General features: G+C 43.0%; 1 protein-coding gene across 1 annotated transcript; it reads left to right on the top strand.

Annotated features, from left to right (window-relative positions):
- Positions 1-14,793: 14,793 nt before the first annotated feature.
- SHROOM1 (shroom family member 1) lies at positions 14,794-119,371 on the top strand. Its single transcript, XM_088444130.1, has 9 exons — positions 14,794-14,839; positions 15,718-15,802; positions 71,186-73,773; positions 83,728-83,789; positions 86,808-87,410; positions 91,233-91,772; positions 95,638-95,749; positions 95,956-96,228; positions 118,743-119,371. The coding sequence occupies exons 3-9, from the start codon at positions 71,278-71,280 to the stop codon at positions 118,995-118,997; spliced, it is 4,341 nt and encodes a 1,446-aa protein (XP_088300256.1). The 5' UTR covers positions 14,794-14,839; positions 15,718-15,802; positions 71,186-71,277; the 3' UTR covers positions 118,998-119,371.
- Positions 119,372-144,179: the final 24,808 nt, after the last annotated feature.

Here is a 144,179-nt window from a genome sequence, read left to right on the forward strand (position 1 = left end):
TGCCCGCCTACCAAATGGGGCGAGCTGTCAATCACCATCGACAGCTCGCCCCCTTTGGTGTGAGACCCGGTGCGACAGAGCACCCGTCGCTAGCCGGGTCTTGCACATGCGCACAACGGAGCCGGCTCCGTCGTGCGCATGCCCAGTGGGCAAACATCGACCCGGTTGCAAGCGCTCAGCGCTTGCGACCGGGTCTGAATCAGGCCCACAGTTCCGTCCTTCATTAACTTACTACAGGTCACTAGCGACATCGCTAGGTTTCATGTGCAGCACATGCAAATCTAGCAACCATCACAAGCAACTGCGGGAGAGTGCAATCGCCGGTACACACTGAGCAATGTAGTTGATTTGCTTGCTTTACATCAACATAAAGAGAAACATGATTTAGCTGGTGCTATTGACATTCAGCCATATTGATTACAGCAATGAGATTAGATGACAATTTTCAGATACTATAGGCACTGAATCTTTGACCCTACTGCCAGTTATAAAAAGGAAATTGAGTTTATCATTATACTTGGTTTGTCCAATAGGTGCATTTACACTGATACCGTCCACTTTCTCACTGACCCGAGAACACCAATCATCTATGCATCTTAAATTCAGAAGCCTCTAGTAGACCCTTCTGACTGACCCAAAATTTCAGCCAAAGGTTACTCTGTCTCAATACGTAAATTTTTAGTTGCCATCACAAATTACTTGTTCTGAATTCTGGTAGCTGTATTGCTAACTTTATTACTTTCTCTTTGGAGCCCCTCTGACCTCTTGCCAGACATACAATGGCCTCACTAGGCCCTCTCTTTCAGCTCTTCTCTCTTGGGCACAGTGTCTTCCTGTGCACAGTGCCTGGGTAGTGCCCCCTGACAGGGGTGCAGAGAGGGGGGGAGTGGGTACTATTTACATGGGCTGGGGTTTGCTGGAGGGGCCCGGCGCCGCTCCCTCTTCACAGCAGCCCATCACACGCTGGCTGTGTGCTGAGCTGCAGTGGTAGACTGCTTGCAGCAGTATCATCTGCCTGTGGGGGGGGAGCGATCACACTGATCGTGCCACCCCTGGCTGAGAGCCAGGCTGAGGGGCTCACAGCGCCCCCCTCTGCAGCGTGCAGTTTTTTTAAATCCTAAGGGGGTGTGGCCTCGCAGGTGCAATTAGGCCATGCCCCTTCACCCAGGCCCGTTGCAGCTCTCTGCGCCCCTGACCCCTGACCCTACCTCACTGAGCTGTTCCTGGGCAGCTTTGCCACTGTAAATGTTCATACTAAAGCCTCACTTTGGAAGTAAAAAAATGCAAATCACTGTTATTCATGGCTGCTGTCTGTTGCTTTGATAAGAGGCCTTTGATTTACATAATTAGTATGGAAAGTGGGCCATACAACAGATGTTTAAAATACTGTATATTGCCAAACTAGAGAGAGGGTTTCTGAGAGAGGGTTTAGAGAGAGGTAATTATGTTATATGTGTTAACATATTAATTAATTTACTTCAAATCAAGTGAGTCAATTATTGTAGAAGGAAACATATTAATTATATGATTTCCTATTTTATCTGCTGTTGTTATAAGACGAGAACTGGTACATTCACAATAATGTCTAATATGTCACTGAAATGCATGTTTTATAGGAAATTATTTATGAAGTGACTATTTACCTGTAATATTAATATTTGAAATGTATCTAAGTAGGTGTATGTCTAGAAAGTGTTTCCCGAGTAGTGACTGTGTATTTTATTTATTGTCAGAGCCTCTTTTGTACAGGTCATCTTCTGTGTGTCTGTTTCTTGCCCCCCACTTTGTGTGGGGAGGTCTGAGGGCTTGTAAGAGTATTAAATGCATTTAAGGTAGAGATGAGCGGGTTCGGATTTACTCGGTTCTTTTTGCCTCTTTACCGCAAGTTCGGATTAGTTCGGATTTATTTAATTGGCTATACAAAACACGTGATAGCCGATAGCCAATAAAATGCCGTTTTGAGATCCGTGTAAATCCGAGTAAATCCGAACCCGCTCATCTCTAATTTAAGGGCATGTGGAGTTTGTTACACACACTGAAAAGCAATGGTGCTTGTTTTGTGTATGGCTCATACTAAAAGCAATGGTGTGGGTAGTCCGGTATGTAGTCAGGTAGCCGGCGGCCAACCGCCAACTTCCCGACAGTGAAATCCTGGTATGGGACTAATGATAGGCATCTAAATACCGACGCCCATCATTAGCCCCACGCCGAAATCCGGAATCTGAAATTGTTCTGCAAACTCGAAAAATGCACTTTAAAAGTGGACTCTATGCCCTTTTTGGGGTACATAATTTCTGGGACAAGTTATTAGCATGGACTCTGAAAAAGAACCCGCTATTATTGATTGTCCACAGACTTCTACTTTGAAAGCAGTGCAGTGAATTTTGGGTTTCGCTAAATACTACAGGGAATTTATCAGGGATTACTCTACTGTAGTCACTCTGCTCACTGCACTGACCCAAAGTGGTCAGAAGAGGCTCAACTAGTTTTCTAGAAGCTAAAACAAGGCTTTATCTCTGCCCCTATCCTCAGGCAACCTGATATATCCAGCCCATTCTATTTGGAAGTTGATGCTTCGTACATTGGCGTAGGAGCTGTACTCTCTCAAAAATCTGACTCAGCAGGGATCTCGACGCCTGTCATTAGACACTTGCCGGGATTAGACAGTCGGGAAGCCGGCGGCCAGGATTACGTCCATCGGCTTCCCTTCCAGGCACCCTGCTAGCCAAATACAGGAGCTGTGGATGAGTGGCGGTGCCGCCCACAGAGCGCTACATTCTGTGCGGCCGCACCGCTCGCACACCTCTAGTTACGGCAATGATGCATAGTACATTAGAAAAACAAACCCACAAACAAGTCTTTGTCTTTCTAAATCGACTACATGTTGATGCAGTGATTACTTTTTATTACACATTATTGGATCAGACAAAAAGTTTTCTACCTTGAGCTACTAGTGTACTATTAGTGATTTCATTCAGAAGAATCCTCCCAGCTCGTCCCCAGGACATTGGTGCCATCTTGACTCAAATCTCCATTTGTTTCACTGAATACACAGCACAATTACTCAATAATAGCCATATAGCGTCACTGAATGGCATGTACATGATGCAGTTCTTTCATCAACCAGAGCTTAGCATACAGTTAAGTATGGTAGTGGGAGCTGCAAAGCAGGGGAACAACTGGGGATATACCCAAACCCTCTGCCAGGCCAGTCTACCCCTGTAAGTAACTTTTAATTGTTAAACTACTTTATTATCTTAGATTTTTAACCATTTTGACATGATTGACAGCACAGCCACGGCCCTTTCACCTAAAGGTAACATAATTTGTGGGACTTTTTTCCCAACCATCATCTGAGGCCATCCTGTCCTGAGCTGGATATGGAGGCTCCCTGGCAGGACGTCGTTCATTACCCTGGCCTGGACTATGTTGGAGCTGAGGCTGCAGCTTAAGCACTGTGAGAGAAGATGTAGTGTGCAGTGGATGAATGAGTAGCAGGCTTATACTGCAGCTGAGTACAGTGAGCTGATGTACCAGGATTTCAGGCTGATGGAGGACAGCAGCAGCCAGCAGGTAACATCCCATTCTCCAGTCATCCTCCTCTGTGTGTCCCTTTTACCTATACACACAGAGGACCTATACTGTACTACATGTGTGTCCTTACTACTACGTACTACCCCCACCCAGTTCCTACTAGTACTACTAATAATAATTACACTAGTACAGTACAGTACTTAGGCCCTGATTCAAAGCCGGATGCTCTGACAGAGCGCTCGCTCTGAATCAGGGCCGTCCCTCCTACCTTTTGGAGCGGCCTCCTGGCCGCTTGCATAGCTGTTGGTGACCACCCACAGCTATAGCGAGCGGCCAAAATGATGGTCGCGATGGTCAAGACCATCGCGACCATCGGGCTTGCGATGAGACCCTGCTGTAGGGTCTCGCTGCCGCAAGCCCAGAAGTGCTTTTGGCTCTATCAGAGCCAAAAGCACTCCCACTGACATCACTAGTGATGTCAGTGGGGCCGGACCCAGACAGTAGGCGTTCCCATGGGAACGCCTACGTCTGGGCAGCCACGCCCCCGGCACGCCCACCAAAGGGGGCGTGCTGTCAATCACCATCGACAGCACGCCCCCTTTGGTGCGAGACCCTTAACGACGGCTTGGCCGTTGTTATTCGGGCCTCGCGCATGCGCACGACGGAGCCGCCTCCGTTGTGCGCATGCGCACTTGGGCACCATCGATCCGCTTGCGAGCGCTCAGCGCTCCCGAGCGGATCTGAATCAGGCCCTTAGTGTCTCATGGAGATGATGACATATATTAGAGATTATTTCTTGTTGTGTTGCTCCTTACATAACAAGGAGACGATGTCCGGTTCCAGCATTGGCTTAAGCTTTGTTTAATTGGCATGCTGCCGGCTGTTCTGCAGGAGGGATTCCACAAATGGCAGGTGGTACCAACTGCAGCCATAAGTAACTGAGAGACTCAAGATATAAAAAAAAGTCCAGCTACTTCTACTTGAAAACAATGCATTTTAATAAAACAGTGTAAATATAAATCAATTGGCTAACAGCGTTCTCATATAAACTCATTTTATATACCGCCAATATTACTAGATTAGTATTGTGGACTAAGCAGTACATTGGAATATCAAGATGAACATTGATGGCTAAAATTTGAGCAAGAGATTCGCCAGCACAAGATCCTCACAGGTGTTCACCAGAGCACCCCAGAAAATGATAGCATAACAGTGTAAGAGGAAACTCATATAGGCATTCTCAAAGTTCTTCTCATTATAAATTATAAATTCAATAATCGAAAAAAATGTTTAAAATCAAGTTTCAAACAAAACGTCAATAAGTTTGCAATTTTTCCTAACAAAATCCGAGCTCCACAGTTCTTCCAAAGGAAAAGATCTTCCAACAAATTCCTCATACCAATTTTCCTCTGTATACTTGTTTCACCCCAAATCTTTAGATTCTTTGGGGTCTATTTACTAAGCTTTAGAAGGAGATAAAGTGAGCAGAGATAAAGTACCAGCCAATCAGCTCATAACTTCCACGTCACAGGCTGTGTTTGAAAAATGAGAGTTAGGAGCTGGTTGGCTGGAACTTTATCTCCTTTCACTATACCTCCATCCAAGGCTTAGTAAATAGACCCCTTTGTTTTAGGGAGTTTGACTTCCAATCATCGTGCTTGCGACGAGACCCTTGCGGTAGGGTCTCGTTGCTGCAAGCCGCAGTGGACTTCCTGCACTAGTGATGTCAATAGGACCGCCCCCCAAAGACGGCAGGCGTTCCTGCATGAAAGCCTCCATTTGCTCGGCCACCCCCCTTCCCCGTCTTCCAAACGGGGCAGCTGTCAATCAACATTGAGTACCGGAGCGAGTGCTTTTTGCGCTCGCTCCACGGCTTGCGCACGCCACGTGTGTGCACTGGGGCAGCATCGACCCACTTGCGAGCGCATAGCACTTGCGAGCGGGTCTGAATCAGGCCCTGAGTCATGGCCACTACACTAAGTGTAACATCTGCCCAGACTTCTATGCTTTGCTGACTGTAAACTGTATACAATGTTGAACAAAGTGGAAGAGGATGACTCATGATAATAACAGCTGTGTGCGAAATCGGCCCAAAGAAGCAGATTGAGGATGGGTTTCGGATCTGTAGTGACAGAATTGTTATTTTGCAGCAAAGAATGTGACAGTGCTTCAGCCTTGCGATTTCTAGAACCAGGACTGAACGTGACTCGAATGTCAAATCTTGAAAACAGTGGCAGACCTAGAGAGTGGTGGGCCCAGGTGCAAGAATATTCTTTGGGCCCCCCTATGCAGTGCCCCCAGTAGTAACCCCCCCATGCAGTACCCCCAGAAGTGGTCCCCTTATGCAGTGACCCCAGTAGTAGTCCCCCTATGCATTTCCCCCAGTAGTGGTCCCCCCTATGCAGTGCCCCCAGTAGTGGTCCCCCCTATGCAGTGCCCCCAGTAGTGGTCCTCCCTATGCAGTGCCCCCAGTAGTGGCCCCCCCTATGCATTGCCCCCAGTAGTAGTCCCCCCTATGCAGTGCCCCCAGTAGTGGTCCCCCCTATGCAGTGCCCCCAGTAGAGGTCCCCCTTATGCAGTGCCCCCAGTAGTAGCCCCCTATGCAGTGCCCCCAGTAGTAGTCCCCCCTATACAGTGACCCCAGTAGTAGTCCCCCCTATACAGTGACCCCAGTAGTGGCCAGCCCCCCCATACAATGCCCACAGTAGCGGCCCCCACCTATACAGTGACCATAGTAATGCCCCCCCACCCTATAAAGTGCCCCCAGTAGCTCATATGCTGTGCCAATGCCCCATAGTAGCACCCCCTCCCCTTATGCTGTGCAAGTGCCCCCTTACACAAACAAACAAAGAAAACACACAACTTACCTGATCCCCGCTCCTGCCAATGACCGCCGTTGTCCGGACACTACTCCCGGCCCGCTCTCGTTCTGCACCATGGGATGAGAGAGACGTCGTGACGTGACATCTCTCCCATCACCCGCTGCATGGGGAGCCGGATGACGGAGCTCATGAGTGAGCTCCAGCCGGCTCCCTCCGTGGACAACGCAGCAGTCATCGGCTGCTATTACAAACACACTTCCGCCGCTGGCAGCTGTGTGTTTGTAAACTGTGTAGGGCAGACCGCTCTCACTGCGGTCTGCCCTACACTTGTGGGGCCCAGGGGACTAGCGGCGGTGCAGGAGTGGCTATGGGCCCCTGCACCACAGCGGGCCCCGGTGCAATGCATCGGCTGCACCGCCGCTAGTTCCGCCCCTGCTTGAAAAGAACAGTGCTCATTGGGCCTGTCGAAGATTCATACCCTGCTTGTTTTTTAGATAAAGTTCTTATGATATAGATGGCTATAGGATACTGAGCTCCTTCTAACAAGTATCTCCGCTATTCAAGTGCCAACATGATGGTTAGCAACTCCTTGTCCCCTATGGCACAGCTTCGTTCTGCAGGCAGGAATATCTGGGAGAAGAAGACACAAGGATGCCATTGCTCATCATCAGATTTTTGACAGAGTACAGCTCCTACGCAAATGTACGAAGTATCAACTTCCAAATAGAATGGACTGGATATGTCAGGTTGCCTGAGGATAGGGGCAGAGATAAATCCTTGTTTTAGCTTCTAGCTTCTAGCTTGTTGAGCTTCTTCTGACCGCTTTGGGTCAGTGCAGTGAGCAGAGTGACTACAGTAGAGTAATCCCTGATAAATTCCCTGTAGTATTCAGCGAAACTCAAAATTCACTGCACTGCTTTCAAAGTAGAAGTCTTTGGACAATCAATAATAGCGGGTTCTTTTTCGGAGTCCATGCTAATAACTTGTCCCAGAAATTATGTACCCCAAAAAGGTCATAGAGTCTACTTCTAAAGTGCATTTTTCGAGTTTGTAGAACAATTTCAGAGCAGAGGGTTTCCTAAGCCACCATGGTGTAGTAATGGCTCGGTAGACAAGTGGGCTCCCAGAGAGGAGACACACATATCATCTCACCTCCTTATGCCTGACATCGGTCTACAGAACCCCCAGCCCATTAAACAACAGTCCCTGCACTAGCTAACAAGAAACTGCATACTGTGATTTTGGGGGAACCCACAACAATGACATTCCACAAATCACATTTACCTTCCCTTGACCAGACAGCACAGTGGGCTGATTGCTTTTAGGAGATGGAAAACAAAAGAGGATGACTACTGCATTAGTAACAACCAGCTCCAACACTGAGCAGCTCAGGTGTTCTTTCTAACCACCCTGGTGTGGGGAGAAAAGGGGGACCTCATTTAGAGGCCCATATAATAGAGATGCCGTCACAAAACACCCTGCTCCTTACAGTTTGGGCCAACCCATTGTATGTAATTCCCCACTCACATTGTTTGCTGGCCCATTGACTTTTTAGTACTGGGCTGATTGCTTTAATGTTGTGGGGGGAATACAATTCTATAATTATTAGTGTATTATTATTTTACACCACCCAAATACAAAAATTTAGAATTACCTTTTTTTAACTAGTTCTAGCTACTATGGGTGTTATCAGAGATAATAGCTCTTTCTTTTAAGTGATAGACCTCTGGGTCATCCTCACTGGGCGTCACCATAAATCAGTAGTGCTGCATTGGCGATTCTGGGAAGTTACCATGTAAATATTTGCTGGTTGTACCTCAGAACCACTGTATTGTTATTGTTATGCACAGGTAGTACAGTACCACTGTATTGTTATTGTTATGCACAGGTAGTACAGTACCACTGTATTATTATTGTTATGCACAGGTAGTACAGAACCACTGTATTGTTATTCTTATGCACAGGTAGTACAGTAGTACAGGTAGTACAGTAGTACAGTAGTACAGGTAGTACAGTAGTACAGTAGTACAGAAGTACAGCCTGCCTGTTAAACCTCAGTAATTTTAAACAGGCTCTAAAAACATTGGAGATCATTAGTGAGTTGAGGTGTAAGAAAATATTTTGTATCACTATTCATGCCTTTCTCATAAGCAAATTGCTATTTCTGTTGTAGTTTGTTTTTCGATTTTCAGCACTAAAAATTAAAATTTCTCTCAATGTATAAATTCACCAGTGTTGCCAACCGATGCTTTCTAGTTTTTACTAACTGTCTTCTAAAAATGTGCTGATGGTTAGCCTGTTTTATTGACAAATTTTATGCTGTATAAAAAACTTCTTCAGATGTTTATATGAGTATCATTGGTGTAAAGCATTCACATTGTTTTCTTTTGCACCATATTTACCTACTGTCCTATGATAATTCTTTAGTCCTTGAATCGCCCCCAGGAACAAGTGTTGAAATACTGATGTCATAGGTGTTTAAGAACATAACTGCAACATTTTTACACTGCATACAGAGCTATGTTGCATTCTTAGACTACAAAACTGTTTATAAGGTCATGGCAATAGAACGCTGCCATCAAAGCCCGTACTTTAAGTCTCTGAAGCTGATAATTGTATTTGATGAGACAGATTTGCATAATTTTGTAATGTACTTAAGACTTGAATTGCAACATTCTGCTACTACTGTATAGTTCATTTGAGACTATTTAAAGCAACATATCATTGGTTGAGTTTGCACACACAATAATTATTTCATAGATGTCCCCTACTGCAGTGGTTTCCAAACTGTGTGCCATGGCACCCCGGGGTGCCTCGAGACACTTGCAGGGGTGCCTCAGGTTGGTGGTCCAGCACCAAATCAAACTATTTATGGTCAATGTAATGTAAATATTTGGACGGAATAGGATTTACATTTTTAGCCGCCGGTTCAAATCCCGACAGCGGATGTCCGACATGAGGAGATCCTGACTGGGGTAGGTAAGTATACTAACCCTCCCCAAGGAGTGTACCTATAATGGGTGCAGGGAGTGCGGGCCACAAGGGCCCCCGGGTCCAGGGGGGCCCGCACCGCACACCCTGCACCCGTAGTTAATTTACTGAACTCTCCGCCGAATCTACAGCACTCAGTGCGCCGCTGAGCCGCCGTTAGAGAGGAGGGGGCCCAAACAGAGGCTGCACACTGGCCCCCTCCTCTCTTAAAATGCCCCTGTCCTCCACTGCCCCCCCCACCTAACCATGACCCTCCCTTAGCGGTGCCTAACCCTAACCACCACCCTTAGTACCTAACCCTAACCTCCCATCCAGGGTTGCCTAAACCTAACACTCCCTCCCCACACCCTAAACTTAACCCTACTGGGGGGGTGCCTTAACCTTACCTGCTCCCCGTTGGTGCCTAACCCTAACCCTCCTTCCTAGGGGTGCCTAACCCTAATCCCCCCCCAAAAAAAACTAACGCTAACCCCGCTAGACTCCCTAATACTAACCCTGCCCCCGCAGCTAATGCTAAGGGCACCCCGGACTTACCTTCATTCGGGCTGGCATGCTCCGCGTTCTGGCGTCAGGACTAACATAGGCATCCCATCAGCGGGAATGCATACGCCGTGTTGTGACGTTATCACACCCGCCTACACTAGTAAGAACAGCTGCTGAACAGCGAAGGCAGCAGCCAGAGAGCTAGGGCCTAGTATCTACAACAAAAATGAAGGTCAGGGACCTTTTCATTAAAACCGTGATACGGTGATACGGAAACAGCTGTTTAGCTACCAGTTGTATTTAACACAGGAGATAACACAGATATCCAATGTAATGCTGAAAACTGCTGTCCCAATAGTCCTTTCTGTTAACAACTATGTTGTCCAATTTAACAAGCTCTGAAAAGTTTAGAATGTCTCTCTGATAGCTAACACCATCTTCAAATGACCAATATCCAATGAAAAAAGCTATTGGAGTTAATGATGCCAATCTATGGCTCTACCATTTATGGTTTTAAAACATCAGTAGAAAACCATCGATGGTTTAGCCATCAATAGCTGAGGGCTGCACTTGCACTTCGGACATCGGACCAGTGCTGCTGATATTTCCTTAACATCGGACGCCACCATCAATGACCATCAGTCGTAGACCATGGCAAAACTATTGATGGCTGCCATCCCGAGATGGATTGCAAATAGAGGGATCCCTCCGCTTCCTTCGACATATGTATGTATGTGTAGAAGTACTACCGTGACAGAACCTGGCAGTATAAACTTTTGGCACTATGATCAGCTGCTTATCGGAGAAACTGTCCCAGCATGAAAAAATGTAAACATTTTTTAGACTTATGTGTGCATTAATGTAGTGTCAAGGAAGAGATATTTTTTACCAGCTTACTACTATATTTTTTCTTACTGACAGGTGCAAATATTGTCTGCTTTATAGTGTAGATTGCATTAAAACTAATCAGTACTGTATTAGTTATTACCAGTAACAGCAATGAGAGATCAATAAACACATTGCAGAAAAGACAATCACAGACAGTCATGTGTATATAAACTTTATTATTGCACAAAAAGGCACATACCTCTAATAAAATCTATTTACTATCCATACAACAATAGTTCACTAAAATATACATGTACTTGTGAGGTTGCACTAGCTGAATGAAAAAAAAAATCATAGAACTCGTACTTTCCTATTTAGTGGCCATAATTATGAAAAAACACTTTCCATTATAATACTGTAAGTACTCCCCTCTGGGGGGTATGTACAGAAAGTAAGACAAGGTAAAAATAAAAGCAGGACATAAATATCAAACCACTGGAAAGAACTGCATAGTCTGCCTTCGGCAACTTTTCCATAGAAAAATATGGCTAGTTACACATTGCAGCCATGGAAAAAAAAGAATGGATTGCTTTAACAGAGAAAAACATTGGGCCTGATTCAGACCCACTCGCGAGCGGCTGTCCGCTCGCAAGTGGGTCGATGTTATGGACTGAGCATGCGCACGACGGAGGGAGCTCCGTCGTGCGCATGCGCCAGACGCGACGAGCGAAGGAAAGTCCTTCGCTCGTTGTGTCCAATCAAAGGGGGCGTGCTGTCAATGTTGATTGACAGCACGCCCCCTTTGGTGGGCGTGCCGGGGGCGTGCCTCCCTGACGGGGGCGTTCCCACGGGAACGCCTCCCGTCAAAAGCCGGCCCACTGACATCACTAGTGATGTCAGTGGGAGTGATTTTGGCTCTGATAGAGCCAAAATCACTCCGGAGCTTGCGGTTGAAAACCTCAACCGCAGGCTCCGGCTCGCAATTTCGATGGTCGCGATGGTCTCGACCATCGCGGCCATCACAATGCACGCTCGTATAGCCTGTGGGTGGTGACCCACAGCTATACGAGCGTCCAGGAGGACGCTCCATGAAAATGGAGCCCGGCCCTCATTCAGAGCGTGCGCTCTGCTCAGAGCGTACGGCTCTGAATGAGGGCCATTGTCTTTTTTTCCCGTAAAGCTTACACACTGTTAAAACCGTACATCACAACATTTTAAAAAGTTAAATTGGTACAAAAGAGCTCTCTCTCCTCCCAGATCACACCATAATCTGACATAAACCACACCCAGATCTGTTAAACTGTGTCCAAATTTCCAATAAGTCATATTCACCTTCTGATTGGCTGGCTGAGATTTTCAATGTTGGAAGGTTTAAAATTTGGCAGAAAATATTTTCCAAAACTTCCACATATTTGAGGGTTCACATACATATTTTTGCTTTGTGTCTATTTTATGTACATTTTGGACACAGAGTGGCTGTTAGATTGTGTCTCAATGTTTGTCTGCACACATCACGGTAGGCTTAACGTCTCTGATTTACCTGTGCATTTCTATGTCGTTTATCAAATAGCGATAATTATCCTGTATAGCAGGACAAGAGAAAGAACTCCTTTGTGGGGGCACTCTATGTATTTAAGATGTAAACATTGTATTTTAATTATTAAAATGTAACTTTTATTAAATATATCTCTAAAAAAGTTGTAGCTTTACCACATACAATACATATAAACAAGTAAATATAAAATTGAATTGCTGTGATTTGGTAACAGATAATTAATCACAGCATGCAAAATAAGCCAATAATTAAAACAATTGAGATGCTGTGGTCTTTGAAAACAAGTAGTTAAGCACAGCAAATGAAGTAACTTAGCATTTGTTTAGAACGTTAGACATGTATCAATTTTACACTGTAATATTGGATGTCTTTGTCACTTTGATTCTCCATACATAAATGGGAAAGATAAGGCGAAGTATATGGATATATATATATATATATATATATATATATATGAAATATATTTGAGTTATAGGTTATAGTTTTACTCAGTGGCGGACTGGGCCAGGGGGCAGGGTGCCATGTGCCCCCGGGCCGCACTGTCACTTGGTGTCCTGGGCCATCTCCTCAGCAGAAAAAACCCTGGTGGTCCAGTGGTTGATGCGGCCGCAGCTGCGATCTGACTGTCACTTCACTGTGACTGTCAGCATTTACGGCCATGTGATGTATCAGACAGTGATAATGGGCGGGATGTACTAAACGGAAAAAGTGGTAAACACCCCGTTTTCTGTGTTTTACCGCATTTTTTGTATGTATCATCACCTGGCCGACGGGTCTCCAATGCAAAAGCTGGCGTTACCCTATAGAAGCCTATGGGCTTCTACTGCATTGCGCTGCTATGAGGGATCCCAGTATGCCCCATGGTCATAAACATGGAAGTCCACGGCACAGCGCACATCTTATCGGAGGAGCTGTCCTTTGCGCTACTGATCGCATATGTTAGTGCATATGCGATCAGTAGGAATAGCGGGATGTACTCCGCAAGATCAGTTACTCACTTGGCCCTCGGCTGTCCTGGACACTGACTCCTCTGCTCAGAGGAGGTTTGGCATTGCTCGGCTCCGGAGGCGTGTACTGGGAGGCGGAGCAACCTGGAGGGTTACCCAGCCCACAGCCCGGCAAAGCATAACAGCCAGAACAGAGGGGGGGGAGCCCTGCCTCTGGTCTGTCCTCAATTGTTCAGGCAGCCCCGCAGAGCTACAGTATAGGTCTCGTGGGATGCTGCATCTACATCTCACAGGACTTGCTTCCAGGACTCTCCAATCCCTCTGTCTCCTTCTCTGCTCACTGAACTGAGCTCCACCTTCCCCTGCAGCTAGAAGCCCTCCCCCCCCCTGCAGTGCAGAAAAATAATCAACCCCTGCAGACCGACACCCACATTCCCCCTGCAGCCGGACACAACCCTCCCCCCTGTAGTGCAGCTTGAACCTCCCTTTCTCTGGCAAACTAAAACCCTCTTTCCCTCTGCAGCTAGAAGCCTCCCTTCTCTCTACAGTAGAGCCCGAATCCCCCCCCTCCTTCCTCCTGCAGATATAAACTGACCTTCCCCTGCAGTGCAGCCCAAATCCCCCGTTTCCCCTGGAGATAGAAACCCACCTTCCCCTGCAGCCAGAAGCCCCCCTTCCCCTGCAGTCTGAATTCCCTCTTGCCCCTGCAGCCCTCCTACCTGCTGCCTGAAATGTTATAGTTTCTTCAGCTGCCAGCACTATAAAGAATTAGGAAGTGAAGATAATGGTGCGACAGCTACACCCCAGTCTCCAGGCATGGGCACATGGGTAAATCAAACTTGCAAATTATGTCATCTCTCTCTCTCTGGGCGAGATGCATCAAGGGGAAAAATGCAGTCAAACCACGAAAATGCAAGTTTGACCGCATTTCTCATATGCACCAAGCCCCAGAATGTGATGCACTCCAGGGCTTGGTTGCGGTGGGTAACGCTATCTTCCTGATGGCGTTACCTATAGAAGCCTATGGGCTTCTCTCCGCTTAGTACTGATAGAGGGATCCCTCCCAGCACCCTCCACAGCGTGTGCGTCATTCTGTGCATGCGCCGAAGGGCGCCGAGGGCTTCTAAATCATAGACCCGGAAGTCTCTCCTTCTCAATGGGCCGCTCTTACCGACAGAGCGGTCATTTGTAGGGATCATACCAACGACTGCATGTATGCGATGATCGCGAGTGTGATGCGTCCTCCATCCCGCCCTCTGTGTGTGTATTTCTCTCTCTCTCTGAGTCTCTCTCTCTCTTTGACTTTGCTTGACTCTGAGTGCCTCCATATATTTTTCCATTCTCTCTCTCATTATATATATAATTATACACTTTATACAAGGAACAGGCGGCACTCGTGACTCCACCATACCATTGTATGACAACTGAAATCATGCAGATGTTGCTAAAAACAATAAGTGCACTTTTGTGGCTCACCTATTATAAAAAAGCCTCAATTTTAGGATGGGCCGATACTTATGGGTCAGTGCTCTGCACTTGCCCCCAGGCTATAAGTTTGCCAGCCAGCCACTGGTTTACTTTTACCACTGTACAGTCATGTGACTTAAACCATAGCAGTCACATGACCCCATTCTCCACACAGGGATCAGCAACAGGCATTTATCACATTCTGTGTAAAGGTCAGCAGCGACTGTCCAGCTCTCTAGCGGTTTCTGAGATCCAGCTTATAAATTCCAAAGTGCAATAACCTCTTACATAATCAATGATTAGAGATTGTGCTTTTATTTTAATTAGTTGAAGAAGAAAACTGGTTATTTTGTGTTTTACAGCAGCACACGGCTATGGTGCACATTCAGATTCTAGATGGCTGATTTACTAAGGTTACCACTTTCCACCTGATTGTTATTTAATGGAAACCAGTGAATTATTTTTAATATATTGCATTTTGTTTGAAAAGAGATCAGAGAATAATTGTCACAGATATGTAGTATAACACCCCTCATTCATAGCTATTAACAGTTCTATAGCAGCAGCATATTCCTTGTGCTTGACAGAAATATTTAATTGTGTCACTTTATGTGATCTTAACAAAATAAATATAGAAGCAACAAAAAGTCTGTGAACTAACAAAATGCCCTGGCTGTTAGTACATCTTCATTAACTCATTTGTAGCCAGATCGGTTTTATCTCCCTTCTACAATCTGCTCTCTCTCTCTCTGACAGCAAAGACATTGACCATTTGTTTGCTGAACACATTCAGTTTCCCAGGACCCAGACCTAACAGAAGCCTTTCCCCTTCATTATTTGGCACAGGTTATGTTGTTTCCACAGTGACATCAGAGTTTCAGGTTCATGCTCTGAGACCCTCCCCTGGCCTGTGATTGGGCGAGAAACCTAACCCCTGCCAGTTACCTTTATGGCCAGAAAGTAGTGTGTAGAAGATAGGAGGACCTGAGGGCTGGGGCTGCAAGTGTTTCCTTTGGACTTAAACCAGATGAAATAGTTCCTTTTCGCAGGCAGCGTATATTTCTGTAAATGCAGCCTCTTCTCCCCACAGTGAAGGCCTGATTTGGTTTCCATGGGATTCTGATGTGATCCAGAGGGACATTGCTGAGCCACAATAGATGAGATCAGAAAACCAGGTAAGCTGGGAGCTGTTGCTAAGATCTTTTATTAACAACAGCAAAATATTCCAAGTGCATTTGTACACAAGTGGTTGACATTTTGCACTGGAGATAATGCTTGTGAGCATGTTTAGTAGGAATGAGGTATCTGAAGTATATTGTTAGCATGAAATGATACTGTACAGCATGTTATGTGTACCTGTGCTTCCACTTACAGGGTTTCTAGCGTTAATCTCTGTGTGCTTTGTCTTGGTCAGGGTTAATTACTTATGTTATGTTAAAGACTTTCTGTTGCGCATTTAAAAACTGCATTAAATTAAAATGGATCTTTGTAATAGGTTGTTACTCGCCTCTCATGCTGTTGTGAGGGCGATGGTGGTTTTAGTGTCCCTTTCTACTATTAAATGTACTATTTATTAATTTGACACGAAATGTAAACTGACAGCTTTGCATACCAGTTATGTTAATATATGTAGTTGACAATATCATGTTAATGATAATAGACTGAGGGTTAGGTAATGCAAGACATTTTGTAGTGTAACATATGGTAAGCAAACAATGGCTCAGACTGCTTCTATTTGTATAGTCCCAATACAGGGTAACTGCTTCTGATGGAATTATTAGCAGGTGCACAGCTGGTCACACACATACCGACTATACTCACGTTCCGACGATGTGTCCGATTTCCCTTGAAACTCTCCCGGCAGCTCTGCACACGATATGCTGTCCAAACTTCGTCCAATCTTCATCCCGATCTCCTGCAGCCAGACTTTTTCACAGTGCATTGAGTCTAGATCGTCAGATCTGCCCTACAACACGGCAGATCTGGAGATGCGTTGTGCGACCTGCGGGGGCGCGCATCGCATCGTGATTGTGAGTGGGGACTCACGATTTGGTAATTTTTTTTTACCCGGTCTGTAGTTCCGATGTGTCGGAATCGGCCAGATCGGGGGAAAAAATCGCTATGTGTGTGGCCAGCAGAGAATATGCCTAGCGCATAACCTAACATTTTAGCGCCGGGACAGAAGGGAAATCTGATACCCCTGTAACAATATTAGGCCAAAATATTTGGTACCCTGCATCTTGCTTCAGTTTTGTGCCCTGGACAGTTGCCTTTCTCACACAGCCCTAGTTATGGGCCTTGGGCACAAGCTCACAATATAAAGACAGTGGAGTGTAGGCTCATTTGCTTATACACATGCATCATCGTGTTTTTCATGGATCCAGTCTTTAGGCTGATCAGGCTGCAGTCTAGGGCCCAACCCTTTACCCAATTGGAGCATAACAGCTGAGCACCTTAGATGCACATGGCTCCCTGCACCTTTGCATATCTCAAAAAAGCGACACAGTCAGTGCGCGGATGAGCTAGGAGTAGCCATTAACACTACATAGAATGTCATAGAGCCCATGTGAGTGGGTGTAGCTTTAAGGCTTGCAAGTTGTAATACTTCAGGTACTGAATTGGTTTTGTAAAGAATATATTAACTGCTTACCGAGATTTAGTCAGGATCCCGACGGTTAGGAAGCCGACTGTCAGAATACCAACTGCGGCATCCTGATGGTCACAATCCTGACAGATTCTGATGGTGAGTATTAGGGTTGGGTTTAAAGTTAGGCACTAGGGGGAGGGTTATGGTTAGTCTGCGGTAGGGGGCGGTTAGGGATAGGCTGCGGTAGAGGCGGATTAGGGTTGGTATTAGAATACTTAACAAAATCTGTCAGGATGCTCCTGTCTGTAGTCTAACCGTTGGCATTGTAACTGTCGGGGTCCCGTACCAAACTCCTGCTTCCTACGTTGCAAAGTTGCTGGATTACACCTGTGTATGTGCATTTACATACAACTTGGTCTCGCCCTTTGTCAGTAAAACATAAATATGGCACAAGACTGAAGTGGTTTTGGGTCATAGGCCGCCATTGTTTCCAGGTCAGAAATTCCTTGTAAATTACCAGTTAAAATGTGCACCTAAAGCGCTGTGGTAAATGCATAACATGGAAGTTAGATAAATTAAGTGCAAGAAGAAAAAAAAAAAAAAAAAAAAAGTTGAAAAGATAATTTTACCCAATTTCAAGAGAAATTTTGTCCTGGTCAGAATGAAATGTCTCACAATTGAGAGAAAAATAACAAAGCGGAATCTCGGCCACCAAATAAAAACAAATCTACAGTTACTTTTCTACACTGTGACCCATTCATTACAGGAGGAAATATAACGGGACATAAATCACCTATAGTCCAATCGTTTTGCGTAGGCAGAATGGTGGCCAGTAACATGAATAGAGATACTGGGAAGAAAAATATGTATAGTATACACTATAATCCTTTCATATTACCAATTTATATCTACCTGTATTTATGTTTTATGATGAAATATCTGACATTTTATTTGCCCGTGGCTTTTAGCTGTATATAATGCCAAATAATTGTTTTATGCTGTATGTAACATTTGCAGAACATAGTTTTCTATAATGCACCTGCAATGCCAATATTTAATAAAGACCTGACAATTTATTACATCTAAAAGGCTGGTACTCTGTGTTCTCTCTGTATTGTATTTTGGTCCCCGGTATACCTTCTGTATTGCATAACGGTCACCAGGATGCTCTCTATACTTTATAGCAGTCACTAGGGTGGTCTCTGTATTGTTTGCCAGTATCTGCATTACTCTTTGTATTGTGTGGTGGTCTCTGCATTGCTCTCTGTATTGTATGGTGGTCTCTGCATTTCTCTCCATAGTGTATGGAGGTCTCGGTTTTGTATACTGGTCCCTAAAATGATGTTATTGTGGCTCCGAATGTAAGCATTGGTTATTTGGGTGTGGGTTAGAAGTGTATAAACCTAGGGCAAAAAGAACAAATCAAGTCCTGAACAGAGCTACCCAATGGAATCATCTGGGTATGTAGTCATTATGTCGTCATTGAGGATGACACCATGTTCAAAATGTCGACATTCATGTAATGTTGGTGCTGTGAATGTCGACAAAATATTTTACGGTTAATTTAGGATTGAGGTGGGAGTTAGGTTTAGCTGAAAATACCATGGTTGTATGTGAATATTAAAAAACTGAACATGTCCACATTATGTTGTCGACATAATAAACCACACCCCTTAAGCACTGAATGTACCAATACTAATCATATTGTGCATAGGTTGACTCAGCAGCACATCATTTGTAGACAAATATTTAAAACAATTAAAATGATAATGGTGTGCGGGATATAGTGCCTGACTTTTTCATTTTCCAACAGTTCATTTTCTAATTATGTTCTTTAGGTGTATTTAGCAAGAAAATCCTCTGTCATGGTGACACTGCGAGTACGACTGTATGCATCTGCAATTTATCATGTTGGAGCTCCTCAGCGAGGATTTTCTTTTAGCCCAATGGTACCGGCGAAGTGTTAAATTGATATGTGTGGGCACCTTAATGTGTATGTGCCTAGTGATTTCACCCGGAAGGGATCCAATGAAGCCTGGATATAGCTGATGTCATCCTGAGATTGTTAAATTGATTTGAGCCACAGGTTCCATAGAGGTCTATGGGGACTGAGAGAAGCTGTGGAAAAACAGGTACTGCAAGAGAAATCCGTGAATTACCTCTTAGTAAATTGTGAGAAGCTGAGATAACATCTGATAAAGGACTTTTCTGAGCTTCATAAACAGACCCAATGAGTGCAAAATCAGTAACGTTCTTAGCAGGGGCGTATTAAGAGAAGAAGGGGCCCGTGTACAGTCTCCGTCTGGGGACCCTCCCTCTCTCCACGGCGGCCCACAGCGCTCTGGGCACTAGTAGACTCTAGCGCTGTGCCAGACTCTACCGTGGGCAGCCATTATCACGGTGATTTCCCTACTGCGTATGCGCAAAGCGCATGGAAAATGTCCGCCACTCCATTTTGCCTGTGATTTTTACAGCACTGCTACAGCCAACACGGACTCCAGAGAGGTACGTATTGAAGAAATGGGTGCAGGGTGTGCGGTGTAGGCCCCCTTGGACCCAGGGGCCGTGTGCACTGCACACCCTGCACCTATTATAGATATGCTCCTGGTTCTTAGATATGTTATGAGAAATCAGACTGCATTCTTTAACTAGTCTGTCACATAAATAACTGTGTCAGAAGGCACCAGGTGCAGTTTTCTTTTCTCAGTCAGAATAAATGTTCTGTAAAACATGGTAAGACTTTATTCTGAATAGGGAATTTATTCCTTTATTCCTCTGCATAATCCTATTTATTAATATAAATTAGAGCAGAGGTTCCCAAACTCTGCCATTACAGTCCAGGTTTTAAGGATATCCATACTGGAGTCCAGATGGTTAAATCAAAAAGACTGAGGTACTAATTAAGTCACCTGTTCTGAAACATGGATATCCTTAAAACGTGGATGGTAATCAGTGGCGGGCTGGGCCGGGGGGCAGGGTGCCATGTGCCCCCCGGGCCGCAGCGTCATGCGGGCCAGTGCAGTCTGTGTCACTGTGTCACAGACTGCACCGCGTGTGTAGCGCTGACCAGACGGAGTTCGGTCAGCGCTACACTGACAAACACACAGCCGCCGGTGCCGGCAGCTGTGTGTTTGTTGTAAGCAGCAGCCAATGAGAGTCTGTCAGACTCTCATTAGCTGCTGCTGCTGCGCCCACTGCGGGAGCTGCTCCATCTTCCGGCTCCCGCAGTGGGCAATGGGAGAGACGTCATGATGTCATATGACGTCTCTCCCATAATGCAGAGCAGCCCGGCCCGGGAGGATAGACGGAGGAGCAGATGGCGGCGGAAGCAGGGATTCAGGTGTTTTTTTTTATTTCGTTTTTTATATTATGTGTGTCTACTGGGGGGGGGTCTGGCACTACTGGGGGCACTACAAAGGGGGGACCACTACTACTGGGGGCATTACAAGGGGGGTGGGGACTACTACTACTGGGGGCACTACAAGGGGGAGGGGACTACTACTACTGGGGGCACTATAAGGGGACTACTACTACTACTACTACTGGGGGCACTACAAGGGGGGTGGGGGACTACTACTGGGGGCACTACAAGGGGGGGACTACTACTAATGGGGGCACTACAAAGGGGAGGGGACTACTACTACTGGGGACTACTACTACTGGGGGCACTATAAGGGGACTACTACTACTACTGGGGGCACTACAAGGGGGGTGGGGGACTACTCCTGGGGGCACTACAAGGGGGGGACTACTACTAATGGGGGCACTACAAAGGGGGGGACTACTACTGGGGGCACTGCAAAGGGGGGGGACTACTACTACTACTGGGGGCACTACAAAGGGGGGGGGGACTACTACTACTGGGGGCACTACAAGGGGGGGACTACTACTGGGGGCACTACTGGAGGCCTGCATAAGGGTGTTCTCTCCTGTGGCACACGGGGGCACTGCATATGGGCACTACGACAAGGGGCTGCCCTAATCTTTATTTTTACCTTACATTAATCCCATATGGACCCGCCTCCTCCCTGGAACACTTGAGGGAGGGGGGGGGCGCCGTAGCACGCATATTCTTCGGACACCCTGGCTACACACTACTCCTCTGCCAGGGCCGCCTGCATGCATTTGCCCCCAAGGCTAAAAGTTGCCAGCCAGCCCCTGATGGTAATGGCAGGGTTTGGGAACCTCTGAGTTAGAGGACTATCACACTATATTTCTTTTGATATAATTGCTCCTCAGTGACATTATTGGATTAGTTTCATATTTCATTATCAATTCTGTTACGCTATCTGGATGGACCCTGGCTATTTTACCCTATGCCTAATGAAGAAGAGTGGCCTAACCCAGGTGAGTACCAGATACTCTTCCGCAGCAACCAATGTCAATTAAAAAAAAAAAAAAAAACAATTAGCCCACAAGGACTAACTGAATAAGGGATCTGTTTATCAAGCAGTAATAACCCCTACCTGCTTCACCAGATTTATCAAGATCATTTACAGATTAGCTGCATTAGTTCATTAGAATTAAAATCAACTGCCTCAGTCCCACTGCAGCTGAACCCAGATAAAAATCCTACCATAATAGTTTGGTCAGTGGGTGGGGGCTTCGAGACGGGTGGCGTGTACTAATTACCATGTTCGTGCCTGTTGGATGGGCTTGACGGTGGCCTGGGCCAGATACTGATGTTGATAAATGTCCCCTTTGCATCGTGTGGCGCCTAGCATAACGTTTTAGGGGATATGACCACTCCTCCTGGATTTTCCACCCCCCTTCCCCACAGTCCCCAGCCCTATACATGTTTCAACGGCGTTGACACTGGGAGAATTGTTATTTGTGTGATGCTTAATGCTATTTGAGTAACTTCTATTAATATTAGTAATTGCTGCGAGTATGTGGAATAAATGGTTTCTGTAAACTAATATAATTCTCCTTGGTACATATTGCTTTGCTGAATCATAAAAGGTTCTAACTTCCAGTCTGAGCGTGTGAGTTCGCTCATTTTTTTTCTTTTCAGAAATCGCTTTCTACCTCCAGGCAAATAGTAATGAAAGTTATGTTATTAGGAATTAGTTTCTTCCTGACCTAACAGGCCATGCCGGATCTTCCACAGTGCCAGTCAGCATGCTTTCATTTGTCATCATCAGCATAAACTTTCTCTCATCTTCACTTCTGCATTCCAGACATTGTATTTAGCACCTTGGTTCATGAATTGCAGTATGTTGTAAATGATCATGTCTGCAATAAGTATAATATTTACTAATACCTGCTTACCCCCGAAGTGGCCAGGAGCCCCCCGAAAAATCATGTGCAGCTCTACACGGAGGCGCGACCTTCAAACGTGGAACTTTTGCGCGGAATCATTATGTAATGCTGACAGACGGAATCCAGGTGGTCAGAATCTCAACACCTGGATCCCGACAGGGTTAACATACAGACACTTGATGGTCGGTATGCTAATCCTCCCCCTCTCCCTACCCTAACCCTCCCCCTCTCCCTATCCTAACCCTCCCTCCCTGGTGCCTGAACCTAATCCTCCCCCTCTCCCTACCCTAACCCTCCCTCCCTGGTGCTTGAACCTAACCTCCTCCCTTGTGCCTAAACCTAACCCTCCCCCTCTCCCTATCCTAACCCTCCCTCCCTTGTGCCTGAACCTAACCCTCCCCCTCTCCCTACCCTAACCCTCCCTCCCTGGTGCCTGAACCTAACCTCCTCCCTTGTGCCTAAACCTAAAATCCCTGGTGCCTGAACCTAACCTCCTCCCTTGTGCCTAAACCTAACCCTCCCCCTACCCTAATCCTCCCCCTCTCCCTACCCTAACCCTCCCTCCCTGGTGCCTGAACCTAACCCTCCCCCTCTCCCTACCCTAACCCTCCCTCCCTGGTGCCTGAACCTAACCCTCCCCCTCTCCCTCCCCTCCCCCTCCCCCTCTCCCTACCCTAACCCTCCCTCCCTGGTGCCTGAACCTAACCTCTTCCCTGCCTAGTGCCTAAACCTAACCTCCATTTCCCCGCACCATAAACCTAACCCTCCCCTTAGTACCTAACCCTGCCCCCCACCCCGCTACTTGCGGTCGGAATGCTGGCCCCGGGATTCTGACCAGCGTCTGTATTCTGGCGCCGGTAAGGTAAGCGTTGGCATCCATTCCGCCGGGATGCTGAATGCATACTCTTCTGCGCATATGGGGCTGCACTGTTGTGTCTTCCTTTTCAGTTTGTCCTCTTACAGATGTGCCCATGAGTATATCCCTGTCTGTGAGCACCATCGTACCCCAATTAATTAGAATCTGAATCATCTTTATTGGCCAAGTATATAGCTGTACACAAGGAATTTAACTCCGGTTCACTGCAAGCCAAGTACTTGCATAAAAAACCCCCAAATCAAATACATACATTCACAATGCACAACCACAGGACGTATATAATACATAAAAACATAGCACTGTACCACCACTGTAGCATATGTTAATAGGTCCCGCTGCCACCACTATGCATATGCTATGTAAAGTGTATGTGAACTAGGCGCACCAGAACAGCCAGCACAACCCTTAAACGCTTCTACATGCAAGTGGGCTATTTCTTCATCCTGTACCTGCTGCATTGCTGTTAACCTGTTGATGACTGGAAAATAAACCAATTCCCTGGTTAAGTAATTTGCCGTGTGGACTAACCTCCATTTGCACACCGCTGCAACCTACTGCCGTAGTGTCTGCTATTACACAACACATGGATACAGTTGAAATAAGACCCAGAAATAGGCTGAATAATATATGTAATAAACATTCTCAGTCTGTCTTTATATTTCTGCCGCTTGGTCCTGTGCAAATGAAACCTCGGTTTGATAGCGTCCTCAGATTTCATACCCGCCCTGGTTGGCATTCCTGCTCAGGAGACCGAGCTCCAGCATTCTGGTGCACTGGCTTAGAATTCCAGTCTCTGTATAATGTGCCGCCTTGTGCTCACAATTCAGCATTAATATCCTACAAGCATGTCTCGCATCGCTTAAAGATTTATGTCAAAGCATCTCTTATCATGTGACAGTGATGTGGAATATTACGATTACATAGGATATCTGTAAAATATAAAGTAACTCTTGGATGTCTGCAGTATGTTTCCAGCTTTAGGGGCCTATTCATTATCACTAATGGGCCTGTTACAAATTCTGAAACGCTAGTTTCCGTATGTGTTAAGTAACGGGTTCATTCATTATTAGGGGCCCGATAGGGCCACCTAATATTCAGCAAACTCAGAAAACTGATTAGGCCCATTAGGGGTTTACTTATGAAGCAGAGAAGAGCCCCGTCTCTGGCTAGAGTAATGCAAAAAATATTAATTCTAATATTTCAGGACTTATGGAAAAATAAACCTAAATGTATAAACTTATAAAACATCAACAGCTGGCAAACTTCAATAAGTTATATACCAATATATCCAACCTTTTCCTTCTGTTTGTTATTTATATTTACGATGCTGTATGAAGTTATGTTGGGACAGGTTATATACACCATAATGTGCATTAGCTCCAACACTTCCCCATCTGTCACATAGATATCTATCTCCATCTCAGGTAAGCTGGTACAAGTACATATGTTTCATCTGGTGGTTGCCACTGAATTCTTAAAATGAATGTTTTGGGGCAACATTTAATATTTTGTGTTTTCATTGCTTTTGTTAGCATTACAATTGTAACTGTAACATAGGGAAATCTGCTAGCTTTATGGTACATTACTGTACAGAATGATAAGTCATGCTCTCCATCTAGTGCTCACAAAGCATGGCTGTATGGCTGTAGAATCAGAAAACGCGTTGGGTCCTATAGAGAAGATATGTTTCTGGGGAGTCTACCTTAGGATGAGCTTGTTTCCTACTTTTTTTTTTGTAAGTAAATGAGCCAGTGCTGATTGAAGTGAACAGATATTAACAGTGCAGAGAGAAATAAAGATTGTGCTGGAATTTGTTGAAAGAGAATGGTGGAAAGATTGTAGCAGCGAAGGGGATGATGACGACTGTAAACATGGCAGACATATGAGAAGTAAATGCTCTAACTTTGCACAAGTCCGGATTCACTATGTTTGTGTATATATACTGTAATACACACACACACACAGCGCCAAATTCAATTCAGTGCGATGATGCATAGCCGCGGGTGGGAGCTCCCGCAGCTATTCAATACACCGCGCTGTTTGGGTGGCTAAAGGATTTCATCTCACGAGGAGAAATCCAACAAAAGCACGGGGCGCGCAGCTGTTTGCTGGCTTAGCGGGGCGCTAACAGCCACGCGCCCGGCACTTTAGTAAGAGAATGGCATGCTCTGACGTAACCAATTCCCAACCTCATAAACAGCACGTTGTATTTGAATAGCTGCCGGAGCTCCCTCCCGCGGCTCTTCATCATCGCACTGAATTGAATTCAGCCCAAAGAGTTTTGCAAGTCAGGCTATTGCTCTAATAGGATGGAGTATTGATACTTGTGTGTGGTTCTTTCAGGTGTCCAGGTTTCCTCCCACAATCTAAAAATATGCTGGTAGTTTAATTGGTTACCGACAATAATTAAATCCAGTGTGTATGTATGTGGTCGGGAATATACTGTAGATTGTAAGCTCCATAGGAGCAGGACACAGAATATGAATGTGTGTGTGCTATATAAATAAATATATATATATTATTATTATGTACTATATATATATATATATATATATATATAATAAATTAATTAAAAACATCCCTTCTGGAACATGTCAGTGGGTGATGAGGAATAGCTCTATTTATTACAGCTTTGATGATCTTGTAATGCTGTCTATAAATGAGCTAAGTTTTATGAATAGGAGGAGATGCTGTGTGACTGAAGCAGCACATTAAGAGCATGTGATAGGGAGTTGGTTTATGTAGTAACAAGTAGATGAGTCCATACTGCTAAGGGTGCAGCTCTGTTTCACGTCATATCAAGCATATATATAAAACTATAAACGTTGTAGTGTACTCTCTCCATTGTAGTTCTATTCCTATTGATATACTGTGTGTGTGTGTGTGTGTGTGTGTGTGTGTGTGTGTATATATGTGTGTATATATATATATATATATATATATATATATATATATATATATATATATATATATATATTTTATAAAATTTGGCTAAGGGAAAAATTGCATTCTGTGTGATATCGGTAGTGCTGCTTGGTAAATAGATTGCTGGAGGTAGTTGGTGAAGGCTATTGCTGTCCATACCCGTAGGGAGACTTCTTTATAAAGGGAGAAGCCCTATCATCAGCGAAAACACCAGCTTATGCCAAATTTAAGCTGATCTTTGTATCCTAAATATACCCCTAACTAACTTGGCCGCACAGTTGTGTGGTAAAACACTACAATATCTGGAATTTTAGTGCTCCGCTACATGGGAACCTGTTAGTGAATATGACCACTTGCGCAAGCTGATAGCTGCTGTCTTTAGGGAAGAGGTAGAAACATGCCCTATGATGGCATACCTCCCACCTGTCCAGATTTAGGCAGGACAGTCCCACTTTCCAGGCACTGTCCTGCCAAACCCACCAGCTGGGAAGCTTGTGAGGGAGCATGCTCGCACCTCTGTGAATGGATGCCACGCATGTGGCATTTAACAGTTCCAAGAGAGTCTTTGGACTTCTCAGGAATTGATGGGCATGCCTCCAGCATGACACAAAAATGGGGTGCTCAATGGAGGCTTGTCCTGTGATCTCCCGATCCCTACTACAACTATCTAAAGTATGAAATTATCCTATAGTTATTGGTCAAATTTATTGGGTCCATACAATCAGATATTAGTCCAGCTGACTACTGCATACCATGTGTTTTACTGCTTCAATTTGATTACATTTGCTTATATAGGAAATAAAGATCAATTTGGGCAACATTTGTAGCAAACCATGTGCATTCCTATACTTGCCAGAATGTCCATATTGTCCTAACCTAGACTCTCAAGAGAGTATGACAATCTCCCTGATGTCCGCTCAGATGGAGAATTGGTGGATGGGACTTATGATTGTACTGTGGTGGATAGGGTGTTATGAGATATATGGCTCCAATTTGGAAATGGAGAAAATATGTCCAGTGAAGCCATATGTTTTTCATTGTGGTAGGGCTGATTGAAGTTTCTACCTATCTACCAAGAGATTTACACAGATGATTAATTAGGTATGGGAAAAAAGTGTTTGGAGACAGATATGCATTATGCTAGAAGGTGATAGAAAACCAGCTCAATCGCCAAGTCTGAAGGTGCATATCCACTACACGAGAGTGGAACGACTGCACGAAAACAACATCGTAATCGTGCAATTGTTCTCCATCCTGTGCAGTGGATAATGTGCCTACACTGAACGATATGTCGTTCAGTGCAGGTACCCTCCCTCATCCCCGAGCATGCCCAACCTGTCATTATCGGCAGCATGTACAGGCGATGATTGATGTCGAAAACGACAAGCGGGAGATGTTCAATGGCTCATTTTCGCCTAGTGGATACGCACCTTTAAGCTGGCCATACACCTTAAAATTATCTGTCCAACCATCCAATTAGATGGTTGGTTGGAACGAAAACTGATAATGTATGGGAGCACATGACATTCAACCATTTGATCCAAGAAGCCATGAAACGACAAAAACAGCCATTCAGACAATTTTTTTTTAAAATCAAGCGGCTTTAACCATTTTTTTCTGAAGGACTTTATCTGTCCATATTCCAGTGTATGGGAGCAAATGATTGATTGTCAATTGCTCCCATACATTATCAGATTTTCGTTCCAACCAGTCATCTAGTTGCATGGTTGGACAGATACTCTTATGGCCAGCTGCATGTTTGGGTTTACTTTAAGGGTGCCCACACACATACCGACATACTTACGATCCGACAATGTGTCCGATTTCCCTTGAAATTCTCCCCGGCAGCTTAGCACACGATATGCTGTCCAATCTTCATCCGATCTCCTGCAGCCAGACTTTTTTATAGTGCATTGTGTCCTAGATTGTCAGATCTGCCATACTGCTTTATTTAAAAAATCTGCCATACTGCACGGCAGATCTGACAATGCGATGTGCGACCTGCGGGGGCGCGCATCGCATCGTGATCGTGAGTGAGGACTCGCGATTTGGGCATTTTTTACCCGATCAGTCGTTCCAATGTGTCGGAATCGGCCAGATCAGGAAAAAAATCGCTGTGTGTGGTCACCCTTAGCGTTACTAGCAATGCTTACATCATTTACAAATACAGCAGTTGTCAGTTTTGAATGGCTCTTTGTGGTTCTTGTTAAAACTGTAACAGCTACATAGAGGCAAAGAAGCTACACCCTGGCTGTACAATAAGCTAATAACCAATCTTTCAAACAGTTTTAAAAATATGTATTGTATTTAAGCATTTTCTCCTCTTTGGTAAGGAAACAACTGCTGTTCTATTTTTGTTTTGAGAGTGACTATAATGACCATTTCATCATCAGCTGTTGTGGCATGGCATGCTTTCTTGCCTTCATGTGCCATGTAAGGAAACAGATGCAGGGTGTGCGCCTGGTTTTCTGTTTCATATGTAGCACTAGCAAGTAAGCTGATCGCTATGCAGTGCATCTTATTGTCACCCAGCTGCTGGGGACTCTGAGCTTCCCTGGCTAAGCAAATTAATCCTACATTATTCAGAATGTATTAATATGTTGGGATGTAAGGAGAGAAAAAAAACCTAATAAGAATATTAGCTTTATTTCAGGGGTAGGCAGCGTGTGGCACTCCAGCTGCTGTGGAACTACACATCTCAGCATGCCCTGCCACAGTTTTGCTGTTAAGGTGCCTACACACTTGGCGATGTGCTCACGATCCGACATCGTGTACGATTTCCCTTGAACTTCTCCCCAGTAGCTCCCCGGCAGTCCTGCACACGATTTGGTGTCAAGATGTGTCCAATGTGACAAACGATCTATTGTACATTCTTCTTTTTCCAGTGCATCGTGTCCCAGATTGGCAGATCTGCCCTACAGCACGGCAGATCTGAAGATGCGATGTACGACCTGCGGGGAAGCACATCGGCATAGTGATCGTGAGTGGAGACTCACGATTAGGACATACTTTACACGATTTGTCGTTCCGATGCGTCGGAATCGGGCAGATCGTGTAAAAAATCGCTAAGTGTGTAGGCACCTTTAGGGCTTGCTAAAACTAAGTTGGGGAATGCAGGGCTGTGTAGTTTCTCAGCAGCTGGATTGCCACACCTTGCCTACCCCTGAATTTTATTTTATTAAAGCCACAAAGTGTCTACTTAACTTCACTTAACTAATCCATTTGTCTGTGCAGTTGTTCTCGGTAAACAACTTCTCGTCCTCATTTCACATTATTTAGTACTAGTAGTTTTGAGCCCACCCGATCCTGCCCCGTTTTCCAATCCTTCCTCTATCCTCATCCCTCTGTACATACGTACATACATGATTCTGCTCTCGGCTATGTCTGCATCGCCAGCAGTGGGAGTCGCTGGGGAGTGGGGTTTGCACACATGTCAGAGATGTGACTGGCATTGTCAGTTATTATATAGATAGGAATATATGTTATGAAATGCAGAAATTAATACTTTAAGAGACAGTGGGGACTTATGAAAGTTGGACCCCAGGTATTTCTGTAGCGTTGCCTATAACTCTGAATATCTATATATGAGGGAACTTTCTTGTAGAACAAACTGCTTACAATGAAATAGGACAAAGAAATCTTCACCTTGTATAGTAAAGGTTAAAATTGAAGAACAGGGAGAGCAAGACATGTGAATCACACCTAAACAGTGGCGAAATGGAAAATTAAGGGCCCATTGGGGGAATGCAGTGGTAGGGGCCCATGCTTCAAGGGTGTGGCCATCCACCAGCGGGGTGTGGTCAGTCACCACAGATGCTTGGCTAACCAATGGGCAAAATTTGGTGTAGTTTCTATAGAGGGGAACCAAGCCCCCATGCTGATCAATATTGCTGGTAACTGACAATCTATAATTTGAGGTCTGGAACCTGACACCTAGAGGAGGGGGTGGGTCCAAATGCATTGGGGCTCACCGGGGATTTCCCCTGTGGACCAGTCCAACCCTGTACCTAAAAACATTTACAAAAACTATATTAGTACAAAATAAACCTAGCCACAATCCATCTCAGTCTGCCCAACACACCCACATTCTGGAAAGCGACATATGCTCGGTACACCCCAGTAGAATCACACTTTCGATGGACTGTTTCGATAGACTAAACTCACGTTCAGCAGTCCCGACCACAGTGCCAATACGCACGTACACACCTATACATTCATACCTGCGACCTTCGATCCCGGGCTGCTAAAATACTGAAAGAAAATGATTGTACCAGCGTACACATGCTCACAATTCCAGGCTCTACTCACAGCAGGTGTACCTAAAATTAGCATAATGGGCAGGAACGGGGTGTGATTACGGGACCAAAGCAAGCCGCCTGGAATCTCCTCGCCATTTTCTGAACTAGTGCTGAGGTGTGAATCCATTCGTTTTATTCCCCATCAAGTTTGAGAAAAAGGAAGGCTTGTGTTGCAATGGTGACAACAATGCAAGCTATCAGGAGAAAAAAGAGGAGCAAAAATCGGAGTTGCTGGACCAAGGATTGGCTGCAGAGACGAGACACCTTCTCCCACATACCACTGGTTTAGGAGATACGTGAGAACAACTCTGATGATTTCAGGAATTTGTTACGTATGGATGACCCATCATTCGTGGTGCTGGTCACCACGCTCATAGAACCTATATGAGGAGGCTTATTTCTACTGAGAAGAGACTGGTGATTACAGGGAGGACACTGGCTGATCTGCGTTACAGCACTGCAATATTGTCTCAGGCACTGGGGAGATCATACCTGACACCTGTGAGACCATCATTGAAGTTCTGCATGATCAATACATGACGGTAAATACAAATGAACCACACAGTAGTTGAAAACAATTTTTTTAAAATCAAATTAGCATATAATTAACTGTTATTTAACATAAATAACTGTGTGTGTAATATTAATATATATATATATATATATATATATATATATATATATTTATTTATTTATTTATTATACAGTCAGGTGCATAAATATTGTGACATTGACAGAATTTTCATATTTTGGCCTCTATTCACAACCATAATGGCTTTGAAATGAAACAAACAAGATGTACTTTAACTGCTGACTTTCAGATTTAATTTGAGGGTAATTACATCCAAATCAGGTGAACGGTGTAGGAATTACAACTGTTTCTATATGTGCCTCCCACTTTTTAAGGGGCCAAAAGTAATGGGACAAACTAAACAATCCTAAATCTAACTTTCATTTTTTAATACTTTGTTGCAAATCTTTTGCAGGCAATTACAGCCTGAAGTCTGGAACGCATAGACATCACCAGACGCTGCGTTTCATCCCTGGTGATGCTCTGCCAGGCCTCTACTGCAAATGTCTTCAGTTCCTGCTTGTTCTTGGGGCATTTTCCCTACAGTTTTGTCTTCATCAAGTGAAATGCATGCTCAATTGGACTCAGGTCAGGGGATTGACTTGGCCATTGCATAACATTCCACTTTTTAGCCTTAAAAAACTATTTGTTTGCTTTTGCAGTATGCTTCGGGTCATTGTCCATCTGCACTGTGAAGCGCCGTCCAATGAGTATAGGAGCATATAATATTGCCCGAAACACTTCAGAATTCATTCTGCTGCTTTTGCCAGCAGTCACATAATCAATAAATACAAGGGAACCAGTTCCATTGGCATCCATACATGCCCTCGCCATGACACTACCACCACCATGCTTCACTGATGAGGTAGTATGTTTTGGATCATGAGCAGTTCCTTTCCTTCTCCATACTCTTCTCTTCCTATCACTCTGGTACAAGTTGATCTTTGTCTCATCTGTCCATAGGATGTTGTTCCAGAACTGTAATGGCCTTTTTATATGTTGTTTGGCAAACTCTAATCTGGTCTTCCTGTTTTTGAGGCTCACCAATGGTTTACATCTTGTGGTGAACCCTCTATATTCACTCTTGTGAAGTCTTCTCTTGATTGTTGACTTTGACACATATACACCTACCTCCTGGAGAGTGCTCTTGATTTGGCCAACTGTTGTGAAGGGGTGTTTCTTCACCAGGAAAATTAGTGTTCTGTCATCCACCACAGTTGTTTTCCGTGGTCCTCCGGGTCTTTTGGTGTTGCTGAACTCTCCGGTGCATTCTTTCTTTTTCAGAATGTTCCAAACAGTTGATTTGGCCACACCGAATGTTTTTGCTATCTCTCTGATGGGTTTGTTTTGATTTTTCAGCCTAATGATGGCTTGCTTCACTGATAGTGACAGCTCTTTGGATCTCTTATTGAGAGTCGACAGCAACTGATTCCAAATGCAAGTGTCACACCTAGAATCCACCCCAGACCTTTTACCTGCTTAATTGATAATGAAATAACGAGGGAATAGCCCACACCTGTCCATGAAATAGCTTTTGAGTTGATAGTCCCATTACTTTTGGCCCCTTAAACAGTGAGAGGCACATAGAGAAACCGTTGTAATTCCTACACCGTTCACCTGATTTGGATGTAATTACCCTCAAATAAAATATGAAAGTCTGCAGTTAAAGCACATCTTGTTTGTTTCATTTCAAAGCCATTGTGGTGGTAAATAGAGGCCAAAATATGAAAATTCTGGCAATATCCCAATATTTATGCACCTGACTGTGTGTATATGTGTATATATATGTGTGTGTGTATATGTGTATATATATGTGTGTGTGTGTATATGTATATGTATATATATATATATATATATATATATATAATAAGAATTTATTTGAAATATCTAATACTATATATGCTTATTAACTAAAAGAACATGTAAAAGTATGTGTGAACTCAACTATAAAATGTATAAAAAATAAAGGCTACATAATTTGGGACTGGAAACTACAATGGGGAGAGGGTTGGGACGGAGACGGGGTCTCACCAAAGTGATGGAAGGGGCCGCTTCTCACTGCCACAGTTGGTGGTGGTGGAGCTTATGGTAGCACAGAGGGTGATGTTTGGTGCATTTCATAGTGGCCATACTGGGGATATGCCCTAGGTCAGTGATTCCCAGCCTAGCTCCTCAAGGCACACTAACAGTCCTAGTTTTAGTGATATCCATGATTGTGCACAGATGGTTAAATCAATATAACTGAGGTACTAAAAAACTCAAACTCAAGTATGGCTATCCCTAAAACCTGGACTGTTAGTGTGCCTTGAGGACCGTGGTTGGGAACCCCTGCCCTAGGTAGATAACAAGTGGCGGGGCAATGGAGCAGGGTGGATTGGCCTAAACTAAGTGGGATGGCGCATACGGGGCTTGTTCATCAGCCGGGTATGCTGGGAAAGTGTCCCAAAATTGGCCCTGTAAATCTCATAATTTATAATCCTCTCCACCTCAAACCAGATTGCACGATCCTAGAACCGCAGTTTCTTGGCGTAGGAGCTTACCATATGGTCATGCTCATCCTCGTCCATTGCCATGAGCTTTTTGGCAGACTCTAGGATCTGGTGAGTCATGACCTCTGGTTGACATCCGCTTGCCGTGTAGGTTGCTGGGGGAGGGACTTGCCAACAAAGGGCAGTTACTAAGTAGAAAAGGATTTTTAATTACAGATTGTCTGTCTAGAGTTAGGAGAGTGGTAGTAAATGCCTTTGGTATGCTGAGCAACAAGTTTTGCGTTTTCCATGCTGCCATTAACCTTCGCCTAGACAAAATACATAAAGTGGTAATGGTATGTTGTGTACTGCACAACTATTTGTGTGCACACCACGCACCCTGCCACGGAGGATACAGATTGTATAGAGGAAGCAACAGGCTTCACTCCTTTTATAGGGAAATTTAAATTGTAATGCCAGCACTCCAGCAAAATTTAACAGGGGGGAGTATTTGAGGTATTTTAATGACGTAGGAGTTGTCATGGCAGAATGACATTATCTAATGTAATGTCCTATTGACATGTTGTAATCTTTAAACGTGAAAGTTTCATTATTGTGTTATAGTTCTGGGATGTAGTCAGTTTACCTACGATCGGGATGCCAGCAGTCGAAATCCCGTACCCGGAATTCTGACCTGCGGCCACAACACAGGCGCCATCCCGACATCAGGTGAGATGCCGAAGATGGAATCCTGACAGCCGGCATCCCCATTGTAGGTGTAGCGGCCCGGTTTAGCTGTTAGCCTCGTGTGGGCGGGGGGGGGAGGGTTAGGTTTAGGCACAATGGTGGTTTAGGCTGCGGGGGGTGGGTTAGGGTTAAGGTACCACCAGGGGGGTTAGGGATAGGCACCACCAATGAGTGTTAGGTTTAGGCACTAACCAGGAGGGTTAGCATGCAGGAAGGGAGGGTTAGGGTTAGAGGGTGGAGGAGGGAGGGTTAGGATACTCATCTAACCCCTGTTGGGACTCTGAGCATCCCGACTGCCGGTCTCCCATACCCAACCTGTAGTTATACTTTTTTTGTAATTTTTTTAAATAAACAGTTTAAAATAGGCTTTGCGTTTTATGATTGAATGTGTACTTGCAAAACCACTTGAGGGAATGTCTTCTATTTCTGGTGAAGTCGGGGTAGATGTAGAGACACCCAAGTTGCAGATGGACGGCCTTGGCAGCCCCTGGTCCACCGTGAACCATTAGAGTTCAAAATATTATAGTTTGGGCATGGATGGGTACGAGATGCTGGCGTTCAAAATCCCGACGCCGGCATCCTGACAGGGTTAGTATACAGACACCTGTTGGTCTGTATTTTAATGCTCCCCCTTTCCCTACCCTAACCCTTTCTTCTTGGTGGCTAAACCTAACCTCTCCTCCCCGCACTCTAAACCTAACCTCCCCCTCCCCGCACCCTAAACCTAACCCTCCCACTAGTGCCTAACTCTAACCCCACTACTTATCTTCGAATTCTGGAGGTCGGGTGCTGGTGCCGGGATTCTAACAGGTGTCGGGATTCCGGCGCTGGCATTCTGACCGCTGGAATCCCATCTTTAGGGATATTGAACGTATCCCTTTGGGCACATACATGTCTTCCGCCTCTGCTCCAGATTTTTTCGATGCCTCCAACTTGTTCAATTCATTTTTGAACACAGTCCTCATATTTGCTATCCTCCCACACACCCGGTCAGCATTGGCCTCTGCTTAATATGGCTGGCTCACCCTCACCAGCTCCACTAATTCAATTCAACAGCCCTGTGTGTATGTATGTGTGTGTATATATTATATATATATATATATATATATTAGTGAAAGAGGTACTGGAGAAGTGTGGAATGGCTGCTATATAGGTCCCAGATTCCTGTGATATGTGTTCCGAAACCCCCAGGAGAAGTCTGTTTGGGAAAAACAGACTAGAAATGTCAGCTTTAGAGAGAAGCCGGAATGGGTCCTGGGGGTGTGGATGTGAGGAGAGGGAGGGCTCCATCCACAGGCCAATCCAGGTTTTGGGCCTTTCAGCCTGGTAAACAGGCTCATTAGGGCTTTCAGCTGGAAGTGGCTAATATAAGCTGGGTTTGTTTGTGGCTGAGTGTCTCACACCTGGGAGAGCAGGCAGACTAGCCTGTTCAAAGACACTTGGTTACTTTCCTTGTAAGTACTGTGCACGTGTTTTGTTGATGGTGAGGGCAATAGGCCTTACTATTATTATAGAGAGGGAATCTGCTGTGTAGCTAGTGCCCAGCCGGGCTAGGACTTATGTTTATGTTTTGTTTATGTTTATATTCATTTGGCACAATAAAGACTGGCGCCGACCAGTTTGAACAAGAACCCCAGACTTGCATCCTGTTTCTATGGCTGCTGTGGGTGTAAAGAGGGAGTCCATCTACCCCAGGAGGAGGACCCCTACCCCGACTGTGCCTATATATATATATATATATAATATATATATATATATATATATATATATATATATATATAGAAAAGCAACAAAAGGTGGCACTCTGCAGTCTTTCCAATAATATGAAAAAGGTTAAATCTTTATTCCGACGTTTCGAGGGACTGCCCCTCGTCTTCAGGGATACATACACAATGCAAGGCTGTAACACAGCCATATATATACAAACATAGACATACAAACAATTAACACTGACGGTGCTCACCTGTCTGTCCCCGCCGCGCCGCTCGCTGTGCTTCCAGCGCATCCGGCGCGATGACGTCATCAGGCGGGGACATCCAGTGGCTCCGTCACAGGACTTGTTTTTTGGTTGCCAAGCAACCTCCATATCTATCATAAACAAATAATACACATAGAGTTATATTACAATCTATCAACGAATACATAAAGATAAAAAACATACAATTAAAAATAAAAACAAAACCCAATGAACCTGAGGATCCACAATAGTGGCTTATATATTCCAAAATACCAACGAATACTCATCTATCAACCCCCTGTTGTTATATGTATATACTAATCACATATAAAGCTAAAACGATTGTTAGCAAAATATAGGGTCTACCACTAATTAACCTTTACAAGAAACATTGCAATGGCAGCACTTCATTTAAGCCCTTTGGATTTATGGTATTAAGTTGGTAAATCCATTTACTCTCTTTCTGTAAAAGGATTTTATCCCTATTTCCTCCTCTTTTGTTACATGATCAATAATAATTGATCGAATGCTGGCCACACTGTGTTTTGCTATTGCACAGTGCCTGGCCACCGGTTGCTCACTCAATCCAGTTTCTAGTGCCTGTCTAATGGCGCTCCTATGCAGCGCCATTCGTTCTTTGAATTGTCTCTGGTTCTTCCCTACATAGGCCAGACCACAGGGACAACTCAACATGTAGACCACATGTGTAGTTGTACAGGTAACGGGAAAATTGATTTTCAAACGTCTACCCGTGTGCGGATGACCAAATGTATCTCCTGTCAATAAGGATCTGCACGTGACACATCCCAAGCAACGGTAACATCCTGGTCTGTGGGACAAAAAATTAGTTTTAGTAATTTTACCAAAACCAGTTATGTCCAGTTTTACTACCTGATCCCTGATGTTGGAATTCCTAGTGTAGCTGGGCAATAACTGGGCATCCTGTAAAGACATCAAGTCCGGATCACTGGTAACCATGGGCCACCATTTCTTGGCCATACAATTAACCTGCTGGCTATTAGGCCCAAATTTGTTAACCCATGGGATCCTTTGCTTGGCTGCATTTTTATTTTTTTGGGATTTGAAGGTTTCTTCCCTAGGCATATCAACTACTTTTTGTTTTAGCCGCAAAAGATGCTGGCGCTTGTACCCTCTCTCAATAAACTTCTCCAACATAACATCCAATGCCTGATTCACTAAGGCTGGATCTGAGGTGATTCTTTTTACCCTCAGAAACTATGAGTAGGGCAGCCCCTTTCGCAGGGGCAGCGGATGGAAGCTTTCATGACGCAGCAATGTATTTCTATCCGTCTCCTTACTATATAGCGAGGTACTGAGCTGTTGACCTTGACGATATATGTTAACATCCAAATATTGAATAGATTCCCTGCTCATCTTATATGTGAGCTTAACTGGACTATTTGAAGAGTTTTGGGACTCCAATAGGGAAACCAATTCAATTTCTGGACCACTCCACAATATCAAGAGGTCATCAATAAACCTCAGATATAAAAGAATATGTGGGTTCAAAATCCCTTCTAAATATAGCAATTGCTGTTCCACACTATACATGAATGCGTTGGCATATGCCGGGGCCACTGCCGACCCCATGGCACACCCTGCCCTCTGGATATAGTATTCTCCGTCATGGTAGAAATAGTTCCTGGTCAGCACCATTGTTAGTAATGCCAGAAAAAATTCTACCGGCGGTCCACTATACTTAGGATTATCCGTAATTAGCCCCTTTACAGCATCAATCCCATCCTTGTGGGGTATGCATGTGTACAAACTTGTAACGTCTGCACTGCATAATATTACATTCTCAGGCAATGATTTCAATTCCTGCAATAGGTCCGTAGAATCTCTCAAATATGACTGTAACCCTTGTATACAAGGGTTCAACAAGGTGTCTAAATATGTTGCCACTGGCTGGAATAAAGATCCCCTGGCCGAAATAATCGGTCTGCCAGGAGGATCAATTACACTTTTGTGAATTTTAGGTATTGTATAATACAAAGGGACAATGGGGAATTCAACCTGCAAAGCCAAATACAACTCTTGATTAATTATTTTATCTTGTAATGCATCAGACAACAAGGAAAATAACTCAGATTGAAACATAGGAGTAGGGTCTGATGTTAACAATTCATAAGTGTCAACATCGTTAAGCTGTCGTGAACACTCTCTCCGATATGCCTCTAGATCCTGCACAACTACACTACCACCCTTAATAGCACCCCTTATGATGATATCTGTCCTTTTTGACAAAGATTTTAAGGCCGCCTTCTCTTCCGTGCTCAAATTATGGTGATGAAATGACTCCTGCTGTAAATCAAGGCCCTGTTTATCCAACAACCTCGTGAATGTTTTGATGGACGCATTCTGCGAGGAGGGATCAAAATTAGATCTCGACATCATCTTTTTCAACCGGGGTGGCACTGTATAGTATAGTGGACCGCCGGTAGAATTTTTTCTGGCATTACTAACAATGGTGCTGACCAGGAACTATTTCTACCATGACGGAGAATACTATATCCAGAGGGCAGGGTGTGCCATGGGGTCGGCAGTGGCCCCGGCATATGCCAACGCATTCATGTATAGTGTGGAACAGCAATTGCTATATTTAGAAGGGATTTTGAACCCACATATTCTTTTATATCTGAGGTTTATTGATGACCTCTTGATATTGTGGAGTGGTCCAGAAATTGAATTGGTTTCCCTATTGGAGTCCCAAAACTCTTCAAATAGTCCAGTTAAGCTCACATATAAGATGAGCAGGGAATCTATTCAATATTTGGATGTTAACATATATCGTCAAGGTCAACAGCTCAGTACCTCGCTATATAGTAAGGAGACGGATAGAAATACATTGCTGCGTCATGAAAGCTTCCATCCGCTGCCCCTGCGAAAGGGGCTGCCCTACTCACAGTTTCTGAGGGTAAAAGAATCACCTCAGATCCAGCCTTAGTGAATCAGGCATTGGATGTTATGTTGGAGAAGTTTATTGAGAGAGGGTACAAGCGCCAGCATCTTTTGCGGCTAAAACAAAAAGTAGTTGATATGCCTAGGGAAGAAACCTTCAAATCCCCAAAAAATAAAAATGCAGCCAAGCAAAGGATCCCATGGGTTAACAAATTTGGGCCTAATAGCCAGCAGGTTAATTGTATGGCCAAGAAATGGTGGCCCATGGTTACCAGTGATCCGGACTTGATGTCTTTACAGGATGCCCAGTTATTGCCCAGCTACACTAGGAATTCCAACATCAGGGATCAGGTAGTAAAACTGGACATAACTGGTTTTGGTAAAATTACTAAAACTAATTTTTTGTCCCGCAGACCAGGATGTTACCGTTGCTTGGGATGTGTCACGTGCAGATCCTTATTGACAGGAGATACATTTGGTCATCCGCACACGGGTAAACGTTTGAAAATCAATTTTCCCGTTACCTGTACAACTACACATGTGGTCTACATGTTGAGTTGTCCCTGTGGTCTGGCCTATGTAGGGAAGAACCAGAGACAATTCAAAGAACGAATGGCGCTGCATAGGAGCGCCATTAGACAGGCACTAGAAACTGGATTGAGTGAGCAACCGGTGGCCAGGCACTGTGCAATAGCAAAACACAGTGTGGCCAGCATTCGATCAATTATTATTGATCATGTAACAAAAGAGGAGGAAATAGGGATAAAATCCTTTTACAGAAAGAGAGTAAATGGATTTACCAACTTAATACCATAAATCCAAAGGGCTTAAATGAAGTGCTGCCATTGCAATGTTTCTTGTAAAGGTTAATTAGTGGTAGACCCTATATTTTGCTAACAATCGTTTTAGCTTTATATGTGATTAGTATATACATATAACAACAGGGGGTTGATAGATGAGTATTCGTTGGTATTTTGGAATATATAAGCCACTATTGTGGATCCTCAGGTTCATTGGGTTTTGTTTTTATTTTTAATTGTATGTTTTTTATCTTTATGTATTCGTTGATAGATTGTAATATAACTCTATGTGTATTATTTGTTTTTGATAGATATGGAGGTTGCTTGGCAACCAAAAAACAAGTCCTGTGACGGAGCCACTGGATGTCCCCGCCTGATGACGTCATCGCGCCGGATGCGCTGGAAGCACAGCGAGCGGCGCGGCGGGGAGGACGGCGGGGACAGACAGGTGAGCACCGTCAGTGTTAATTGTTTGTATGTCTATGTTTGTATATATATGGCTGTGTTACAGCCTTGCATTGTGTATGTATCCCTGAAGACGAGGGGCTGTCCCTCGAAACGTCGGAATAAAGATTTAACCTTTTTCATATTATTGGAAAGACTGCAGAGTGCCACCTTCTTTTGCTTTTCTATATTTGGATGTGAACATCCTAGGAGTGTACCGCAGCGTTTGAAGAGATTGAACTGAACACAGGGAGTGCCGGACTCCATTCCATGTATTATATATATATATATATTAATATAAGTTCGGCGGCACTTATACCATGTGTACGGGGAAGTGCTGCCTTTATCCACCGAGGGCACCTGGCCATTATACTGGAGAGTGCCATCCTGTTGGTATGTATGTATGATTTTCTATATATATATATATATATATATATTACATACATACATGCACCAAATGATCCGGCACTCCTACAAATAAACTGACTTAGCTGGTTGCCCCCACACATTATGAATCATACTCCTCCTCCAACGTGCGGCACTCTTAAGGTGCCCACACACATAGCGACATTTTACACGATTTGGCCGATTTCAACGAATCGTGACGATGAATCGGGTAAAAAAAAAGTACAAATCGTGAGTTTATACTCACGAGCACGATGCCGATGCGCGTCCCCGCTCGTCATACATCGCATCTTCTGATCTGCCGTGCTGTAGGGCAGATTAGCTAATCTGGGATACAATGCATTGGCTGCAAGATAGATCTTTAGTCAGATTGGACATTTTTATCTCCAAATCGTGATCACGACGGCAAGGGAGCTCCCGTGAAAGTTCATGAGGAAATTGGCCATAAAATCGTATCGTGAGTACATCGGTATGTGTGTGGGCACCTTTAGCGTAAATAATGACACCTGACACAGCAGGTTGGAATAGTCAAAGTTTTAATGCACTTCAATACAGCATTTTCATCCGGACAAAGCTATAAGCCTGTCAGTTTTCAAAATTACCGCAGCTGTAGGCAGTGCTGCGCATGCGCTGGTTTGACGAATGTAACAGCGCATGCGCAGCCCTCTTTCCAGCTGCGGTAAGTTAGTGTAGAGATAACTATTTCCTGAAAAGCTGTCATTGCAAAAATGACAGCTTTTCGGAATAGATAGTTATGGGGAGGAGGAATGATGAATTCCTCTGGTAATTATGTAGAATCCATGCAAGTTCTAAACCTAATTACCTCCAGAGAAAGTTTAGGTATGATGAATAGTCCCCACAGTAACTGTGCAGCGTCCATGATTGGAGCTCAGCTGACCGCTCCTATCAAGCCTGGCAGCGGAGGTTTGCGGTGACGGGGCACCTGGACGACGGCCAGTGGTTAGCGCGGGTGCCGTGCTGAGAGAGGGGCCACAGCACAGTGAGACCACGCCTCTTCTGTGAGGCCACATGCTTTTTCAGGATCCCATGGGAGAGGGGGGGGGGGGGCACCACCCAAAATCTTGCCTAGGCCACTGATTTGACTAGGGTCGGCTCTGGCGGGGGATGTTATGGGAAAGTGGGCAGGCCAGTGGGTGTGATGTCGTAATTGCATCATCATGGCTCTCCCACCCGCTACACAATGCCATGATTACCAGCTTTTTGGGGAGAGTAGGGTAAGTAAGCGGGAAAATACCTTCTCTTTGCAGCAGGTCGTTGTCACAGAATATACAGAATGTATTACATATATAACTATATGGGAAACCACTTACTGTCTGTTCTGACACTGTGCATGTGCTTCTGAGAGGTAATGAGCAAGGAGACGGCTGGGGAGGGATTTTTTGATGCTTCTCCCATAGGGACACAACAGTACATGAAGAATGCATAAGCTATCACAGTCAAGCTCCAAAATGTTAAGCTTTGCAAATTTCCCACATCACAGATTCCAGTGAGAATAATGGAATAATGGACTGTGCTTTGCAGCTTTAGTTTGCCAATTGCCGATATTTCTTGCCATCGGCAATTACTTGCTGCTGAGATACCTAAACCCATACTGGCTTACTATCCCGGAATGACCAGATGGCTCCTTAAAATCGGATGGTGCTCCCGGCCGCCTGAAAGAGTGGGCAAGTCTCTCAGCAGTCCCCCCCCCCCCCCCCCACCCACAGCTGCCCACTTATAGAATACAAGTGGGCGGTCTGGCGCTGAATCACCTCATCGTGGCCCCCATCCACTGCCGCATAATGGCGGTAACCGTGATGACGCAATCGTGCAGTCATGCCACCCAGTCTGCCCCCTGCTGGCGTTCAGATTGTCGGCAAGTGTGACCTAAACCATATGGAACATTTCAGCATGATATTACCTTTCTTACATAGACCCCTTATTATGCCAATATGATAAGACCATATCAGAAATTGAGATAAATGTGTGCACGATGCCACTTTGCGGAGATAATGGTGGCATGGTAATAAGCACTTGCCCAGTGCACTGAAGTGAAAAGCCCCCAGCTCCCTTCTCCTCCCCAAAAATACATAAATGCCGCGCTCAACAGTGGACAGGCGCATATGGCAACTGTTCACCGCTGCTCTGCTATGCAGCACTGAAGTAGTCCATCCTTGCAGCCTGATCAGGACTGTCGTGCCTAAATCAGGACAGTTGGGTGGTATAAAAACCTACTTACCTACTTTATAGATAAGCTTTCCGGGAGCAGCCTAGACAGCTGCTCCTGCATGCTGGTTCAGGGGCGGGGCCAGGCTGGTGACGTAATTAAGCAAATCGCATTGTTTAGCTCCACCCCATGATCGCGGACCCACAAATTCCCCTTTAAATCTCCCCGCCCTGCCCGCTTCACTAGGAAGTGGGCAGGATGCGGGCGATCTGTCTACACTTCCGGGGGTGCGGGGGACTACCGCGACTTAGGCAAGCATGATATAAGACTAACCTCAGACAAACCATGCTAGCTTTACCATGCTAGCTTGTTTTGGCTCATTTTTTACACAAATCCCCCCCCCCCCCAAAACAAACAAACATTGGCCTGGTTTGGATAGGGTACATGAGAATTTTTACCATCAAAATCTGAGCAAGGTTTCCAGAGAGACTAATCTATTTTCCCCCTGAGTGCAACACAACAAAGTATAACTCTGTAAGTAGGGATTCCAGCTAACTAAAACAAGTAAACACACCATTATTATAAATGTTAGGAAACCTCTTTTAACTATACGTTTTGCTTTTAATAAATGTTTTCCATGCTCTTAAGACTGCGAAAGCTAAATTACTGATTCTTATATATCCGTTCTCATAGTAGAAGGGTTCAGCAAAACAAAACAACCGTCACTTGGTATTTCCGTGTTCCTGCTTTTTTGAACTACTTGGTAATTTAACTCTTCTTCCCTTGTATAATTTATTTAAGATGAGGTCACAAAGCTCCTTTGTGTTATTTGCAACCAGATCTTTGCATACTCCCTGGTTAGGAAATGTAGCTGACAAATGGAAGAAGAGTGTACTATCTGATGGGTTAGCCTCTAATTGCAGTATGGCTTCCTAAAACAATGGCCATTCACTGCTGTTATTACATTCTGTGCCTGGTAATGCCTCTGTTTTCCACAAACACTGAACAGGAGGTAACTGGGAGAGTAAACCACTAAATAAGTTCATTACCCCATTAATTAAAGGAGCACTATCACCAAAATAATAGTCTTAATATTTTGTGTTAAATGATATGAGGTTTTTTTTTTGTAGCAAAACACAGTTTTTATAGTTTGAAGACAGGGAGGTCGGCTCAGCAGGGGGGCGTGTTGTGGGAAAGTGGGCGGGCCAATAGATTATTGCGTCACTGCGGCCCCGCCTCCCGCTACACAATGATGTGATTACCGGGCGGATGGTGACTGGCTCGGGCAACTTGTCCACTCTTCTAGGCGACCAGGAGCGCCGCATGATTTTCGGTAGAGTAGGCAAGTATGATGACACTTTGCGGAGATGCAAAATGGTGCCAACGAGTTAATCACAAATGCTATTCTATTCACCTGTTGTACTAGTGGCATCAATGTGTGAGATGTGTGTTGGGGCGTTATTGGTGCAGTGTGGCACTTGTCTGCTCCATCTACTCTCACTTTGAGGACACTGGTTGTTTGGCAGCTGGTTTAGGAACACTGCTAATGGGTGTCTGTTATCTAATGTTCAATATATGGCACGAATGGAGGTCTAGTGATAGGGAAAGAAACAGGACCTTAATGCCTTCTAACTTTGTAGTATGAGGCCTGAGGCTTATTCAGGCTGATGGGCTAAGTGCCCAATCCAATCTGAGAAACCAATGTTTTGGGGCCTAGGGCGTAATGCCCTATATTATTGTTGGCCAGTGGAAGAGCCAATATACCAGTGCCCCACTGTGGCCTTACCTAATATGTCTGACATTGTTGGGCACAGAGGGAGCACCCCAGGGGTAACTCTTCTTCACGGGGGTTCCCCCACTATGCTGGCCCTTTTTATAACAGCACTACTCCTTCTGGACGCACAGTTTCACGGGCACCATGTCCTCTCTTGACTGGCTACATTTCCTTGCAGAGTCTTGATCTTGGCGAGCAAGAGGGCAATTGTAAGCTCGTTTATGAAGTTCCCTTGCTGTGATGGGACTTCCGTCTTCTATTGCCGCAGCTTAAGATGTCTACTTTCTGGCAGTGCTCTCTTCTCCCCGGCGGCACAATCTTCTCTCTTTAGGAGCTCTTTACTGCACCTTCTCTGACATCAAACTGCATTCGCTACACTCTAACATAAGCCACAGTAAAAGGGCCGGGCAATGCCAGCGGTCATCTGTGCTTGGCTGACCTACACCAATGGTGCTAATTACAAAATGCCAGCTCCTGATTGGATAAATTGTAATCTCCAGAGTTTTTGGAAATGTTTACCTGGTAAGTGATGTTCTCAGCTGGGCTTCTATATTCTGGCCCTTCCTGATCCAACCATGAATGCTGCCTCTCTACACTTCCAGCAGGTCACCTACTTTTTCACATCCAGGGTCAGGGGACACTTTTCCGGCTTTTGCGCATGTTCTTCCGGTCATTGCTGGGGAGGAAATGTAACCCATAGGCTGCAATGCCTAACATCATCTAAAGATGGCATTTCCTACCAGGACCAAGCTTTTGCGATTGAAAGCGGGGGGATATCTGATATGGTCCCCAGTACTTAAATTCAAGGGATCCTTACTATTTGTGGGTAGTTTTCAGGGAATATCCCACAAACATATTTTTGAAAAACATGTTCCAACCTTTCATAGACCAGCAACCCCTTCTTTGTGATTCCTGTTCTATGTTTGCTTTTCCATATTTATTATATTTATATATATATATATATATATATATATATATATATATAATATATATGTAGGGCCTTATTCAGAGCTGTACGTTAATGCCGCCACCGTGAATGTGTACTCAGATGCTATGCGAAAATATGCAAATGTCGCAGAAGCCGGCAGATGTATTGAGTCATTCACTGACGGCTTTGCAAAGCCAAACACCTGCATACAAAAACGCAGCATTGGTTGCAGATCGTTCGCTTGTTTCAGGCCTCGGTGAGTCTATGGTCCGCAAAATGGCCGTGGGAATTGAGACGCCAGAGCCATATTTCTTGAGAACGGAATGGCAGATTCAGGGGTGCGACACGCCTGCATTCCCAGTTACTTCCCTAAATACTCCCTGACTGTCAATCACACTACGAGTAAAACTCGCTATGAGTGACTATGGTAATGCACCGTGACGCATGCGCTGTGTCACGACCAGGGTTTCTCGGCATGGTGGTCGACGGGTAATACCTGTGAGGTCGCTGTGGCGGGGGGTGTCTGGCGGTGGTGCTGGTGTTTGGCGAGGGGCATTGGCTGTGCGTGGTTCTCTGCGAGCACATTGTCACTCTGGGCTGGTGAGGCCTTGCGGTGTTTCCGTTCCGCCCGGCATGTGCACCGCCATCTTGCCTCCGGCCAGGTGATTCAGTTGTCCAATCCTGGTGGGTCACGGGCTCTATCCGGCCAGTCACGGTGCGGCACTTGGTATTTAGGAAGGTCCAGAGCCTCCCTTCATTGCCAGTGCAACGTGTTTCTCAGCGACAGCTGAGAGAGAGTTCCTGAGCTCATTACCCGCCTCCTTGCCTGCTCCAACCGCTGGACTTCCCTGCACCCTCCATTTACCTTCCTCCTGTCTGAGTACCTGTGTCTGCTGTCACCCTGCACCTTGCCTCCACTTACACTCTGCTGGATCACATCCCCTCTGCCTGCATTTCATTTCTTCTCACCATACCTGCATACCGGACTGTTTCCTGCGTATCATTATCTGGACATTCTCCCATTTGCTCACTACAGTTCCCAAGTGCACTTCAGTGCTTTGCCTGGACTTTTACTTTTGCCATATTCATGTCTACTAAACCACTCATTAAATGTTCCACATTTTCATTTAAATCTGCTCCTGTGTCTGCTCTATCACCACCCCGGGTCCACAACAAAACCAGAACCTCACACGCTGTGACTCAGATGCATGCGCAGTTTAATTATCGCTCAACTCCGTACAACTCTGAATCAGACCCATAATCTAAGCTCAAGCCTAGGCTTCCAATCCCCTGTGCACAATGTTAACCGGCAAAGCCAGTTCATGGATCTGCAATACTGGCTAAAATAGCGGTAGGTCCAGCCTCATCGCTGCCGGGTAGTATCCCGGGGGAGACTAATATCATTCAACTGCCCCATAGACAGTAATAAATTGCAGCAATAACCGTTTTATTGCCGCAGGTTAGTACATTGAGCCTGTTAGTGTATAATAAAATGAACACAAGCAGTTTAGTAGACTCCCATGGAAATACAAATATCCAATATCATTATTTGGGAGCCTTGTTTGGAAATAATACATATGTACAATCATGTCTTCACAATACAATTATTTATTGCAAATTCTGTTAACTACTTGCTGGAAATATTGCTAAATGCAGTCAGCCACATACGGACCAATATTGTTCATCCTCTGTACGCATAACACGGCCAATTGTATTTCAGAAAAGATGATCTGGGCACGCACTGCATAGCCAAATCTCATCCAGTATCTTCCCGAACCTTTCCTTCTGCACCTATGGCCAGCAATAGAGGAACTGAGAGTCTAATGGTGCATACACATGGTCAGATCTGTCAGATGAACGATGATTGATTGAACGATTTCTACCATCGATTTAAACGATTTTACAAACGACTTGAATGATTTCAGAAAGTATTAAAATGAATGAAATCGACCAAATCTGACTGCAAACACATCAGATGTCAGATATCGTTATCTGACAAGCGGGAACGCGCATCGTTCATCGTTGCAGGCTCACATGTCACATTTTCTTTCAGATATGAACGATTTTTAAAATCATTATCGTTCAGATCTGACAGAAAATCTGACCGTGTATGCACCATTAAAAGGCGGAATATGCAGCCGCTCCTCAATTTATTTATTTATTTGAGTTTTAATATTGTTTATTCAATAAAATGGGCCACAATAACCTACAGCAATTGTTCGAGCACCTTTCATATATGTTTAACCAGCTGACTGACATTGTGGCTTTGTGAAATGTTGCAGTCCTACTTTTGTACATGGCAGTGTAATTCCCAGTCACAGGTAAGTATTCAGGTTCTGTCCATCTCAGTACGGGTCTGTCCACAGAATGTGTTATACCTTTCTAAGGTCGAGCTGTACATTTAAACTGCATTTAAAGCTAAATCCAACAGACAGCCAAATACTTTTCTATTATGATTCTGGTTATACATTAACCAGGCTATACCCGTTTCTGCTGTTGACTGAGTATATATTTAGTGGCTGTGGAATAAAACACATTTTGTAAGCCTAAATATTCCTGGAAATTAAATGCAGTTCAATCCTATAATATATATACACCTTACCCCTGTGTCTCTAAAGCTGGGTACACAGTAGACGACTTGCAAACGTTGCAGATCTACTGTGAAACCAATGAAGCTTAAGTTTCAGGGCACCTAGACCATTTTTTTTTTTTAAATGAGTGAATTTTTCAACAAAATAAGCGGGTTATTTTAGTGATAGAATCATAAGCCAATGGGTTGAAGTACTTAATATTGATCTTAGAATATGATCTACAGTTGTACATGTAGGGGGGGGGGGGGGTTCTGAGTACCCAGAAACCCACCGTGATCAGTACTGGCCAGCAGACACTCTGGGCCTGATTCAGCAAGGAACGCACGGACGCAGACGCATGCACCCGTCCACTGTGAGAATATGCTAATCAATGCATACGCACGATGACCGCAGGATTTTGTCCGCTTCCTGTGTACAGCTTACGGTATGGCTGCATATGCCGCCGCACTGCCTTAATTATGCACGCCCCTATAACGGCATTATAACTTCTGCGTTACCTCACCACCACCCACAAACTGCACTTCCTGTCAATCAATTTCAGAATGGTCTGCTTACACACTGCATGTAGTCTGCGCACCATTATCCGCTCACACTGGCAAGTTCGCTCATGCGCAATGCGATGCGTGCACAGAGCAAAAACATCGGCCAAGTGCGTGCGTTCTCTCCTGTGCGTTCCTTACTGAATCAGGCCCTCTATCTACAGCTCTGACAAGAGGAAGGCTGTTATGAGCTGGCCGGGCACAGAATAGAGAGCTGCTGTCAGTGTCACTGCTGAGTGCAGTACTGCCAGGTGCCACTATATGCTCCCATCTCCATTTGTGCTGTCAGAAGACGGCCCTGCAGTGCTGACCTCAAACTGAAAGCTGAGCTGACTGAGAGACGGCATGCAGCTCAGAGGTGGGAACATGCAGCGTTAGGGAGAGACCTGACTCAGGGATTTCAGAGATCTCAATCAGGAGAATCAATAGCTGGGATCCTACAGAGGAAGTTTTGGTTTTGCATGTGATCTATCTACAGGCTCTCTGTCGCTCTGGGGGTTTAGAGTCTCTCGCTTTCTGGGGGTTTCTATATATACAGTAAATATCTATCTACAGTCTCTGGGGGGTTTCTACAGCTATCTATCTACAGTCTCTCACTCTGGGGGGTTTCTACGGCTATATATCTATCTATAGTCTCACTTTCTGGGGGGTTTCTACATCCATCTATCAACAGTGTCTCACTCTCTGGGGGGTGTTTACATCTATCTATTTACAGATCTCCCCAGCGACCTAAGAGGCGTTACCATTCGCTGCGATAGCTGCTTGTTGGAAAAGAATGCTAAATAGCCCAGATACTAGATCCCGTATAGGTGGTTAAATAGACTTATTCAATTTCTGGCTTTTGCTAACACTTGGTTCCATCAATAGTTGGCCTACTGACATTTTGAATTGCTGGTGTAAGCAGACTATGGGATCTACTTATTGAAGGGGAAAAAGCCCCATGGCTGGTGAAAAAGGGTGCCTGCTGTCGCAGGAGGAAACAATTTGCGATAACTTTGCCATGCTTAGTATGAGTGGGATGTAGTTATGAGACCGGCAGCCGCGATGCCACTGGTCTCAATACCAAAACTGAAATCCCGACAAGGGACTTAAGATAGGTGTAGAACTACTGACGCCTATCTTAATCCCGACACTGGAATGCCGAAGGACGCGTGCACGAACGAGGCAAGTCCGGGGCACCCTTAGCATTAGCTGGGGGTTGGGGAGTGTTAGGTTTAGGGAGCGTTGCGGGATTAAGTTTTTTTGGGGGGAGACTAAGGTTAGGCATCACTGGGGGGGTTAGGGTTAGGCACAAAGAGGGGATGGTTAGGTTTAGGCACTAATGGGGATGTAGACTAACTTATAAATAAGCAATAGGGAGTGCAAAGGTAGAATATTACAAATTCATTGAATATGGTATAATTACCAGGACATACAATTGAAACCATAAATGCTATTTAAAACCACAAGAGGTGACCCAAAAAGGGTTATTACTTAAGATATATAGTAGGGAATGTATAATGTAAAGGAAAACTCTCTCTAACATATAATGCAAATATGAAGTCCACCAAAGTCTCTAGAAATCCGGTCTAATTTAGAAATCCAGTTTTAGCCCAAATGCTGATGTTATATTCAACCTCACTACCGTGAGTGCACCTCACCACTGCTGTAGATCTTATTCACCAGTTGCGATCCCGGAGTGACGGCAGCGGAGGGGGGCAGAACCTCTGTGAATTACGCTCCCCTAGAGATGTTGATGGCAACCACCTGATATTGTTGTGGAGCCAGGTCAGCAGGAGAAACACGTCATCGGCCGGTGTATAGAGGGAATGCACGGCTTGTGCTGAAACCAGAGATGGCAACTTAGTATCCAAAAAAGTCCCAGTTGTTACAGCGCCTACCACTTGAGAACTTTCGCAATGATGGACCAACATGTAAAAGAATCCTCAATGCATTTCTCCGTTGTAGTATTTTAACGGTTTCATCAGAAGGTATAACAGAGGGCTGGAAGATAGGGTATTTAAATGTTCTGACAGCCAATGATATTCTCCCAATAGTTAATTGCATTAAGTAAGCACAGATGTCCTTAATTACCAGAATGGAAACTACTAATGATAACATAAAACAAGTATCAAATATAAAAGAATCTGTAACATATTTACACAGAATAACATAAAATGAACAGTCAATATAATTACATTTATAATTAGAATGGCATCATGGAGAAACACAATAGATCTATCTCAAACAATAGACCTAGATGTAATCTAAGCATTTACTAGAAAACTAGATGGGTGAAAATACAAAAGTGTGTAAAATAATCACAGGGCACAGTGTTCACAACTGTCTGGGTTCAAATCCCACACAGGACCAGAGAAATATATTTTTGAAAAAAATCATGTTTTAATATATATATCTATATCAATATATACATAGATACATGTCAGTCTATGACTTCTAAGATGACGGCTAATATGAATACAACGCTCATTATAATAAAAAGACAACACTATTAAGGATACCTATGTGGTATTTCCACAATATATAGATAAAGAGTAACATTGTAGTATATCCGGCATAAATGGTGCGGCGGGCCAATCACACAACACCGAAATCATAACAGAGTTGGCTCTGGATCCCCACAGAACAAAACAAAAAAGGGCCTACTTGAAGAACAATTGGTGTGGAATGGCCCATTTGGTGCAAACCTGGTGCTCTATGGTCGGTACATTGACTATATGTTTTTTGTTTGGGAGGGTGATTCACTTTCAGCTTCTTCATTTGTGGAATTTTTTAATATTAACACATTTGGTTTAAAATTCACTAGCACTATTCACGATATGCATATTGCTTTTTTGGATATCGCCCTTTCAGTCAGGGATAATCATCTGGTTACCTCCACTTATCAGAAAGAAGTTGACTGTAGAAGTTTCCTAAATTACCGCAGCTGTCATTATCGTCCATGGCTCAGAAATATTCCTAAGAGCCAATATTATAGATTACAATGTAATTGTTCAGAATTAGATCAATTTAATATTCAGGCAGCGGAATTGACTGAGTCTTTTAGTGCCCAAGGCTATCCTGAAGATACCTTGAAATTGGCATTTGAAGCAGCTAGTAGTAAGGATAGGGATTCCTTATTATGTATATCCACTACAAAGACTAAGGGATGCCCTGTGGATGAATAAGAGTTAAAATTTGTTACTAAATTCAGGTCCTTTTCGAATGATTTAAAGGCTGTTATTAAGAACAATTATCCTAGTCTTAAAACTGACAACATTTTATCATCCTCACAATTATATTTAAGAAAGCGATGAATCTACAGAGATTCACCTAGAGACACCTAGTCAATTTAGAACAAATGATAAAACAAATTGCAACAGGGACACTTGGTTGGATGAATACACCCAGAGAAAGGGTAATTTCAAGTGTGGAAAGATTGGATGTATCACCTGCAAATTTATGCTAGATAAAAATACCCAATTCAAATCAGCTTCATTGGGGTGGGGTGCCTGGGCAAACGGAGGCGTTCCTGAAGGAACGCCTGCTGTTGTGGGCGGTCCTACTGACATCACTAGTGATGTCAGTAGGTGGACTTCCTGCTCTATTAGAGCAGGAAGTCCACTGGGGCTTGCGGCAACGAGATCCTACAGCAAGGGTCTCGTCGCAAGCCCGATGGTCTTGACCATCGCGACCATCACCTGGCCGCTCGCATAAGCTGTGGGTGGTAACCCACAGTTATGCGAGCGGCCAGGAGGCCGCAACTAAAAAAAACAAGCGGCCGTCCGGATTCAGAGCGAGCGCTCGCTTTTTGCGAGCGTCTCTGAATCAGGCCCACAATCTTTCCCGACATGTGAAACAAAAACATCAAGGTGATGTGAGTGTCCTTAGACTTCAAGGTAATAAACATATAGAAAAAAACCCTAGAGGTGGTGATTGCTTCAATCTATTGTGCAAGCGGGAGGCCTTTTGGATATTTTCACTTGGTTCCTTATTTCCGAATGGCGTCAATGATTGTATAGAAATGAATAATATCTAATGGCTGGTTCCATCGGAGTCTCTGTTGTTATTATTATATGTATGTGTGTGTGTTTATATGCATTTGCACGTGTGTGTGTGTGTATGTATATATGTGTGTATGTGTGTGTGTGTGTGTATATATATATATATATATATATATATATATATATATATTTATATATATATATATTTATATACTGTTGATGCCTAATAGATACCATGCTTTGGATAGATTATTGGCCATTAATATTCCCTCTATTCCGCGCTAGATTTAATTCCAAATTTATTGATTATTATTCTTGTTGCTTTTTTGATCTATTTAAGTAGGTTGATTATTACTATTATAGTTTTCTTATGTTTTTTATATTTTGATAATTTTTATTTTATTTATTTCTTTGCTGTCTCTAATACTGTCCCTATTATTTCAAATAATTCTATTGGTTATTTCGGGTATATAGCTCTGAATTATAATCGACCTGTTAAGTCGAAACTATGTGCCTTAGTCCCTCTACATATAAAAAATTGTGTCCTGGTTTCTAAAATTGCCGTGTGCACTATATATTAGATGTCTATTTTTAATTTACGTAATAGATTAATATACAAATATCCCCCCTTCCCTCTTCTTTTTTTTTTTTATGGGCATCCAGAGCCGGGGCTGTTATGATTGCGGTGTCTCGTGATTGGCCCACCGCACCATTCAGGCCGGATATACTACAATGTTACTCTCTATCTATAACTATATATTGTGCCAATGCCACAGAGGTATCCTTAATAGTGTTCTCTTTTTATTATGTTGAGCGTTGGATTCACATTGGCCGTCAACTTAGAAGTCATAGACTGACGTGTGTGTGTATGTGTATGTGTATGTATATGTGTGTATATATATATATATATATATATATATATATATATATATATATATATATTGTATTATACTAAAACATGATTCTTCAAAAATAATATTTCTTTCGTCCTGTGTGGGATTTGAACCCAGACAGTTGTGAACACTGTGCCCTGTGACTAATCCAGTGGACTATTCAATCCAGCTATAGTACAGACTGTTGTTTCTACACCTATCTCGTTTTCTAGTAAATGTTTATATTACACCTAGGTCTATTGTTTTAGATCGATCTATTGTGTTTCTCCATGATGCCATTAATGTAATTATATTGATTGTTCATTTTATGTTATTCTGTGTAACTATGTTACAGATTCTTTTATATTTCATACCTGTTTTATGTTATCATTAGTAGTTTCCATTCTGGTAATTAAGGACATCTGTGCTTACTTAATGCAATTAACTATTGGGAGAATATCATTGGCTGTCAGAACATTTAAATACCCTATCTTCCAGCCCTCTGTTATACCTTCTGATGAAACCGTTAAAATACTACAATGGAGAAACACATTGAGGATTCTTTTTCATGTTGGTCCATCATCGCCAAAGTTTTCAAGTGGTATGTGCTCTAACAACTGGGACTTTTTTGGATACTAAGTTGCCATCTCTGGTTTCAGCACAAGCCGTGCATTCCCTCTATACACCGGCCGATGACGTGTTTCTCCTGCTGACCTGGCTCCACAACAACATCAGGTGGTTGCCATCAACATCTCTAGGGGAGCGTAATTCACTGTGGTTCTGCCCCCCTCCGACTTTGGTGGACTTCATATTTGCATTATATGTTAGGAAGTTTTCCTTTACATTATACTTTCCCTACTATATATCTTAAGTAATAACCCTTTTTGGGCCACCTCTTGTGGTTTTAAATAGCATTTTATGTTTCAATTGTATGTCCTGGTAATTATACCATATTAAATTAATTTGTAATATTCTACCTTTGCTCTCCCTATTGCTTGTTTATAATTGTCTACCTACCAGTGTTTCCAGAAACCTCATTGGGAGATGCATAGTGGATAGTATTCATCCATTTATTTGTTAATCTTTTTACTTTTATAGGATTCTAATTGCGCCTGATATATCTATAGGTTTTTTTTCTGTCAACTAATGGGGAGGGTTAGGGTTAAGGGATGGGGCAGGTTAGGGTTAGACTACAATAAGGGAGGGTTAGGGTTAAGGGGGGAGGGTAAGTATACTTACCCGACCCCTGTCGGGATACCAACCATCGGGATGCTGCTGTCTGTATTCTGACAGGAGGCATCCCGACAGCCGGCATTACATACCCATTCCGTCTATTTGACAAGCATCATGGTGGTACATGTACCGCTACAATCCTGTTATTGCCCTCCCAGGGTAGCATGCTTTTCCTGTCTCTCACATTGCATTTAGCGGGGATGGCTGTTGCAGGCTGTGCTAGTAACTGGCATCTGAAAAATGTGTGCCAGTATTTACCTGTGGTGTTTGCACTGTGATAAAGAATAAGTTACTCATGGCCATGACATAATGTACCAGAGCATGTAACACTGTTTGCTTTGTTCTTCACACCATCGTAAATCAAATTCTACATAACCATTTTAGAATACTCTGAATGTACAGTACATTGGCTTACCGATGCTGACATTACTAGTACTCATAGCCATCTGGTCATTTTACAATGAACACATTTCTTACAGGTTCAACCCAATATAGGGGCGTATTCAATTAGTTTCAGACCCACGATAAAGTTTGGCATGCCGGATTTTCCGCCAACATCGCATGTTTTGGACGCAGAAACTTATCCTGTGCGCCCCCGCTATTCATCATATTCAGTTCCAAACCAAGCGACAACGGGACCCGGCGAATGTGAAACAGGCAGAAAGTGCTGTCAGAAGTGGGGAAATCAGCCTGAACCCCCCAAAAAGATGCACTGACATTGGGGATCAATATAGATGAGTATTAAGAGCCCTAATAAAGCTATTTTGGGTACTTACATTTTGACAATTGCTTGCTTTTAGCGTCCTTATATAAGTGGTAAAGAATGGCTTTAAGTAGTAGGTTTTTTTTTTGTGAAAATAAGTATTCCTGTCATAGTTGGGGTGCTTGAAAATGTTGCAATCAAAAAAACACCTGACCCATCCTTGCAGACCCCCAAAAAGTCTATTTAGCTAGTTTTTATGCTTGTCCCCCCACTTTTTACTTTTTTGCACCCAAAATTAAAGTACTTTTTTGGGGTGTTAAGTCTTTTCCTAGGATTTTTAGACATAGTTGTCCTTGGGGGGGCTGTCCCAAGGGTTCTGAGTGGTTTCCCCATGTTTGTACCACAAAATAAAAGTTTTGCACTTCTTTTCACCTGCTATTCAGAGGCGAATCTTTTTCGCCTATTACATTGCATTGAGTTTCCGCATACGCAAAAAGCGGCTGGAATTGAATACGAACATAAGTTTCCACCACACGAAAAGCTGAGATAGGCGACACTTTACCGCGGATCTCTGCTTTTCACGTCTAATTGAATACGGCCCTTAGTCGCTTTTCCTAATACTAATAAAAATCATCTTTCTATATACAAATTGGGCTGTGTACTTCCTAAGCACAATCCGTATTGCGTCATACTGTATATTCGAAAGTGTATATTGTACAGCCTCCTATTTATAATGGAACCTTTTACCTTCTTATTTTCTCATCTACCATTAAGGCCGGGTACACATAAAACAACTCGTAAATCTGGCTGATGGTCGGGGCGATTACCCTTCGCCCCAGACCATGCAAGATTGCCGGTACACACTAGAAGAGTTAATGAAAGTCGAAAGATCACTTATTGCGTGCAGTGCATATTAATATAGGATGGAATATCGTATGATTGGCCGTGCAGTACGGCCAATCACACAACTCTTACGATATGCGGGAGCGTGAAGTCGCAGGTACACACTAGACGATTAGCACAATATATCGATCAGCCGCAAATCGGTATATCGGATGATATATCGCCTAATGTGTACCCAGCCTAACTCTGTGCAGGCACAGGTGTGCTATGGTATCTCAATATTCTGCATGTCGACTGTTGTCATGTCGTCATTGTTTTTTCACTATTTAAGCTTAAAGCTAAAATGTACTGTTCACAATGTCCACATAAGGACCATGTAGACTTGTCACATGTCAACATTCTGACATACTCATAAGGGAGAAGTTTCCAGCTGTATCAAAAAGTGACATTCAGTGCAGGAGAGGAACTGCTTTGTATAGGACAATAATAGCACAGGCTTACAGCTTTCTTGTCCCGCACTGATTTCCACTATCAGAGTTAAGTGGAGAGAGAGGAAATGGAGTTGCTATCAGATAATGGGCTGGCAGCAGCCCCAGGGCCCAGTATGAGAGCTCAGCCACTGCAGCATCTGAAGATTTAAGAAGCCAATGAGGAGATGGGAGATATGGTTGAATCATACTTACACCATGGTATTGTAGATGCATATATGGTCTAATTTACCATTGCTTTTGCCTAGCCTCAGAACTTCCAACTACTTTTTGAATTATTCATTTTTAAACCCTATTAAATCACATATATTAAAAAAAAAAAAACAACCTTTGGTCATCACACATACGCATCCACCAACAGTGTTCTTTCACCAGCATTTTTGAAAAACCTTCAACACTGTCGTTCCCATACATACACTATTCTTATCTCATCCACACCATGACCATGTTTTCTTCAAATTCTAACTTTACACCGTGCCTACCTAATCCTTTATTCTGCTCCCTGTTCCCACCTCTATCCCCCCTAGTCTCCTCCACTTCTTCCTCCCCTCCTCTGTCTGTATGCCTCCTCTCTGCTTCCTTCCTCCTCCTCTCCTGTTACTCCTTTCATTCTTTTCTCCCCCGCAATGGTCCTACTACCCAACCACTAAGCTCAGCACCCACCTTCCTCTCCCTATCACTTCACCACACCCTCATCTACATCACACTAATCTCCCTCCCTTTCCTACAAATACATCCCACCTCTCTTGCCTACTGATTACTTCCTCCCACTCCCACCTCCAAGATGTCGCCTGTGCTGCTCCCTACCTCAGGAACTCTCTCCCTATCAGACTCTCCACCTCTCTACAAATCTTAAAACATGCTCTCAAGACTCACTACTTCAAAGCCTTTCAGCTCTCATCCTAACCTGCTGCTTACATGCTTCTTCCTGACTGTCTACCTCATCTGTATCACCCGTCTGTCTCCACCCCCCCTATAGAATGTAAGCTCTCATGAGCAGGGCCCTCTTCCCTTATGTGCTTTTCCTTCCCTCACTCATACGATCATTACTCATAACTCCCCACAAGGACATTTGTCACTTGGTAGCTGACGCCCTACTGCTTTTTTGAGTGTTATGATCGCTGCAGCAATGTTTATAAACCATGTTCTTATTCTGTACGTCTTGTACTGTAAGTCACTGTTTTACGAGTTTGCTCATTTGTTAATGTACTTTGTGAGGCGCTGCGGAACACTTGTGGCGCCAAATAAATAAAGGATATTAATAATAATAATGCATGGTGGATGTATACAATAGGATAGGATTTGTCTATATATGGCCCACCCTTTAATGCTTAAAGATGTGAATCACTTCTGTCATCCAAGAGAATAGCAGACTTTGCCGTACCTCTAGAATTCTAGGCACCTCCCAGACATTCCGGGAGATGTATGGTTAAAATGCAGTGACAGTACAGATGTGTCCTCCTCACTCGTTTTTGCTGCAGTCACGCCAAACAGCCTCTTTCAGGTGCGCCTGGTCCTGTGAGACTCTGCTAGTGCCGGGCGTCTTTTTTGCTGAAAATGCGTCTAAGACTGAAAGCGATGTAAGTAGGTGACTGTGTTGATTTATTTAATATGTGATGCTTGTATATCTGTGTGCGACTGAGTCTGTAAACGGAACTTGGTGTGGAAAAAAGCTGCGCCTGCCGCATCATAGCACTTTGCATGCTGATTGAGAGACTCCAGTGCACAGGGGCTGGCTGGCAACTTTTAGTCTGGGGGGCAAATGCATGCAGGTGGCCCTGGCAGAGGAGTAGCGTGCAGCCAGGGTGCCCGGAGCACGTGTGTGCTGCGGCGCCAACCCCCCCCCACACCCCTTAAGTGTTCCAGGGAGGAGGAGGGTCCATATGGAATTAATGTAAAGTAAAAATAAAGATTAGGGGCAGCCGCCTGTAGTTGTGTCCATATGCAATGCCCCCTGTGCCCTAGGAGAGGACCCCCTTATGCAGGCCTCCAGTAGTGCCCCCAGTAGTGATCCACCCTGTGCAGTGCCCCTTGTGCCCCCAGTAGTAAGCCCCTTATATAGTGCTCCCAGTAGTGGTCCTCCCAGTGCAGTGCCCCTTGTGCCCCCAGTAATAAGCCCCTTATATAGTGCCCCCAGTAGTAAGCCCCTTATTTAGTGCCCCCAGTAGTGGCTCCCCCTGTGCAGTGCCCCTTGTGCCCCCAGTAGTAAGCCTCTTATATAGTGCCGCCAGTAGTGGTACCCCCTATGCAGTGCCCCCAGTTGTAGCCCCCCCTTGTAGTTCCCTCAGTAGTGGTCTCCCCCTTGTAGTTCCCCCAGTAGTGGTCTCCCCCTTGTAGTTCCCTCAGTAGTGCTCTCCCCCTCATAGTGCCCCCAGTAGTAGTAGTGCTCTCCCCCTTGTAGTCCCCACTCCCCTTGTAGTGCCCCCAGTAGTGCTCTCCCCCTTGTAGTGCGGTAGACACATGTAAAATAAACATTTTTTTTTTTTTTAAAAACACTTACCTGAATCCCCGCCACCACCATCCGCACCTCCGTTCGTCCTCCCGGGCCGGGCCGCTCTGCATTATGAGAGAGACATCATGACGTCTCTCCCATGCTCCAGCAGTGGGTGCAGCAGCAGTCAGTGAGAGTCTGACACTCTCTCATTGGCTGCAACTTAAAACAAACACACAGCTGGCGGTGCTGGCGGGCTGTGTGTTTGTCAGTCACTGTGTAGCGCTGACTGAACTCCATCCGGTCAGCGCTACATGCTCGGTGCAGCTGTGTCACAGAGACACAGACTACCCGTGCCAAATGAAAGTGCCTGACGCTCGTAGAGTTGCACGGAACCTGATGGCTCACTCACACCAGGCATATCGCGCTGCATGGCATATTGGGCTAGATGAGCAAAGACACATCTGTAGTTTGCCCATACTGATGAGGATCCCTCCATGTGTCATCAGCTTCATATTCATGTGTGGTTAGAGGAGCAAAACTATAAGAAGGTGAGACCAGACTGCTATACAAGCCTGTGGCAGTTGCTACCAACATAATTATACCAAATCCTTGAATAATAGCCTAAACAAGAGTAGGGATGTGATATCCAAAGGATAATAGGAACTGAATAGGCTTTTCAAAATTTGTGAAAATCTTAAAACTAAATAAAACCGAAACCAAAACATATTCTCATTAAACTCCATGGGAAATCCCATCAATAATGAGCCCTTCTAAATTTGTAGAATATATTGTAAAAATGAGTATAAAGTCAAGAAAACACTAACACATTAAACGATTAGTTAGTGGTAGGTTATACTACACTTGTTACTCAATTGCGGAGCAGCTTTCCCTAGAAGGTATTTGGCCTTCTAAATAGCGCTTCCCTAACCCACCCACTAATGAATTTATCATTGTGTAATGGTCTGGTACGGGGGCAATATTGTGTTATGCAAAGTGGACTTTGTTGCAATGTGGGTAAAGATGACAAATAAGGCCGGAGTGGGGGAAAATGCAAATGTATTGCTAAATTATTATTGTTAATAATAAATATTATTTATTATCCTTTCTTTATATGGTGCCACAAGGGGTCTACAGTGCCTTACAAAGTACAAAAAAAGAAACCGTGTTACCAGAATCCGGAAGGAAAGTGACATACAATATAATACAATACAATACAGAACATTGCAGAACATGGACATTGTTTATAAACATTGCTGCATCTGCAGTCATAATGCTGAAATACGCAGCAAGGTAGCAGAATTCGATCTTAATCAAATTAAGGAAAGCTATGGTCATGACAAGTAATATAGTCACCATTGAGACTGAAAATATCACCGGCAAGGAATCAAATCCCTCTTTGCCTTTCCAACTCCCAGGACCCAATGGAAGCATGCCTGCATAGAAGTGTAAGGCTAGTTACACACTTATCGACCCGCCAATACAATGCCTGTTGGTGCCGATGAACGATATATATTGAGCGGTCAGTACACATTGCACGATCCAGTGAACGACCACCCTATATATCATTCTCCAGCACCATTGACCTTGACGACTTCAGCAGCTGGGTCGCTCCATCCGCTGTGCATGCAGGCCGATGGAGTGCCCCGCCAGAGCGCGCATGGTGGGTACACACGAGACGATGTGCCCAATATGTCGGCCTGATCTTCGGGATAGGACAATCTATCGTCTAGTGTGTACCCAGCTTAAAGCTAATCAATTAGCATGTTGTTGAGAAACGGAAGTGGATGGCGGCAGCTCGCGGTTCGTGAGCTTCTGCGTTTTATAACTATGACTTGTAAAAAGTAAATTATTTTTCAAAAGGAAAATATTGGCCCACCTCAAACGGGAATAACCCACTTTTTACCTAGGCTGCATTTACTTACTAATGTTCCTAATCTGTTCCGCCAGCAAATGGAGCAAATCTGGGACTATCGAGGCTGGAATCCTGTTCCTAAAGGTTACATTTGTCCAATCCCTACACCAATCGATTAATAGATAAATGCCATAGATATAGATACAGCCTGCTCTGCTGACTATTAATGACCTTTGCATACTAGAAGGTCAGGAACTAGACAAGCAGACAAAATTGTTCTTTTGTACTGATAGTGGATGCTGGCTGGCCGTGGTAAGTCCTGACAGAGGTCATCATGATCCAGTCAGTGCTGCTTTGTAAAGAATGACAATGCTTGTTTTGTCAAGATCTTAATGATTCATTCTCAGTCCGTTTACCAACAAACACATACAATACACTTGTTAATCTTTACTTAAAGATAGAAGCAGATATTTTTTCCTAAGCCTATAAGCCCACATTTCCTTCCGTTCTCCATTTGATTCACCCATCATTGAAATCTAAAAGGCTGAGAACTACCCTGTAAAATGATCTCTCTAGAAGAGGCTAAATTAAGAAATTACATGTTCACTCTATTCATTAGGACGGATGGGCTCTCCTGTCAGCAAAGCAAACCTCTTAAAAAATTAAATAAATGAACAAAAAACTAAAAACGTAAAAACATTTAGTGTAATGGCAAGTATGACGCTGTCCCATACCCATGTTTACAAGTGGCTTGCCAGTTGTTTCTTAAGCTGGGTACACACTATACGATGTGTACCCAGCCGATGGCACAATGCAATGGAAGGCTATATTGTGCGCGCTGTACACACTACACAATTCGGAGTATGACCGGACAATCTATCGTTCTATGCTGCATTTAGCAGCCTGGCGTCATTCATTGTATCGTCCCAAGTGCTGTACAGCACATCATATAGGACGAGGCGATGAATGACCACCGTGCACGCGCATACACACTGTACGATCCGCACGATATATGTATAGTGTGTATACGGCTTTAGAATGCTTCTGTATTTTTTTTTTACCCCTCCATGAAATTAGTGTATACCAGAAAAAGGCTTTGGGTAACATATTGACCAGTATTTTTATTTCAGTGACTACACCTATAGTTATCCAAAGGGTGCCAAATATTGCCAGAGTAACTGCACAGAAGTCGGTAACCATGCGTCTGTCATTCGCCTCACATGCCCAGTAGGCTGGAATGCGCATTGTTCCCAGGGAAGGTTAGGAATGTGTAAGTGGTCCCTGATCTGATCTCTGCACAGTGACATTGCTAGTACATTTCTGACATTTTTGAGTGATGGATTTTTACAAGTCTGCTAATTCACTCAGCAGATTAGGATAACAATGCTATCATTTTATATAATTGGGGTCTAAGAGGAAATTACTGAGAAATCCCCTATCTTGGCAACAAACTGTGTAGCTAGCACTGTTTCACAAACATTACAGCAATCCCTGAGAGGGCATTTCATTTAACCCTTCCTATACTGTCTATAAAACCAGCGTGTGTGTATGTATGTGTGTGTGTGTGTGTGTGTGTGTATATAAATATATATATATATTATATTATATACATACATACACACACACACACCAGTTCAAAGATCTGGGGTCACCCAGACAATTTTGTGTTTTACATGAAAACTTTTATTTATCAAATGAGTTGCAAAATGAATAGAACATATAGTCAAGACATTGCCAAAGTTAGAAAAAATGATTTTTATTTGAAATAATAGTTTTGTCCTTCGAACTTTGCTTTCATCAAAGAATGCTCCTTTTGCAGCAGTTACAGCATTGCAGACCTTTGGCATTCTAGCTGTTAATTTGTTGAGGTAATCTGAAGAATTTCACCCCACGCTTCCTTGAAGCACCTCCCACAAGTTGGATTGGCTTGATGGGCACTGCTTGCGTACCATACGATCAAGCTGCTCCCCCAGCTCAATGGGGTTGAGATCTGGTGACTGCGCTGGCCACTACATTACAGACAGAATACCAGCTGCCTGCTTCTTCCCTAAATAGTTCTTGCATCATTTGGAGGTGTGCTTTGGGTCATTGTCCTGTTGGAGGTGGAAATTGGCTCCAATCAAGTGCTGTCCACAGGGTATGGCATGGCGTTGCAAAATGGAGTGATAGCCTTCCTTATTCAAAATCCCTTTTACCTTGTACAAATCTCCCCCATGCTTGACAGATGGTGTCAGGCACTCTTCCAGCATCTTTTCACTTGTTCTGCGTCTCACAAATTTTCTTCTGTGTAATCCAAACACCTCAAACTTTGATCGTCTGACCATAACACTTTTTTCCAATCTTCCTCTGTCCAATGTCTGTGTTCTTTTGCCCATATTAATCTTTTCCTTTTATTGGCCAGTCTCAGATATGGCTTTTTTCTTTGCCACTCTGCCTAGAAGGCCAGCATCCCAGAGTCGACTCTTCACTGTAGACGTTGACACTGGCGTTTTGTGGGTACCATTTAATGAAGCTGCCAGTTGAGGACTTGAGAGGTCTATTTCTCAAACTAGAGACTCTAATATATTGTCGTCTTACACAGTTGTGCACCGGGGCCTCCCACTTCTCTTTCTACTCTGGTTAGAGCCTGTTTCTGCTGTTCTCTGAAGGGAGTAGTACACACAATTGTAGGAAATGTTCAGTTTCTTGGCAATTTCTCGCATGGAATAGCCTTCATTTCTAAGAACAAGAATAGACTGCCGAGTTTCACATGAAAGTTCTCTTTTTCTGGCCATTTGGAGAGTATAATCGAACCCACAAATGTGATGCTACAGATACTCAACTAGCTCAAAGGAAGGCCAGTGTTATAGCTTCTCTAACGAGCAAACCCGTTTTCAGCTGTGCTAACATAATTGCACAAGGGTTTTCAAGGGTTTTCTAATCATTCATTAGTCTTCTAACGCACTTAGCAAACACAATATGTACCATTAGAACACTGGAGTGATGGTTGCTGGAAATGGGCCTCTATACACCTATGTAGATATTCCTTTAAAAACAGACGTTTGCAGCTAGTAAAGACCGACAATCTCAACATGTTGGCAAGTGGATTCAGAACATCAGAGAGCAATCGTTTGCACAGCACCTGATCCTCCTGAAGACCTTACAATCCAAAACTTCTATCTGCACTCAAATGAGTAGAAAATCGTATTACAGATTTCCATGCTAAAGATGGTTCACTCCGTGCGCAGTTCAGACGTACCCATGGTGAAAACTTCACATGCTCTTATGTGCTGCAAGTAAACGAACCACAAATACTTTATATAGAATCACCACTCAGCAATATGGCGCAACCCAAACGATGTGACATTTGCAGCCATTTGGAATTTGGGAACATGTTGAAGCTGTCCCCCAGTCTGCTACTGACGTTGAAAGACCTGTCCAATTCGCTTAACTGACAAACGTATACATGGTACACAATATAATAAGCACACAATCTGCAATCGTTGGTTGTCAAAGATATTACACTATCAGACGCTTGTCCTTTGCCCCCTTATTTTATCCTTCGAACTTGACCATTCCACCAAGCGGTGAATTGTAAGGATTGAGTAGCCACCTTTATAGAGGAGGAGTATTGTGTGATTCTAATTCTGCGTATCCACTACCCGATAACATAGAGCGATTGCACGATTATGACATTGTAATCGCTCAATCGTTCAGTAATCAGGCACACATCGGGGATGTAAATGTCGGAAACGACCAGCGATGCGTGCTCCCGCTGGTCATTTCCGACAGCAATCATCACCCGAACATGCTGTTCAACCTGACGATAACGTCAGGTTGAGCATGTTAGGGGATGATTGATGGGCCTACATTGAACGACTGAACGTTCAGTGTAGGCACAGCACCAGACTGTGAAACGACTGCCCAATTACAATGTCGTAATCGTGCAGTAGTTTTCCTTGGAATGAGGCTCTGAGATGCAACCATTAGTATACAAGAAGCAGCACCAGGATTCTACTATCATTGACAGAATTTTCATATTTTGGCCTCTATTCACCACCACAATGGCTTTGAAATGAAACAAACAAGATGTGCTTTAACCGCAGACTTTTAGATTTAATTTGAGGGTAATTACATCCAAATCAGGTGAAAGGTGTAGGAATTACAACGGTTTCAATATGTGCCTCACACTTTTTAAGGGGCCAAAAGTAATGGGACTATCAACTCAAAAGCTTATTTCATGGACAGGTGTGGGCTATGCCCTCGTTATTTCATTATCAATTAAGCAGGTATAAGGTCTGGAGTTGATTCTAGGTGTGACCTTTGCATTTGGAATCAGTTGCTGCCGACTCTCAATATGAGATCCAAAGAGCTGTCACTATCAGTGAAGCAAGCCATCATTAGGCTGAAAAATCAAAACAAACCCATCAGAGAGATAGCAAAAACATTCGGTGTGGCCAAATCAACTGTTTGGAACATTCTTAAAACTAAATAACACACCGGAGAGCTCAGCAACACCAAAAGACCCGGAAGACCACGGAAAACAACTGTGGTGGATGACAGAAGGATTATTTCCCTGGTGAAGAAAAACCCCTTCACAACAGTTGGCCAAATCAAGAACACTCTCCAGGAGGTAGGTGTATATGTGTCAAATTCAACAATCAAGAGAAGACTTCACAAGAGTGGATATAGAGGGTTCACTACAAGATGTAAACCATTGGTGAGCCACAAAAACAGGAAAACCAGATTCGAGTTTGCCAAACAACATCTAAAAAAGCCATTACAGTTCTGGAACAACATCCTATGGACAGATGAGACAAAGATCAACTTGTACCAGAGTGATGGGAAGAGAAGAGTATGGAGAAGGAAAGGAACTGCTCATGATCCAAAACATACCACCTCATCAGTGAAGCATGGTGGTGATAGTGTCATGGCGTGGGCATGTATGGATGCCAATGGAACTGGTTCCCTTGTATTTATTGATGATGTGACTGCTGACAAAAGCAACAGAATGAATTCTGAAGTGGTTCGGGCAATATTATATGCTCATATTCAGTCAAATGCTTCAGAACTCATTGGACAGCGCTTCACAGTGCTGATGGACAATGACCCGAAGCATACTGCAAAAGCAACCAAAGAGTTTTTTAAGGCTAAAAAGTGTAATGTTATGCAATGGCCAAGTCAATCCCCTGACCTGAATCCGATTGAGCATGCATTTCACTTGATGAAGACAAAACTGAAGGGAAAATGCCCCAAGAACAAGCAGGACCTGAAGACATTTGCAGTAGAGGCCTGGCAGAGCATCACCAGGGATGAAACCCAGCGTCTGGTGATGTCTATGCGTTCCAGACTTCAGGGTGTAATTGCCTGCATAGGATTTGCAACAAAGTATTAAAGAGTGAAAGTTAGATTTAGGATTGTTCAGTTCGTCCCAATTCTTTTGGCCCCTTTAAAAAGTGTGAGGCACATATAGAAACCATTGTAATTCCTACACCGTTCACCTGATTTGGATGTAATTACCCTCAAATTAAATCTGAAAGTCTGCAGTTAAAGCACATCTTGTTTGTTTCATTTCAAAGCCATTGTGGTGGTGAATAGAAGCCAAAATATGAAAATTCTGTCAATGTCCCAATATTTATGCACCTGACTGTGTGTATATGTGTGTGTGTGTGTATATATATAATATATATTATGTATGTATCCTTGTACTTGGGGAGCAGTGATTTCACATGTCAGATGACAGATTTTGAACATGATCTGTAATGGAATGTATTATGTAGGTAAGAAAACTTCTGATCCCCCAACCCAGGAGGAGTGTGGCCCAATTGAATATGTATAAAAAGAAATGGTTTGTACAGTTACTTAAATTATAATTGTACTAAAATAAATGAATAACAACGCCACCTGGAGAAACTGTGTAAATATTAGGCTCCATTAGATACAGCTTACTGAAAATGTTTATCCTCATAAAGCCATACTTGCCTACTGGTAGATTAATGAATTTCGAGTAGTCCTCCTGGGCTCCCAGAAGTGCAGGGCACCCTCACTCGTCCCTGCCATGAGAGTCGCGGCAATGCACGGCAGCAGAGAGGTGGGCATAGGGCCATCTTTTCAGATTGCATCACAGTGCCCTTGCCAGGTACTTAGAGCCCCCCATCCCTCCTGGTTAGGTACATGGCAGTTGGACAATGACTCATCCCTCCTGTGTCTCTCTAGCCTCATTGCCACCTGTATCTCTAGCTTTATGCCCCATGTCTCTCCAACCTCCACCTAAACTGTGTTGCCCCAGCTTCAACGCCCCTCTCTTGCCTGTGTCTTTCCAGCCTCATCCACACCTATGACTCCAGCACCATCCCTGCCATGTGTCTCCAGCAACATCACTGTGTCATCCTCTTATCCCCTCCCCTGTTTCTCTCTGCTCCATCCTCCACCTGTGTCTCCCAGTTGTTCCCCTCACCTGTGGCTCTCAGCCTGAACCTCCCCCTGTATTGTTCAGCATCATCCCCTCCAGTGTCTCTCAGCCCTTTCATACTGTGGCTCTTCAGCACATCCCCTTGCATCTCCCCAGCCCGTGTCTTCAGTTCCATCTCCACTATGTGTCATTTCATCTCCAAGCCTCCCAACCACTGCTCAACTCGCCATGTCACTCCTGCCCAGCTTAGCCCACACATGCCTCCTGCTGGCTGCTGCTCCTCTTCATGGGCGGCTCGGCTCCTCTTTCCTCTCCGATCCAGTGGCATGAAGTCATGAGCGCTGCGCCGTCACAAGGAATAACTTTCTTTATCTGGCCAATGGGCTCCTCTGTTTCTGCTAGTGTCCTGCTGAATACAGCAGCAGCACAGGCAATGGGAACACATTAACTGGACCCCCGAGATTACAGTGGGGTAGTGTACCCCCCTGTTGCCAGGCCTACACACATAAACACGCACTTTCTAATAGACCTTCGCTTTCTGTCAAATCTTTATGCCTATTTTGACAATTTTGCCAGCAGCATTCATATGGTTACTGCTCTATACTTATTACATTATGCTCCAGGGGGGAGGCTTTTAGAACAAGTTTTGAATGCTCTGCTAAAAATGTGGACAAAGTACAAGGTTTCAACTTTGCTTTCAAAACACATTGATTTTTAACAGTCTTGCGTAGAAGGCTTTTCTTTGTTTACTGCAAGTCTGAGAAAAAGAATGGAAAAATGATTGTACCTAAAGCATTGTGCATTTTTTTGTTGCCTCTGCCGTAAATGAAAAGTATCACTACACATCACATTGCATAACCCTCACATGACTGATGCCTACAGATAAAATAGTCCACGTGACTTGGCGCACTGTAAGACTGCTTTTGGCAAATTAATAGGTTTTAAGAAATTTGTAAGCCTGTGTGCAAGAATTGTGTTTGCTGCCACCAATCATTAACACCTCGCCATTTTCCTTGTGTAATAGATCTTTCACATGTGAGCTGTGAGCTACCATAAATGCAGAATATTTGCACACTAAATCATGGGCATCGATCGCAATTGAATCGACTACTATGAATTTAAAGTGGGGAACAGGAGCCGTCTCAAATAAGGATAGGATGGGCAAGGCACCCCAGGAGTGTGGATAACGATGGGGGTTCCTAGAACAGCTGTTAGGGTCCACTGCAAGGCATTGTGAGAAGCAGGGGGAAGAAAAAAAATTGTTCCAAGTGGCTCTCTAAGCATAGTGCAGAGTCTGAAGAAGGTTGGCAAATGTAGTTGGCCTATATGGAGCAGGAAAGTTGTTTGAGATAATCCAATCTAAGACATGCAATAAGGACTCACTAGCTGGTCAGAACGGCGGCCAATCTGTGAGGAGGGATAGGGCGCCACAAGCCACTCAGGGTGACCCTCAGGAAGCAGAGACCGCATTTGTGGCCAAAGGTCTTGCAGAGATGGCCCTGGCAGCTGCCGGCACTCATGTACCAGGAAAGCAAAGTGGAGCATGCTGATTCAACTGCCTCAAAACTCAATGTCTAAGTATTGCTGCATGTACTACACTACCTCATCCATTGCAGTAACCATCATGCTATACAGAGCGCATCAGTAAACGCCATGTATTACAGACAGTGTTGTAGTGACCGCACAACGTATGATTATCTTTATTCTATGCTAAATGCTGCATGGACACTGTTATACTCACAGGTATATACAGAATATGTGACTAGTAATTCCTGATTAAAAAAAACAAATACAACTTGTGTATGCTTTAAATAAATCAATGACTATAAACATTATTTTCTTTTCTTTTTTTTTTTTTAAATATCTTTACTGCTTTGCAATGGGAAAAAAACCTCTGGCTTAAATGTAAAAATTCTAATAGTCATAAAACAATATGTATATTGGTTGTTCATTACCCCCATGTGTATTATGGTTTAATGTTCAGTTTCCTTTGAATTAATATTGAATTCTCGAATTTTGAAAAATGTATTCTTTAACTTGACTTGGCCACAGCAGCATGTTTGAAAATGATTACAGTTCTTTCCTCAAAACCAACATTATTAACATTGTACTCATTCTAAAGTATATGTATGATATGACCATAACTATACAGCTTTAAAAGGGAGATATGTGTTCTTTAAATTTGCCTATAAGAGACCTAGGCCCGTATTCAATTTGGGGTGAAAAGTCCATATCTGCTAAAAAGTATCGCCGATGACGTCATTTCGCCAGGCGGAAAAGTATCGCCGTATTAAATTTCAAAGACTGTGCAGAATTGGGGTTTTGGGGTGCAACGTTGCGGTAACCCCCGTGCAGGCTTAAGACCGTTCCCCAAAGGTATACTGTGTCAAAAAAAATTTAAAAAACACTTTAGAACACCCCAAAAAAGTACTTTCATTTTGGGGGCGAAAAAGTTCAAAGTTGGGGGACAAACTTAAAAACTAGTGAAATAGACTTAGGGGCATCCTCCAAGTATGCCCTAGGTGTTTTATACTTTGCTAGTGCTTGCGGCAGGTGTATTTTTCAGGATATTTTAAACTTTACTTTAGCAACTTTAAAATATGCTACCCCCCATTAACAGGTACCCAAAATTTGCTGGGACTAGTTATTTTCACCAAAAAAACCTTCAAAATGCTATTCTTCACCCCTTATGCAAATATGCAAAACAGCACCTATTGAAACCATTTAAATACCCCAAATACCCTCAGCAGGCCAATTCATGGGTATCCATAGTGATTCTCCATGTCATTGCATCTTTTGGGGGGGTGCCAGGCTGATTACCCCATTTTGGAGAGGACTTTCCGCCTGTTCAAGTTTCGCCAGACACGGTTTTCTCGTACTTTCCAATTGAATATGGGGAATCGCGGGGACGCTCGCGAAAAGTTTCCGCACCCAAAACGCGATATAGGCGAAAAGTCAGGCAGGCGAAAAAGTATTGCGGGTGCGAATCTAATTGAATACGGGCCTTGGCTGTAACTAGAAATGACAAAAAAATCTGCTGGACAATTAGAATGACTGTTTATAGATCACAGGTTCTCAAACTCTGTCCTCAGGACCCCAAACACTGCATGTTTTCCAGGTCTCCTCACATAATCACAAGTGACATAATTAGCTTGACATGTGAATCTTTTAAAATGTCAGTGAGTAATGAATACACCTGTGCACCTGCTGGGTGAGCTGGAAAACATGCACTGTGTAGGGTCCTGAGGACTGAGTTTGAGAACCACTGTTATAGATTATACTTTTTGTTTTATAGAACACATACTGTAGAAAATTAAGGAAGTTTTAGATTGAATCATGAGATTTGTTTCAATTGAATATACTTTAATAGTTTTGTTTGTTACAGCATTTCAATTTGTACCATTTACAGCACATATAAAAATGAGCACACAATATAATATGTATGTCATTTACTATAAATGTAATGATTATCCTTCATTTTTTTTCACTTTCTTCAGGATGATGCGCCAGTAGACTAACCAGGAATAAGCACTAATCAATGAAGCCTCTTCAAGAATTTTAAGTTAAAAACGCTAATCCCCACTTAGTGATGTCTTCCCTTGGCAATGCAATCGAGAGATGGAGTATAAGAAGCACAAGTGGCAATTTAGATCTCAGGCACCAGCTGATCTCAGATGACTGCCCAAACCGGTCGTCCGCATCACAGTCTATGGCTGCCATAGTGGACTCTGCATACAGTTCATTTTCTGGTAGCTCCTATGTTACGGATTATCAATCTTCATTCCAACATGGCAGTTGTCATGTGAACGAGGAACAGGTTTCTTACATGGACTCTGAGTATGTCAAAGCTATTTATAATCCCAGTGCAATAGACCATAGTCATTTGCAACAGAACTTGTATTGTGATGATGTTTCTTCTAAAGATGATTTGTCTGGAAGAATTACTAGTTTGTACACTACAAGCTCACAGCCCACTTCTGATGAATGGCACTCGCCACCGATAATGCTGGATAAATACACCACCTTTCAGCACTTTGACCAACCTGCTATTAACAATGGCTCTGCAGATCATTTTAGTCACAAGACTAAGAGGAGTCCCACAAGCAGTAGCAGCCTTTCTTCACCTGACCATAAACTTAGCCGCCAGTATGGTCAGGGCCACAGCCCTACCTGGGTTCGGGATTCAGTACTTGGCGAATGGAACCAATCATGTGTTACACCAAGTAATTTGGAAATAGAGGACAGTCCTCCTATTCCAAGTGCTTCATTTCTGCCCCTTGATGAGGATGTGACTACAATGTATCAAGTTAGTTGCATTAATGATGGAAACAATCACCTTTCCCAAATGAACAGATTAAATAAAATCTGTTCTAAGCAAACAGATTTCCTAACAAAAAAACTCATCACTCTGAAAAGAGAAGAGCATAATCCAAAAGATCACTTTAATTCTCTTACTGAGAAATACCTAAATGAAGGTGCAACCACCAAAAGCACAAGACACTCTCTGACAGAGTTTATGTCTGAGAGACTCCGTGTATATGAGATTGAAAGTGGTTCTTGGAAGCCAGGTAAAGAAACAAACTGTTATGATTATGAAGGAACAAAGAGTGAAGAAGTAGAGGATCTGGCACTAAATGAACAGCACAAAGAACAATACCTGTCCCTGCCCCAGAACACTACGGACACCGAATGCAGCAATCTTGGACAATGGGATAGCAAATGCAAACTTATCCATACAAGAACCAACCAAACAATTTACAGTAGGGCCGGGGAGGATTTTTGTGACCAGTCTTCAAAAGTAGTGAATTGCGATGACCATCATGAAGTTACTAAATCTCACAGTTTCAGAAAAGATGCAACCATAAAACCTATTCCTCTGCTATCCCATCAACAAGAGCGAACTGTGCCCCAAAGTTCTAACTTTTGTGAACTAATTAGTGATAAGATTACCAAAGCATCAACTCCAATGCTTTATCATCTTGCTGGAGGACGGAACAACTCTTCGGTCATGCTAAACAGCACAAATCACACTAAAGAGCTAGATGCACAGAATGAACCCAAGACATTTCACAGAACAAGTCACGTTTCTATACCACAGGCAGATGACCCAATTACACCTCTTCATAAAACTAAAAGCCACTCACAATTTGCTGAAAAGTGTGTCAATGACTGCAGTGATGATGAGACACCAGGGAGCCTAACTTCCTCAGCTGAGGAGAGTTTTATGCATGATTATAGGGAAAAACTTAAGGTTGCACAGAAAAAAGTCTTGAGAGAAACCTCTTTTAAAAGAAAGGACTTGCAGATGAGTTTGCCTGTTAGGTTAAAATTAAACCCCTCCAAAAGGCCTTCAATTGATCATATAAGATCGTTTTCTTTATCTGGTGCAAATGAAGAAGCTAAATTCGTCCAACCAACAGTTTTAATAGACAAAAGCTGCAAAAAGGAGGAGCCCGAAAAGTCCACCATTTCCCGAATAGGAGGAAGAAAAAGACTGTCGAAGGAGCAAAGGAAGTTATGCTATTCAGAACCCGAGAAACTGGACCGTCTTGGTGTTCGTAATACTGGCTTTGCATGGAACAGTGAAGGGTCAGGTCAAAATAAATCTGATGATCATTACAGGATGAAGTCATTAGACAAAGAACGAACTCTTTCATCATCAAATCTTTCGAAGACCGAGCTAAAGCAAATCCAACACAATGCACTTGTTGAGTATATGGAGCGAAAAGCAAGTCAAAGGCCCAATAGTATTCACCAGTCTCAAGTGCAGAACACATCCGGAACACAGTCCTTTGCTGAGTGGAAAAGCCTGACAAATGAAACATTATCTAACAATGTTACCCAAACATATCACCATAGGAGATCAGCCGGAGCCTCCTCTTCCTATGATGCTACAGTCACTTGGAACGACAGACTGCAAAAGACATCTCCATCAGGAGATTCTGCACCGTCCGTGGACAAAACTGTGAATGGCAAATATAAAACCCACTTTGACCAATGTACATTAGAGAACAATAAATGTTATTCTGAAGATTCTTCCACATCTGTTTGCCAAAGACGATCAAAGTCGATGAATCATCCCCAGGTAATACATGACACTAACCATAGGTGTGTAAGATGCACTCATGTATTATATCTGAGATTGCTTTACGCAGCTTCATGATTTTATTTTAATTTGTCCTGGTGTCCAGTTCAATCTGCTTTGCAACTCCTAAGTTTCAGCATTAATAAGGTATTTCATCTTAACTACAAATAATGAAAGAAAATTGAAGATATGTTTTAAATAAATAAAAGGTTAAAAAGCATGTTGTATTTATTAGTTGATATCACGCTATTGGTTTGCAGAAAGAGTCATGCTCTAAATAGCACAATGACCATTGCTTTGAGCCAGGACCTAATTTACAGTCATTTCACATTTCTGTGTATAAATGAAAGCTGAAATATTTTAGTTTTTATATTTTTAAACTGTCTTACAAAAAAAAATTAAACTGCATGTTTAGACAGACCACTAATTGCTCATTAATAGAGATGAGCCAAATGGTAACATAACTCTGTGTTTTTAGACCTTCTTGTCAGATGTTACTATGGTATACTGAAGTAAAATTACAAGCATTTCATAAGTGTCAAAGGCTTTTATTGACAATTACATTAAGTTAATGCAAGGAGTCAATATTTGCAGTGTTGACCCTTCTTTTTCAAAACCTCTGCAATTTGCCCTGCCATGGTATCAATCAACTGCTGGACCACATACTGACCGATGGCCGCTCATTCTTGCCTAATCAATGCTTGGAGTTTGGAGTTTGTCAGAATTTGTGGGTTTTTGTTTGTCCACCTGCCTCTTTAGGATTGGCCATAAGTTCTCTATGGGATTAAGGTCTGGGGAGTTTCCTGGCCATGGTCCCAAAATTTTGATGTTTTGTTGCCCTAGCCACTTGGTTATCACTTTTGCCTTATGGCAAGGTGCTCCATCATGCTGGAAAAGGCATTGTTCGTCACCAAACTGTTCTTGCATGGTTGGGAGAAGTTGCTCATGCAGGATATTTTGGTACCATTCTTTATTCATGGCTGTGTTCTTAGGCAAAATTGTGAGTGATCCCACTACTTTGGCTGAGAAGCAACCCCACACATGAGTGGTCTCAGGATGCTTTACTGTTACTTCAGTATACCATAGTAACATCTGACAAAAAGGTCTAAAAAAAACACTGAAAAAGCAAACTTTGTGAAAACCAATACTAGTGTCATTCTCAAAACTTTTGGCCATGGCCGTTTTGTAAATATGCATTCTGCAGAATTTATTAATAGAGCTGGGATGATGACGGTCAATTTATTCTGTTCTGTGGTGTGGCTGAGGACTGGGAACATAAGGCCTAATTCTACCAATGGACTGTACATATTCATCTCTACCAATTTAAATAGATTTTCAGTGTTGTCCAACATAACCACTTTAGGTACAGAAGTATTTTATTTATGTTCTACAGAAAAGTTAATATCTTTCAAAGCTTAATTTGGGTATTTTTGTATCCTAGAAATAAGCAAATCTTTATCTTAAGAACTGTTTCTTCTTTAGAGTGCCCACTGCCTCCAGATACCAGTGGATGTTGGATCCAAAGCCGTAACTAGACTTATTGGTGCCCTGTGCCAGAAAGAGCATTGGCACCCCCCTCATTTTTCAAAGGGACCTAATGCACCCAAAAAAGGGGAAGGGCCAGGGAAGAGATAGGGGAGGCCAGGAGATGCTGGGGATGAAATAAGAGGAAGCTACAGTACAAGTGAAAATTATAATAAACAGAAATTTGACAGACCCAAGCAGCGCCCCCTGACCTGATGGCACCTGCCGCACTACCCTAGCTACGGCCCTGGTTGGATCACAGCACAAAGATAGATCATATTCATTCTGTAGAGGATGGGAAAATATAGCATTGATGGAGAATTGCACACTTGGTACTATTATAGTACATATTTTACATGTCTTTGAGTAATCTTGACAGTAGGAGTTTGGCATTCGGAGAGCAGCTGGTTTGGTTAGTCATAAATAGCACAGAAGTAGCAAATAAATAGGTACATCTTGGCTCAGCGGCTGTCTGTGCTGCAAACTGAAGGCTCTTAAATACGTGTGATGTCACTGTGATTTCAGCTGTTCAGAGATCAGCAGTGTGCCACATTGCAGATTACTTCCTTTGATAGCCTCGCTATCTACACTATTTTTAAAAATAAATCTAATGTATGCATCTACTGGCACATAGTTGGCAAACATAAGCATAGCTCTGTAACATATATTCATGTTATCCTTTTTTAACTTGCCAATACTTATTTTTAGTTAAGAAAATAATCTTCACAATATAACCTATAGAATATAAAGGTGGATCTCATGGAAAATTTGCTCCACTGGAAATTTCAGAAGCACCATGCACATACATAAAAATTAGTTAAAAGCACCATTTGCTGGGTAAAAGTTATTTTTATGGGGGTATGATGCTTTGTAAAGCAATGTACACCAACTAGAGTGCATATTATATAGCCATGGTCACCTTGTTCCGCATATTGGTGGAACCTATAGGTGTCGATATAGGCGTCAGCGGTGTGTGATGGAGATCAGTCCACACACAATGAATAACTTAACTATGTCGTATGTTATTAAACCAATCCTGGTTAACAAGGTTAATGCAGTAGGGACACAATGCAGAAATACAGGTGCGATAGATCCAGCCAGAAACATGTGGGGTTAACACAGGTAGTGTGGGATGTGGTAAGACACATACCTGTACTTATACACAGTGGTGGCAGTGGAGTATATACTGTACACAGCAGTGGTGATACAGTATAATTGCAGAGTCTCTATTGTGAAATGCACAGTCTCCGTTCAGGATACACTCAGTGGCATGTCCTTCGACGATGGAGGAGGAAGACAGTAGCAAATTCAGCCAAGGTTGGTGGTTGCTAACATCAGCGCACCTCTGTCTCTAAAAGATGGAGTAGTGTGACCCGGTGGCTACAGATGGAGAGGCAGCACAGGGCACACTCCCCACTCAACACCGCAGACCCAGAGATGGTGATTATAAAGCTCCATTTTACCAATATACAGTGCCACAACATATGAGCAGTTTGCAGTGCTGCACCACTTAACTAATCAATAGTCCTTCCCTCTCACCACAACCTCACTTGTGTTCTAGATGCTTCACAGTGAGGATATTGTGTTTATTTGGTATTGCCCCCGCACCGTCACTGATCTAGATGCATGTTACCTATTGCACACCCAGTCAGGGTTCAGTGATTTCCTACTGGCTGTTGTAGTTTATTGCTGACCGCATCACATTTTCCCTGGATTGGTTTTCTGACTTTAGACTGAAAAAGAGAGGCTGCTAGCTTCACTACCAATGACTGGACTGACTGTTCTGTAGATGCATTAACAGTTCTCGGGTGCTCCCACAAGGATTTACTGTGAAAATCTCGCTTCACCAGAAGATATATTCAGTGGAACAGGGCATATAAAGGGTTGTACATCAAACATCGCTATAATTAAGCATAGCCCAAATGCCAATATCTGTAATGGGGAGTTTACTGTAATGGATGATTGAAACAGGATGTAGTCAGCATTACGGCGTGCGGGCTGCTGACTGTCTAAATACCGACGCCGAAATCCCGATAGCGTTGGGATCATGGCACCAGTATCCCGACCGCCGGCATCCCAAAGGTAAGAATCAGGGGTTAGGGTTAGACACTAGGGGGAGGGGGAGGGTTAGTGCTAGCATACTTACCTATGGGTGTCAGGATTCTGACTGTCTGGATGCAGCTGTCGGTATTCTGACCAGCGTCATCCCGACTCCCGGCAATCCATACCCAACCCGACTGAAACATATCTGGTGTCAGTCTTCCCCATGGTAAAAAAAATGGTACAATTTTCTGTAAAAAAAAAAATAAAAATCCTGCACTTGTAGTAACTTTGTAATCTAGATATTTTTACATAAATGTACGAGTCAGATACAGAGGTGCTTAAAAGTTTGTGAACCCTTCATAATTTTCTATATTTCTGCTGATATTTGGCCTACAACTACCTCAGATTTCCTAAGAGTAGATAAAGAGAACCAAATCAAACAAATGAGACAAAAAAATTAGACGTGCTCATGTTTTGTTTTGTTTTTTTGAGGAAAATGATCCAATATCACATATCTGTGAGTGTCAAAAGTATGTGAACCTTTAGACTTAGCAGATATTTTGAAGGTGAAATTAGTCAGGTATTATCTATGGGATGACAATCGGATATTTGCAACAACCTGTCTTTTTAAAAGAACCGGAATCTGTCAAAGTCTGATGTTCACAACACATGTATGTGGAAGTGTATCATGCCATGAACAAAGGAGATTTCTGAGGACCTCAGAAGAGTTGTTGATGCTCATCGGGCTGGAAAAGGTTACAAAACCATTTCTAAAGAGTTTGGACTCCACCAATCAACAGTCAGACAGATTGTGTACTCCCCAGGACTGGTCATCCAACAAAGATCATGCCAAGAGCAAGGTGTCTAATATTTCGCAAGGTCACAAAGGAACTCAATTTAACCTCTATGCAACTGAAGACCTTTCTCACATTAGCTAATGTTCATGAGTACACCATCAGGAGGACACTGAACAACAATGGTGTGCATGGCGGGATTGCAAGGAGAAAGCAGCTGCTCTCCAAAAAGAACAATGCTGCCCATCTGCTGTTTGCTAAAGTGTACCTGGACAAGCCAGAAGACTATTGGAACAAAATAGAGCTTTTTGGTTTTATATGAGAAGCGTTCTGTTTGGAGAAAGGAGAACACTGCATTCCAGCATAAAAACCTCATACCATCTGTGAAACACATCTGGCCCAGGACGACTTGCCATCATTGATGGGACAATGAATTCTGGATTATATCAGAATACTTTAAAGGAAAATGTTAGGACATCTGTCCATGAGCTGCATCTCAAGAGAACTTGGGTCATGCAGCAAAACAACGACCCAAAGCACACAAGTGATTCGACCAAAGAATAGTTAAAGAAGATTTAGATTTAACGTTTTGGAATGGCCAAGTCAAAGTCCCGACTTTAATCCAATTGAAATGTTGTGGAAGGACCTGAAGCGACCAGTTCATGGAAGTAAACCCACCAACATAACAGAGTTGAAGCTGTTTGTACGGAGGAATGGGGTAAAATTCCTCCAAGCCAATGTTCAGGACTAATCAACAATTACCAGAAACGTTTAGAAGCAGTTATTGCTGCACAAGGGGGTCATACCAGATGCTGAAAGCAAATGTTCACATACTTTTGACACTCTCAGATAATTTTTGGATCATTTTCCTCATTAAAAAAATGAGCATGTCTAATTTTTTTGTCTTTTTGTTTGATTTGGTTCTTTATCTACTTTTAGGACTTGTGAAAATCTGAGGTAGTTTTAGGCCAAATTTCAGTAGAAATATAGAAATTTCTGAAGGGTTCACAAGCTTTTAAGCACCACTGTAGTTATAGTTTAAATGAATAGTCTAATTGCAACAAAACATAATTTCAAGAAGCCCTTTGGGCAACATAAATTTAAAATATAATCTTTATAGGAAAAAAAATGCATAAAGATTTAATTACAAATAAAATATTTGATATTTGCTGCATATACACTACAAGTAGCACTTTTTGCATAACTTCAGTCAGCGATCTACACTGCCGGCTCTAGGCTTGTGTATGGCTGTCCTTATAGACAAATTGGGCGTGCATCTTATGTCCCTATTTGAAAAATAGAGGGGATTGGAGGGAATGCTCTTTCTGGCCAAGGGCACCAAAAAATCTAGTTACGGCTCTGGTTGTAGAACATTAAAATAGAAAACTCAAACTAAATATTTAATTCACGCTATGGATAATGGAAGCATAAATCAGAATTTGTTTTTGATGAGAATTCTTAAATAAAGCAATACTTAAATACAGGAAGAACATTGAGGAGAATATTGCATCTAATGGAGCGTGCACAGTAGTCAAACTAATACCTTCTGCTTAGTATGGATTGAGATTTATGTTGCCATAATTTAATTGCTACTTAAAAATAGATTTGTTGAAATAAGGAGTGTAGTTAGAAAATAGACTTGTTTTTAATACGCTATGACTTTTTTTTTATTGTTCCCTTTGGGAGATGCTGGAGGATAACATCAAGGTGGGAGGTGCATCATTGCCCACCCACGCTGTACAATGGCATGATTTTTAGCTATGTGCTGCAGTGGGCGATGCCAAGGTGGCTCATGATCTCTTCATCTGATCCCTGAACTGCCCACTTTAATGGGGATTCCAGGAGAGTGTCTCTCCAGTATCATCCCACTGCATCTCTACCGTGCCACCCTACCTGCTACTCATCAGCACCATCTTCATCCCCCTGCGTCTCTCCAATGCCATCCCCCCACCATCTCTTCAGCACCATCTTCCTGTTTCATAAGCATCAGCCCCTCCCCCTGCATCTCACCAGCACCATTCCCGTGTCTTCTCTCCAACACCATCCCCCTGTGTCTCTTCAGCTTACCCCTTTGTGTCTTTCCAGCAGCTTCCTGCCCCTGCGTATCCCACTCTCAGCTCCCTGCTCCTGTGTCTCCTCTCCCACCAGCAGCTTATCCTCCTCTATGTTCCTTTAGCAGCAGCTCCCTGCCCCTGTGTCTCCTCTCCCGTAGGCAGCTTATACCCCCTCTGTCTCTCTAGCAGCAGCTCCCTGCCCCTGTGTCTCCTCTCCAACAAGCAGTTTATATTCCCCCCAAGTCCCTCTAGCATCAGCTCCCTGCCCCTGTGTCTCCTCTCCTACCAGCAGCTTATCCTCCCCTATGTTCCTTTAGCAGCAGCTCCCTGCCCCTGTGTCTCCTCTCCCGTAGGCAGCTTATCCCCCCTCTGTCTCTCTAGCAGCAGCTCCCTGCCCCTGTGTCTCCTCTCCAACAAGCAGCTTATATTCCCCCCAAGTCCCTCTAGCATCAGCTCCCTGCCCCTGTGTCTCCTCTCCTACCAGCAGCTTATCCTCCCCTATGTTCCTTTAGCAGCAGCTCCCTGCCCCTGTGTCTCCTCTCCCACCAGCAGCTTATATTCCCCCCAAGTCCCTCTAGCATCAGCTCCCTGCCCCTGTCTCCTCTCCTACCAGCAGCTTATCCCCCCTGTGTCTCACTACCAGCAGCTTATCCTCCCCTATGTTCCTTTAGCAGCAGCTCCCTGCCCCTGTGTCTCCTCTCCCACCAGCAGCTTATATTCCCCCCAAGTCCTTCTAGCATCAGCTCCCTGCCCCTGTGTCTCCTCTCCTACCAGCAGCTTATCCCCCTTGTGTCTCACTAGCAGCAGCTCATCTTCGTGCCTGCCCTGCTATTCTTCGCAGCTCCTCAGTGCACTATGCAGCAGTGGTGACGACATGAGGTCACATACGCCGTGTCACAAACGAAGGTGCCAGGACGCAGGCCCACAAAGTGAGTGACAGGAGGGGCGGGCTGTGGGTGTAGTAGGAGGAGGAGCATGGAGCCAGAAACCGAAGAGGGGGAGGCGGAGGCTGCCAGACAGAGTGGCCTTCTCTCCATGAGGCTTCTGTGCAAGGACTTCGCGGAGGCGGAACTAGTTCCACCTACCATTAGAGGTGACGGAACTCAGTTTCGCCCCGTTTCGGCCCACTTTAACCCTTAAGGCTAATATTTAAACTAATTTATCTTTCTGATTTTAGCTGCAATATACTGTAAGGCTCACGCTATTATAAATATAAGTCAGTGTCCTTTTTAGTTAATGTGAAGAGATTTGTTTTATCAGTGCAAAGATGGGCCATAGACATCATGGTTGTTTCAGATTGTTCCCAAAAATAAATCTGGAACCACCTGATAGTGTAATAAGTGTTTAGTTAGACATTGTGGATAATAACACATAATATAAAAAAGTAGAGAGAAGGCGTAGGCTTATCGGGAGTTATCCACTGCAAGCATTACTAGTTCTCTTCTGGTGTTTGTGTACAGACTGAACGTACTCCTTGTCCCAAGTCCCCAAAGTTCCTCTTAGGTCACTGGCCAAATCTGCTGAAGCTGAGTGAAAATCAATAAGTTGTTTGAGGAGAGTAAAATGTAAATCTGCCTGACATAGCTGTGAGGCTCCCCAACTAAAAAAATGCATCACCCATTATACACAATCTATTTATTAAGCCAAAGATGCTTCTTCATGCATGAATATCATATTGAAAATCACATTTTCTCTCAGCAGCCCAAAATCTAGACACTATAACATTATCACTGTCAGCTAGAATTCTGCCAGTAGCACACCTGTATGTACATAAATAGGTAGGCGTAACAATCAGAAGCACTTCTGGTTTTTGGGTATCATATTTTTCAGACTACTTGTAGAGAAGGACACAGCATCGTTCTACCAGTGTGGGCATTCCTACTGCTGCCCAAGGGGCAATCTATTCTACATTTTCACATCGTCTTATATCACCTTTATTATCTTACTTCATTGTCATACACCATATTGTAATATGCAGCAACCACTTTAAATGACATTAGCCATTAGACACACGGAGGAGTCACCAGTGTCTCTCCCGGCAGTGTTGGGCAGGGGTGAAGCTAGGCGTTCTTTCACAGGGCAAAGACTCAGGACTCCCCTTCGACCAAGTCCACCGTTCTATATTTTATTAGAAGGTAGATGGGATGGGAAAGTTTTCCTCCAACCAAATTCCATGAGAAAGAAACCAATTATAAACCTGTTTGAGCCTGATTAGATATACTGTCAAAGAAAACAATGTGTTAAAGTTATATACGGTAGAATATTGTACATTTGGGAAACCAACTTGCTACTTTGACGAGTAAATGTAAAATTATTCTGTGCTATCAACTTTAGTGTTCATTATGGGAGTACATATCAGGGGAACATAGCAAATTCAATGAAACATACATGCACAAGGTGCATTAAGTGCAAGGAGGGCCTAGGGACAACCACATCAGCTAAAAAGGAATGAATAGATGGCTTGGAGGGTTGCGGAGTAGAGGGGTCATCCTATAGATTGTACAGTGTAGTAGTAATATAGTAGCAGCCAGTTCATTAGCAATATTAGAGGGTTAATTAATTTTTTACCATGTGGAGTAATGTAGGACATCCAGGGCGGCTGCAGGCTGTGGCTGGAAGATATGTGCTCTGGGTCGGCTGCTCCGACAGTGCCCACCTCCTTCCTGCCAGTATATACTCTGCACAGCGAGTGGGTCAACACACACTGAGCCTGCACATCATGCCAGAGGGTGGGGTAGTGTTTGGTGGGAGCTGTGAGTTCACAAGTGATTCCCCTGGAAGGTAATGGTTTATCGCCCTTATTCAGGCTCTGATCACGGCTAGCTTGCAGTTCTTTAGTAGAAGTCCCGTTTTTATGAATAGAAACTCCTTTTTGTTTTTACCTTGATAACAAAATCTTTAAAACTGTAAAAACAGACTATACATGCACACCAAACTCCCTCCAAGTGGTGCTGAAAACCCAGGAATCAGACATCCACAAAGTTCCTGTAATACAACAAGCTGGTTCAGGATGTGTATAATTAAATAGTAAGCTGACATTCTCTTCTGGGATGCTTATGAAATTGCAGCATTATTTAACAACTAACTTCAGCCTCATGTTTCATGTCCCTCATCAACACCAGACCCCGTAGCAAAGTTGGAGAGAAGGTAAAGGGTGATGGTGGTCCATCCTCTCTGGAGCCCAGTTCTAAAACTGAAAGTCCTAAGAGGACTTCATTACATTTATGCCGGTCAAGGCACAGGCAGGGGTCCAGGGGTCTCTGTCGTAGTCGGACCAGCATCACCAGGCCCCATAGTAACCACATGAGCTGCTCCAGTGGTATTACACTCTAATAATTTCCTTTAGCTTGGAAGCTCTGGCTTTAAAAGAAAAATGTGTTGACATTTTAACTTTGTCATCCATGAAACGTGGTACAACGAGGTTACATGCAGCTGTGCTAGACTAAAGGTCTGAGCTCATACATAGACATTCTGCATGTTTGACACATCTACACGTTCTCCTGTGAACTATAATTTAACTGTACTTTTATCCCCTTTAGGTTCCAGGTGGGTACTTCTCAACATCAGCACTTTCAAGCAATTACAACGAATGCACCCGCAGGTAAGAAAAAGAATAGTTTCTTCTTATAACCCATGAAAATAATTGTGCAGAATACACAGTGTTTCTCTTGCAGGAACCTGTACACAGAAGAATAGTAATTTGATAAAAACATTACTAAACCTTATATATGTATATACAGTAGAAATGATCATCCGCTATGCATGTAACATATATACCTTCTTTTTCCATCACTTCATGTTATTTTATTGTATCCTGTAATGTATTGCCACTTTAGAAGAAAGGATAGTAGGACCGTAAATAATAAAAGTATATAATCAAATCATAAAATAGTCGGTTCAGGTTTAAATTGCTCACAAGTGTCTTCTGCGGAAGTCTGATCCATATCCAATTTGTCTTGGGTCAATCTATAAATTTCCCTATTACCAGCAATTTTTGCTAGGGTAGACCTTTCTTTCCCTTCCCTCCCCTGCATTGTCCAAGAGCAGGATTAGATCATTGTGGCGTCTGTGCATCTGTAGCACAATATCCAAACTCCTAAATAGCTTGTCAGAGGTGGCACAGATAGGGAAATCTACTATATATATCATGACAACCATTACTCGTATATACCCAGGAGAACAAACACATAAAAATACTTATCTATATAAGCAAATGGACCTGGCATTTGTAGGGTCACCTCAGCCACCCCGCCCACTCATCACTATCGTTCCCACCAGTGGCGTCACTAGGGTCTTTGGCACCCAAGGCAAGATGAAAAATGGTGCATGGCCACTGATAAATGGGTGCGTGTCAATATGACACAACTCCGTTTCTCATCACTCTGGGAACATTCCTTTCCATTCCATATGCACCTTAATGCCTCCAGTCGTAGTGCCCCGTATACAGTGCCTCCAGTCATCGTGCCACTTATATAGTGCCCCTTGTACAGTGCCTCCAGTTGTAGTGCCACTTATACAGTGCCCCCAGTAGTAGTGCCCCTTATACAGTGCCCCTTACACACAAAGATATATACAAACACAATACTATACTTAACTGAAGCCCCGTTCCTGTGCCCGCCGCTGCCCGACTGCTCCGTCCCCGGTCCTCGCACTGAAAAATATGGGAGACACGTCATGACGTCTCTCCCTTTACCCACTGGTAACAAAATCTCAGTGGGCTCCCTGCAAATGGAGTAGGCAGCTGTGGCGCTTCTCCAGCCTGGCGCCGGCCCTGGATGCAGCAGCCGATACGAATCTGTCTAACTCCTATTGGATTCTGCTGGCTGCTCATGGATGGCAGCCGGCAGTGCCCTTGCCAGGTCCGACACAGCGCCCAGGGCACGTGCCCCTCTCGACCCCTCCTGGTTACGTCACTGGTTCCCACCCACTCTGACCCATACTTACTACCCCTGTTCCCAGTATTCTTATCCGTTGGTGCATGATCATCACACCAAACGTGCGAGCCCGGTCACGCACAGTGCAGGCTAGGTATGATATACAAAGCCACAATTAGGACATCATGCAAATGTGATTACCTAGTTAGGATCAAAATTATAATCATGATTCACAATTACTCTGTTTTTTTTGTTTTTTTTAGATTAAAGATTGATGTAAAACTACACAGTAAATGTAAAATGAAGGCAGGAAGGTTCTAATCTCTGCACTCGGTTCTTTTGTGCTGGTAACGCATGCTAATCAAGCCATTCATTATTTCTTATAGTGGTAGCGCCACCTACTGTTTGGTAAAGGGTAAATCACTGTGTTATGCAAAAAAATCAAACAAACTATAGTTCACAGATCACTGGCCTAATAATTCTGCTGCCTAAGGCTGCAACTAAAACAATACCCTTTACTTTTTCATTATGAAAATGTGCATATTTAAAAATAATTTCCTACATATAGCTGCCACTTTCTCCTCATCATAGGTACATCCTAGGTAGCCACTCATGTCCCAGCTAATATGTTGTCACATGCAAAAAGCCTGCTTTATTGTTCTCTAGCACAGGTAGCTGCATCCATTACATAGATTGGGTGTAATGTCTAAGCCATTACCTAAAAGTGGGAGCCTCAGTAAAGCGAAGTTTTAAGCAATGAGTTTTATGATTGAAAACATTATTCAATAGGAGTGTATAAAGCGCCCTCTTGTGGCTAAGCATGCCGTACATTTTAAAATATAAAGTGTAAAATTGGGGAAAAATAAACCATCCCACCAATCCTCACTAACCCTGCCTATATTGGACAAGCCATGTTTTCTTACTGCCAGTCTTACCAACATCAGGCCTATTGGGAAGGATGTGAGTGACACTAGACAAAGAGCCACCAGTTGCTTCTTGCAAATGTGCAGGAAAATAGGCTACGTAATATCAGTCTCAACTTATAGGACAAAATAATCACCTTGGGAATTCAATATCTATCTATTAAAAACCCTCATTGTTTAAATGGAATTTGGCAAATATTGGCTTGGAAAAATGGAATCCTTGGAAAATAAATCCTTGGCATAATGTTACTGGAAGATAGGATGAAACAACTGTGACAAGATAGGTCACACCTGGCCCTCTCAAACCACTCCCAAATCTGGAAACACCATGCTCCTTTTTGGAGGTGCATCCCTTCCGTAGAAGTCCTTCTTAGCCATCTAAAACCAAGACTGTTATACATCTACGTGTACGTTACCAATATCATTTTCTCATTTACATTTACCTTGCTTAGTGATCGTAAAGACTGTGTATTGGAAATGAAAATATGAGCCAAATGTTAATTCAGTTTGTGTGTGACAGTATTTACTCATATATTTGCCAATAACACTGTGTGTTAGGGAAGAAATAATAATATAGTGTATTCACATCAAGATAAAAGCAGTATTTTCTATATATGTAACAGTACAGTAGACTGTAGATCGCTTTAAAATAGGATGACATTTAAATGCACTATTAAGTCTTGGCTGATCATCATCTCAAACCGTACATTTCACGTTTAGGACAGAGTTCAACAACTGTATCATTATAAATAAAACCTGCACATCTAGTTTGTGTAAAAATGGTATTTGTGTAAGAGAATACAGCCTGTTTCTCTCCTGCAGGTCACCTATCACAGTGGATAGTACTACAAGTGAGTCTGAGACCGGATGTGCAGCCAGAGGTAGAGGAAAGTCCATGGAAGAAATAGGAACATCAGACAAAGTAAGGCTGTCAGTGCTGAGTCAGAGCACGGATCAGCTATACCACATTACAGGCCCTGCACTAGTACCCCGGCCAGAAAGCAGCACAGCTGTGGTCTATCAAGACAAGCTGAAGGCCAACGCTGAGAATGAATCGGGAAAGGATCCCAGAAAAACAAGTAAAGAGGACTTTCTGATGCCTCATAGATTAGATGTTACAAAGTCTGTGCAAGAGAGACAATCCAGGTCCCAGAGAGCAAGTCCTTCCTCATATACAGATAATGTCAGCTTCTCTCATCCTTCCCAGCTTCACACTAGGGCTGCTGAGCAACCACACACTTTGCAAACAGACGATGAGGTTTTCGCACAGCACATCAGCATGGAAGATGCTTGTAGGATAAACCCTATGGAGCAGGAGAGTAACAGGAACTATTTATCTAATGCTGAGGAGACTCTACAATCTCATATCACCTTTCCTGTCCACCCCCATCTAGAACAGCAAGCTGTGATTGTGCATACACCAAGGTAACCATTGCAGCAATGACACGATGTATAATGTGTGGGTATACAGACGGCTGAAGCCTCACAGACTGCCGTTGCCTTGCATAATCATTAGGCAGCATTGAGGTTCCTACAAATAATTTGTCAGCAACTATCACAGTAGTTAGTTGGGAGATTTGGTTGCATCATCATCCTCAACCTATCAACCTATATCATTATTTTGCATGTGTAAATATACGTATATCAGACAAAGTTTTATATGTATATTTACGCAGGAAAAAAGTTTATTGTGATTACCAGTAGGCACACAGATTTCAACTACAAATTTCATACATTTGCAATTTGTAAACCGAAATTGCAGTAGAATTGGAGAATTGGGCCAGCACAGAGCATGGGACATAAAGAAACCAATCAGATAGAGTTTAGACATGTCACATGCCTTTAGCCTAATAGAAAGGTCTCCCATCCCCCAGATGCTCCATGTCTGTATGCTCCACATTGCTATATCACATTGTGAAACATCCATCCTATATACCCTACAGTAGTAGTAGGACTCACAATGCTCTGTTGGAGCGCAATAGATGTAGTTTCTTTAGTTTGCTTTATAGTCTACAAGTTGCCCTCACACTGTCCTCCTACTTGAAAAAACCTTTGAGCTTTATGTATAATATCAACTCTGATCCCTTTAGTTTTTTATTATTTCTATTGGCAGCAAAGACATCAGTTAGGACAATACAGACACTTTCATTGGCAGTGGTACCTGTTGTGCACAGTGTGTCTCTGTTAAGTCTTACCTTTTTATTATATTTATTCATTCATTTATTCATTACGTAGTCAAAATAGACATTCAACATACTTAAAGCGCAAAATGCTGATGTCTAGTGAAAATTGATCTTTGGTGATGCCACGTGCATTTGTACTAGTGTTCCTTGGTTCATGCATTTCCAGGGGCACTGCCTTCTTCCAGCCCCCACACCACCCTTGCAATAGATAGAACTTCTGTGGCATTTGGGAGCAGGTACATATTGGTCTCACCCCTACTTTTAATCTCCCAGTTGCACTTGTGTAGAGAAGCAGGTTTCTCTGTGCACTTTGCCATCTGTAACAATAATTAGCTGTATGTGATTTCTGATCTAAATTGAGTGAACATATAAGGTAGGATGACAATACTTTCAATTTCATTTATTTGAAAATGTGGACATCAATGATAATGAGGATGTCAATGATATAAGTATTGGTGAAGAACTAGTGGCTTTGGTTCCTGCGTCCTAGATCATTCTGTCTAAATTCACAAACTAATTGGCTTCATCAGAGATGGTTGGTGGTGATAGTTGTGGTCAACTTGAAATTTCCATATAGAATTATTATAACCAATTACAACTGCCAATGACTGCAAACTTTCCAGTACTTCATGATTATCCGTCACCATCATCATCAAAAAACAACAATGCTGACTTTATAGTGGGTATAGGGGCCCAAGTTTTATCATACACAATGTGTTTTAAAACTCGTTGCGTATGATACATGGTGCTCAATCAATCAGCTCCTTACTGTCATTTTTCAAATAGATGACAGGAGCTGATTGGCTGGAGCACCATTATCATACGCAACGAGTTTTAAAACTCGTTACGTATGATAACTCATTGATAAATTTGCCTCATAGACATATATACTTTTATTATTTGAACTGCTTAGCTAGATTGTCAGTCTTTGTGTTTTTTTCCTAAACCAGACTATGATGCCTTCCATATATATATATATATATATATATATATATATATATATATATAAAAACTAAAGGTCCAACATTCCTTGATCCCAAATGACTTTGAGGCTGATTCATTACCGTTCGCTACTGCGATTACACACGCAATCAGCCGATTTTTACATACTGCGCATGCATCGCAGTGCACGAACTGGCCTGTGAATAAGAGGTGTATGAGAAATCCCCCCCCCTCCCTCCCATTAAATAAATTCTGTTATCAGATACAACTCTGCATTGAAATAAGCAAATGAGCTATTTACTGGTTTGAATTTTGATTGACATTTGCATATATTTTGGACCCATTTCACACCCTAATTACTTATTGTAGCTTTGTTGTCAAAATGTAGAATTTTAAATATTTTTATTCCATTTTACAAATTGCCCCACACATTTCTGTCTGATGTACTGCATGTGAGAAGGGACCATAGTGCTGAAAACTAACCTATATCACAAAGGAAGTAATAGAGCTAATACAATGCCAGGCAGTGCCAATAATGCCAGTTCTTCATTACCTACACTCATATAAGCAAGGACCAATAAACCTTCTAAAATCATCTAAAAAGCAGCTATCATTGCTAGCCACAAATTGTCAGTTTGGGAATTCTTTAAGGGTGATACGGATAAAATACGAGTATAACAATAGCCAAGCAGGTAGTATGTGCGCAAAAGTGCAGTCAAAGGGCATGATTCACTACCGTTCGCAACTGCGATTACAATAGCGATTACGCACGCAGTTCAAATGTGATAGTATGCTAATTCATTGCGATCGCAATGCTGCCGCAGCACATCATAAGTGCACCTACTTTACCTTACACTCATCTGTAATGTTTAGCAAGACTGGGAAACCATCGGTAACATTGAGTACCATCGCAGCCTCACGCAAACTTGCACAAGCTCTGACCTTACTCAGGAGTTGCTAACCTCGTTGCACGCTATGAGGCCTCAAGCTGCGTAGGGCATTGCAGTGGATAATTTATGCATGCCCAGGCCCGCCAAGAGTCGTGGCGGGCCCCGGTAACAGGGGGCGTGGCCTAATCGCGGGAGGCGTGGCCACGCCCCCTTGCCGAGGAAAAAAAAAGATTTGTAGCGCCGCTGCGCGCTGGGGAGGGGGGGCGCTCTGAGCCCCCTCAGCCTGGGGCAAAGCCAGGGGGGGGCGCGATCACTGTGATCGCTCCCCCGCACAGGCATAGGAGACTGCTGTGGCTGCTCCTCAGCAGCCACGAGCAGTCTCCAACTGCAGCTCAGCACTGCACTCCAACTGCACCTCAGGAAGCCCGGGCAATCTGTACCCGCTCCCCCCCCCTCTCGGCGCCCCTCTGCACGCCCATGCAATGGTGTTCAAACGCCCTGGCACACCTGAGTTTCATCGACCACCCCCAAATGATACTTCCTGTCAATCACTCGCAGTGGAGTGTTCGCGCACTGCGGTGCATGCCCAGAACGTAACGATTCGGCCGATTGCGTGCGTAATCACAGTAGCGATCCTTGCTGAATCAGGCCCTTGGTTCAGAATTCCTTGGGCACCCTATCCAATGACTGATTAGGCAAAAATATTTTTTTTTATTAGCTTAATTCACCAATAATGACATGTCATTCTTGGGATGAAAAGTGTTGGGATATGGGTGGGACAGGTGTTTTTAGGATTTTTCAAAAATGCACTTTTATGACATACTTACACCCATTTTAATATTCCCCCAATCTAACTACAGCATTTATTTTTACAAAAAAATATTGCTTTCTAACAGTTTTTTACTCTTAGAGAAAAATACATATAACAGCCATTTGACACAAATCGAGAACCCCAAATCCGATTATGGCCCCTAACAGACTTCTAATCCCCATTTTCAGCTGTACTTTTTGCGCTAACGGCAATATTTTTTTTCGGGCGAATGCCGCCTCGTGTCTTGTACAATTGCGTGAAAAACAGCAGACACGATCAATGCAAAAAGTGACACATTAGTGAAGAGTGTGCAAAGTTTTTGCATGCGAAAACTTAATGTTTTTGCGTCTTATTGGATACGGCCCTTAATTGCATAATTTCTTATTTGGCCTCTATAGTAACTTGTGATTGTTTCTTTAAGCTTGGATGCCATTGGAAAAGATCTTCCAGGGTATGATTATGAAGTGAGAACTGAGACCGATGACCTTTCTGAGGGGTCAGCAGTCAGCGAGTCGCCTGTTCCTACAGCAGAAAGTGGAGATTTTGGTGCAACTAGTGAAAAGAGAGCATCTTCAGAAGTTCCGTCAATGAGTTTTCCTTGGCATGAACAGATCAGTCATATCTCTGGCAATGAAATGAATGGCACACAATTCGCCAGCTCCTCTTTTGGCTATGGTAAGCACAATGGGAGCGATGAAACTTCTGGGCAGGAATTGGAGGTCAGCATGGAGAAACAAGGTGACCCAGCTAAGGAAGACTGTAGCCGACTCTCACTGAAATCATCTGCAGAGGAAAGACACGTGGAGCTAGTTAGAGATATCATTTCCAAAGACAAGTCTCTGGTTGATGTTCTTAAACCCCTTCCTGTAAGGGAATCTGCTATCAGTCTTATGAAAAGCCTCTTCCCTGTGGACATTTCAACAAGGGAAAGGTGCAGAAATAGAGGACTAACCAAAAACAAGTGAGTAGATGAAGGAATACAGCTATGATTATTTTTTATTATTATTTATACATCAGATGTTTTTTGGTTAATAGCCTAAAAACAGCCAGGTCCTTTCTTGTGTAATATAATGCTTGTTAGAAATGTGTAAGGGTAGAATAAATATAAAAGGTCCCCTATCTTAAATGCTCCCTTTTAATCTTTTTATTATTATCATTATTATTATTATTATTTGTATCAGTATCTTATATAGTGCAGCATATTGGAAACCGTGATAAACTGGGTAATTACAGACAGATACAGAGGTAGGAAGACTCTGCTCGCAAGATGACATTTTAGAATTTTCTATCTTTTTAAAAGGAGTGTAACCTGTTGGATAATGTACCACCTACTGTACATGATATAGTTATTACAAATTCCAGAGATGTGCCGTATCCATATGACAAACCTGAAGCTACAGGATTAAACTTGAATGGATGTAATAATTTAAATTAGGGTCCACATTATTACTTATGTAGATACAGTATTCCCTATTTTAGCAAGACTGTCTCCATATGCAGACACATAAAGGGACTGTAAAATGAGTGCTCGGTTTGGGTGGATCATACTTTTAAACATTGCCCCCTGTCAGTCAAGCATTTACCTCCTCTGCTATTACTCGCCACAAATGTACAGACTATTGGAATGACTGAAGGAAGTGGTTACTGCGCTCAACCCGTGTTTGGTGTCTTGAATGCTTGTGCGTCTATAGATCAGGCTGGTGCACAGGTTATATAATGCAATTTATTAATGCAATACAGTATAGTCTTTATGTGCCAGAATTAAAGTCACAATGTTACACACAAATATACAAATACAAATATGAATACATTCTGAATGGTACAATATTAGTAGGTCAGAATAAAGTATTAACAAAGGGACATAAATGCTAATCGGCAGTAGACAGCAGGGTGAGGCGTCCCGCAGTGCTGTGGTGGTGGTTGGCATGCGTATAGAAATGATGAAGTCAGTAATTAGTGGTGAAAAACGGGGTATGCACGATCCAGATTAGTGCACAAGTGGGATATAGAAATTTTTTTTTTAAAAGTTGAAGAAAAGTTATGGGTATAGAGACCAGGAATAGTTACTGTAAATGATGGTGGTGTGTATATCGGCATTGTGTACATCTCTGAATCAGGTCCTTAGTGCTTCCCTTGTTTGAAATAGAAGAGCCCCCTTCAAATGATATGACAAGTTTCAAGAAACTGACCTTACACTAAAGAAAATGCTCCAGATATCCCTCATCCTGGGATCCAGAAACACAATGGCAGCTTTGGACAACCCCCATCTCCTCCCTAGTGCCTCATATTCTCCCTGGAGTTCTCAGTTATGCTCAATGAGTGAGGTAGGTGGATGCCCCTGGGAGTAGATGAGGCACCAGGGAGGAGAGGGTGACCGTCCGAAGTGCTATTGCTATTGATTTTTATCGAGGGGCAATTGCCCCTCCTGGATCTGCCACTGCACATCGATGCCCTCATATTGAGGCCGATACATGGTTGCACGCAATTCATTCACATCTACATCCATATTGCATACTTGTATAGCTCCGACCTGTATTCAGAATCAGCTGCATATATGTATTTGTTTGAATTGTGGGAATTGAATATATTAGTTCCAGAAATATTGTCCCATCCACGTCACATTCTTATCCTTTATAGACATATATTTATGATACAGAGGCGGTATATGAGAAAATAAAACTACCAATTTTTAAGGAGAAGCAAGTTAATAGGACTAGCGACAGCGGATAAATGTTCTTATTCGAACTTTTCTGCTTTTTTTTTTTTAATTATTTTGCTTGTAATTAAGGATTCCAGCAACGTTGTGAAAATGTAATATTAAAAACAGAGTAATATGCTTTAACTAATATTGGTCCCTAGTGTACTGCATTATAGAAACTCATTTGGTTCTTTTGCGCGATATTACAATACAAGTTTAGCTGTATCACCGGTGATATATTGTAGATAAAGATAATATTAAGAAGATAACTGAGCATTTAGGTTGGGACTTTTAGGATTACAAAGTCACAATATCTGGATCTAATGTGGGATATTTTTTTATAGTTTGTAAAAGAGATAATGAAACAATATTTCTTTTGCGTTAATATACACTGAGCACTACCAGTATCTTGTAATTAGCAATAATTCCTTGTTGGTGTCTTTAAGATGCTCTACATATTATCATCATTATTATTATTATTATTATCATCATCATTTATTTATATGGCGCCACAAGTGTTCCGCAGCGCCTTACAAAGTACATAAACAAATAAGTAACCAGTGACTTACAATACAAAGCAGGACATGTATAATAACCATGGCTATATTAGCGACCTTAACACCCACAAAAGCAGCCAAGTGTTAGTTCCCTAGTGCGGAGTAAGAGATAAATTAAATTACAGTAGGGAGAAGCGCAAGAGGGTAAAGGGCCCTGCTCAAAGAGCTTACATTCATTAAGGGAGGGGCAGACAAACAGGAGTGACACAGATTGGGTAGGCGGGGAGGAAGGAAGATGTAGCAGCAAGTTAGGGTGAGAACTGGAAGGCTTTAATGAAGTAGTGGGTCTTAAAAGCTTGTTTGAATGATTGTAGAGAGGTGCAGAGTCTGGGGAGAGGGAGGGAGTACCAAAGGTGGGGAGCAGCACGGGCAAAATCTTGGAGGCGGGAATGAGAGGAAGTAATCAATTGGCATGAAAGGCCGGGTTTATTAAGTGAACGAATAGGGCGGACAGAAGAGTGAAGGGAGAGGAGATCAGAGATGTAAAAGGGAGAGGAATGGGTGAGGGTTTTGTAAGTGAGTGTGAGAACTTTGAATTGGGTTCTGAAAGGGAAGGGGAGCCAGTGGAGGGCTTGAAGAGAGGGGAGACAGATGTAGAGCATTTGGAGAGGAAGATGAGCCAAGCAGCTATATTGAGCACAGACTGGAGGGGAGAGAGATGGGATTTGGGGAGGCCAGATAGGAGGAGGTTACAGTAATCCAATCTAGAGATGACCACTGAATGTATGAGGATTTTAGTGGCATCCTGGGTGAGAAAGGGTCTGATCTTGGAAATATTCTTGTAAAGGAAATGACAGGACTGCGAGAGGTTCTGAATATGTAGTTTGAAGGAGAGGGAAGAGTCCAGGATGACTCCAAGACAACGCACTTTGGGACTAGATGAGATAGTTATGCCATCTATTGATAAAGAAATAGTGGGACATGATGTTATGTGGGAGGGTGGGAAGATGATCAGCTGGGACATCCAGGAAGAGATAGTAGAAAGACAGTTGGAGATACAAGTCAGTAGAGAGGGGGAAAGACCAGGTGAAGAAAGGTAGATCTGAGTATCATCAGCATAGAGATGATAATGGAGGTCAAAAGAGTGGATGCGTTTACCTAGAAAGGACGTATAGAGAGATAATAGGAGAGGTCCAAGAACAGAGAAGGAACGGTCAGAGAGGTAGGAGGACAGCCAGAAGAGAGCAGTGTCAGGTAGACCATGGGAGTGAAGGATATGCAGCAGTAGAGGGTGATCCACAGTGTCAAAAGCAGCAGAGAGGTCAAGGAGAATGAGCAGGGAGTAGTGGCCATTGGATTTGGCAGCAAGGAGGTCGTTGCTGACTTTCGTGAGGGCAGTTTTACTGGAGTGGAGGGAACGGAAGTCAGACTGAAAAGGGTCAAGGAGGGAGTGGGAGGAAAGAAATGTGGTGAGGCGTAGACTTAAATAGGCCAGCAGCAGAGATCCAGTTTCTGTAAAGAGAACAGTGACAATGTTATCTACTGCCTGCCCTGGCTGTGTAGTAGCTGCACATGAGCTGATTTGAACCATGTGCTTTAATTTAAATGTGATGAATTTTTTCATTTAATAGGGTGAATCCTGACGATTTGTCAAAGTTACATTCAAAGAGCATGTTGCTGCTTGAGCAGAAACATAGCCTGAAGCCAGAAAGCGAATGCCTGGATGACAACACTTCAAAAAAGGTAAATCGAATTATGGCATGTGATCCTGGGAATGTTTGAGTGCTAACCTAAGCAAAATTAGCTAAGGAGAAACGCGTCAGTGGATGTTACACTAACAATGTCAGCCTGCTAGTTATAAATATGTGCCACCATTTATAGGTAGTCACCAGAGATGACTTTCCCTACCATATGTTTTTTTTATTTATTTTCTTAACTTTTTTTTACAGATGGAACTTATTTCCAACATAAATTCACGACTGGAGGAACTTTGTATTGAAAGGCAATCACTTCTTTCCGAGATAACTGAAAACACAACTCATGGTACAAAGCTGGAAGCTGTAGTAAAAGAGGTCTGCAAACCCAATGAATACGAGCGCTATATGATGTTTATCGGAGATCTGGAGAAAGTGGTCAGCCTTCTCTTCTGCCTGTCCATGAGGTTGGCTCGGGTTGAAAATGCATTGAGCAAAATCGATGAGCATACGGATGCGGATGAAATGGTAAGTTGATTTTATTTACAAAATGTTATTTTACAGTACTTTACATTTACAAATGCTGCCTGTATATCATAGGGTATCGGTTAAAAAACAAAAATGCCTAATATTGGTAACCCACGCTGTAGTATTAGCAGCAATATTCTTCAATTGGCTCGATATCATAGTGTGTGTTGTATCATTATTTGGTGTGTTGGTAAATTGTGACTGCAGATCGCCGCTATTGGCCTATGTGTCCAGTCACCTTACAACGGGCATAGTGACCCTGGAAGAGATCCTGCTGATTGGTGCATGTGTGATCTAGTGTGTAGAATCATGATGGTTTTATCTCTCTCAATGTACCATAATATATTTTATAAGTAATAGATTTATCACTCTTGGGCGTGTGGTCGCACTCTGCTATATGCACGCCTTAGTGTGTGTGTGGTCATTAAACCACCCAAAGCATGCATGTATCCGAGCGCTAACACACCCAAGAGTGGTATAGCTATCTTATGAAAAGTTCTACGTGACGAATGATGTAGGGTGAAACAGGTACAGAATTGGAGTTCAAAATAGTTCAGAATAGGCTGTTTAATTTAAATTATTTGTAATGATTAAACATTTAACTGGATAACAGTGTAAGTGAATAACACAGTTGAACAGAATAGGCTGTATAATCAGTTGACCATTAATGACTGTCACTTTAATTTAAGAGTGGTTCAGAGTCAAGGCTGGCATGTCTACCTCCTGTTTGCTCTGCTGGATTCTGAAGTCCTGTTCAAGTTCTTTGGTGGTGTCAAGTCCTTTGAATTATGTAGTAATTTTGGCATATATTTAAATATTTCTGTCTGAAATGTGTATGTCAGTGAGACATTGATGTGTTGCTATTCTGTGAGCAGTGCCTCTGTGAGAGATTTTATTGTTTACACTTGTGGAGCGGTACAGCTGTGGCTTTGTGATTAGGTTTGGGAAGTAGATCAGATGTTAGGTGTGCCGTCTTTGGGAAGTAATGCAGGGTCATGTGATGTGTCCAATCATGTTGGTGGGATCTGTCTCAATGTATCACACAATTTCATAAAAACAAAAAATAAATAATATATACACACAGTACTATTTTTCAGCAGGAATCTCTCAGTAACTATGATGTAATATCATGGGCCAAAATTTATTTTCTATAAGTTTTATTTTAAAGTCCCTTTTGAGGGCCTCCTTTTCTAAATACTATATATACACACAGTATGTGTGTGTGCGTGTGTATGTATGTGTATATATATATATATATCTGTATATGTATGTGTGTGTGTATGTATATGTATGTGTGTGTATGTATATATATATATATATATATATATATATATATATATATATATAGTGGCAATATCACCAGAGATGGCGCTGCTGAGCAGCAGATTCTGTGTGTGGCAGGATAGATCCGCCCACACAGAGTAGAAAAGCATTGTGGGAAGATGCCTAATGGCTGCCATATGACCAGAGCCCAAGTGAGGCTGCTGGTGGACACAGTCAGACAGTCCAGGTGGGGCTGCAGTCAGAGTGAAGCAGACCAGGTGGTCCAGATCATACCTGCAAGGAGGCAGGGAGATCCATATACCTCTGTCACTGTCCTTGTGAGAGGCGACAGCCAACAAGCTAAGAAAGCTATATCAGGAAAGGACGCCAGTGTCCAGTCCTGCATGTGACAGGAAGGTCCACCAATCTCAGAGACTGTGAGAAACTTTCATGCAGACTAGCTGCTTCTATCATGAGGGTTCAAGAAGTGAGCCAGTGCCCTATGCTGGCAGTAGGAGTAGCAGTGCCCTTCTGCTCCACGGGAGGTGTACCGACCCAGTCAAAATCCTGTTACCTGGTTTCCATACTGGCAGTAAAGCACCATTTCCATTTACTTTTACTGGAATGCCATGTGTTGACTCTAATTTTGCACCTAATCACAGCACCAATGACACCAATCTACCGAGCTAATTACCCTAAGTTATCACATATGTTGGAGAATGCGGGCAAAGATCTGTGCTGCAGAAAATGTGGAATACAAATGGAAATATGGATGCTTATTGCATTGCATAATTGGACTCTCCTAGATAGCCAAAGGAGGCTCACTGCACCTGCATGGTGGAATGCTCGTCAAGGTGGTGAGTGAAGATAAAGCTGGGTACACACGTAAATATTTTCTGTCCAACCATCCAACTAGTTGATTGGTTGGAATGATAATCTGGTAACGTATGGGAGTAACTGATGATCAGCAATTTGCTCCTAAATGCCAGAAAACAGATGAAAATGGTTGTTCAGACAAGTTTGTTAAATGTTTGATCTAAACAATTTGTTCAAGTTTTTGTCCATTTTCCGGCGTTTGGGAGCAAATTGCTGATTGTCATTTGCTTTCATACCTTACCAGATTTTCATTCCAACCAATCATCTAGTTGGATGGTTGGACAGAAAATCTTTACGTGTGTATGCAGCTTAAGTGTGTTATGAGGTGGTGTTTAAAAAAACATGTCTGCAGGTGTGCACTACTGCTGCAGTGTACATTTTTTCCTTTTAAAGAAACATAAGTGTTGCACAAGTTGCTGGAGAATTGTTTTGCTTATGGGAGTTGCAAAGTTTGCCAGAAACAGAAGTATTGAAGTGTTCTGCAGAAGTGAAATTGCAAGTGTATTTTCTGCTGAAGAGATAAAAGATGAAATCTGTTTTGAAGTATTTCATGGAGAAGTTATATGCATGTCTGGAAAACCGTGCTACAAAGTTTGCTAAAAGTTATGCAACTTGCAAATTTATGGAAAATTGTCAATTGTAAATTATAAAATGTCTGAAGAGAAATGTGCACTTTCCTCAGCATTGGAAGGGTTAAAAGAAATTGTGTGGTTTATTCTGCTGAAATCAAGCTCATTAAGTCATGGTGTGGTACTGAGGGAGCAGAGATTCCTATTGAAAGGCTGTTGAGACTGCTTGATACATGCTGGTAATTGTAGTGCCACATGAAGAAAAATGTTTTGCTGTGTTGAAAATACTTTTGAAGACAAAGTGTGATATAGTGAAAACAAAAACAAGTTGTTCCTGGGTATTTTATTCCAAGAATTATGGGAAATAAATATTCTAAAGGCAGAAGACTACCTACAAAGGTTAATTCTCAATCTAGAGAGATGGAAAACCCGGGTTGGAGTTTACAGTCTGAATGTAAAGAAAGTCTGTTACATGGAAGTGATTTAAAGCGGTTTGAAATCCTCTGTGGTGAATCCGTTCAAAATGATGGGGTAAAAAAGTGTTTATTCCACACAAAGAGACATTTGAAAAGCAGACTAAATATGTCAGTGTGTGTGGTCAGTTATGGTGCAAGGTCCACTAGAAGAGGACTATGTCAGCATAGAAAAAGTTGACTCTCTGTGTGAAGTTTGGCGTGAAACACTTATGCGCTATTATGACCAGATACGTGACTTGGAGGACAAGTCTACAAAAGAGAAGCTTTTGCATGCGCAAATTGAAAAGATTTTACAGAGTGAATTGTCTTCTTTGAAAATGGCATTTATGCTAGATGAAATAAAAAATCGGGAAGTTCTTAAAGAGACAGACCTAAAATTGGCAGCTGTGTATGAATGCCTTAAGGCAGTGATTCCCAACCTCGGTCCTCAAGGCACACTAACAGTCCTGGTTTTAGTGATATCCATGCTTAAGCACGGTTAAATCAAAATAACTGAGGTACTGATTAAATCACCTGTGCTCAAGTATGGCTATCCTTAAAACCTGGACTGTTAGTGTGCCTTGAGGACCGTGGTTGGGAATCCCTGCCTTAAGGAGTCTGAAGAATTCAAATGTCTTACAAAGTATGAGAATGATGGGCTTCTAGCAAAGAATCACGTATTAGAGCGATATATTGTTGAATTGCAGCAAAAGTGTGGGGTACTTCAGCAGGAAGGGGAAGAATTGAAACAATGTATCCAGAGACATCGGAGTGATGCAGAGCGCACGCAAGTGAAAGTGGCGGATATAACTCTGGTGTTAAAAGAAAAAGACTTGTCCACACAAGTAAAGCTTAAAGATTGTGAATTGGAGAAAAGTTCTCTTGCTGAAAAGTTTTGTAAAGTAAAAGAGAAGTATCTCCAGCTGCTTCAGACTCACACTCAGTGGGAAACTGACCGTGATGAAAAAGATCTGGAGATTGTCTGACGGAAAGAAATGTATTCCTGGAGGAAAGTCTGCATAAAGCCGCAGAGCAAACTGAATCTTTGGAGAGAGAGCTTAACCTTGCCTATGGCAGGGTTTGGAAGTTGCAAGAACAGAGTGAGAACCTTGAGAAGTGTCTGCTAAGTACACAGGACCAGTTGCAGAGATTCCAAGTGGAGAGGAATACCAAAGAACTGGAGTTGCAATGTGAATTAAACATGGCAGAGTCTGAAATAGTTGTACAAAAGTTGAGACTTGCTGAATTTGAAGTTGTGGAGTGCAATCTGCTGCAGTCTAATAGCAAGTTGGAAAGCGCCATGGCGAAAATTGCCCAGCTGGAAAAGCAGCTGTCTGCGGCTCAGAAAAAGTTCCACATGGTAGTGGGAAAATTGGACGAAGAAAAGAAGTTAAATAACATTCTGAAGTTAGATTCTGTGCCGCAAATAGTGTCCGATGTCTTTGCTGAACCCAGTGTGGCAGAAATACATAAACACAAGCAGCAATTTTTACAGGTTGAATCTGAAAAGGCTGTCGTGCAGAGTGATATGCTACCGGTGCAGAGTGTCTTGTGTGATGAGCAGTGGGACCATAGAGATGTCCTCATTAACAATTCCAGTGTACAAGAAGGGACAGAAGTATCAGAGTTGGGAAATTCCCTAAAGGTCCGTCTTGTAAAAGTGGATGAGATTCCTTGCAGTCTTTCAGCTTACAGTGATAGCTGAGGGTGTGAAGTCCTCCCAAAGGGGCACAGGCCCAGATGGCAAAACCATGTCTGAAGTTGGTGATAAACAACTGATGTATACAGATGTGATCACATGACCTGTAAAGCAAAGGTGCAAGATGTACAGAAGTCTACAGAGATGGTGATGGCTTCAAAGAATGAGACTCTCTTGTTGCCATGTGTTCAGAGTGATATGAATGTGACTCAATCACACAGTTTTGCAGGGCAAAGCAGAACCTTAAAGGAAGTTAATTCTGAGAGTTTTGTGAAGAATAATACTCGTATATGTAAAACAATGCCTTCATGCAAGCAGGATAGAACTTGCAGTGCTGCTGAATTTATCTGTGGGGAAGTGGAGTGGTATCAAATTACAAAGCTTGAAGCAAAAAGTCCAAATAAACTGAATTGGAAAATAAAGACCTCTGTGGAAAGTGAACTTCAACCTGTGCTCATGGAACATGTGGAAGTTAATCATATTTGCAAGGCTCAAAAATCAGGAGCACAAGAAAATCCAAGAGATCTATGACTTAATGAAGTGGCAGATAGCCATCAAAGCCGTGAGATAGTCTGTGGATCAATAGAGTGAACACTCAAGTATCTTATGTGGACACGAGAGTCCGGAATCTGAGGGTGACGCTGCCAGTACATGGTCTGTTGACATAAAGCCAAGGTCCAGAAGTTGTGATGCTGGTAACGCTCAGGATAATGTTGGCCCCTTGAAAGAAGAGGAGTTATTGGTGAAATATGCCAGTAGCCAATACAGGGCTTCAAGGCTGAAGGGTAAAGATGTGACAAACCTATTAAAAGGCACATCTTTTGGCTAACTTCTGCTTAAGTGGCAAGAGTAAAGATGAAGTATGTCGCTTTGGAAAAAGTTACTTCAAGTTCTTAATGACTGTTACGGTGCCCAAGGGTGAGCCACAAATACTGCATAAAGGAAGCAAGTACCATAAAGTGAGGAAAGCAGTAAGGGGAAAAATTAACTCTGGAACTTGGAGGATGTGACCCCCAGAGATTACCAGAGTCTGGATGATCTTGAATGTGGTGGATGACTCTGAGAAGAATGAAGAGGGACTTCACAATGAGAATGCCTGGTCTCATGTAGCTGAACCCAGGGGTTTCAAGCTGGGGAGGGGGATATATGGCAGTATCGCCAGAGATGGTGCTGGTGAGCAACAGATTCTGTGTGTGGCAGGAGAGATCCGCCCACACAGAGTAGAAAAGCATTGTGGGAAGTAGCCTAATGGCTGCCATATGACCAGAGCTCAGGTGAGGCTGCTGGTGGACACAGTCAGACAGTCCAGGTGAGGCTGCAGTGTGAGTGAAGCAGACCAGGTGGTCAGGATCATACCTGAAAGGAGGCAGGGAGATTCCTATACCTCTGTCACTGTTCTTATGAGAAGCGGCAGCCAACAAGCTATGAAAGCTATACTAGGCCAGGAGGACAGTGTCCAGTCCTGCATGTGGCAGGAAGGACCAACAATCTCAGTGACTGTGAGAGACTTTCATGCAGACTAGCTGCTTCTGTAGAGAGGGTTCAAGGAGTGAAGGCTAGGTTGTTTATGTTCTATGTTTGTTTCCTGGTTTTCATGCAGGCAGTAAAGCACCAATTTAATTTACTTTTACTGGAATGCCATGTGTGGACTCTAATTCTGCACCTAATCACTGCACCACTGACCCCAATCTACCGAGCAAATTGCCCCACGTTATATATTTATTATCAGTGTTTTCCCCAGAAAATTTTTCCAGCCGTGTGGTATCAAGAAGTAGCCAGGTGTGGGCCTTCGCAATAATAATATGTTTTAAACCCTGACCTTATAATGATTTAAACTTAAAATAACATTTTATACATTAATTCTCCTCTTCTTATTAGAGGTCCAGACATCTGATTATATTATACAGCCCCCAAATACTGTCCCCACTTGCAGGCTCCCAAAGTGCTGGATGGTAAGCTGAGTCTTGCCGGGTGGTGCACCTGCAAACAACAGCCTATATATTTATATAGTTCCCCCAATAGTGCAGTACTCAGGCTCTGACCATAAGACTCTTCAACATGGTGCTGCAATCAACGTTTCAGTTAATGAACAAACTGCCTTCAGGATACCCACAGTTTGTTCATAAACTGAAACGTTGATTGCATCACCATGTTGAAGAGTCTTATGTTCAGAGCCTGAATGCCGCACTATTGGGGGAACTGTGAGTACTAAACAAGTGAAGGCACCTGTCCAAGTCAATTTTTTGCACAGAGTGTGACAGACTTTTGAATGTGTGTGTGTGTATATATATATATATATATATTTGTGATAGGATCACTGGTAAAGTGGTCTGTGGCAGGTACATTTGTCCCAGATTCCTGTCTTATGTGTTTTAAACCCCCAGGAGAAAGTCTGCAGTGTAGCAGGCTTGAGTCTCGGCTTTTTGAAAAGCCGGTTTGGGACCTGGGGGTTGTGGGTGAGAGGAGAGGGAGGGCTCCACCCATGGCCACTCCAGGTTTTGGTTCTTGCAGCCTGGTAACAGGCTTGTTAGGGTTTCCACCTGAGAGTGGCCAATATAAGCCTAGTTTGTTTAGGGCTGAGTGTCTCACCTGGGAGAGCAGGCAGGGAGTTTGCTCAGAGACACTTGAAAACCTATTTGTAAGTGCTGTGCAGTGCCTTTGTTGCTGGCGAGGGCATTAGGCCCTGCCAGGTTCTTGTAGTGAGGGAAGTCACTTGTGAAGTTAGTGCCCCGACAGGGCTAGGATTTATGTTTTGTTTTCTTTATGTTATTTCTGACATTGTACAATAAAGACTGGCGCCGACCAGCTTGTACTCGAATCCAGTCTGGCGTACTGTTTCCCAGCTGCTGTGTGTGTAAGGAAGGAGTCCTCTACCCAGGAGAGGGACCCCCTAACCTGACTGTGTCACAATATGGTGAAGAATGCGGGCAACCACACACACTGAAGTTGCAGCGAGAGGAAAACTTTCCGTTTAAAAATTAAAGGGACAGACACCCAATTTGTGAGTGTGGAAATAACACTGTGTCCTTGGAGTCCCATAGAGGAGGCGTCAGCCAATGCTCAGAGAGGCAAGGTTCAGCTTCCAACCTACACCCCAGGACAAAATGGAGGAAATTATTAAAGCCTTGCTCCAAGCTACAGTAGCTCAGCAGGAATCTACCAGGGCTCAGCAGGAAGCTACAGCAGCTCAACAGGAATCCACCAGGGTGCAACTGTTGGCCTTGGAGACAGCCCAGAGGCAACAACAGGTCGCCATCGAGGAAACCCGCCAGGCCTTAGCGGAAAACAGCCAGGCCATAAAAGAGGTGGTACAGCACCTGGTCGCCCGACCCAGAGATGTTACTACTGGTCCTCCCACCACCATTCACTCCCATACGAGCCAGTCACTCCTCCAAAAGATGACTTCGGGCGATGATGTGGAGGCCTATCTCACCGCATTTGAAAGAACAGCCGAAAGGGAGAGTTGGCCCAAGGAGCAGTGGGCAAGTCTGGTGGCACCTTTTTCTGTCTGGGGAGCCACAAAAGGCCTATTTCGACTTATGCCTGGCTGATGCCAAGGACTATAAAAAACTAAAACAGGAGATCCTGACTCGCTTGGGAGTCACCCCCTTTGTTCGTGCCCAACGGGTCCACCGCTGGGAGTTCCATATGGACAAGCCTCCACGTTCACAGATGCATGACCTCGTCCATCTGTCCTCAAAATGGCTACAGCCCGAGACGCTGACGGGACCACAGATCGTGGAAAGGGTCGTGATGGACCGGTACCTGCGATCGTTACCTGCGACTCTGCGCAAGTGGGTGAGCCATGCAGACCCTAAGTCTGCGGACCAGTTGGTCGAGCTGGTGGAGAGGTACGTGGCGGCTGAGGAGCTGATGAGTATGCCCCACCGAGCCCCGATGGCGCACCGGCGAACTCCCGCAGACACTGGTAAGACTGTTCCAGGGGAGAAGGGTGCGGGGTGGTGGAATGTACCTAAGACTGAGGGTGTAGAACCTGGAGACAGGCCTGCCAGGCCAGGAAGGTTCTTGCCCCGTAAACGAATAGACATTAATATGACTCAGTGTTTCCGATGTGGTGCCTTTGGCCATATTGCCGCTAATTGTTCACTTTCAACTGAACCTATGCAATGTGATACTGCTCATGTCTACCGCAGGGCATATTTCTTTGCACAGACAGCCTGTATAGCTGACCGGCAGGCTGAGACTGATAAGCACATGTGTGTACTCACTGTAGATGGCAACCGAGTAGAGGCACTGTTAGACTCTGGTAGCTTGGTGACACTTATGAAAGCTGAGCTGGTGAACCCCTTGAGGCATAAGGGGAAAACTGTTGGTGTGACCTGCATACATGGGGATACTCGATATTATGTTACTGCCGAGGTGAACATTGAGACACCGTGTAGCTCTGCTATAGTTTCTGTGGGTTTGGTGCCTGGTCTGATATACGATGCAATATTGGGGAGAGACTTTGCTCACTTCTGGAAGTTGTGGGAAAGCCGTTTTGTTCCAGAAGTGAACAACCCCGGTCCATTTGAGAAGGTTGTCGATGTAGTGGAGGAGGGAGTTTCTTCTGTGTCAGAGTTATTCCCTTTTTCTACTATGGTTGGCGAACTAGAGAATGCGGAGCGTGATGGTGGCCCGCCAACTGATGTGCCTCCCATTGAGGTGGGAAGTGTTGTTGGGCCAGTTGATCGTCTGCCTGATTTAGAGGTCAGAAGAGAGGTCTTTGCCGTGGAGCAGTTGAATGACCCTACTTTGGTAAAAGCCAGGGAAAATGTAAAAGTAGTTGATGGTAAACCCGTAGACCCTGATAGTCCTTTGTCCTATCCCCACATGGTAATGTGTCAGGATTTGTTATATCAGGTGACTAAGAAGGGGGAAGATATTGTGGAACAACTAATAGTTCCCAAAGCCTACAGAAGAACAGTGTTGGATCTGGCCCATGGTCATATAACGGCAGGCCATCTAGGGGTAGAGAAAACCACTGAGCGAATAATGCAGAGGTTTTTCTGGCCCGGGCTTCATAAAGAGGTGTCTGACTTTTGCGCATCCTGCCCTGAGTGTCAGTATCATGCTCCCAGGCCACGTTTTAAGGGTCCACTAGTTCCATTGCCTATTATAGAGGTGCCGATAGTGAGAGAGCACCCGAAACAGGCTCAACAGGCACAGCAGAGAGTATACAACCGCAATGCTCGGTTACGCAGCTTTGCTCCTGGGGACAGAGTGTTAGTGTTGGTTCCCACGGTGGAAAATAAACTTTTGGCTAAATGGCAAGGGCCCTTTGAAATCTTAGAAAGAGTGGGACAGGTCAATTACAAAGTTTACCAGCCGGGGAAAAGAAAGCCGGAACAGATATACCATATAAATCTGTTAAAGCCCTGGAAGGATAGAACGGTACTGTCGGCCGTCCGAGCTCCTCCAGTAAGTCCAGGGCCCTTAGTTCCTGAAGTGACAGTGGCAAAAACCCTGTCGGCAATTCAACAACAAGAGGTCAATGAGTTTCTGATCAGAAATAGGGTGCTGTTCTCTGACGTACCTGGGAAAACCTCGGTTGTTAAACATGACATCATCACTGACCCAGGGGTTAAAGTTAATCTAAAGCCCTATAGGATACCAGAAGCACAAAGAGAATCGGTGTCGAAAGAAATTAAAAATATGCTAGAGTTAGGGGTTATTGAAGAATCACATAGTGAATGGTCAAGTCCCATTGGGTTGATTCCAAAGCCCGACGGGAGTGTACGTTTCTGCAATGACTTCCGAAAGTTGAACAGTGTTTCAAAATTCGATGCCTACCCGATGCCACAGTGGAGAAGGAGGCGTTGGCCATAAAGTGGGCGTTAGAGGCTCTCAGGTACTACTTGGTCGGAAGAAAGTTCAAATTGATCACTGACCATGCCCCTTTGAAGTGGATGTCCGAAAAATAAGGACAGTAATGCGAGAATTATGAGATGGTTCTTGGCGTTACAAACTTTTAAATTTTCAGTGGAACACAGGCCAGGAAGCCAGCTGGCCAATGCAGACGCGTTGTCACGCGTTCATTGTTTGGGGGCTTCAGTTGTTCCGCCCCACAGGTCGAAACAAAGGGGGGGGATATGTGATAGGATCACTGGTAAAGTGGTCTGTGGCAGGTACATTTGTCCCAGATTCCTGTCTTATGTGTTTTAAACCCCCAGGAGAAAGTCTGCAGTGTAGCAGGCTTGAGTCTCGGCTTTTTGAAAAGCCGGTTTAGGACCTGGGGGTTGTGGGTGAGAGGAGAGGGAGGGCTCCACCCATGGCCACTCCAGGTTTTGGTTCTTGCAGCCTGGTAACAGGCTTGTTAGGGTTTCCACCTGAGAGTGGCCAATATAAGCCTAGTTTGTTTAGGGCTGAGTGTCTCACCTGGGAGAGCAGGCAGGGAGTTTGCTCAGAGACACTTGAAAACCTATTTGTAAGTGCTGTGCAGTGCCTTTGTTGCTGGCGAGGGCATTAGGCCCTACCAGGTTCTTGTAGTGAGGGAAGTCACTTGTGAAGTTAGTGCCCCGACAGGGCTAGGATTTATGTTTTGTTTTCTTTATGTTATTTCTGACATTGTACAATAAAGACTGGCGCCGACCAGCTTGTACTCGAATCCAGTCTGGCGTACTGTTTCCCAGCTGCTGTGTGTGTAAGGAAGGAGTCCTCTACCCAGGAGAGGGACCCCCTAACCTGACTCTGTCACAATATATATATATATATATATATATATATATATATCTCCAACAAATCGCGGCTGCACTCACAGGTCATGTACCAGAAATTCACAGAGATATAATTCTATTCAACGTTTCGGTTTATTCAGCCTTTGTCAAGAACAATAGGGATCAAACAACAACATACCTTTATACCACTGCCCCACACGTGTATCAGAGCATTCTTTCTGGCGAAGGATGGTGACGTCACAAACGCGCCCCACAGACCCGGACCGCTGCCATGGTAACACATCCACAGCTACACGCTCCGATCCCGGCACACACCATGGCTCCGCCCATCCCCACCAATCAGAGCCACACACCATACCTATAGCAATAGTGAACTAAAAATACAGTCTGTCACTAAACGACAGTATGCTAACTAATAAATAGAAAGCACCTAGAGATCTAAGGTAAAATATGTATAAAAATACAAAACATCATACACTATTGTATACTATAATGTTAAATATTTTAAATATTTGAGAATGCGTTATATTGAATATAAAGTAATGATATTTAGCTGGTGTACATCATATAAATATAAAAAAAATTCAAAACAAAACAGATGGACCATAGAGCACAAATATACTGTCTATAGCATATACGCTACTAAAGCTATATACTAAATATAAACATCAGCACTGTTTACTTCAAAAACATGCTGTAAACTCTAATAGACCACCTAATAGTCATATAACGAGAGCACACAGTAACTACACTAATACAGAATATCCAAAGCATATGTGCTAATACCTTAGGCATATACTGCCTTACAAAAAAGTATGTCAAAGACAGTGATTCATTGAGACCATAGGGCGAAATTGTGTTCATGGAGTGTATCCAAGCAGCTTTACACTGCAGGAGTTTCCGATCATGGTCACCCCCTCTTTTTAATGGCGGAACATGATCTATAATTTTGTAGGTCAAGCTATCCAAAGAATGCTTCATCTCACTAAAATGTTTAGCAACCGGCTGATCCACTTCTCTGCAGGTCAAAGCCATCCGTATCGCAGACCTGTGCTGCGCCATCCTTTCACGGAATGTGCAGCTGGTCTTCCCAATATACATCTTGCTACAGGGGCACTTGATACAGTATACAACATACGACACTTAATGGATATACGCTTACCTGATCTGGAGTGAGTCACATAACTCCCAATTTCCAAATTCCTACACGTGGTGCAACCCGTGCACCTCTAGCACCCCGGTTTCCTAACTAGAAACTGTGAACTTATTTTTGGGGAATTATTGGCTATATCACTATGGACAAGCCAGTCACGTAGATTTCTACCCCTTTTGTGACACATCATTAACTTAGATCCAACAAGAGGTTTAATAGACGAATCCGTATTAATAATTTGCCATCATTTTTTGGCTGTTCTTTTCACAAAGTTACTGGAAGTGTTGTAGTCATTAATGAAAAACATCCTTTTTTGATCCACTTTCTTCTTCTTAATCGCAGACATATTCTTCAAGAGATCATGTCTTGTCTGGTCCTTTATTTCGCTATTTCCAAATCTATCAACTGATAGCCTTGTTGTAAGAATTTATTTAGCATCTGGTCAGTTTCAGAGGCAGCTGCGGCGTCATCTTTTGTGATGTGTCTAATCCGCAAAAATTGCAAATATGGCAATCCACATTTTAATGCTGATGGATGATAACTCTGAGCATGTAGGATAGTGTTGGAATCTGTAGGCTTATGGTAAACAGTGGTTATAAACTTATCTATCATGCTAATTTTGACATCCAAAAAATGGATCTAGACGTGTAGGTAAATTTTATTACCGGATGCTGTTGGTGAGGTCTTCCATTACGATGTTAAACTGCTCCATAGACCTCAACCATAGTACCAAGATATCATCAAAATACCGATAAAACAAAAAAACAAATGGTTGAAAGTTGGGATTGTCCAAAAATAAATCTTTCTCAATTTGAAACATGTATATGTTTGCAAAAGAGGGGCCTACGTGTGACCCCCATGGCACATCCTCTTAGTTGCAGGTAGAATTCACTGTTAAACAAAAAATAATTCCAAACTAAAGTTTTCCTTAAGGCCTCAATAAAAAATTAGATATCTGGTCCTTTGTTGGCTTGTTTCTGCTGCAGATAAGAATGGATGCTGTCTAGACCCTGGTGTGGTATGCTAATGTACAAAGACACCACATCAATAGTACACAATAATAGATTATTGGGAAAATTTTGTAGGCTATCAAGTTTTTGTAAAAGCATATTAGTGTCCCTTAGAAATGTAGCTTCTTCTGCAATCAGCTGTTGTAGGAAATAGTCCAAATATTTGGATATATTGCTAAAGATGGAATCTCTGGCCGAAATTATCAGTCGTCCATGGGGCCTGACCAGTGCCTTGTGAATCTTTGGTAATAGATATATTAACAGAATCCTTGGGTGATCAATCGTCAAATTTCTTTTGGTCTCCTCTGTAATAATTCGGTTATAGACTGCCTCTTGAAGGAACAAGTCCAGTTCTTTTTTAAATTCATGTGTGGGGTCAGAATCAAGTTTTCTGTAAACCTCATGATCATGTAATTGGCGATACATTTCTGTTTTGTATTCTTCAAAGTCTTGAACCACAAGAGCGCCCCCCTTGTCTGCTGATTGAATTGTAATAGTTCTGTCATTACTCAAGTATCTAAAGGCTTGGAACTCGCCTGGAGACAGATTGTGCCGTTGTGTCTGAAACAACTGTTGGTTTGCCATAACTTCATAATCGAGTAATCTAGAATAGCTTTTTATAGACTCATGTGTCTGAGGTTCGAAATTGGATTTCTTGTGGATAGGGCCTGTATCTTTAAATGATGCGCTCACTTCTGAGATAGCAAAGAACTCCTTAAGTTTCAGTCCCCTCTGAAATCTCCACAAATCCTTTTTCCACTTGAAGCTTTTACATTTATTCGTGGGCACAAATGTTAAACCTTTTGTTCAAGATGCTGGATTCAAGTTCAGTGATCATGCGGCTAGAACGATTGACAATAGAGTTAATTGACGGTAGATTTTTCTGCCTCTCCCTCTGGCCACAACATCTCGTCCTGTTCCTCCATCTTTTCTGGCCAGGGTAACCCGGGCTGTGTCCCCTAAAGGGAGTTTGTGCTAGTTGTAGTGATGTGAGAATCTACATCACTGGCTGAAGAATTAATGCTGCTTGATGCTTCAATGTCCACTTTATTGGAATTACCCATAGCATTGCAACCTGTGGCCCAGGTGTTGCACACTGTTCCTGGCAATCTAGGGTTAAGGGTCACCTTAACGAGTTTCTCTTTCTTATATTTTATGAGATTATGTTTATAGTCCTCAATTTGTGAGTTAATCTTATCAAGCCAATTGCGTTGTGAGTAACTTAACAATTTGGGTTTATGTTTATCCTCAAAGCTTTTTATTTTATCTTTCATACAAGTTAGCTCCCTGGCTGACTCCTTGATTACAAGGAGCATCAGATCCAGGGAGCACTTGTTCAATATCACTACCCATCGATGAGAAAACTCTAGATTGTTGCGCCCAATTGTGGGATTGTTGCGAACTCTGAAGTCCCGGGGTATTTTACGTTCCTTATGATCGTCTGTTAGAGTGACCCCATGCAGGTGGTAATCCACCTCTTTCTTTTTATACTTCAGCAGTAATTGATACAGTTCTTCACTTGATTCTATACCTGCAGCAGCACTGAAATACTCTTTAAAAATACATTCTCAGCTTCAGAGTCACTAAAACGCACAATCTCACTTATAGGCAGTTGAAAATTCACTAAACCACAGCCACCGAAACTGCCCATCTGTGCATTATCCCTTCCAGCAGCCATTCTAATGATTTGACGAACAGTATCTAATTGTGGTACCAGAAGTTATTAAAATCCATCAGTGTTGCTTGTTTACACATCAAAGAAAGGATATGTCTCCAAAGGAAGACAACCATTTCTATAATATTTTTTAGCCAAGCACATTTGCAGTATATTCCTAGATCAGAATTCTTTTAATGACTGCAACATGCAGACATAAATATTTAAAGTGTTACTGGTGCTCCTGAAATCTGGCAGCATAAAGATAATAGTCCCAGAAAAAGGCTTTGTTTGAAAATAGATGTCAACCACAACAACAGGTATTTTATAAGAACAATCTCCAAGTTTATATGTTGGCAATTTTGTACAACATTTTTCAACGAAGTAGGAGAGAGAGAGGTCTTGTAGGACAAAGTAGAATAATGTGCATCGGGTGCCATGCAATAACCAATCCGATTAAATGTAATAAAAACTGCAAACAAGCCGGCACTCCATATCATAATAGAATTACTTGCCCAGGTGCCATCCGGGGTCCATGTTCCAAGCCCAAATACAAATCCAGCAAATCGCAGCGGCACTCACAGGTTATGTACCAGAAATTCACAGAGATATAACTCTATTCAATTCAACGTTTCGGTTTATTCAAACTTTGTCAAGAACAAACAGGATCAAACAACAACATACCTTTATACCACAGCCCCACAGGTGTATCCAGGGCTGGCGCTTCCACTAAGCAAACTTAGGCAGCTTCCTAGGGGGGCCGGCCACTAGAGGGTGCCCGGCCCTCCGGCCTAGCGATCGCATCGCACCCCCCATTTGCCGGGTGCATGCTGAGATTGTGTTACCAGCGGGTGTCTGGCTCCTTCTCTCCCCCCCCCACACCACCCCCTCCCACCCCCTTCAGCACCAGTGGCAGCTGGAGAAAGGAGCTCACTCCTGAGCTCCGTCTTCCGGGTCCGGCAGTGCACTATGGGAGTGACGTCATGAGTATTATCTCCTGTTAAGAGAATTTGTCTTGGTCACAGATCACGCACTTCTCAGGTGGATGCACCTCAACAAAGAAGTTAACCCCAGAGTAACATGCTGTTCTTGACCATCCAGCAGTACATACAGCATGCGCCGGGAACTCAACATAGAAATGCGGTCGTGTTGTTCCGGAAGTTTGAGAAAACTGAGTGGAGATGGCCATCGCGAAAGATGTGCGCTTCCCCAAGCTTGGAAAAGTGAAAGGGGGGTATGTGTGGTGAGAGGGGTTGCCTCTCACCTGAATTGCCCACATTGTGGTGGGATCAGCTCACTCCAGGGGAGGCTGGAGTGAAACCTGTGTGTTCTGCATTAGCAGTGGAGGTGTGGAATTCCAGACTTTCACATTTACACAGACCAAACTGGAATAATCACTGGAAGGGTTTAAAACTTTCACATACCTGATGCTCCTTGCTCCTGGTGCCGGACAAGCTGGCCAGGCGATAGGCTGGGGCCTGGTGGTTAGCATTAGTGTGGCAGGATTTGGAAGGTCCACAGATATTGCAATTGCTGACTGCTAAACACAAGGACTGCTGGTACATTTACTTTTATGTTTATTTGCTTATTTTCTGTTATGTGCCTGTGTGTATCCAGGGCCAGGCCTATGCTCACATATGCTAATGTGCAGTGTTTGCTGCCATTAAAAGCCACTGCTTTACTAAGAACCTGCCTGTCTGGAGTCCTCATTTCTATACCCAGTGTTAATATAAATATATATATATATATATATATATATATATATATAATATATAAAGTCTCCAGGTCCGGCACTCCAGATAATAAACCAAATCCTGCAGGGGTGCCCTCACATAGGGATAAATAGAAGCATGAAGGTGCAGCACTCCCCTCTCAATAAATCAAGCAGAGACCAAAGGATCAATAGAACGTTTCAGTACTTTTAGTACTATCTTCAACCATATATGGTTGAAGATAGTACTAAAAGTACTGAAACGTTCTATTGATCCTTTGGTCTGCTTGATTTATTGAGAGGGGAGTGCTGCACCTTCATGTATATATATATATATATATATATATATATATATATATATATATATATATATTATATCAGGGTTGTTTTACATTTTGTAACTTTGAGAGTTCAGGTCACCTCTGTTCACTCTCCATGTCCCACCATGAATTTGACTTTGGTTACTATCACCCAACCTGCATTCCACAGTTCTTCTCAGACCTCTTTCAATCCACTCCCAATTTGCCATCTTCAAAGGCAGACAGACCCGATAGTAAAAGAATTCCATCTTGCATGTCTATTTTTAGGCACTAATTTGATAATGGCAAGTGTCAGAAAAGTGCTCAGATCACATTTTATTCATATAATGTTAAAAGGTCATACACTGTTATCTACAGGCTAGTCATATATATTATATAATATGTACAAATTAGTAAGAGATAGTTAATGGCCTTTTTATGGAAGCTCAAAACAAAACATTTTCAGGTTAGTTCTCCTCTATAACAGAAGCTTGGTTACAGGCCTGACAGAATGCTGCCACCTACACGTTCTGTAGTTTGACCTTTAATTCCCGTGTGAGAGTACCCAGGCTTATATTATTACTGTGTTCTGCAATGTGAAGTGCAAAGGACTATGTTGGCAATATATGAATCAGGGTTGCCTACCCTCCCGATTTGGGCGGGAGCCTCCCGATAATCGATAAAATGACGCGATCGCGTGACCCGGCCCCTGTGACGCCTACAAATGCCAGGCACCCGTCCGGACACGCCCCCTTTTTGGCCACGCCCCCGCTGCCCTGCCGATCTGGCTGCTCCCTCCCGGAAGGAGCAGCCAGAAAGTCGGCAACTATGATATGAATGTATATCATTTGATATATAATTATTTAAAAAAAAAATCAAAAAACACCATCAGCACTGCTAAGCATTGTCCAGCCCACAAACTAATAAAAGAGTACACTATTATAGCACGGCATACAAGTGAAAATAATAATGAAAGGAATTTATTTTTGATAGGCGCTATGCTTTTCACTTACCTCTTGCCAAATACCAATGAATCATTCATATAAACATATTATAAAGGCTTTTTCTTGTCCTATTTCAAATTTTTTAGTCAAAATGAATGACAAATACCAAAATATAATGTATGATGTTCCCATATTTGCCTTCAGGTGGGGCTGGGTTTAGAACAAAGCACTCTGTGTAGGTCATAGGTGTCTGCTTTATTTTTGTCCCAATACTGTATACACCACAAGAATGAAATACACGTCTTTCATGCATGTACATTTAGCAAGACTGCAAGTGTAAAGCCCAGTGCAGCAGGGTAATCTGCAAATAGGTTGTGGTGTCTTCTCTCCTGCTGAGACATGACCGTATACTGACCACTCAGTCATGGACTCGGCCGCTGCACTGGCTAATGTAAATATTTCACATTGGTGATTTGATACCATGGTGCATAGTACCAGCTGGCACATGTGTAACGTGGGCATCCCAATGTTCTCTAGAAATGTGCTTCTCTGCCAAAGGATTATATGAACCTACTTTGTGGACACCTTAAAATACATTTGTGCTTATAACCAACAGTACACCCCATTCTGTCACACTGGCTCTTGTGATTAATGCAATTTTTCTGCAGGCTCATGGTAATAATACTGACTGTTTATCTCTAAGGCCAGGATCAGAGGCATTACATTTAATATTATTGCTTTGTGTACATAACATTTGACAAACACAGATTTGGGAAATGAGGCTTGTTATCTGATAGATTGGATGACTGTATAATGAAATGATTCCCACACTGATGTCTCAGAGGCCAATGAGAGATCCAGGTAAGTCTTTGTACAGATGGATGAGTGCACGGTTTTTATAATCTGTGCCATGGGTCTTTTATCCTATATACATCTGCTGGTATTTGGGAGGGACAGATGTTTCTTCTCTGCTCCTGGAAAGCCTTTTGGCTTAGCTGTGTAGATGATTGGTGCACACGGAGATCACATGAAAAACATATGCTAGACTCTATCTGGCCCACAAGCTCTAAGAGAATTCTTTATATATTAATTCTGCTCCTTCTGGAGCAAGCAATGGGGGCTTCCTTGGATATACAAACCTTCTAATGAGTGGAGATGTTGCTATGGGTAACTTTTCCACTTGTCTACTTCTCCACTCATTAGAAGACTTCGTACATCTCCCCCTGTACATCCAAAGGAGCCCAATTGCCTTCCCCAAAAGGGGCAGAATAAATAGTATACATTTTATAAAAGTTAATCTTAAAGATAATTATATGTGATTAATACCTGCACACCAATGCACTTTGCTGCCTTCCCCAGCTATATTATTGTGCTTGCTGCCTTCCCCAGCTATATTATTGTGCTTGCTGCCTTCCCCAGCTATATTATTTTCTTTGCTCCTCTACCACTTTCACTGGGGATTTTAAAACCTATTATTCACAGTTGCAGTTATAAAGTCATACACAAGGGGGCAGTGTTTCACCACGTGACTCTGAATTACAATGTTAGACTCTCATGTAATTAGTTAACATACACATACATCTGTAATGAGGCATTACCCTTTAGTTTCTTGCCAGCCTTGTAGCATATATTGACTCACTGCCTGGATTGGCTCCATCGTTTGGCATAAGAACAAACATTCTTTGTGGGAAAACAGGGACAATTATTTGAAAAATATTTCATGTAAATTCCAACAATTTTTTCTTTTATTTTAGTTTTAATGTAAAACAGAGGGTAACCCACAGCGCAGTTTCTGATCTGCACAGACATTCTTTTTTTTACGAGATATTTTACAAGACATTTACATTTGTAATTTCTTTTAAATGAAAATTCCACACTACTTAAGTTATTTTACAAATGATTGTTTTAATTGTTTCAGTTGCCACCACAAGTTCTTACCCCAGTGTAGCTATATTACACCTTCCCATAACCCAGAGCACATACACTATTAGCATTTTTATACATATGGTGCAGTAACCACTGCCCATTTACAGTACAGCCAGCAGTGTACAGCACAGCTGTGAATTCACTGCCGCTGTGCTGGAGATACCTTACAACATTGGAACCATGAATACAATGATGTTAATGGCCGGGATAGCAGGACAGTCCCCATAAATTGGGACATTACTTCCTGAGACATGACTCTTGTGCAAGGGGATAGCAGTTAATAGATACACAATGACAAGGTCGACAGTGTCTAGGTAGAAAATGTCGACATGGTGAAAAGGTCAACATGGCTGAATATTGTCAGGAACAAAAGGCTGACATGGTCAAAATGTCGACATTTGACTGGTTAGGCACTAGGAGGTACAGTTAGGCACTTACTGGAGGGTTAGGCACTAGAAGGGACGGTTAGGCACTTACTCTGATAGTTATGATTAGGCACTAGGAGGGGAGGGTTAGGCACTTACTGGCGGGTTAGGCACTAGAAGGGACGGTTAGGCACTTACTGTGACAGTTAGGGTTAGGCACTAGGAGGGACGGTTAGGGTTTAGGGACTTACCGGAGGGTTAGGCACCAAGAGGGGGATTAGTGCTAGAAAACAATGTGTTGACCATTTTTGTGTCGACCATTCCAATGCTGATTTTTTTTTACCATGCCGTCCTTTGCACCTGTCGATCTTCAATCACGTCGACCTTTTGTGTGTCGACCTATTGTCCATGTTGACCTTTTGTACCTGTCGACCTATTGCCTGTCTACCAGTTGGTGATCTTTTTACTGTCTATCTAAAAGGTGTAGATCTTTTAATCCACACCCTGTGCAAGGCTATTGCAGAAGCACTACTTACTTTTTAAATGGATGGATTTATAGAGCTTACTTGTGTTTAAAATTGAAATCAGTAAAGTCTGGTGAACTTTACAGGCTATAGGTTGTTGATAGCAGGCCTGTTTCACAGACAGCAGATGACACAGCAGCACATGTGCATGACAATAGAGCACACACGTGCATAGTGTTATCATGTACCTAGGGACCTGTTGCCTTATTTACGGTTAGGAGCAAATTCTGATAAAGGGGGAACATTTACTTCTGGAAAAAACATGAGCAATACAAGTGGTGCAAATACAATATGTATTTTGTTTTGTTCAAATCATTTACATTAGAGAAGCAGGATCCAGGAGGATGTCCAATGTGTGGCACTCCCAACTTCTGTGGGACTACACACACCAGCAAGTCTTACCACGGTTTTGCTCTTAGGGCATGCTAAAATGTGACCAAGCATGCTGGGATACAGCAGCTGGAGTGCCACACACTGCCTACCTCTGCTCTGCTGTAACTCCCTAAAATTGAGGAGTCTTTCTGGCAAGTATCTTCTAAACTATATAGCTTGTTCAACAAAGTGCTCCAACACTCTCTCCCGCTGTACCAGATGGCCCAGCACCTCCAACAAAGGTGAATTATTTGAAAGCCTGCACAAACGGGCTTGGCCTGCCATCTTAGCCTGCGCTGAAGTATGTCATCTGAAGCATGTAGTTAGAATTGGTGTCTGAAATGGATTTGGACATTGGCCTAGTGTCCTACCTCAAATTAAACAATTTCTCAAACACTGCAGCTCGGGAATGCTACTACTCCACCCTCCATTCAACTCCCCCTGAGACTGGGATCGGGGGCAGTGTCATGCTGCAGACTAATCGCACTCAACAAACTGCTGGATGCAACAAGAGCGCTCACTCAAGCAAGGGAGACGCTCGGCGCAGGCTGGGTTACGCGGCTTTTTGCAGATTACTCCATATGGCTTATCCCACACATTGTTACCTTTAGTAGTGCATCCAGAATCTCTGCCTTGACTGGTATACCTGTGGGTGGGATGAAAAATACTTTGAACTGATGGTTATGTATGGACTCTGCTTCTAGCTTTAGTATGCTGCAGCTTTGCCATTTTGTGTCATCTCTTCTAGGCGTTGATTATTCCACTCAGGGTAACCTATGTAGCGTGCCCCAAATGGCTGCCTTGTATGGTACCTTTCGAGGGTGGGTTATGTACCCTACGGAATGGCTGCACCAACCCTGCATTAAGTTTACTGTCCCTGGTAACTGTGTTCATTGTTCTTTGGTTTGTTTTCCTCTTACTGTAATACTAATTATTTGTGCGTGTGTGTGATCCTGTACTGCCTATCTTTCACTCTGTACATAACATTAACCCTGTGTTCTACATTTTACTTTTCAGCAATCCCTGAAGGAACGTCACAGCCTCCTGTCCAGGCAGAGAGAGGATGCAAAAGATTTAAAGGACAACCTGGACCGCAGAGAACAAGTGGTCACTGGGATACTGGCCAAGTACCTAAGCGAGGCCCATCTCGAGGACTACAAACACTTTGTTAGGTTGAAGACATCATTCTTGATTGAGCAGAAAGACCTGGAAGAGAAGATTAAATTTCACGAGGAACAGTTGGAAAGCCTTTATAGCAGCATTCCTCCTTAATTAGCCAGTAGAAGGCAAAGCCACATTTTTACCCGCGTTCCATGCCATGACGGAAGAGTCCTCTGGGCTCTGAGATTTTAAAACGTGTTGGTGTTGATTATACTGCTGCTAAGACATAACAGGATTAATTTCCATTATCCCGTACGTAGGTGGTCCTTGCTGAAAGCCTTTGTGACAGTGTTAATCATGCAAGAAAAAAATCTATTGGACTGGAAGACCGAGGAGGGGGAAATTTCCATGCATAAAACGGTGTGCCTTTTTTTGGATAAGTTATCAATGTTTTGTCCTTTTTATTAACATTATTATAAATGATAGTGTCCATGTCATTTGGTTTCCTGGTTGACATAATTATTTCAATAAAATATATATATATTTCTGAGCACGTGGTCTTGGAGATGGTTTGTGTTGTTTAAACATGAAAATATGTCATATTTTTTTCATTTATTGAAAATACTGTACATATATACTTGTTAATGGTATCATTAACTGTTATGTAAGGCAAATCTGTATTTTAGGCTTCGAGAATTTGTAATATGCAAAGTGGGTGGTAATGTTACACATTTATTGGGTTGTCCGTTTATGAATAAACCCTGTTATTAGCTGCCATACATCGGATAAGATCTGTTGCATTCAAGCCCCTGACATGTACTTTCTTGCAACATACAAGGAACAATTAGGTCTCAGTGTGCGGCCACGTGTAGAGCTGGTCGTATTGGCGTATTATTCTCAGGAATAAAATGCTGTGTTTCACTATACATACACAGGAAAACCCCATGTTGTAGATGTTGGCATAATGTACAGTAGTGATCCCCTTACGTCTGGGAGAGTGTAAGTGCAGCAGAAGTACAGATAGGGCATTGTAAGTAGGCTGCATCTGCATAAGGTTACATAAAAGCCATTGGGGTAATCAGCGAAAGTTAGTCAAATTTTACTTTGCTGTGTGAAGCTATCAGCCCCAGCAAGCCCTGACAGCCATTAACTGTTTGGGCATGCTAGTGTTTGTAGTACTACAAATGACAGCATGCCCACCAGCCAGTACCCACTAGAATCTATAGCGTCACACAGTAAATTAATAATACATAAAGACACTGACGTTAAAAAAAGAGATCTCCTAAACCTCAGAGATCTTCTTTTCTTCCGGCATCTAATACTTTTATTAGTTTAATAATAAAAAAAATTGTTTTATCAGCTACATATTTTCAAGACCCCCATGAGTAATCTGCATTGTATCAGTAAAATTAATTGATACATTGCTACAATGAACATCATCTCTAATGACTGACAGGGCTTGCTGGAACTTGTAGTTCCACACAGTAAAACTAATGGATTCAGGGCCAGATTAAGGGGGGGGGTGACAGGGGTGGTCGTCCCTGGGCCCCCACACACGGAGGGGCCCCCACTCGCAGTAGTGCGCTGTCTGCACCTGCCGCTAGTGTCCCCTCCGCTAGTGTAGTGTAGACCGTGCAGTGAGCGCGGCCACACTACACAGTGACATACAGCTGCCGGCGGGAGCTGTGTGTATGTTACAGCAGCCGATGAGAGTCACACAGACTCTCATTAGCTGCTTCGGCTCTCCCCTGCAGCTGGTGATGATGGGAGAGACGTCCTAACGCTGACGTATCTCCCAACTGTGCAAGAGAAGAGCCGGGCTCGTGTCAGGAGCGGGGATTCGGGTAAGTTTTTTTTTTTTTTTTTGTGTGGGGCACAGTCACTGCATAGGGGTGGAGTGTTACAGGCGTCCCTGTTTAGGGGGGGCAGCTACAAGGGTCACTGTATAGGGGGGCTACTTCATGGCAGCACTGTATAGGGGGAGTGTTTGCTACTGGGGGCAATGCATGGGGGGGCTACTACTGCGGCACTGTATAGAGGGGACTACTACTGGGGGCACAGCATGGAGGGACTACTACTGAGGGCACTGTATGGGGGGGGCTACTACTGGGGGCAGAGCATGGGGGCGGACTACTACTGGGGGCACTGTATAGGGGGGACTACTACTGGAGGCAATGCTTTTGGGGGAATACAAGTGGGGGGAACTATATAAAGGCAACTGCATAGGGGGGATTACTACTGGGGGCACTGTATAGGAGGGGACTACTACAGGGGGCAGAGCATGGAGGGACTACTACTGGGGGCACTATATAAGGGTGGACTACTACTGCGGGCAATGCATAGGGGGGACAACTACTGGGGGCACTGTATAGGGGGACTACTACTCTGGGCATTATATAATGGGCACTGCATAGGGAAGACCAATACAAGGGGGACTACTACAGGGGGCACTGCATAAGGAGCACTGTATAGGTGGGACCATTACTGGGGACAATGCATAAGGGGCACTTCTACAGTGGGCATTGCAAGAGGGGCATTAGGGTGAATAGAAAGAAAAAAATCCTAGGGTGACGAGAAATGGTGGTATATAGGGGCCCCCACAAGTTTGTTGCCCAGGGGCCCCCACAGACCTTAATCCGGCCCTGAATGGATTTCTAAATATAACTCATTACCACAGTTCCCACTGGTCTATATTGTGAAGAATCCCAGGTCAGTGCTTGGCTGGTTTTCCTTTTGAAAGTGAGGTGGTGTTACTTTAGTAATAAGTATGGGGAAACTAATGCTGGAAATGGCGATCACCGGCAGTAGCCTTAGATTACAACTTGCAAAAAGGGCTTTTTAAAGCTGCATAAATAGACCCCTTATACTTAACTCATTCTCATTGCCTTAGAAACTTTTTAGTTCTCCACATAGATCAATCAATGTTGCACAGTTTGGACCTCAACAGATTTTGCAGAAATGCTTGGCAAACATACACGTAAGACCCCCCTGCAGCCACCTGCTGCTGCCCACTTCCCGAGTGAAAGGCGCAGTCTGGACGGCTTGTTGATACGATTTACTGCTTCAGAATGTAAATTGCTGCATTGTATAGCGACGTACAATGATGCAATCACAGATACACGCCCCCATAACACCCACTTGGCTGAGCCATGCCCCCTGCACTCCTGACATGGCTGCCCTCTTCCTGGAGAAGGCACACAAAAACTTTGCAAGTGCGATGTAAAGTCCATTATTATTATTATGATTTGTTTGTTTTTTTTCTTTTTACAAATGTACAGTACCGTAAGACAGCTGTTGTATAGGTTAACATTTGTGTTTGCAGTTATGGCAAACACTTCCCTACTTTCCCAGAATGTCTATGTGATTCATGAATTTGGGGGAGGTCTCCAAGGCTCCTGGGAGAGTAGACAACCCTCCCGCATCTCACCCATTTCTGTAGTGAGATGGCCAGATCCACTAAGGGAACCATTTAAAAAGTAAGTGTAACCTATTCCAAGAAGTCTATTAAACCTAACCACTTGCACGCACATCACAAAACAATATAATAGCTTTATTAAAGTAATCTGGATTTCCATCATTTGCACGTTCTTCCTTAAATGTAAAGCAGTTGAAAAGCATTAAAGCTGTTAATGCCTGTTCACTGAAAGACATCAACAATTCCGTTCCCCCTCAGAATAGACCTGAATGAGGCAGGTAGGTCTGATGACCTAATATTATATATTAGATTATAAAAGAAAAGTGTGTAAAATATATGCCCTTTTTAATTTGATGATACATTATTGTGATACTTACAATTTCTACAAGCATTAACTCTAAATAAGGATATGAATGGAGAGGAAACCAGTATAGATGGTCTATGTATAGCACTGTATTTTCCATAGAAATTAAGAGACTGCTTCAACAGCCCCAATGGAATGCACCAGCTCTTACTGTAACCTGGTTCCCATGGCCTGGCTGACTCACGCTAGTCACTAGCTCCTGGCTCAGTAAGGCAGAGTCTCTGGATAAATTAGTGAGGCCTGGTTGAGCTATTTTGAGCTCCCTGACCCTTCTTCCCACAGTGATCCAGTTAACCGCTTCAGCCTTGCATATACCAGATTAAAAGCGAGATGAAATGGTTTTCTCGGAAAAAGGGCAAGACGTCAGGCCCGCGCTCCAAAAGCTACAGTAGACCCATTTGGCTTAAATGAGAAAATGTTTCTGCAGCCAACTTTTAAGGCAGCCAAAAACAAATGAAGCTGCTATGCACATTATGAGGATCAGCTGACACGGCATCTCGGACCTAGATAAAAATGAGTATTAGATCATCCTCCTTTTGCAGTTTAACTTTTCTTCACAGTTTAACTGCATAAATGAATTATATTTAGATATTTCAATTACAGAAGCTCTCACTGATCCTGCCCTGGGTAATCTGTGTAAGCCTTTGGTGAGGAAATCCTTAATGAACCATAAAGTCAGTTCTTTGGAATATGCTTCAGCCGTCCTCAATGTATGAAACATGATTGATTACATGAACGTCTGTCACATGAAAAGTATCAGTTGTGTCTGTCACTTTGCAATCAGACTTTAGAGCATCAGCTCTCAAACTGTGAGTCACGTCCCCAAAGCCGGTCATGAGCATCTCAGCATGGGGTCACAGCTCACCCGCTGTGATAATTCGCTAGCAGTATGCCTGCACCACCTGTCTCCAGCTACCTTTTACCCTGCCCCATGCTGGCTTCTCCCGCACTGTGTGGGGAGAGATGTCCTGATGATCTGCAGAGTGGGTGTATGAACTGGCTGTGCCTGTGACACTGCACCAGGGGGGACTGGACTGACCTGCTCCCTCCAACCACAGCCTGCACCATCGTATTTTATTTACTGTTACCAAACAAACAGGAGCATTTGTTATAAGTGAAATTAGGGAGTGATGGGCGTACATTTTATGCTGCATCACCCCCTGCCTTTGCCCATCATCTTCCATATATTTATCTATTATAAATATTTATTTTTATTTATACCGGCAGAGGGAACTTAAGGGCATAAACATATATAAGGAAGATGATGGAGCGAGAATTATCTTCCTCAGTCACACTTATGTTTTATTGTCCGTCTGAGTCCTAGAGCATAATAGTGTAAGAACTACTTTTGCTTTAGATCAAAATCTAAAAAGAAAAGTAAAAATGTTCTCCGCCATTATGCTTCATATCACCAACTTGTCTCTTATATGATTGTATCCTTCTTAGAAAAAGGATACAATCATACTATCATTGATTAAAAGGTTAACAAAATGCTGGAGATTGATAGAATGGACTTATTAAAATATAAAGAAAAAAAAGAAACCGATATGAAACCAAGAATACCTTTTGTGACTAAGTTTAATTGTTATACAGAGAAGTAGAAAAGATTGTGAATAAATTCTGGCACATCCTTGAAAAACATCTGATTCTTAAGGAAATAATTTCTGACAAACCCAGCTTTGCTTATAGACGGCTGATAATTTGAAGACCCGTCTGGTTAAGAGTGCAGTTCCAGAAAAGAGATTAGGCCGTACTAAAGCTGCAGGCCTTCAGAGATTCAGATTGTCCAATGTGTAAGGTGCACAAGAATACACCTAAAAAAGTGGAGGAATTCACTTCCAATTCGAATGGTCAGAAATTAAAAATTTCAGATTTCTTGACCTGTAACAGCAAAAATTGTGTCTATGTAATAGAATGCGTATGCAATTTGCAGTATATAGGTAAAACCTCATGCACGCCCTGTGAGAGATGGGCAGACACGCCAGAAACATAAAGAAAGGCTTTGAGAAGCACCATCTATCCAACCACTTCAGACAGATACATGCGTGTTCTACCGATTCTATTACACAAGTAATTGGAATTAAAAACATTACAGGGAATTGGCGCAAAAAAGATACAGGTACAGCTTTAGCCCAGAGTGAAATGAAATTTATACACTATGTAAAAACTCTGACACCATATGGACTAAATGCAGAATTTGAGATCAAGTGGGTCTTATGATTAAGTGGTTTAAGTATAAAGGTTTCTCACTTAACTTACATATCCCCAGTGGGCTAATTTCTAGATGTTTTGTCTTTTATATATGCCTCATGTTTTTATACATATGAATATACTATTCTAAATCATATCAATATAGGATATTACCATTTTTTTGTTATACCTTATATTTCATTAATTGAAAATAAGGGGGCTATGGTTCCGCCATTGTGGGCATCATCCCGGACATGAATTATATTAATGAGCTGAACTTTTACTTAATTTTTTCTAAATATTTATGTGAATAAGTCGGTGCCCCACCTCCGGTACTTTACACATATACACATGATGCTCTCCTATCTTCCGGTGTGACACTGTAATGCAAACCAAGAGATGCGCATACACCAGAGGCCAAAAACTATGGACCCTAGTACTCAGGATTTAAGATAGGACCACACTCCTTCACGTGTATATGAGATCAGCCACACTTCAGGTTTGACGCAGGAACGCAAACCGGAAGTTAACCATACGCTAGAGCAGTGTTGGCTAACCTTGACACTCCAGCTGTTGTGGAACTATATATCCCAGCATGCCCTGCCACAGTTTTAGCATGCCCTAATAGCAAAACTGTAGCAGTGCATGCTGGGTTATGTAGTTCCATAACAGCTGGAGTGTCAAGGTTAGCCAACACTGCGCTAGAGGCTAAAAATCACAGACTCTAGCATCAGTAAGTGTAGAAGATAGCAGATTGGTTGGATTGGATCAAGTCCAGTACCGGAAGTTGGCAATTATTAATTAAATTGGCATTTTTATATATTTTTAAGGTATATTAATGTAGGATTTATATATGTATGTTCATTTTATGGGATTATTTATGTGAAGAGATGCTGTATGTGTATTGGAATGAGGATTTTATTGCCGTTTCAATGTTCCCTCCCTGGGAGAGAGGCGGGACCATGCTTCGCTCCAGGAAGAGCTGACATTACTGCCTTGAGAAAGACTTATCGTCGAAACGCATTGGAGGGTGTGGCTATACCTGCATGATACTTGTCAGTGACTCATTACCTTGCCGCTTGGGTAAGAATACCCGGGTTTTATTTTTTCTTTCCAAGTGGTTATTTTCACCTATAATGTGAACATCTTAGTTCATATGGACAGGAGATGCAGTTTTTAATGTTCAATTAAAGTATTTTTGGAATAAATATCGTCTTTTATCGTATGAAGTTTTGGTATATATGACGGAAATCATCATAAGAAGCAACAGATAAAAGAAAGTTATATGTGGATTTACCATGGCGCATATGTAAGCACGGTTTGAGAGTGTGAATATCACAAGGTGTTTTAAAGGTACAGCTATTAGTATTTATCGGTTGGAGCACCAAGGATTAGAAGGGTTTAAAGATACCATTATATGTATGGTGAATATCGATAGATGTAAGCATTAGTGTGAGCACCTAGTCATATCTAAGCCTTCCACGGGTGACCTGTTACCAGTAGACTTCCACACATTCCATATTATAGGATTGTCCATATACTATAAATAGTATACGGCCAAATCAAGAATATACTACACTAGAAGTCCTCCCTCTCTTTTCTGTTTTCCTATATGACCGGAGGAACTGATCTGAGAATTATATAAGAAGATACGTGGACATTGTGGACAGCATATAAGTATTTTCCTATTATGCCATCAGTGGAGCGCAGAGTCCATTTTGTATTTCACTATTCATTTTTGTGTTGGGCTTTGATAACACCCATCAGACTCTTAGCTGCTCCTCTTCTGCGCAAGGAGGTTTTGTTTATTTTTATATTGTGCCTCTGCAAATATTCCTGTCTGGCCGTAACCGGACAAAGTGTTGCGGATTTCTTTCCTCAGACATTAATTGCGGAGAGGTTCACTCTCTAAAGAGGTCTGGCGGAGTTTTTCCACTCTTCTCCCTTTTCGGAGGTAGGGTCTTGGAGACTTTACATTGGCGTTGACTCTGTGGTTCCTTTAGGGGCTCAACAAATCCTGGGAAATTGTGTCCCAATATTATAGGAGAGGGGAGCTTGGGACTAACTGCGGCGACCACATCATAAGTGCGCCCCTTTATGGTGAGACTCACTCGCACTCGGGAAAACTTTTCTGTGGATCCATGAACACAGAGTACTTCAACTAACCCTAGCACCTTTTCCACTGCCCTGGGCAAGATAGCCTCTGAGATCAGAGTTAGCTCACTCCCTGAGTCTATAATAGCTGGGAGTTCTCGGTCGTTCAGTGACACAGTTTCCCACTGAAAAAAGCAATCGTCCCACTGCACAAAAGTGGAAGCAAGGAAGAGGCAAGCAACTACCGACCAGTGAGCCTTACATCAGTAGTAGGATGGAAAAACTCTTAAAAGAAAGAATCGTAGATTATCTCAAATCCAGCAATTTGCAGGATCCCAAACAGCATGAATTTACTGGGGGGAGATCATGTCAAAGAAATCTTATTGACTTTTTTGACCAGGTGACTAAGGAAATAGATAAAGGGGGGCCACAGATATAGCTTATCTTGACTTGAGTAAGGCTTTTGACACTGTTCCACATTGCAGACTATTAAATAAACTTTAAAGCATGGGATTGGATACAAAGATAGATGAATGGTTAAGATTATGGCTGCAGGATAGGAAACAGAGTTGTAGTAAACTGAGTGCAGTCTCAAGAGGGAAATGTTACCAGTGGAGTATACTGGAAACTACTGAAGAGGAAAGGGATCTAGGAGTCACTATTTCAGGTGACTTAAAGGCAAGCAAACATTGTAACAAAGCAATGAGGAAAGCAAGTCAGATGCTTGGTTGCATAAGGAAAGGAATCAGTAGCAGAAAGAAAGAAGTAATAATACCACTGTATAGGTCATTGGTATGTCCTCATCTCGAATACTGTGTTTAGTTCTGGAGGCCATATCTCCAGAAGGATATTAATACATTAGAGACTGTACAAAGAAGGACAACTAAAATGGTGCAAGGTCTACACCACAAATTGTACCAGGAAAGACTAAAAGATCTTAATATGTATAGTTTGGAGCAGAGAAGGGAAAGGGGGGACATATAAAGGGTTTTAACAAGGTAAAGGAAGGAGACATTCTGCAAAGAAAGAGAAGTATTAGGACAAGAGGACATGTTCTGAAACTGGAGGGTGGTAGGTTCAGGGAAAATGTGAGGAAAAATTACTTCACAGAAAGGGCAGTGGATAAGTGGAATAGCCTCCCATCAGAGGTGGTAGAGGCTAAGACAGTAGAGCAATTTAAACATGCATGGGGTAGACATAAGGGGTACCAGCGTGCAAAAAGCGGAGTACATAGCACCCATATTAGCAACCCTACACTCCATAGGCTCTGTTTTTCTAAGAACAACTAGAAGGTAACGATAGCTACCAATGGAGCGCTGTCAGGAATGTTTTCTCAAATAACAATGGAGCAGCTGGAAATAAAGGGATGGTCGATCCCTCCACAAAATGGAAAAACAATGCAACATACCAGTGCTCAAAATAAGGTAAATGCAATCAACATGTATAATAAGCATAAATTTTAAGCATACAGACAAATAAATGCTAAATATTAAAATATGCATATATATGCACAGTTCTTGGTGGTATCTGAATACACAGTAAACCACAATAAAATGTCACAATATGATGCACCATGTACTGCTGAAATCGCAGTTCATAAACAAATTTGGAGCAGTTGTCCCATGTAATTTCCAAGTCCAAAATATCTCCTATGGTGAATAGAGATGTACACTCCTATATAGCTATATTTACCAGTTCCAGTGTCCAAATAGAATGCAGGATCTTAATTAGCAAAGCTTCTAGAGCTGTCGCATGGATAGTAGTCCCTTGGGCACGGCTTGGTCCAAATAGCAGTTTTGTGCAGTAGAAAGTGTCACCAATGAATGGAGAGATGGATGGTTTCACTGTGTGGAGTCACAGCATAAAGCGTTATGCATAAAACATTTTGCCTTGTCAGTTCCTTTACTACGCAGTAGGTGTCTAGCGATTGTGCTGTGACACAGCAGTGCAGAGTTCCCCATACGGGCCACCATATGTAACATGGGGAATATAATGAGGAATCCAGAATGGCAGGTACTCTGCACCAGACACTGCACTTTAGAATACGTGAGTTTAGGCCTGCACACACACAGGCACATAAAATAAACAAACATAAAAGTCAGAGCACTCCTTGTTCTAATCAGTCAGCAGTGGCTTGCAGCCAAAATTTGGGCATGCTCTCCCAGCACAGCCCTTGGACCCTGGCACTAAAACACTGTGTCCCTACTTCCTGGCTGCTACTCAGCATCAGGGAAATGAGCATCAGGTGTGTGAGAGTTTTAAACCCTACCTGTGCTCTAGTGATTATTCCCAGCTGGGTGTTACGGACTCCCAAGACTCACTGTGTAAATCCCCAGAACCACAAGGCGAGGTCTTCTGCCAATAACAGCCTCCCGCTGTTCCCTTAGAACTGAATATATTCACCGGTACTTAGATGGCCGTCTGGACTTAAACTCGAGGTAGTAGCGGTTTACACAGATATGCGTGGAAGACCACGGTATATATGACACCTACAAGAAGAGTGACAGGAGAACAGAATCTGCTGGTTAAGGTTCTGGAGCGGCTGAAGAGTTTGGAAATGGCTTATAAGAACTGGAGTGCGTCTAATGTTGCGATGCGGCTTTGTTTGGCATGATGCGGCTAGTACAGCCGATGGTATTGATGTGGCACGGAGTGCCCGTGGTATGGGATGCAGCTGCTATAGCTGAAGGTAATTGATACGGCCTGGAATTACCGTGATCCAGCTGGTACAGCCCGTGGTATTCATGCGGCCTGTAGTGACCGTGGTGCCACTAAGCTAGCCGTGATGCAGCTGGTATGGCTGGTGGTAATTGATGCAGCCTGAAGTGACCATGGTGCAGCTAAGTTAGCTATGATGCAGCTAGTACAGCCGGTAGTATTGATGCGACCTGGAGTGACCGGTATGCGACTAAGTTAGCCGTGATGCGGCTGGTACAGCCGGTGGTATTGATGTGGCCTGGAATGACCGTGGTGTGGCTAAGTTAGCAGTGATGTGGCTGGTACAGCCGGTGGTAGTGATGTGGCCTGGAGTTACCGTGGTGAAGAACAACAATGCAGAGACAGAATCCACACAGCGGAACCGGAAGGCACGTTCGGAGCTGCTATAGCCAGCAAGGCCCGTAAGGACGCTGTTAGGTATAAAAAAGGTGAGGAACCAATCGGAACCACGAACAATCATCCCTTGTTCTCAGTAACACGTGATGTTATCCGGCGTCCAGATCGCCTAGCAACAGTTGGTGCAGTTCCCGCACGGCAGGCTTAAGTAGTAGCAGAGATCACCAAAATGTTGGAGTGTGACAAATCGCGCCAGCGACTTGTAACACTGGGTCTGTGTAAATGTGAAAACCTGGAATTCCACACCTCCAGTGCTAATGCAGAACGCACAGGTTTCACTCCAGACTCCCTTGGAGGGAGCTGATTCTACCATAATTTGGGAAATTCAGGTGAGAGAATACCCCTCTCACCACAATATATATTGTGGGTGGAAATCACAGACAGATAGGGCTCATACATCAGCAATCCATTGGTGCATTCTCTGTTCTGTCAGGGTTTTATCACCGTCAAAATCCAACACGTAGGGCAACTCAGTTTGCTAATTCTGACCAAAAAATTATAGGAAAGGGCAAGTCAAGGTTTTTAATGTGTTGTATTTTGCATATTCCCAGAGAATTCGCCGATCATCGTAGTCCGCGATTAAAACGGCATGTTAGATGTATGGCCCGCATTACATACAGAACATGTAACAAATCAGGATCTATTCGCTCCTTTTAATGTCTGTACTCATATAAAGAATTAATCATATCAAAAGAACAATTAGCTATCTTGATATCCGTTGGTGGTGTCTGTCTGTACATATGCGACCACCATAATAAACTTATCATTGATATACTTTGTTTTCAGTATATCATAAAGATTTCTAACTTGAATAATAATAATAGTATGGAAGTATTAGCAGATAAAGTGCCAGGGGTGATTGGTGATGGGTAATAGTAGGGAAGTATTAGCAGGTAAAGCGCCAAGGGTGATTGGTGATGGATAATAGTAGGGAAGTATTAGCAGATAAAGTGCCAGGGATGATTGGTTATGGATAATAGTAGGGAAGTATTAGCAGATAAAGTGCCAGGGGTGATTGGTGATGGATAATAGTAGGGAAGTATTAGCAGATAAAGTGCCAAGGGTGATTGGTGATGGATAATAGTAGGGAAGTATTAACAGGTAAAGTGCCAGGGGTGATTGGTGATGGGTAATAGTAGGGAAGTATTAGCAGGTAAAGCACCAAGGGTGATTGGTTATGGATAATAGTAGGGAAGTATTAGCAGATAAAGTGCCAGGGGTGTTTGGTGATGGATAATAATAGGGAAGTATTAGCAGGTAAAGTGCCAGGGGTGATTGGTGATGGGTAATAGTAGGGAAGTATTAGCAGATAAAGTGCCAGGGATGATTGGTGATGGGTAATAGTAGGGAAGTATTAGCAGGTAAAGCGCCAAGGGTGATTGGTGATGGATAATAGTAGGGAAGTATTAGCAGATAAAGTGCCAGGGGTGTTTGGTGATGGATAATAATAGGGAAGTATTAGCAGGTAAAGTGCCAGGGGTGATTGGTGATGGATAATAGTAGGGAAGAATTAACTATTTTAACTGTAAATTTAACATTGTAAGAGGGGTACGGTGTAGTGCCTTCTGCCGTGCAGGTGTACTTCCGTATCTTACCTTGCATCGCATCCTCTCACCTTCAGGCTGAATGATGAACAGACGGTCCTGGTACACCAGACTGGACATGGACATGAAGAATTGTGTAGGAGCGCTTGTTTGTGAAGATAGACAATATAATAAATATGTTCAAATGTTTAATAATGAATTGAATTAGCAATGACATGGTAACAATGTGATAAAAATAACAATAACAGTGCAGTAATTTGGACCGTCTTTATAATTGCCCTATTAAAGACAATCTGCTGGTAAAAATGTCCAATTCATGTGGAAACACGGTTCCTGTAGATGGATACTCAGGAATAGACAGTCCTGATATTCAGGAATAGAAACAATGTTACTGGTTAAGTGACCCTATAATATTTCCAGCAGTGATGGAGTGACTGTAGCGAGAAGCTGCTTTATAGATGGAAATAGATAATCCCATATATGCCTGGAGCAACTAGTACAAAAATCAGAGTAGATCACTTTGATGGCAAATAAGTGGCTTGAATATAAATATTTACCAATAGTGTCTCCAGTGTCCACAACTCTGGATGCCAAGATGTAGTGTTAAAGTCTCTTGCAAAGAGTGTAGCTCTACTGCTCGTCAGCGGGAGTGTGAATGCAGACTCTTAGGTCGGAGCGTGGAAACAGTCAGACTGGAGACTTTATGGCTCTGTGCTCTGTGACAAGCGGGATGCGTCACCTGTGCTGTGGCTGAAATGCCCAGCGGCAATCTCACGGCGTAGAATGGATGGTATGTGGATAGCAGCTGATCGAGAATCCAATCGTCTCGTGGCGGGTATCCAGCACAGGGGGAGGGAATTAGGCAGCACTCAGTGGGAGATACCGGTCTGGTATAACACAACGGAAGTTCCTTGACGCGTTTCTCCAGGCATAGGAATCCCGGTTTCCTCAAAAGTCATAACATCTGTTGTCCAGCACGGGGATTTTTAAAGGCTGTGTTAATTGATTTTAATTGAAGCAGGTTTAACAGCTGTTTTAATTTCATTCAGCTGTTGGTCTCTATTTTATACTTGCTAGGTATTTTAAACCAAGCCTAAATCAATATTTCAAAGGGGAATCATCCCAAATGGACTGCACATGAATAATATACAAAAACATTTAAAAAAAAGTTTTTTAAAAAACATAATGCATAAAAATATATTAATTATTTTAAGAATTATTTTAAGAAAATAGTTTAAGAAAATAGAGTTTATGTGTTACTCAGTATGATTATCCACTATATGGTTAAATAACAAATGACAATGCATATAAATGAATATTGGAAGACATTACAAGTAAATATATATACGCATTGTAATAGGAGACAAAAAGAATTTAAAGTAAAATAAACCTTAAAAAAATATATAAATATAATTATAATAGAAATGAGACTAGTTATGATAAAAGATGAATGAAATAAATAAATAAAATATGAAGGAGAGAAGGCGTAGTTATAAGGAATAAGTAACAGAATAATTGATATATTAATACAGAGGTCACAAAGCATTGGAATTTTATATTTTATGATTGATATTCCATATATGATATCATTAATATTTGAGAAAACACATAATACCATAAAGGATGAAGTAAATACATTGATCATAAAGACATTTTTAAACATTCTAGGGTTTCTTTATAAAAGAGATATATGGACAGAATGCTGTAAGGTCTATATCCAAAGAGGGAATTTATGTAGGCTAGACATATCAACTAGGCATCAAACAGAAGAAGTTTGTCAGTAAAACTGACTAATTTGTCACTAGAAACAGAAGAAGTATATCAGTATTAATGACTATTTTGTCACTAGTAACAAAATGATGTGATGAAATAAATATTGGACTAAAATCATGGGTAAAAAGACCAAACTGGTATCGCAGAGACTATACCCATCTGTATCTCCCCTGTTGTATTCTCTGTTTATATAGGAGAAGGCTACCATGCTAAACTCGAACAACGCAATGGGTACACTGCTTCTGACTGATTTATAGGTATAGCCAAAAAGCAATAGGGAAGAGTATAGACAATTCTGGGACAAAGTAGGTGAATGAATAAGTATTGAATAAATACAAGAGTGAATTAACCCAAATTCAAAAATCCAATTCAATGGATTCATTAAGTCCATCTAGGAATAATGTATGGAGAGTATGGATCCAAAAGGCTTCTCTCATACATAACCTCTTGAACCGGTCATCTCCTCTTTGTGTTGGAGGGACTTGTTCTATAATAACTGCTCTTAGTAGTTCTGGGTTGCCCTCATGTGCATGTGCAAAATGTCAACTAATGCTATGTTTTGTCAAGCGATTTTTTATATTCTGTCTATGTTCCAAATAGTGAAGCTTAAATTTCCTGGTGGTACGACCCACATATTGTTTGGTACAAGGGCATGACAAAACATAGATGACATAATTGGTCTCACAATTAACAAACATGCCTATTGTAAAGGACTGTGTAGTAATAGCTGACTGAAAGACCTTTTCCCGATTTGATATATATTTGCAAGTGGTGCATCTAGTATGATTGCACTTATCGCAACCCATAGGTTTTGGGGCCCAAACCAAAGCATTGGAGTTGTCATTATGTGTGTCTCTTTGTGAGAAATGGCTTGTCACTAATTTCCTATGAAGGTTGTCAGCTTTCTTGAAAATCACAATGGGTTTATTGTCTAGTTCACTTTTCAAAATAGGATCTAATTTTAAGATTGAAAAGTTCCCAATTATGATATTCCTGATTTTGTGTGACAAGCTGTTGTATTTGGAACAAAAACCAGCGATCTATCCACCTCCACCCTTTTCTCCACCGTCTTGTCTTTTTTAATAAGTAAAGAGGACCTGTCCAGTGCAAGAGTTTCATTGAAAGCTCTGTCAAGTAAATCTTGAGGATATGCTTTTTCCTTGAAGGAATTAATTAAAGGTGTAGCTTGTTCTATAAATTTTTCTTGCTCTGAACAGTTTCTTCTGTTTCTTCTGTATCTGCGTAGTTGCCCTTTAGGGATGTTTTTAAGCCAACTTTTTTGATGGTTACTATTATAGCTTAAATAATTGTTGCAGTCTACTTCTTTTTGGAAGGTAGATGTACTAATTTGATTGTTTATAATATTTAAAGTAATATCTAATTACTACATAGATGGTACCTAACCCCAGAGAAACTTCATAAGATTTAGCCTTCGGTTTCCAATCTCTGTTGGCGACATTGTGGGACGGTGGGTACACTACCACACGTATTCTGGACATGTCCCATGGTTCAATCACTTTGGAACCAAGTATTTAATCTCATAACCCGGGTTTTGAAGATTTCTATAGATCCGGATCCTTTAATAGCTATGTTCCATATATATCGGGGTCCCATATCCAAAAGTGATCGTTATGTTTTGGGACATATATTAATCTCTACAAAATTACTAATAGCTCAGCAGTGGAAATCTAATATTATTCCCAATATACAAGCTATTGAAAATAAAATTCAGACCCAGTACGAATTCGAAACGGCAGGGGCCAAATACTCGTCATCAATCTCTAACCCCTTGGTCCGCTGGTTTGTATGGACCGAATACAGAAATCATAAAGGTGGACAGGATGACTGATGTGAATTAAACAATACAATAATATTTTCTAGATTTTATTCGATATAATTTACAATAAGGTTATATGGTAATATTGAGTATCGAGCTGAGTATGGAAAAGCTATTGGATAAGGAAGAGGTCACGACTATGTGAATGTATGTTCCTCATATCAGTGCTATATTTTTGGTATTTGTATTTAAGAAGTTATACGGAGTCAAAGATATAATTATACTGTATGTACCTTTCTAAGTGGAGTCAGTTGTTTATGTAATGTAATCTGTTTTTTTTTTTTCTTCCCCCGATTTTTAATTATTATTTTTTTTTTCTATTAGTTATTATTGTTTATTTTATTTCTATTGTTATTTTGTATTTTTTGTCTGTTTTTATTATATATATGTCCAAAATTTCTCTTTGAAAATCAATAAAAATTGAATATTGCAAAAAAAAAAAAAAAGTAATATCTAAAAAATTAATAGTGGATTGGTGATAGGTGCTAGTAAAAACAAGGTTAAAGTGATTGTGATTAAAATGATGAACAAATTGTGAAATACATAGAGTCCCCTTTCCAAATAAAAAATAAATCATCGATGTACAACGTGTAGAGGACCAGGTTTGTGCCAAAAGAGCTCTCCCAAATATACTCCTTTTCAAAGGCACCCATATATATATTAGCATAACTCGGCGCAAACCTGGTCCCCATTGCTGTGCCAAGGACATGAAGATCGAAAACATGATTGAAAAGAAAATAATTGTGATTTAAAATAAATTGAATAGCGTGAAGAATAAAATCGCGCTGTTCCACTGACATTTCTACAGTTTCCTTTAGGCTTGAAGCTACCATAGTTACACCCAAATCATGTGGTATATTGGTGTATAGTGATGATACGTCACAGGTGATGAAATGGTAGTCTGCTTCCCATTTTATTTCCGAGATCTTCTCAAGGAATTGGGTTGTATCTCTCAGATGGGATTTTAGTGAAACAGTGCGAGGTTGTAAAAATAAATCAACATAATGTGAAAGGTTAGCAGTGAGGGAACCTAAACCAGAAATAATAGGATGCCCAGGGGGGTTAAATTGTGATTTGTGAATCTTGGGGAGGTGATAATAGGTGGGAGTGATTGGATGTGTTAGATAAAGAAATGAAAACAAATCTTTAGTGATGATACCTTTCATTAAAGCACTCTGCAACAAATCATACAATTCAGATTGGAAAAGGGTGGTGGGATCTTTTTCAATAACTGTGTAGAACTTACTATCAGAAAGTTGTCTGTGGGCCTCTAGTAAACAATCTGAGGTGTTCTGCACCACTATGCCACCGCCCTTATCAGCTGATTTTATGGTTATTGATGTATCTTTCTGAAGTTCCTTCAGGGCAAAACTTTCTTGTTGTGTCAAGTTATGGCAATATTTTAAATCATTTTGTGCTTTAGTACACAATAATTCAAAACCCTTCTAGGTTTTTTTATAAAAAATTTCTATGGGAGCACTCTTGTATTGAAGAGGAAAAAATTGTGACTTAATTTTACAATATTTTATTTTGGAATTAAATTTGGAAGCATCATACACTGGAATATAGGTGTCAGTCTGATTTTTGATGTAATTGAATCAATTAGTAATTAAATCAATTCATTTAATGGAATATTATCATCCTCTGTCAATTGACAGAAAGAGGGAGATATGGCATTGTTAGTGATAATTGGAGATCCCTCTATTTTGAATTTCTTTAGATCTTTAATGGAAAAGTATCGTTTACGACAAAGGTTCCTGAGAAAACCTGTTTAATTCTACCAAGAGATCAAATAGATTAGGGCCAGAAGATGGAGCAAAATTTAGCCCTTTTGATAATAGATTTAATTGGGCCTCAGTAAGTGGCTTGTCTGAAAGGTTGAAAATACCTTTCTTGGACTAATTTTGAGCTTGATGCCATTTGTTGTGATCTTTTTTTCTTGTTTGAAGAAACCAATCTCCCTCCCCATTTTCCTCTGGGTCTAAATCCCTTCTTCTTTCTGGGGTTCTGTCTATCATGGTGGTATTGTGGTGTTGTTGAGAAACCCGTGGATGTGTTTGGTAATTCAGATCTCTGTCCCTGTTCAATTGAAAAGGGGCAGATGTTTCTAGATTGGTTATAGACTCTTTTCTCATGTCTCTATAATGATTTGATGAATCAATACAGTGGGTATTTTTAGGTGACATTTGTTGTGTATTTTGTGTACTTGTTAAGTTCAAGTGTTGTGAGGGTCTAGAACGTGAATGAGAAAATTGTCTGTATCTAGTATGATGATCAAAAGAGTGATTGGTGTTTCTAGAATGGTGCTGTTCTGGGTATAAGGAGAAACGTCCATAACTCCTTCCTTGTCTAGAGGATAATCTCTTGTTTCTGAGAGCAGATGTTGATCTTTCTGTGCTAGATTTTCTGTTGTAGTTCCTAACTCTTTCATCCATATAATCCCTATGATCTCTCTTGAATTTAGAATTTTTCTTGTCAATGATATCTCTCTCAAAGGCCTCTACTTTCCTATTTACCTCTATATCTTTTTCTTAGACATGGACATGATGACCTAGGAGGAAGGAGATGATGTGAGAACCGTCTTTCCTCAAATTCGACCGACACGCCCTACAAAACAGGGACCACACAAAACAGGGATTCTGGTTTTCAGCGAAGATCATTACTGTCACCTTTGGCCTCAGATCCCAAGTTTCACCTATAGGTACTCGTGCACCAGGTGAAGACTCGACCTTACATCGGAGTGCAAGGCCCACTGTCCGCAAAGGAAAGAAAAACAGAAAGGAAAATAGACAAACACAGAGGTTCTCACCAGTGGCACTCTTGTAACTTCGTCCCGCTCGATCCCTCACAGGTCCCTGTAGGGAGACAACAATAACGCCGCGCAGGGCCCTATCCTGCTTTAACAGTGTGTCACACTAATACACGTCAATTTACTCTGCACAGCACAATAATCCATGTACATAATAAGGACAGATTTATACAATTCCAAGATAACCACATACCAATAACCTCAGTGCTGCCCTTTTAATCCTGCCTAACTAAAGCTGGCCATCTCCTCTTCTAGGTGACTGGAAAATGCTTGTTATTTTAGTGGTAGCCTGATAACTCTCCACGGGGTAGCTTGGCCACGCCTACACACAAGATACCCAACCAGAGGGTGAGAGCCGCAGAACTTACAACACTCCTCTGACCCATATACTGTATATATTTATGCAGGGGCCCACCTATCCAAATATAATTTCAGTGACCTGGGCCTACTGCCCAGTCACTCTCAAGGGCTCAGTGCCCTGGGCCTAATGCTCAGGGTCTTACTGGTGGTTCAGGCTTTTAAGCCTGTCTACTACAGGGCAGAGTCCCCTTTATATGTTGCCTCAGACCTATGGGCCTGCCTAATGGAGGGGCTCACTCTCAGTTATCTGGGCCTAGTGCCCAGATCCACTGTATTGAAGGCTCAGGCCTATGAGCCTGTCTGACTGAGGGGCACAAAAGGTGATCCAGGTCTAGTGCCTGGGTCACCTTAGCAGCACGGGCCTACTGCCCGCTTATCAGTGGCATATGTTGGTGCCACACCTGGTGGTCTAGGGAGGGGTTAATTAATACCTGTGGCCCAAGACCACCTACCGGTATGTTGGGAGAGGCTGCAGTTGGAAGCTTCGTTAGCTTTTTTGCATTCCACCACTGCAGCACTTCTCCGGTCCTCAACTTCTTTCTTCTGCCGCTGGTCAGACCTGGCCAGCGGCACCGCCTTCTCTTCTCCGTGCCCAGCCGCCGCCGTTCATCTTCTTTCTCGACAGCGGCATCTTCTGGCCTATTTCGCAGCACGCCTGAACTTTTGCCGCGGCTCCTCTCTTCGGGGGAGATTTAATAAAGCTTGGAGAGAGATAAAATTGGGGAAAATAGTACCAACAAATCAGCTCCTAACTGTCACTTTACAGGCTGTGTTTGAAAAATGACAGGATCTAAAAGGTTGGTGCTATTTATCTCCAATTTTATCTCTCTCCAAGCTTTATTAAATCTCCCCCTTCTGCTAGTCTTCGTGAGGTTTTCTCTTCTCCCTCTCCATCGCCGGACTAACAGTTCCAGCTCTGCGTCATCTATAATAATATACCATGAGTGGGCGTGGCTATAACGTTGCTAGCCGCGATTGGCTGCTGGTCCACGAGCCGTGATGGGCTCGTGGCCAGAGCTAAACTTCCGCCACTACATGAAGGCTGCTGGGCGTCGAGCTCCAGTCAGCTCGCGCCTAGGGCCATGCCTGAGCCACTGCCACTGTATACCTGGCACTGGGAGCAGAAACAGCATCCCAGTGTTGGCCACTGTCATTTTGGACTTGAGCCTGTGCAAATTCCGATAAAAAAAACATATTTTGTCTCCATAGTTCTTAAATAGTCCCTAAAAGTATATTTGTCCTCAAACAAATTATATTTATATACATATAGTAATTTTTGGCTTGAGGAGCCTGCACACTGCATGTGCCGAGTGTCAAGAGTCTGGTTGTTCCTTTATCGCTCCTCTCCCTGATGTCACATTGAGATAATACATACCACAGTTTCTTTCTAGGTGACTAACTTATACAATATTGAAAACGCAATCCAAATTCATCCCGTAGTCTTTGTGTGATGCCGGAACGAACAGAGAGACAAACAAAAAATCAGAATTTGTTTTTAGTCCCCATAGTTCATACACAGTCCCAAAGAATATATTTCTACAAAAATATGCAGACACAACCATTACAACTAGTAAGTAATGTGTAATGTGTGTTCTCCACAGTCTCCACTAAGCAAATAGACAGTTTACCACTTGTGAATTTAGTCTGATTGTCCCACTGTTATTATGTTAAATGCCAATGACACCACATGTCACACACAATCACTTTCGACATGTGATTGCTTAGGAATGCTTATGGTCAGGAGGGTTAATAGAGGACATTCCATTGTCCCCAATGTGTTCTCTAGCTATGAATGCAAGAATATGGAGCAAGCAGGATCTGAAAAACAGGGAGCAGCAGCATAAATGCTAGTAGAATGGGGTTATGGAAACCAATGTGTTCCATCCCCATACCCGCTACTAAAAGCTGAAAGCATATATTTTCACACCAATGATTGAAGGGCCTTATTTGGATATAGAAAAATATATTGTAGGGCCCCAGATTATATGCAGGAATGGGTTAAGAACATGTTCAGGAAGTAAAGGGTCACTTGGAAAGTTATAAATCCTGTTTTTACATATATGATATAGCATATAACTATAAAGAGATAACTAGTGTATTTTACAGGTCTCTAAAGATGTTGGTAAGCAATCATTTATAAATTATTACAAGAAACCTTGAGGCGTGGGTAAAAGCCAGATCCTGCCAGACCGGAATGATATATCAATCACATTGTACGCCCAGAAACCCCCCCTGATGGACCAAATTTGTTTTTCAGAGATGGAGACAGTCTTGTCTCCGTCCCTGCACTGGCCCCGGGCGCAACGCAGCTGTCGCGGCTCCACAGACAGTGGCAGTGCAGCTCTGCTCTCCCGTCCTGACCTGCTCCTGGTCTGCCTCTGATTGGTTCCAGCTGAGCCGGCAACATGATCCTGCCTCCTTCTCCAGCGGCTCAGACCGCCCTCCTGAGCTACCCTGCCGGTACTTACCTTAAGGTACTGCACCGCCTCTGCTGTCTCCAATGGTCACTGCTGCCTCCCTCTGGCTCTTCTCCTGGGGCTGGAGCTGTTAAAGTGCTGGGAGTCCGAGACCTCCTGCTCCTCCCCCAGGTCCTCTGTCTGCCGGAGTTGGGCTGACACTGGGGTGTGAGTCCTCTCATTGTTATCTGTTGTGAACTTGGCTCTCTCCACCGACCACCTCACAACTGCTCCCTTTATCAGGTACTTTCACACTGACTCTCCCGGTAACAGTAAAATATGTCTGTTAAGCTCTGGACAAATTGTACTCTGTGTGTATGTAAGCTGTACAGTATATGTGTGTATCTATCTATCCTGTGTGTATATTTACATGTATGCTGTTTGCAAGTGTTTATATGTGTATGTAAAGTATGAATATATGTTGTGTGTAAGTAATCTTGTGTGTGTATGTGTGTATGTATGTATGCATGCCATGTGTAAGTACAGTATGATTATGTGTGTGTGTATGTAAGTATTCCTATGTGTCTGGGTGTGTCTGTGTGTATGCTATGCATAAGCATGCTTATAAATTATGTGTTTGTATGCATATACTGTATGTGTATGTTTATATACATAAATTATATATATATATATATATATATATATAATTTATGTATGGAAACCCCCCCTTAAAAATCCTGCGTTTGCCACTGCACACATTGGCCCACATTCACAGGCGGTCGCAAGAAGCGAGAGCTCGCTCTGAATGAGGGCGGCCGCTTGACTTTTCAAGTGCGGCCTCCTGGTCGCTAGCTAAGCTGTGGTTTACAACCACAGCTTTAGCGACCGACCAGGTCTTGACTATCGCGACCATCGGGGCTTGCGATGAGACCCTAAGGTTGGGTCTCAGCAACCCCAAGCCCCAGGGAGCCTCCTACTGTGATCGAGCAGGAAGCTCCCCACTGACATCACTGCTGATGTCAGTGCGGCCGCCCACAAAACGGCAGGCATTAAGGAACGCCTCCGTTTGTGAAACCACCCCCCCCAGCCACCCCTTTTGTAGTGAGCTCTGGAGCGAGAGAATTTCTCTCTCGCTCCGGGGCTTGCGCACGCGCAGTGCAGCTGCTGCGCATGCACAGGGCCTAAACATCGACCCGCTTGCGAGCGCTCTGCGCTTACGACGGGGTCTGAATGAGGTCCATAAATTATATAGATATATATATATAGATATATATATATATATATATATTAGGGGTGAGCGTGTTCGGATTTCTGAAATCCGAACCCCCCCGAGCCCCCCCGATCCGAGTCCGATCCGAATCAGGCTCGACTTTTCCCGCCTGACTCGGATCTGAAATCGAGGCAAAACGTCATCATCCCGCCTTCCGAGTCTCGCGGGTTTTGGATCCTATATAAGGTACCCGCGTCGGCGCCATTTTCTCACTCGGCTGTGGACAGTGAAGAGGGAGGGTGGGAGTTAGGGCTGTGTAGTGTAGTGTAGTGTAGTGCTGCTGTTGTCCACTACTTCAAAGTCCATAGGGGCTGGTTGTGTTGTGCTGTGCTGCTGTTGTTAATAGGGGCTGTGTCCACTACTTCAAAGTCCATAGGGGCTGGCTGGACTGTGTTGTGCAGTCAGTTCTCCATAGGGGCTGTGTCCACTCCAAAGTCCTGTGCAGTGTCCCAGTCCTAAAGGGGTGCTGTAGTGTTGTCCAGGGGGTGCTCTGTCCATCAGGGGTGCTCCCCCCAAGTGCTAAAAAAATAATATATTTTCTGTGTTTGTGAATTGTGTGCGCAGTAGCCGCACGTGCATCAACAAAGTAGTGCCAAGCGTGCGCCTGTGTCATAAGTAAAGGGCCGGCTGGCTTGACCGTTAAGGGTGCTGTAACCCCCGAAAGTACACTCCAGTCCAAACCAAAAAAAAAATTATTTTCTGTGTTTGTGAATTGTGTGCGCAGTAGCCGCACGTGCATCAACAAAGTAGTGCCAAGCGTGCGCCTGTGTCATAAGTAAAGGGCCGGCTGGCTTGACCGTTAAGGGTGCTGTAACCCCCGAAAGTACACTCCAGTCCAAACCAAAAAAAAAATTATTTTCTGTGTTTGTGAATTGTGTGCGCAGTAGCCGCACGTGCATCAACAAAGTAGTGCCAAGCGTGCGCCTGTGTCATAAGTAAAGGGCTGGCTGGCTTGACCGTTAAGGGTGCTGTAACCCCCGAAAGTACACTCCAGTCCAAACCAAAAAAAAAATTATTTTCTGTGTTTGTGAATTGTGTGCGCAGTAGCCGCACGTGCATCAACAAAGTAGTGCCAAGCGTGCGCCTGTGTCATAAGTAAAGGGCCGGCTGGCTTGACCGTTAAGGGTGCTGTAACCCCCGAAAGTACACTCCAGTCCAAACCAAAAAAAAATTATTTTCTGTGTTTGTGAATTGTGTGCGCAGTAGCCGCACGTGCATCAACAAAGTAGTGCCAAGCGTGCGCCTGTGTCATAAGTAAAGGGCCGGCTGGCTTGACCGTTAAGGGTGCTGTAACCCCCGAAAGTACACTCCAGTCCAAACCAAAAAAAAAATTATTTTCTGTGTTTGTGAATTGTGTGCGCAGTAGCCGCACGTGCATCAACAAAGTAGTGCCAAGCGTGCGCCTGTGTCATAAGTAAAGGGCCGGCTGGCTTGACCATTAAAGGGTGCTGTAACCCCCAAAGTACACTCCAGTCCAAACCAAAAAAAAAATTATTTTCTGTGTTTGTGAATTGTGTGCGCAGTAGCCGCATGTGCATCAACAAAGTAGTGCCAAGCGTGCGCCTGTGTCATAAGTAAAGGGCCGGCTGGCTAGACCGTTAAAGGGTGCTGTAACCCCCGAAAGTACACTCCAGTCCAAACCAAAAAAAAAATTATTTTCTGTGTTTGTGAATTGTGTGCGCAGTAGCCGCACGTGCATCAACAAAGTAGTGCCAAGCGTGCGCCTGTGTCATAAGTAAAGGGCCGGCTGGCTTGACCGTTAAGGGTGCTGTAACCCCCGAAAGTACACTTCAGTCCAAACCAAAAAAAAAATTATTTTCTGTGTTTGTGAATTGTGTGCGCAGTAGCCGCATGTGCATCAACAAAGTAGTGCCAAGCGTGCGCCTGTGTCATAAGTAAAGGGCCGGCTGGCTTGACCGTTAAAGGGTGCTGTAACCCCCAAAGTACACTCCAGTCCAAACCAAAAAAAAAATTATTTTCTGTGTTTGTGAATTGTGTGCGCAGTAGCCGCACGTGCATCAACAAAGTAGTGCCAAGCGTGCGCCTGTGTCATAAGTAAAGGGCCGGCTGGCTTGACCGTTAAGGGTGCTGTAACCCCCGAAAGTAGACTCCAGTCCAAACCAAAAAAAAAATTATTTTCTGTGTTTGTGAATTGTGTGCGCAGTAGCTGCACGTGCATCAACAAAG

Source organism: Taudactylus pleione, unplaced genomic scaffold (assembly GCF_031769625.1).
Source record: "Taudactylus pleione unplaced genomic scaffold, aTauple2 ptg000349l, whole genome shotgun sequence".
NCBI classification, from domain to species: Eukaryota; Metazoa; Chordata; class Amphibia; order Anura; family Myobatrachidae; genus Taudactylus; species Taudactylus pleione.

Coding starts and splice junctions, on each gene's coding strand:
- SHROOM1 (XM_088444130.1), top strand. CDS start 71,278: ATGTCTTCCCTTGGCAATGCAATCGAGAGATGGAGTATAAGAAGCACA. Junction 83,790..86,807: donor TACAACGAATGCACCCGCAG/GTAAGAAAAAGA, acceptor TCTCTCCTGCAG/GTCACCTATCACAGTGGATA. Junction 87,411..91,232: donor GTGATTGTGCATACACCAAG/GTAACCATTGCA, acceptor TGTTTCTTTAAG/CTTGGATGCCATTGGAAAAG.